Raw genomic sequence first — 111,789 nt, 5'->3', positions numbered from 1 at the left:
ACACGCTAAGGTCAGGCTGAGTCGGACATTCCCGCACCCTGTAGTGAATACAGGTGGCCTTCCTCTGCACCACACCCTCCGCACACATATAATTTACTGGTGACCGTAAGCTCATCACGGACTAAGGGTTTTACACGACAATGCTTTCAACTGAAAAATTTGATGTGTTTTGACGACAATGTTTTTTCGGGTGCCAGAAAATACTAACATATTAAAATGGGTTTCAAAGTGCACAATTTTGAAAAAGATATCGCCACCGTTTTGTTGCACACCACAACATACTAAATGTTACTCAAATAATTTTGCTTCAAAACGTGCAAAATTCCACACTTTGCTTGGTCGGAAATATCTGGTATTTTAAATGAGCATTTATCATACTATCGGCTATCAGGAATTTGTTTAAAAAGCAGCCAATGAACAGGGCCAATATATCCTGTCAATCAAAAGAGGACAGGAAAATGCAGTTCATTTGTACATTTGTAATAACGTCACCAGCGTGAAATTCAATAGCCATCATATGAACTAATAACATTCAGAAAGTTCAAAAATATTAAATTGATCTTTAATCAGCATCGGCAGATTATAATTCAAAAAATCATCTATCTGTTTCAGAGACATTTAGCGTTGGTGCATCTCTACTATTGAGTAGATACAGTATAAATATCAAGTTGAGGAACTAAAATGATCAGCTGAAAATACATAAAAAATAAAACAAAAAAATAAATTCATCTTATAGCAACATCAAAAATCAAACAAAAACGATAAAGCACATAAGTAAATTGCGCAAAGGTAACCTAAATTAACACAAAAATACAAAATAAAGCTAATTTAAAATAATAGTTAAACCACAATAAAACTGAGAACAAAACTTGAATAATCTAATGTCGCCAACTACTGGCCTGGCATACATAATACACTGCTTTTAGTCACTTTTTGAATCCTTGTTACCCGATCGTTTGTGGAACGTTGTGGTGTGTGTGTAAGACTTTTCAAAATGGCAAGAATTTTTTGCTGTTTTTATTACATCGTTGTCGTAAACATATTCTCAATCATTATTCAGCTTTTTGTACAGCTTTTTGTCGTTCCTCTCCCCAAAACTCGTTAATAGATGTGATATTGGATGCACTCGCCTGGCCTGAAGTTAATATTCATTTATATGAATATTTTATTCTAACTGTATTACATTAAGTTAAAATTTCTCTACAGTTATTGATTCTTTTTGGAGGTCTACTGGAAGTTAAGTGTGGGCCACATGATGTTTGTTTATGAAACCGATAGCTGAGGATAAAAATTCAGTACCAAATATGATCTTGTGTTAACAAAGAAGATCTGAAGAGTCAGTAGGATGGTACACAACCCAGTGTGTAAAGCTACTAGTGTGGCCTGCTCACAGTCCTCAGTAAAGGTATTCGGCTCTCATAAAAGGAACAGCTTGTGCACCTCCCCTCCCAATTACTGACCCTGACAGGGGTAAACAGAGTTCCCCTCCAATCTCTTCTACATCTCCCACCACCCAGGCCAAGCTGCGATCCTTTGATCAGCCCGGAGCTCATTAATGCTCTTATCTGCTTTAATTAGCTCCCAGGGTCACCTCGGCCCCTCTAAAGCTGACCCCAGACCAGCTGTTCAAGAACTCACTTCAACACGCCATGGAGCCAGATATGAGTGGGAGTTCTCTTTAAAAACTGATCTTGGATCAGTTTTACACATTTTTATTTTGTGTATAGAGGTGAAGGTTGGGTCTGTCAACAACATAATCTTGGGAAGTTTTTACTTGTCTGTGCTATATTCAGGGTCATATGTCATTCCATACACCCAAACCCAATTCATAATTTTTTGTGCATGTAAAACATTTGTATGCAGTTATTTGGAAACTTAGAAGAATTGAAAGATTAGATCTTCCCACCCAGTGTTAGCCAACAGTCAAGAGCTTCACACTATCAAGTTTCATGAGACGTCTCATAATGAGGTCCATTGCCTATAAAAGCTCACAAAGTTACTAAAGCGTTCAGCTGTGCCTCTTGATTTAAGGAAAATAAATTGTGCAACTCTGACTGTGTTGAGCTATTTGTGAGTGTTCATGTATACATGTATACAAGCAGGTGTCGGTCTATTGTTGTAAACTAGCACACGACATTCTTCCACTGTACTCACAGGAGAGGGGAATAGAGCATCAAAACCAAAGCAATTAATCCACAGCATGGTCTCCTGCTGCTCTGTAGGACAAATTGCCTTTGAAGAAATTGAAGGCTAACCCACACAATTAACTGAAGGAATTGGGTCTGGACAGAGGACCCAGATGCAATGAGACAGGGAACAGAGTTCACCCAAAATGAAAATTCAGTCATCATTTACTACCCTTCATGTCACTCCAAACCTGTATGACTTTCTGCACAAACAAAAAAGAAGCTATATTCAAGAATCTTGTAACTGCACAACGCGTTTCCAATTCACTTCTATTGTATAGACAAACGGAAATCAACGACTACCACCAATGTTTGGCAACTTACAACATTTACCAAAATATATTCTTTTGTGTTCTGCAAAAGAATGAAAGTCATGCAGGTTTGAAATGACATGGAGGTGAGTAAATGATGACATTATATTTTGAAGAACGCTGGAAGGCAAACAACAAACAATATTGGCACCCATTGACTTCCATTGTATGGACACAAAACCACAGAGATATTACTCAAAATATCTACTTTAGTGTTCCAATGAAATGGTTGTATACAAGTTTCGAGAGTGAATAAATGATGGCAAAATTAAACATTTCGTATATAGGAGCACACTACCACCACCTACAAGCAAACTAAGGCAGAAGAAAGAGGAACAGTCGCACAAATGTTCCAAAACCCACACACATCCCCGCACTACCGCTGAGGTGAGTCTACACGTTTCTCTCAGAATCTGTAAGCACCTGCAACAACTTTGTGACAGTGTATCAATAATGATTCATTTCATTAGCAGGAAGACATCTTGGGTACTGAAATACGAGCGTGCAGCATACGGAGATATTCGCGAAGGTGGGAGGAGGGCTGTTAAAAAAAATGACGCAAAGACCCTAGATGTTGCTAATTCATTTACAGATTTAATTAGATGGATGGAGCCCCTCGTAGTTATTAAAACAGAGGGGAGAAAATGTTGCCAGCACCACAGCACTTTTTAATTATGACTCCAGATCCCTGCTTGCTGACGTCTGGGGAACTGCTTAATTAAAATCCTCATTATTTTACTTTTAATTAGTTCCCCCCTCTTTTGTTTCTTCTCACCATATGGCCATGTTCCATGGTCAAATCAACTTAATTGAGCTAATTAAGCTGATCAGTTTAATTATTCAGAGGCTTCTGATTGGATGGAATTGCTGTCCTGTATGCCTCTCCCCACCACCCCCATATCCACCCCCAAACCCCTCCCCTTCACAAACCCATCATAAAGTATTTTTGTCAGTAGGCTTGTTGGACTTGATGCGGAGCCGCAAAATCTGACAGGGGAATGACATCAAAGTACCACAAGAGCGATTCAAAAGCAAACTTTTTGTGGTTTGTCGAATAGCTCTCGCGGAACTTTGATGTCATTCGCATGTCGGATCTTGCGGAGCTGCATCAAGTCGAACAAGCCTATTCTCTTCTCCTCTCTAACAACTAGCTGTGACAAAATCCCACGGTCAGATAAATCACATGTTTACAATATATGATGCTTGTATATGTATTTGTGGCCAGTGACATTATGTCTTGTGCCGATGGGATGTCAGTCTCCTTTAATGTGAATCTTGTGTCACTGAGGAATGATATCATAATGAAAATCCTTTAAACTTTCTACCAAAATTGTCTTCTGACACTCTTGCAATTTTGATCAAAACAGACACTGGTGTTCAGATGCGTTCTGTTGTTTAAGGCTAATCTGAGTGAATTGCTAAGCTTTGGCCATGAAATTCTCTGCTATCCACTAATGAGAACCACTAATGAGGACTGACCCGTCTCTCATTTTAGTCAATAACATCTCAAACATTCCCTTTTTTCTTCTCCTGTGTTTCCTTTTTCCTTTAAGCCAAGGTTTTTTTGTTCTGGAGCTTTTGGCGTGAAAGGTTTTCCATGCAGAACCCACAAAGACATACTGTACGATCTGAATTAAGGTACATGGTCTCTTTCTCTCTTTTTGCTTGCATTATGCTGTTTGGCACTCCAGTGTTGCAAACAGCTGTGGAGTTTATTATGCTGGCAACTTAAAAACACAACAGAATATAAATATATATATATATAAACTGTAAGTATTTAACTTATCCAATTCACTATTCATCGGTATAGGTGTTTAAGTAAAACCTAGATTTTTTTAAGTTATAGGGGCTTTTTTGTGAAAGGACAGTGGAGAACAGACAGGAAAGCATTAGGGAGAGAAAGGGTAGCGGGACCGGCAAAGGACCTTTGAGATGGGAGTCAATTTTGTGTCGCCGTGAGCATAATGGCGCTATACATCGGTGTAACAAGGTTCAAGTACGGAAGGAATGAGACAGGGTCGGCTTTGGCTGAGACTCGGACGATTCTTTTTTATTTAATAAATAAATTGTGCGCCACTGTGCTAACATTCAACAATAACTCCGAATTCACTATTGAAGCTTCAGTCTCTCGTCCCGCTGTGTTGTCCTCGAGTTCTTAGCCATTCTCTCTTTAGCCTTACCCCGCATAGAGGTGGCTTTCAACCACCAGTTCAATGTGGCTACCTGTCCTAGATGTCTGGCCATCGGATTACAGTGAGCCACCTGGAAAAGCATTTACCGACGGCTCTTTGGCACAACGAACTGGGTTGTATCCTGCTTTGACTTAGTGTCTTGGGTCACTCAAATACATCCTGTCCTTTAAAATGGCAAAATATGGATAAGAGTGCGGCCGCGTCAGCTGGAGAAGCTATCCGTCAATGGAACGGACCTGGTTAAACGAATGTTTGAGCAAGTTATCTTGAGACTGTTCCAGATCTCAGTGGTCTTGGCTCAGCTTCTACCACCTGCGCCACCGCCACCTTTTCCTGCCCTCGGTTCCACCAAGAGACACCCGCACATAAATGCCCCAATAACGTAGAAAACATTGGCCAATTCTTCCAACCCCAAAATTAGCGTATGCCGGAGGTGCGGGTTAATGGCCACCTCTACGATATATGTTTTTGGCCCCAGAATTGAATAGCCACGGACACTAAGGGATACACCATCACCTCTCTGTTCACGCACCCTACCATAACCGTGCTGCTTTTATCCAATACCGTTGGCTGAATCAAGCGTTGCTGAATTAAGGTTTGGTTGCACCCTGAATCCACCAAAGCAAGATAAGTACCCCCCTTAATACTCAAAGGTATCTGGTATAGGCCGGCTTGATCGAGGGCAGCCTGTGGAGCGTCTGGGATTCGGATCATCGTGCCCATCTCCATCACGGGACAGCGGTCAACAGAATGGCCCAGATCCCAGCACCGCCAACAGCCCTACCAGGCCTCCTGGCCGCCCTAGTGGCAGGAAGCAGGCCAAGAGATTGGTGAGGAGAGGGGGAAGGACCGGGAGATCCGGTGACAGATTCCAAGTATTTCTAGCAAATTCCAAATAAATATGTTCTTCCTTGTATAATTTTGCAGAAAAATAAAACAGGACAAAAGGGCAAAAGGGCAAAATTACCAAAAAATGCAGTGTTTGCAGATTATTGCTTTACATTTATTTAATAATAATTTAAAAGGTTTGTTTTGGTTGAAAAAAAAATCACCAGACCCTATATTAGAAACAAAATACACTAAAAAATGAGCTGATAAGTTAGATTTTTCCCCAATGTTTCTCTCTCTCTCTCTATATATACACACAGTATATATATATATATATATATATATATATATATATATATACAGTTAAATATTTCTGTGGAAAATTACAGTCTAACTGGCAGGAGTTAGCCATTTACTTAAAATAGATTGACATTTATGTAATTTACTGGCGACCGTTTGTTCAAATATAAATGAACATTAAAGTTCTTCTTTATAATTGAAAGTCTTTATCTTTAAAGAAAAAAATATAAAATGGCATTCTGGGAACCAAAATAAAAAAACTGAAAAAGGTTGAAGATCAACCATTGCACGTGGTGTCAACGTTTAATGTTCATTTATCTTTGAACAAACTGTTGCCAATAAATCAGATAAATGTAAATCTACAGTAAATTACTGGCAACTAGATGCACAGCTAAATTGTATATGTGGATAGTTGCCAAATAAACTGCACATGTTTCCTATGGTGTGACAGCAAACATGTTGAAAAAACGCAATGAAGATAAGTCTTGTGCTTATGACATTTTATTTTATGCATATTAGTAATATAAAATAGTTTTCTTGCTGTCACGCCATAGTATGGTTTATTAAAGCAACATGCCGCAAGAAGCAGTGGGGTCACAGTGCATTTTATAACATCTAACATTATAATTGTCAACTTTATTGCAAAAAGGGCATAAAACTGTGTGTATGTTATTATACACGCAAATATTATAGATAAAACCTAACCAAACTTTAATACACGAGGCCCCAGATCTCCACCAGCTACCGAATAATACTAACCATGTTTGTGGTTTGTTTATTCATTCAAAAAAAATTATCTGCATCACATTAAATGTTCACAGAATCAAATGTAAACTTCATTTTGTGGCTTCTATTTCTACTGATACATTTTTTATTAGTTTTCCATGACCTTGAATAGCGGTACTGGCCTACCTTCACAATTTGATGGTTGGTGGTGCTGCACAGATGTCTACGGCCTCCCTTCTTATATCCCTTCTTCATCTCTTCTGCTGTTTCTTCATCTTCACACAACAGGAGGTGAGGAAACAATGTAATTACACCAATTTGCATGTGTTAATTGGATTAATTAGTGAATTGACGAAAGGAGACAAGGGCTTCTCTAAATCAGTGCACTTAAAAATAAAGTTTTCTCCTTCCTTTACAAGTTGGCAAAGCTGTGTGTTGGAGCTCTGATTTGAGAAACCGTTAATTGGCTTTTGAATATGTCAAACTAATTAGAAATGCACAGTTGACGCATGATTGGGTTGAATGCAAAGAGCTCCTTGAATGGCCAAGGGAGTTTTTATTTTATTTTTTGAGATTCACTAACCCCTCCTCTCGCTTATCAAGATTTGAAGATAATTGCAATTAAGATCATTTGCATAAGTTAATGAATTTCCTTGCTGCTTTTCTTAACGATGTCAGGCCACAGAATATTTATGGCACACAAACACCTCAGTTAACGGACTCAGTGTGTTAGTGTCAATGTGCTCAGTGGTAAAAAAAACGTATATTAGGTTTTTTTACCTATTTTCACTGGTAAAAGTTGTATAATGCATATAACATGGTATAGTAAGGAATAAACTATTTAAATTTAATTACTGTTGCTGTGTGCTATGTATAGCTGTGTGCTATAGCACATAGCTATAGCTTTAATTATAGCTTTATATAAATATGTAGGATCTCATTCGTAGGTTTGAGTACAAGCTGCTTTTGCTATGATGACAACTTTTTTTTATTGCATTGTTTGTACATCTCACATCGCAAACATTTATATGAATAGCCATATGACAAAATAGTTCTGGCTTTATATACAGTGTACTGTTAAAACATTATTTTCCACAAAATTATTTATCCATTAATGTTAGTGCCTTAAGAGCCTGTCCTTTAATGATAAAACCCAACACAATGCAGAGCAACATAACAATCCAGGTACAACAGCTGGAAAAAATATGGAAAATGACTTCATATTAATACAGTATAGTGTGTACTTTCTAACCTCTTATGATCAATCGATTCTCTAGCTCAGCTATTTTGTTTTTTGTTTTTTTCGTTGAGAGTGTTATCTGATAGTAATTTAGATCTGGCACTGATAATGTTTATAATATCTGCCTATTTCCCTTAATCTCTATTTAACACCATTGAACATTTCACAGTATTTAGAAATCAAACCAAGGACTGTTATTATCTGTCTGATCTTAGTTCTGGACTCTCACAAACACACACAATCCTTCAATTTAAAAGTAACAGCTGGCTTTTACACCCCCACTCGCCTGCCTGCTATACATACATGCGCACATAATGAGGTATGGCTGGCATAAAATATCTTTTTAGAAAAAGGGCAAACTTTTTTTATAAATCGTAAAAGGAAATTGGATAGGAACACCTTATGATTGCAGGCCAAAGGTAGTTGAGAAAAGAGAGATGGGTTTAATTAGCTAATTAAACAAACAAGATGAGGGAATTTACTGCCAAAAAGCAATTACAGAAAAGCCATAATAAAAAAACTTCTCAAACCTCCACAAATCAGATTTAGAGATAGTTCTGCCTGTTGAGAGGAGGGGCCAGATGAAAGCAAAAGGCGGGAGTGCTTCTGGGTTTTTTCTGCACAGTTAACGCAGATGCATGAGATCTCCCCTAAGCGAGACCCACAGACTAAAATCAAGGCGGGAGGACGAGAAAGTGTCTTCTCAAATGCCTTTCATTACTCTGTTTAATGATGCAGACGCAGGGGTTTGTGTTGAAATCTGCAGGGTAATGAACCATGTTTTGGCTAAGAACTATTTGAGAGCCGCCTCTCCCTTTCAGGAAACGTCCAACACATGGAGCCAAAACCAACAACTGCTGATGCGCAATGCTCTATAGACATCAAGACTGTATTTGGGATGGTTATAGATATTTAATTAAGTACTTTTTTCATTTACAGATATCTTATAACATTTTGAATATCCTTCGTTTAAATGAAGGACACCAGGAAACAGACCAACCATTTAACACGGTACAACAGTAGATGAAAGGAAATATATACAATTTCAACCAACCCCACTCCCAGCAAAACTCTTGGCAGACACTGAATACCAGTCTCTATTAGAGAATATGTATACAGACATATTATTTAATCTACCGAATCGTTGCACAAAAAAAACATGCCGTTTCCTCTACAGTCTATGTTGCTTTCATTAAGAACGCTTCATTCTTCAATAACTGGAGTAGACAAACAAAAAACGTTCACATATCTGTATTGTTGATGTGTCTAATTATTTGTTAACAGGAAGTGACTGGCAAAAGAGGAAAAACTGGACATTAAATGGTTTTGCGGCACCAGGAATTTATAAAAGATAATAAACTTGCACTTTAAGTGAAAAGAGCCTGTAAACCAAACCAAACCACCACTCGAACGAAACCTGAAACAGTCATCAGCTATGGTGTGATATGCGTCATCAACCATACCATCATCCACCAGTCTGTTGTATTGGGTATCGTCCATTGTATTCTTGAAGGAAAACAAATTTCTTGAAGAAAATGAAACCCATGCCATCTTTAAGAACTGCTCAGCGATAGAGTCCAAGGCTTTTGGGTTATGCAGTACCAGCCATAACCAAGCAGGCCGTATGGGTGTGTGTATGATTGTTTCCGTTGATTTAGTTTTCCTTAGATTAAGGTGATTGTCTCGCAAGTGACATGTAGTCCTTGCGTAGGTTTGTATTCTTTTAAGGTGGCTGGATGCATAAAGTGGGGTGGAAGATCTTGGGTGTAGGGGACATTCACAATGACAGAATGAAGGGCAGGTGAGACGCAGGGATCAATGAGACAACAAGATGAAGAGAAGGCACGCTGCAAATTATAAATCCAAGTTTCCTCAGCACACCTGTGTAGAAAAGATAAAGTAGTCGATAAGTTTGTTCGTAACAAGACGTGATGCATAATACTCAGTTGTGTAAAAACAAACTTTATAAGGCTTTCTAAACAAATATTTGTTAATACACAACACAAAGCGACCAATGCTGAAAGCATCTTTAACTTGTAAATTGCTTTCTTGTCCATTCTAACCAACAACCACACCATGACGTCTGGTCAAATGCTACACTTCTATGTGGTCATCCAAAATTTAGCTTCAACAAGCTTTATATTAAATATGAAGAATGTTCTGAATGGATACAATTTTGTAATGTCACATTTATAAAACAATTGCTTTCTAATAGTGTTAAGGTAAAAAGAGTTAAGGTTTTACCTTCTGGTCAGGCAGGAGGGTGTTGCTCTGCAGGGGCGTCAGGTGACTACTGAGCAAAGCTCCCCCCGGTCGGTCATGCTCACAAAAGATGGTGCCATTAACGTAGTGAAAGCGGTCGCCAGGCACCAAACGATTTCGACATGTGGCACAAGTAAAACACTGTGGAGAGAAGCATCGTTTGTTAAACTGAAGGGAATGCAAGAGTGACCACAACAAAAAGTCTTAGCACTTCAAAAATGTTACCATAAAGATGCATAGATGCAAGATAATCTCTGAAATTGCATTGAAGGTACATTAAAGGTACATTATTTCAAAAAGTCCTATTTATATAGAGACAACCCTTCAATTTGCTTTAAATTAGTTTTTAACTAGTGGAAGAGGGGAAAAGAGAGACAAAGAGATGTAAATGTATGGTAAACTTGCATTGTTGGAAAAACCTATTACATGACTAGCTCAGATTTCTTCAAATACTCACAAATGAGAAATTTTGAAAGGATGCAGTTACCCAATTTTGCAAACTTATGCAAACGTGGACCACTAGGGAAACTGAACAGATCCACTCAGCTTAATCAGGGAATGGTTTCCTTTTTCAATCAAATATTATTAAGGCAGGTTGACACCTACACCACTATAATTAGGAAGGAAAGTGTGGTGTAGTTGGGGAAACGGTTAGTTGATGAGTTTCGGTAGGCATCTCTTGAGAATATCCTGCTATCCGTGATCAACGAACGTAAGACACGAACTGTCACACTTCAAAACTAAACACATTTCCCTAAAAGCAAGGTTGTTCAGGACTTCACAGATGTTTCTCTACTAACCAAATGGTGAGAGTCCCAAATAATTTTGAACGTCTCTTTGACTTCTCTTCTGGAGTATTTAGGTTGGATAAATTCTCATATTTTCATATTGGAGATATGAGTATAATGTGATTCCAAGTCCTTATTATGCTTCGAGTCTGAACTTTCCCTTCGTGGGGGAATTGTAATACAATAGTCAAAAAAACAACAACAATTGCACAAATCTAACTATGATGAAACATACAACCTTATGTTGAGCAATTCCTACTGGCTTTTTACAGTAAAAAATATGCCTATGTCAAAAGGAATTAGGTTATTGCTCTATACCAATGAACTGCTCATGTTTGGAAGTTGGAACTGACCCAGACGGTTCCTGTGCTAGTTACTGTAGGAAATTTGCATAAGCAAATAATGAGTCATTTTCAACAATATTCCAAAGTGGTACATTTATTTGTTAAGAGTTTGGAATTACTAGGCTAATTGTGCCTTCTGCTGCTACCACCATTTATTTGCAAAAGGTGTTTGTTTTGGTTTTAGCGCCCGATTCACAAAAAAGAGGTTTATCATGTAAACACCTAAAAGAAAATCAATGAATTGCTAGCCGGCCTGTTCGCATATGAAGTAGCTGAAGCTATTTGAAAAAGGTGATATTTAACGCAATTTAAGCTTACCAAATTTGAGTTTAGGTATAGTCTTAGGTATATTTTTTCACTAAAATACAGTATTATACAATATAAAGTGCCTCACCCATTACGAATGATTTTTATTGCTGGTTTTTATTATATATATAGATATATATATATAAGCTGCTTTATTTTAAACTACCTTGAATAATCTCAGTCCATGCACAATAATGACAAAAACTGATTTTTGACAGCTTTGCTAATTTTTTACAAATAAAAAAAGTACATTGCATAGGTATTCATACCCTTAACTCAGAAGATAGTTAAAGCACCTTTACAGTCTCAGATCGCTTTGGGTATGATGTGTCAAGTTTTACACATCTGCATTTGGCAATTTTCTGCCATTCTTCTCCTTAGATCCTCTCAAACTCTGTCAGGTTGGATGGAGATCATCATTATACAGACATTTTCATTGTCCTAGAAAATGGTATGAATCCTTAAGCAATGTATTTATTTCAGTTTTTAATTTTTAATATATTTGCAAAGTTGTCATAAACCTGTTTTTTGTTTTGTCATTATTGTGCATAGAGTGTAGATTAATGTCATTTTTTTATTTAAAGTAGTTTAAGATAAGGCAGCAACATAACAAAATAAGAATAAAATGAACGGGGATGAATACTTTTGCAAGGCACTGTATATATAGTTTTCGTCATAAATCATTATTAGTCACCCTTTATGTTAGGCACTGGGTTTAAGAAATATCTAACCAACAAAAAAGTATTAAAAAGTGCTGTTCAACTTTGACAACACAGTATGCGGTCATCATTTAAAATGTAGTGTTTTTTCCATTTCCTGAAGAACTGCGAATTTGGACATTAAAGGTTTCAGAAGGCCACAACAATGTTGCATTACATTCCATTCCATTCCATTTTCTACCGCTTATCCGAACTACCTCGGGTCACGGGGAGCCTGCGCCTATCTCAGGAGTCATCGGGCATCAAGGCAGGATACACCCTGGATAGAGTGCCAACCCATCGCAGGGCACACACACTCGCTCATTCACTCACGCACTCACACCCTACGGACAACTTTTTTTCCAGAGATGCCAATCAACCTACCATGCATGTCTTTGGACCAGGGGAGGAAACCGGAGTGCCCGGAGGAAACCCCCGAGGCACGGGGAGAACATGCAAACTCCACACACACAAGTCGGAAGCGGGAATCGAACCCCCAACCCTGGAGGTGTGAATGCAAACGTGCTAACCACTAAGCCACCGTGCCCCCTATTGCATTACATTTTCCAGTAAATTCCAATATATTTTGTTTGTACAGTATTTTCCCACAAGACTGAGCTGTGTGACTGTGTGCCAAGACTCTGGTTCTTTACCTTTAGATGGTAGACATTACCCTGAGCCCGCATCACCATCTCACTGGCAGGGATTGACTGTCCACACGCACTGCAAGCACCACTGTGACCAAACAATCTGCAGAAAAAACACATACAACAGAACCTGAGTGAAAAAGCTCATCCATGATCAACATTCAAAACGTATGTAAGGAAACCTTCTTAAGTGACACGAAAAATAAAAAACATTGCACAACGGCACACAAAACACTTTGAATGTCAAAATCCTACTGGTTATTCAGTACAAGTCCCCTACTTTCAAATCCATACATGGCTAAAACAGTTTGTATGTCTATACAATAGTTAAGCACTTTTCAACCTGTGTGGATGTTTTTTTGTTTGTGTGTGTTTTTAAGGAACCTCACATGGCCCCCGATGGCACGCCATCAAAGTCCCTCTAGTTCTGTGACTGCAGCCTATCAGCTAATCTGGTGTGGCAGTGTAATTGGTGGCAATGGGTGGGGGGTGTGGCTACAGAAGCCTGTGATCCACCCTTGGCTCCTAATTAGGGTGCACTTGATTACTCTGCTGTCTGAGCCTGAGGTTGTTATGGGCAATTTTAGGAGAACACTCAAATGAGTTCAAGTCTCGCTCTTGATGAGCTGAAGGAAAAAACGATTGTTCGTATAAATGCACGGCAGCACACAAAAACACACACTTAACAACATACATGCCCCCCACTCGCACACGTGCACATAAACATCTTGTTTATATTCAGAGCACCTGCAGTCACCTTGTCACGGTGTCGTTCAGCAGGAAACATTTCCTCCCCTCGCTCTCCGGGGTCTTTATTGTGATGGTAACCAGACCAGTTTGGCAGCTAATTCTCACCACTTTCTCCTCTTCCATACCGCTCCACCCCCTCCCCTTCGCTATCATTGTCCCAGCACTGACTGCTCGCAGTAATGAATTTTTGATCTTAATCCAAACAGTAATTTAATAAGAGAAGACATAAAGGAGCCCTGTTCTCCCTAATTAATGCACCCTGCTTTTATCAGACCTTAGGCTCCATGCTGTGTCATTTGGTAATGAAGCTCTGCCCTTTTGATTAGTTGTATTATACATATTTAATACACTGCAGATCTCGCTGCACCTCACATGCACTCTTAAAGGAAATTGCCACAAGACCACCCTTGACATGTATGATGTGTTTGGTGAATTAAAGTGTTGTAAGACATTTCCATGTTAAAAGAACTTTCTTGAGGGACTTTCACTGTTGAAGAGGGCTGAACTAGTGAGAAAAAATGTTGTGGATCACGTGGTACTGGTTGTCAAACAAAGCAGGTGGAGACTTACCAAAAGTAAACAGAAAGAAAGAATACAATGCTAAAAAACTGAGGTGTTGACAATGCCATTCTCTCAAAATCCATTTAATGTGTACAGACTTAAGGTTTATAAAAATGCTTCTCTGTTTGCTTATTTCTGTAGTCAAAAAAATCTTGTTAAAGGAGCAGTAAGCGATTTCTGGGAAACGCTTATGGTATTTGAAATCAACACCCAAACAAACACCCTACCCAAAGGTAACCCACCCCTGCCTTCATTGCTCCGCCCTCAAAATAATGAACTCTCACTCTCCGCCCACCCCTAGTGTACACTTATTATGGGAGAGGAGAGAAAGACCAAAAATCTATTTCACGAAATGAGTAATTTTATTTCACGTAGCAATTTCCTATTATAATTATTGATCCTTTAACTTGTTTTCCTTCGATTGAGTTAATATATTTATTTATTACAGTTCATTTAAATGCTCACCATAGTTAAAATGTAGGCAAGTTATGAAAATTTACTAAAGATATCAAAAAAGCGTTCTGATAATCAGATTTATTATGGTATACCCGGAAGATAAATGTAAACAAATATGTATACAGTAGGAAGATAGACAACATGTATAACAATGAAGTCTGAATATATGCACAAACAATGAGAATACATGTAGACCTATACTATGACTGGGGTTATAAACTGATGTTCACAGGGTCTGTACTTCAGGTCTATATTGCGCTTCACTCTCTATAAGATGCGCACTGTTAGTGTGTTGTGACTCTCTGTCTTTAGGTTTGTTTAGGCCCGATTCACATTTCGCGTCAAAAAACGCATGGAAAACGAGCTGCGCTGTTTTCTCCTTTTTTTTTCAAAGCACCTGGACTTTGCGCTCTACTGGCGTCTGTCGTCGCAAAGCAACCATGGGCCACGATAGACGTTGAGACGAGGAGATTTAAACAAAGAATATATGGATTTTATGCACTGACAATACCTTGCAATAACTCTGCTTCCAGATTTAGTTATGCTGTGATCATCTGTGTCTCAATTTTCATTGAGTTTGACTATATTGGCTTGTTGGTTGTTGTCACATGACCTGAGGTGCGCTTGCGCCTTTTTGAAAAGTTGAGATATTTTCAGCTCGATGCGGTGCCGACGCAGGCGATGTGAATCGGGTCTTATTCTTGTGCCTTATTCTTGTGCCTGTCTTTGCACTGTGAGTCTCTCGTGTATATCCACACGAGTCTCCCTTAAAACGGGAGGTAGCAGCATATCACGTTAAAAGCACTCACGCGACACATCATAACGCACAACATGCAGAGCGCCGAGTTAACCACGCCTACTTAATTACATTCCGCAGAATACACAGAATAGAAAAATCCTGAATGGCTGACATTTTATTCCCCGGTAAATGCCTATTCGGTCATACCGCCAAGCCCTAATGTACACGTACCCTATTGCTGACTGGCTATAAGAGTTGTTGTGGTGTTTGGGTCAGCTTCAATTTTTATCCTATGGGGTGACAGCAAAACTTTGGAAGAAAAGAAAACTAACAATGAAGATAAATCTCTCTTATGGTATTTTATATGATAAATACACATTTTAATAATATAAAACAATGTAATATAAATTTTCTAAAATGTGCTATGTCACACCATACGACACATGTACAAGTTCAGTTTTCTTTTTACCAGCCCGAGCTCCAAAGTTATAAAGTCCAGTGTGAGCTTATATGCTAAAGAAGAAGAAAAAAAGAGAAAACACAAACAAAAGTTATTATAAGTGTTTTTATTCTTCTTGTATAAATATTATATTATTATATTATATTATATTATAATATTATATATTATATTGCGATAATATTGTTGTCTTGAATTATTTTATTCACGATAACACTGTAGTGGAAAACTGGTGACAGCCCTATTTTCAACACACACTCAGACCAGACTTCTAGTAAATTTTCACAAAATTGTTTGTTTGGGTTTTGATTTTCAAAAATTGCTTGCCCCACCTTTAAACGGCAATGATTGTTGCCATGCATAATCCATTTTATAGGTGTTACCATGGCTAATACGTCATCATGAGAATTGTATAACTGCTATATTCCCTACATGCACATTAAAATGCAGTGTGCGTGTGGTCTAATATCCCTATTCTGTGTCACTAGTGGATGTTTAAAATGCAATGGCAAGACTGCGCAGTTTCTATGCAAATGTACTACCTTTATAGGCCTGTGAGCCTTGAGAGCGGGTATGCCTGGCACTTCCACAGCAATCACAGGCAAAATAACATCTGCTTGGCAATGCCAGTGCTCTGACATCCTTGGTTGAGGTCCAAACAGACCAGTGTGGGTTTAACAGGCAACAATGCCGTGCCTTCACGGTCCGATGCACCGCCGCACATATCCAAACAAGCCGAGGTCAATTTCAAAGTCTCTGTGATTATAAACAAATCTAATCTCTTCACCTCTGGAAACTTCACCTCAAAATCCATAATGGGAAAAAAGGCCAAATTCAATCAAAGAGCTATGTAATCATCATACAGGCATGCAAACAATCATAAACCTCAGCTAAACCCTGCATTAAAATAAACCGAAGACTTTGAAGGTTTGTAAAATGAGATGGTTACGGTTGATGTGTAAACCGGTCAAAATATATGACAAAATGACAAATCTGAGCACAACTCTATTTTGATCTCCAGCGATGTGGTTAAACTGTGGTTCTTACTGCCTGGGGGAAATAGCCATCAAAAACAGGGCAAAAGCTCCAGTCGGTATATTAAAGATTTTTTGGGAGTCTTTGAGAAATACGACTGCTCCAGATGCCATGTTACACACCCACGCACTTCCTCCTGTAGTTTTCTTGTTCACATAGTAACACATTTTAGAATGTAACCTTGGATACGACTGATTTCTGATGACAGACATGATTTTACAGTACACTTAGCCCAGCAAAATGTTCTGTCTGCTCAAAATTTACTTACACAGATGAAGGAGTGTAAGATTTCAATTAAGGCCAAAATTTGTTTCAAACACATACGGTTGAATAAACCTATGAAAGTTTTTCTAAACATGCAAAGCCTTATAAAGTGTTTAGCCAACTAATGGATGTTACTATATTTTAAAAAAAATGAGTTTGCTGATTTGTTCCCAGTCAAATCCAAAGATTTCTTGTACCCTTATGAAACACGCAACCGATACTGTAAAATTATTTTAAAATCTGTTGTACATTTTCTTGACGTACCTGATATAATCGTTCCTGCAGAGGATCATGCCTCCTTTGCTGAAGCAGGTGCTGCCGATCTCTCCCAGCTGAGCCTGACAGCATGAACACTTCAGACAACGTGTGTGCCAGTACCGATCCATGGAGAAGAGCAAGAAGCGATCCGAGATCCGCCCTCCACAACCCGCACAGGAGCGCACCACACCGCCACTACCTCCCGTTACTGCCACGGCAGAAGTTTCCACACGGCTGTTCACCATCGCCTGCCTGCGAAGAAGAGCGGAGAAGCTTATAAATATTATATAATATAAATAAAGAAGTTCTAATTGTTATCCAAAGATGACTTCAAGTTAACTTCATAAATCAGATTTATATCACAATCATCCAGAGAAAGTTTTATTATAGTATAACAGGACGGAGGTATTTTTCCAGCATGTATGCCAACTGTGGTGGTTTTAGTATCAATTTTAGGAGAGGTAACCTACATGATGGACTTCCTGATTACTTGATGCATTTCTTGGCAGAGTCTCACAACAGATGCACATAACCTCAGTCCGGAAAACAGTCTTCTCTTAGCAAAAGAGAACCAGGTGGAATTGAAAGTAATGAATAATAGATAAAGCCATTAAGATAAACATAATAGTTCCGCAAAAGTGATATTTTTAAAATTATAATCTTCGAAGATGTGTTAAAATGTAACCTATTATAATGAAATAGGCTTAAACTTATGTGGAATTACAAAAAGCAACTACAAAAAGTAATAAATGTTGTGGTGATGTTTTTTCTTCGAAAAACATATTCTTTAATGCTATATGGAAATAATGTAGCCCACTGTAAATACTTTTAAATCTGCCTAGGCCTATATCAACAGCTCATTTCCAGAACATTTAATGTAAATATATGACTAGAGATCAAGTCCAGCTGGAAGCAGTATAGCTCAAACCATACCCACATGGACCGAAACAAATGTAGTTTTCCTTTAAACGCAATCTCAAAGTGGGAATCGTGGTCCAAAACGTGATGTATTAGCACTTTCAAATAAGAGCATGAATCCACTATATGAACAGTATTAGACATTAAAAACCTGACCTTGTTTTGACCTGGTTCATGCTGAAAATGTTATACTTGCTAGTGCTTTGCAGTTGAGCTTTCTACCAGCAGAGCCAAACCACAACAGCTATCATCATTACTGTTTTTTATCAAAGTGTAATTGTGATCAGTCATCAACGTTTTACTCATGTCGAGTGCATTTCCTTTGTCCGTTACTGGTCACCCTCCGTTTCTCTACAAACAAGAACTATATTCCACTCTCGATAAACAAAAGTCTTATGCAGTCTGACCACTAACCATCCTCACCACGCGCACATCACTGCAGTTTTAGGACATTCACCTAGACCAACACATTACTTTTTCTAAAAATCTAAAACAAGCATCGGACTGTGGTTCACTAAGGTCAAACAACTAAACTAGGCAAAACACCTTCCGATTCAAGGAAAACTAAAATGCAGTAAAACATCATTGCACACTAGGAAACACTTGCATGCTTTACTTCTAAAAATAACTTTGTGTCTGTTTGGAAAACAATGCGGAGACGCAAAGCTAGCTTCTCCGGGGCATTCAAAGAACCTCAGCAAAATCCCAGAAGTACCAGACGGTGCACTTTTCCTTCTTCTGGAGGGGCAGCAGCATGAGGAAGAGGAAAGCGTGGCTTTGGACATCTGGCTGAGTCCGTATCACATGTTATTTCCTCCCTCTGTTGTTCTGAAGCAGAGGTCAGTCGGCAGCAGACTGGAGACGGAGGCCAGGTTAAAGGTCACAACTGAGCCCTGTTGATTGGTAAGGTCGACCAGGGGTCAGCCGACGACAGGACAGCAACAGGAAGGTTTTTGTGCTTTTGAGAGGGCATGCTTCCCTCAAGGTCCTATCTGTCTTCCAAGCCTTGTGCCGGACATGAGATACCCCCAACCCACGTTTCTCACAAACAGGAGGATAGACATATGAGGTGCTTTACATTACACCGTGGGGAAACCATTCAACATGCAACTTTGAGGTTCTACAGAAAATAACTCGTATGAAGATAACATTCCACGTTTGGAAGTTCTGTCTGCATGAGAGCTTGTACATGCCTGCGGTTTACACCCCCCTCCCTCTCCTTACCTGATAAAACTGGCTAAACAGGTCTAATTCATTGCTCTGAGCTGCATAAGCATTTCCTCCACAAAGAGAGTGACACTTTGAGTATCTGACATGAACCTACATGCCTGAATTCCTATTGGCGAATTTGCCAGCCACTGATTTAAACCAATTTCTGACACCATTGGCCTTGCACTTTGTGATGTAGTTTAGTGTATTTGTAAGACTTAAATGAACGGTAAGCCTGACATCTTATTAAATACAACGGGACCAGCTGTACGAGATTATAAATCTGAGCCAAACCTAAATTTATTCAGCGCTGCAACACAAACAGATTTCGCCCCAGGACTTTTCTCCTTAACTGACACAGGTAACAAGTCATTCCTGCACAGTACTGTTAAAGCAGGTTGCCGAGTAACTTGCTAACGGTAATTTTATGAAAATGCAAATCCCTCATTTTTTAATCATCCTTTCCTGCAGACCAGAGAGTAAGAGAGACAATGCCGCCGACCCCGGGGGAATATCACACGCTTAGATGCTTGGCTGTTTCAATACAGAACAATTACATTATCCCTCTAATAAGTTAGGTAAGTTAATCCTTCGCTGGCAACAACCTTTTTCAAGCTATGGGGCTTAATGTAGTGTCTTATCACAGGGCAGCAGAAGTTTGCGAAGCTACAGGCCTATATCTGTGACAGCGTGCACTGCATTTGTGACCGATTCTTAGGCAAGCAAAGTTTTTTAAAGGTCAGTTAAGATGAAACAAGCAAATCTGTGCATACAGTATACACATTTTTAAACATCTTGATGCATTACATTTACATATTCTGCAGACACTTATACCCAAAGCATCAGTATGTGTGGAAATTAAATCCATGATTTATGCGATAATCTAGCAGTCTATCTACCCATACATGTTAATATCTCGGCATGCACTTAGTAAATTAGTGATGAATGATATAATAGCTTTACATAGTCTACTTTTTGTCTTATTGACAAAGATGTGCCATCTCTAATGCGGCTAATGGAGCAACATTACTGAAACATTTAGAAACGTGCACTTTGCAAGTCCAAGTATGGATAGTTTAAAATCGAGGAGCATACTTCCCCCCCCTCTCTCGTTATTTCAATGCTGTCATCAGAAAGGTCAGAGAGAGGGAGGCTCGTTCAGTTCCACTCGACTAACGGACTGATTGATGAAATAAGAGGCAAAAACAGGAGCTAATGAAGAGAAACACAACACCGTCGCTGTCCGAGCGCAGACTGATGGATTGGTGTCGGCTTGACGGAGCAAGTGATGGGTCCACGCCAAGAGACAAATCGCATATCATCAATTACCAAGCTAATGGTGTAAAGACTTATAACACACACTATTGTATTTATGAGTATGTGCCTCTTCTGTAAGCGAAAGCAAACATGGTGCCAAAGTGAGAACCACGTCATGTAATATTTGAAAGCGACTTATAACGAGTTAATTCGTAATAGGTTATAAGAACAAACTGCGCGCAAAGCTGGAGCGAGTCGCCCGTAATTAAAATAAATGAGCATAACACCATAGTTCACAGCCTCTAAAAATAGCAGCGAGTCCAGTGAGCAAATGACCAAACCCTGGTTGGCACCAGCGCAGATTAGCAGTATATCCTTCTACTTTAATAATGCGCTCTGGGGCCATATAACTACACGCTTCGCCGTTTCATTAAAGCGGGTCTCTTTTTAATTAACACTCCGCGCACAACTCCCCATTGTGCACAATTCTCCGCTCCAGTGACAACACACTTCAAGACTGTGCGTCTCAAAACATAGTACGCAGAAAGCTTTTTGTAGGTGCTTTTCAACTAACGTTAAACTCAGCTGTTTAAATTGGCAGCTCACTAGGAATTGAGATACAAGCGTCAAATGCGAATTATTGTGCGGGGAAGTTGCCGCCAAGAAGCGCAAATCATGTAAAGTTTGGGTTTAACCTGGCCGTCAATGACAACAATTACTTGATATAGTTGTTAAGAGTTTTTGGTTTTAAGTAACTTTACAGATGAAGCCTATAACCTTAGTTAATTTACTTAAGGGTTGGCGTAGTGTAAATCGCATTAGATAAAGGTACAAGGTGCAATACAATTATTTCACGAGAATTGATGTTAAATTACCATAAAAACAACGGAGCACTTCCGTATAAAAAAATAGTTAACATCGGTTTGATTTAACATTAGTTTTGACTCACTCACCGTTATTTGTATGTATGGAAGAAAAAGAAAGTCTGTGGATTCACACTCAAAGTAATCGTGCGCTATCAAATAGCAAGAGATTATCTGTCCGCTGTGTTTTGTATTCGTCCACGCGAAAATCTTTGAGGAAAATGCGCTCCTAATAATCCGGTGTCGAGTTTCCCAACAAACTTCAGAACCGTTGCTCTTGCTCGAAACGCTCCAGCACAAACGACAGATGCAGGCTAGTGTTTCATTTTCACAGCGTATTCCTAAAACTTCTAGTTCATACACTTCTTCTCCTAGTGACTAAAACCTCCTCCGAACAACGATCTTTAACACTTTAGTTCACGCTTAAATTACACATGATGGAGCAGGGAGAAATATTTAAAGTCACTCCTCCGGTGACGTATCATAGGTGCAGCCCCCGCAGCCAATCGACGGTGAGGGGGCGTGGCATTTGACAGGATGATTGATGGTTGTTTGGGCAACTCTAAACTATTTTAAACTAATTTAAATCGCCTATAATCACCACGCCTGAGTTATGCTGAAAGGATTTGACAGCCGTCTTTAGCCACAACGTTAAAACCTGCTGACGACAGACGTGGTCGTGTGAACATTTGTTTTAATTATTCACCTATACACCAACGGACGGTCCTATGAATAGTATCAGTCAACAAATAAACCTTTAATAGATACAAGAACAAAAGGTAGAAATAACAGATGTGCTCACACGAGAGGAAAAGAGGCGGCTGTTAAATTGAATGCTGCCACGTGCTCTCACCTCAAATTTGCTGCGTCTCTCGGCACTATCGAAGCTGCGAACATCTGGCCAAGATGGAAAGCCAATTACCTCTGGTGCAGTAAATCTTTATTTAACCAATGCAATACTGTCCAATTTGGCTTGATTTACCATTACACGTTTAAATGAACTGGCCTTGGCCTCTTTCTTCAGGCAGTGCTACCACTCGGAATTGTTGTGCCGGTGCTTACCAAACACACCTGCGTTGAAGAAACAATGCCATAACTGTTAATGGTAATATCATAATTTGGAAACTATTATACAGCCTTATGAATAACATTGTTTTATATGTTTCCCTGTTTTATCATTAGCGAAGTTTTGCTTTGAATAGCAGAAGTGTCGTTAAATTAATTTTTATTTCTACGGCCTAAGTTATAAACTTTTTTTAGACTAGAGTACATTTATAAAGATCGAAAACGTTTAACACTATGCATCAATGCTCCAGGCTATGGCACGCGAAGTTAAGAAGATAAATACTATGGATAATTAATTTTCCCATACACAGCAGAAGCAAAGGTTTACTTTTTTCACATATTGATGTCATCATTTCTACCCAATGCAATATGGCGTATGAAACAGAAATGTATGTGTATTCAAACTCAGAAAATCCGAGTCTTCGCCGCCATCTAGTGGAAGATTGTGTGAAATGTTTTATTTGCTTTTAGATTGCACGGGTAAGTTTGGGGCCGTATTTTTCTTTGTGGAACAAATATATATGGCAACACTTTTCCCTTTACCTTTTAACCAGATTTAAGTGCTTTTTGTACTTATTTTGTCCTTAATTATTTGTTTTTAAACAAATAATAAGATAAAGATGAAAATAATAAGATGCAACAATGCATGCCATCAATGCTTACTTTATTTTTACAGAGTATGTTGTTTTAACCAACTTACAAACATTTCTATAAAAATCAAACAAAGATTTCATTACCTTGTTGGTAACATGCAGTATGTACAGTATTTAGAGGACAGTGAAGATCAGAGATGGGTCATGAGAAGATCTGCCAGTGTCCTATTCTGATGTAAGTCATTTGTTTCAAAAGAAGGGGAGTTAAAGTAGTCTGATTATATTCAAATCCAAGCTCTGCATACAAAGACTTCAAAGCAAGCAGTCCCTACATACACATACACATACACAGTGCCTTGGGGATCACCTGATCAGACAGGTCTTTGATGAGACACTGTGGAGTCCCATGCTACTTTGACAAAGGTAAATGTTTCCACCTCCCTCCCCCCAACCCCCTGGAACCCAGCTCCCTGGTGTCCCCATTGTTTTATAGAAACCCAACCCTTTGCATAAGATAGAGAAAGGAAATAGATGGAAATACAGAAACCACAGAAGAGGAACAGAGCACAGCAGTAAGGGTGAGAAATTATGTAAGCAAGGGAGAAAAAGAAATAACAAAGAGGATGAGAAGAAGAAAGAACAAACTGGAGATACTAATCACAGGACACTGGGGGATTAGTTTAGTTATCATCATGTATAGAGAATGTGAAGTTGACGTCACAGCTATTATTGTTTTGATATGTACCGTTACTTGTTTTGATATATGGAGAAATCGACTCTGCGTAATGCTATTGCAGTTTTATTAACACAGCAAGACCGACCTACCATACTTATATTTCCTAATAAAACTAGAAAAACAAAAGACTGCATTGAACACACTAGAAGCCATCATCCCAAGATGGTGCAACATTCAAAGCGGCGTGACGTCGATTAACAAGCTCAATTAATTGTTTTGATGCCCTCATGTTTAATTGACTGAAATTAAAATCACTTTTTTTATGAATAGGCAAGATTATTGTTCATTTAATGTATTGTTTATTAAGTTATGAGCTATCAGCAAAAATAGCACTTTATCACAAAGGAAGCGAAAAATCAAAATCAGACATTTTGAATGAGGTCTTTTAAAGAGGGAGACATCTAAAACTTTCTGGGGCCTAAGAATTGGAGTTATGGGAAAAAAAACTCCTTAAATAATTCATAAAGATCATCATCTAAAATAATAACTAAATAAAGCTTCATTCATCCATGTGTTATACAAAGCAATGATAAAATCTCCATTTGTGATGGAACATAATAGGGACCTAAACAAGTTTACACTAAGCCAAGCTCTTTACTCTTTTTCGTGTAATTTAACCAATAGGGGAAGCTAATGTTCCAATCTACCTTTATGCAAGTCAGATAAACAAACAAACTGTGGATTTATGTGTTGAGATTTTACTGTGGAAGTCCAAATGTCTTTTCTAAGTTTCATCAGTCCCCACCATTTTGGGGTGCACAACAAGTCGCCTAAAAGAATCAAAGTAATTATTGTAAATAATCCATTCACATTATCTTGTCTGCATTTGTTGTTATTTAAGGTTCTTTCCACATTCTGTGCATTTTTGAGGTATTGGTTTTTGCATTCCACATAGATTTTATGTTTAAAACTCTCTTGTGTTCTAAAAAATTCCCAAAATGTAAACAACGAAAAGCAAAAACATCACATATTGTAAATAATTTGTCACAGAATATGGATAATAATGTGAATAACTTAATGTTGACGAAATGTCAGATAGAACCTTAAAAATCTGAGCTGACAAAATGTGGGTTGCCGGTCACTTTTGGGATTTTTTAAAAGGTCATTACAGTGAATGTATGACTGGATTTGACGATGACATACATTTGAAAAACAGAAAAACATTTTTCATGAGCTGAACACTTAATTGTCAACAATACATTTACTGTCTGATAAATTGTTTTGCAGTGTCAAATAATCTAAAATCTTCCGTATTTGAGTGTGTATATCATCAGATCTATACTTTTCATCCTGCACATTCTCAACACATTTACACATTTCCTCTTCCACTGTTATGGCAGTGCTGAAAATCTCAGCAATATGTGAGAGGGGAATATGAACACGTAAGCAAGCGGGAGAGAAAAAGAGAGAGAGAAAGATGCATGGAGTTGTATATTCTATTTTTGCCATTATTCTGTATAATTATTTTATACATAGATACAAAATACAGTAATACAATATTCCATTCCATTCCATTTTCTACCGCTTATCCGAAAGTAATACAATATATTAAACAAAATTAAAGAAAGCTTAAATATGCCTAAAATCTCTATATTGCTTTTAAGCTCAAAAAAATGAGGTTCAGATATCACACTTTACAAAAAAATCTGTAACATTTTTATAAATAGGAAACACTAACATCAGCTATGTACAGTTGGATTGATACATATTTACAGTATATACAGTAAATCTGGTTATATAAAAACAGTTGTGACATCAATTTTGTTTTGATTCTGAATTTAACAAAATGATAAAACAATTTTGTCTCCCTTCAAACCAAACAAGGTTTTGAGTCTTAATCATCCGTTTCATATATCATACATATTCATAAATCCTATCTGTCACTTAAAAAATACAAATCAATGATTAATGTGATATAATAAGGTATATACATATTACTTTTAAGTGCAGAATTGTTGAAAAGATTGTTCGTAAAGATAACTGAAAACATGTAAATAAGTTCTTGAACTATCAGTGTGTGTATATATGTATATCATTTGGTAGATTGAGCAGCTCTGTCTGTGAGAACAAGCCGTGTTGGTTATTTCTTTGGCTGCAGTTGCAGCGCTGTATCCACATGACATTACGGGTAAAATCCTCTTGCTCTGGCCCCGTGCAATAAAAGTGTAGACGAACCGTACGCGTCATAGAGGGAGTGCAGAAACGACCGTCTGAACAGGATCCACATGAACGAGGCCGGTAACGGCGAGCACTGAAGCATCCTGCAAATGTGATCTGAATAGGTTTCTGTGGTCGTGTGGTCCTCTGACACTTCTTTCCTTTCTGAGTAATAAAGAGAGGGATGTTATCATAGGACACCTCAAGAAAGCTCTTATGTTTTTTAGCAGTGTGCGAAAGGATTACTTTCTATTTTTACCTTAAGTGATGATACAAGGTTGTCGCCACACTCTCGGATCTGACAAAGTCTAGTTTCCCTGACCAGCCTACATTCAGTATTACTGTTGGTAACACGACTGGATATGCCCATTCCACAAGTGGTTGAGCATGGGGACCAGTCAGTAACTTGCAGGAAGCAGGTGGATGGAACGTTGATGTGGGACTTCGAAGATGTAATCCACTCTGAAGATACAATTAAGATTCATGAGACTTTATATAAAGTAAGGCAGCATTAAAAATGTCTTGGCCAGTTTTTGACCATCCCTGCTAAAAATTGTAACCATAGAAGAAAATCTAATGGATTTAAGGTTTACAATATGAATTGTACTGGTTTTAATGGACACTATAATGATCTATTATATTTAGCATTTCTGTTGGTAATGTGTTAGGTTCTATGGGTGTGGTTTATATTGACCAACAGAACCGCATAAAAGGGAAAATTAAACCCCAAACATTCTGTCATTATTTATTCAAACTCATGACATTTATAACTCTTTCTTATGTTGAACAATAAATAAGATATTTTGAGAAATGCCTCTGTGGTATCTATACAATGGGAGTCAATGGGGGCCAATGCTGTTTGTAAACCAACTTTCTTTTGAATAACTTATTTTGTATTGTGCAGAACATAAAAAAAGTCATTCAGTTTTAAAATGACACAAGGGTGAGTAAATGATGCAAGCATTTTAATTTTTGGGTGAATTATCCCTGTAAAGGTCCAGTGTATGAAATTTAGAGGCATCTAGCAGTGAGGTCGGAAATTGCAACCAGTGGCTCACCCTTTCGAAGCATTATGGTGGTTGACACAGAACTAAGATGTTGTCAGGTTTTTGCTTCTTTCCGAAGGAGATAACATATTTTCGAAACACTCTAAGTTAAGCAATACTGCATTTCTGTCAATAGCTCCTCCAAAAAAATACACACTGGACCTTTAAATCATATTGTAATGTGGCACAAAACACACTACATACGTGAATTTAGTAATTGTTCTAATTCTGACAGCTTATGGTTTATAATAAAAGTAAACCGTTAGAATTTATATTGTTCTTTAGCAGGGTTGATATTCTATTAGGCTACCTTGATAAGCGACTCCTGCACTACTATCCCATGAAGAAGACGGAGCAACAAGTAACTCGTTGCCTGTTAGGTCAGTGTGCTCTCTTGGATGCAGGTCAGGCATCTGGTCCTCCTCATCGATGCGATTGTCATCATCGCACACCCAGTCCTGACAGCAGCGGCCGGGCAGCTTGGTGAGGCGATGACGGGAACAGCGCCGGTCAGGCAGAGAAACGAGTTGTGGACACAGCGGGATGCAGCCGACTACACCATCGACACATGTGCACTGATGCTCGCAGTTCGGTTTAAAGTCTTCACCGTGCTGATAAACACGCCCATCCAGCTCGCACGGACGACCCAGCGCTTCAGCTAGAAATGAAGTATGCAGTTATCGCGAGAATTAAAAAAACACAGCAGCTATAAATAGTTTACTTTTCAAAGAACGTAGGGTTTTATACGATAATATCGCAAAAGATGAAATCGCACATAAAAAATCACAAATAATGTATGTTCACATAGTGCTTTGTCTTATAAACTTTACTGTTGTTCTTTACAGAAATTAAAGTGTTTAAAGATTGTGTTTCTCTTTTACTTCTCTCACCTCTACACAAGCCTGTCTCAGGGTCTCCACCGGCCCCCAGGTGGCAGCGCAGTCCTTTGATGTGGTCGCAGGGCTCAGTAGCGCTGCAGTCTTGGTTGAACTGTTTGGCACAGACCCGACAGCATCCACATGGGTCCAAAACCAAACTGACACCGGGAGGACACACCGTGGATGGACATGAGCACTTGGTAGGACAGGCACCCTGAACCTCAGAAAAGTAAAAGAAAAGGAAAGTCAGAATGAAGTATGACTGCTGATAAAACACAACTTTGGTATGATTTTATCTTTTTTTATCTTAAAATGCAAGGGAGAAATGTTCCTTAGGAATTTTTAAAGTTTTAAATACCGTTTATTTCTTAAATTAAGTAAATAATGTTAATGCATTAACCTCCTTAGCTTAAAATCATAATAAATCTGTGCTGTCTTTGTATTGGACTATTCAACAATAGCACTTGCTCTGTAAGCCAAAGCCTGACAAAAACAAGGCTAAAAAAGCAAATCCATTGTCTTTCATCTCCAAACTAAACCACTTTGATGTTGAACAGAAGCTTACCGTTGAAAACTGACCTCGTGATTAAGCAACTTTTAGTCCAGTGAACATTGCAACAGGAAGGAAAGGGACTATTATCAAAAGATTAAATGTCTAAAACTAAATTCCCAAATTATGTTCATGCACTTTCTTATTGTATACTAGCAAAGTGAGTAGATAGCAAAAACAGATGGCCATAATATTGAAACTTTAAAGCCAGCAGAAATGACAAATAAAGAAAGCAGTCAGTGTCAAACCCCCAAAATCCAAAATAGCACCGAACAAACTCACCTCTACAGCAGACAATGACAGCAGCACCAGTGTAAAGAAATGTCCTCGCCTTAGAATGGACCTCAAAGGTGACATTTTATCCAAGACTGAGAAGAATGTATATGAGCACTTTGCAAAGTTGCTTTTCAGCTGTGATGTTTCACAAACTGTTTCAAAAAAGTAATCTCTGTTATTCAAAAGCTCCGTCTAATGTGTTTTCCTGCAATCTTCACTTTTATCTGTTTATGAATTGGTAAATGCACGAAACTGTAAACCTCAGCTCCACTTGATTCTCTTAGTGGCTGCCAGTTTTATAGACAAGCTGTGCACAGCCCCCTCTGACATCACACACACACAAAAGTTGGCAAGCCTCTTTAGACATACATACTTAAACTTTTCAGGGAAAAAGAAAACATCATTTGTTGTTAAATCAGTTGGAGGAATTAATGGGTATACATATCTGAAGATATTCCTGTTACAAAACATAACTGAAACTACCTACTTTTCCTCTGCAATAGGCATTGCAGGTTGTTTAGTTCAGTTTTTCGGAAACATGGGCTGTTATGAAACACAGGAAAGGTACAATCCAGCATATTTTGGTCTGAGGAGAGTTCAGTTGCACACACATACACACACACACACAACTCACACATTGAGTAATCCCTCTCACCTCCCCTGCAGACAGCACTGGCGGTATGTCAGACGGCATTCGCCCTCACCGCAGAGTTGTTGAGACATCACACACACATGGCACATAGCTGCCATCCTGCTCTCTGACGTACTGCAAGAGAGAAGGAAAGGAAGAGGGGGAAATCATTTGCATGTATGATGTGTGTGAGGTGTGGTGTGGAAAATCACTGTTTGAAGCTTTCTCATTCATTTATTTGAGCCAGATTTAGGTTGTGAGAGAACTTTATGAGCATGAAGAAGTGAATTGTAGAGCAGACTCCGGTGATGCATTGTGCCATCTTATGGGTCATAGTTAAATGATTAAGTCTTCATCACAGCATATCCAGCAAATGGCTGGAATGACTGATAACAGGGTTAAATTTGAACACACAAGTGCAAGGTGACACTACTAGTCTTTTTCAATCCTTAAATATTTTCGGGGTGACTATTAAACTGACTGTGTGATGTGTTAAATGCCACCAGAATTTAACAAATGCTGGAGTTTGAATAATTTGCTATTTCTGGGGGTTTATTTCCGGCCAAATCCCCTTATTATCTTTATGTCATCATATAATATTTGATGCCAACATGTTTATGATGGTGCCACGTTTATGTCACCAAAATATGAAAAATACACTTAAAAGCACTTAAATTGTAATGCTGTGAGATTGAGTGTTGTCCTATAATGAAATTCCATGGGTTGTGTAGTAATACATAGATCCTTTATGAAAGCATGGGTGAATATATTTACATCCCTTTCTAAAGGACTAGTTCACCCTCAAAATTAAAATGCTGTCCTTATTTACACGCCCTCTTGTCATTTCAAATCTGTTTGACTTTCTTTCTTCTGCAGAACAGAATGTTGGTGATAGAAAACCATTGACTTGCGTTGGTTTTGGTGTCCATACAATAGAAGTCAATGGGGACCAACACTTTATGGTTACCAACATTTTCCAAAATACCTTCTTATGTGGTTGCAGAAAAAAAGAAAGTCACGCAGATTTTAAATGACAACAGGTTGAGTAAACATGATGTTTAATTTTGAAGGTGAACTATTCCTTTAATACTTTTATCATTATTTTATGTAAGCACACAAACATAATATATCCTTAAAAAGTTAGAGTAAGTCTGGGACACATTTTTCACTTTTGACTGCATTTTAAAGTGACATCAACAACTTTTAATGTCAATTAATGAGACCTCAATCACATGACGGCACATAGAACATGACAACAGCTACACAGACTTGTGTAATACAGCGAGAAATTTACACATCTGAGTTTAGTTCTCATATCTCCTTTAGATGGCTCTAATTAACATTATCTTCGAATTTATCTAACTTCTAACTTTAAAGATCCCTTTACCCGTGATCCCATTCTTCAACCTTTAGTGTGTAATGTTGCTGTTAGAGCATAAACAATACCTGTAAAATAACAAAATAATAATTCAAAAACGGCTTCCATGACTTTATCATTGGCTGTAAAAGCTGTTCTGTGTAATACACTGCTATTGTGCGTGTTTGTGTGTGAAGAATGATAAAAGCGTTGCCCTAAATATACTGTGGAAGTTAAAAGCAACAAAGATGAGACTGACTAATAAAATTATGCCGTGGTAACACAAGACTTGTCACACAGCGTCTGCAAAAAACTACACTTTCCGAAACCAACACAACCTCAAAACAAAATGAATCAAACAACACATTTTTAAAATCTCCTTGTTTTATTATCCAACTTGGGTCCAATATAAAAAGGCAAAACTAACGCTTCTGTTATTTGTGTAAATAATATAACTATTAATATATCTGACGCCATTCAGTCCGGTGTAATTTCCCTCGCCATAGTATGAAAACAATTTGCGATCTCTAACAAAGATGACGTCTGCACATGCCAACATGTCAACATAGCAGACCTCCGTAACACTTCGATTGATCCGCATGTTTTAACTGATAAAGTGAAGTTGACGCTATAGTTACTGTTTATTGTTAAAAAATAATTAATACATGTGCACTGAGAGGGGGACCGACCAATCACAACAGCCTGAGAAGCGGAAGCTGATATGGTATGGGTGTGACATCTTGACACACTCTAAGCGGGAAACCAATCACGACAGACCTGGTCAGCTTTACCAATCAGAGCGTTTCTGAAGGAGGGACTTTATATAGACTGGAAGAAATCCAGTCGTTTTGTTAGAAGAGGGACAGCCGTGAAAAATAGACTTGAAACATGTGAAATATAAAGCTTTTTTTTAAACATGAACATCCATTGTTTAACACCCAAAAAACATAAAGCCTCAAAAACAGCAAAAGACTGGGTCCTTTAATTTGGCCGTTGACAAAACTATTTTCAGGCAAAACAGATGGCCGCCCTGAAGGCTAGATGAGTAAAGAGGTAATGATAACCACTAAAATGTCTGTGTTGTCTTTCTGCCAACTAATTTCTGGAAGATTTGACAAGCATGGCTATGAAAGCAGTCAAGTGAGGAGTCAGCTCTGTATATTTGCATGAGCAGTATTTCAAAACTGCACAGTTGGAAATTAGTATGTGTATATTTGTCTGTCTGCCCGAGGACAGAATGATAAAAGCTTTGCCCTAAATATACTGTAGAAGTTAAAAGCAACAAAGATGAGACTGACTAATAAAATTATGCCGTTTGTAACACTTAGACTTGTCACACAGTGTCTGCAAAGCACTACACCTTCTGAAACCAACACAACCTCAAAACGAAATGAATCAAACAACACATTTAAAAAAATCTAAGTTTTTTTTTTTAAGCAAATGAATGTTTTTATTCTAATGATTTTTACATATTTTCTAAATGATGCCGCAACTTAAGTCTTATCAAGTGTTTATATATTCTGTCGGAGTCAACATTCGTCATCTTCAAAACTATGTTCCTGGAAATTCCCCCCCCCCCATACCCCTCGAAACACACATACACGAGATGAAAAAAAACAAACTGTGCCAAAAGAAGTGCCAAAATTAACTCCCCAAATATATCTTTTTTATAAATACATCCGTTTCTCAACACAAGTTGATCTTGTATCAAAAACAGCTCTATTATGATATTGTTCAGTGGGGAAAATTTATGGAAAATATGCCACTTTTGGGCCAACATAATCAAACTGACGGTTTTACCCCTGGATGAGTCAAAAACTGGCACAAAATACCAGGCATGGTTTGAAACACGGCAATTCAATTACGAATATATCACAGAATGGGGAAATTTTGGAAGGGTGGATATTAATTATTTTTGCAGTTGATATTTTGCTATTTGTCAGCCGGGTTATAGAAGCTATGTTAGGTCTAGAAAGAGTAGACTCAACAGGAACTCAAACAACCACTTGTGTGGACATGTGTGCGTGTGTATTTGTTCTCATGTGCACATTCTTGTCTGGATATTTTGAGATTCCTTAGATTTCTATTTGACTTGCAGGTTGTAAGTGAAGGACAGAGTGTTTATGTCTGATCAAACATGTATGAATATACTTATTGCTAGCAACAATTCCAAGGGAATCCTGATGAAATAGATAAATATAAATAAGAAATTTGGTGTGTCGGAACCCTCATCTGTGTGATGGATGGAGAAGTTGAAGTGCTGTCTGCTCCCACACTGGCTGGTCTGTATTTGGTGCTCGGCTCTCTCTGACAGACTCATGCATCATCATAGAGCTGCCTCTGTTTGTTTGCTTCTGAAGAACTCGGAGCCCAATGTGTACAGAGCATCCCCTCTTTTTCCACTGCCAGCGCTGTGCAAAAAGACATCCCTCAGATAACGTCTGTTTAGAATGCCTAATTTCATTTAAAAACTTCTCATTAATCGTATTCTTGGGCCAAGATCCTTTTTTGGAGTCTTGCCTCGGACTAGCTTTATCAGTCATAATAAGGTATTAGTTCAATTGAGAACTGATGAATGCTATTTATAGTTAATCGCTTGTCAATTGTTATTGTTTTTGTGTTTAAATGCCATAGAAGCTCAGCTAGCACAATTTTTTTGGGGTTAACTTAAAAAATGAACCCGGCTGCCTTCAAATTTTGAGTTCTTTCAACTTAAAATATTATTTTACTATGGAATTTCATGCAAACTCGTTTAACTTATATTGTTTAGTTGAATTAATTCAACTTTTAAGGCAGCTTATTTTTTGACCACTTTTTTTAAGTTGAACCATCATTTCGTTTTTTATAGTGTATGGAATATGATATATTATCCACAGCTAAATATACAAAGACTGAAAGTTGGTATCGAAACTTCTGCAAAGATCATACTTTACATCTGATCAAATCCCTTGCATTGCAGTGAATGGCCCCTTAACCTCATAAATAGCTCAGAAGTTTAGCCAGGTGAAGGTGGTCGCCTCCACAGGTGTGTTTCAATGAGCTTCATTTAGACATTTGCTTCTCATCGCTTACGTGAGCTTTTGAGAGCCTGTTATTCATTCAGTTTGATTTCCTTCACTCCCTCGAAATGGAAGTGTTGACAGTAAGGGAGAACACCACCACCCTCCTCCGCTCCTACATTGGCCAAACTTTCTACAACAAAACTGTCTTCTGTGAAAGACAAGATCTCCAGGTGTGCAGTAGATATGAGGTGTAAGAGATGCATGGGTGAAGATGAGGTCCCTGCTTAAAGGAGGATTAAAAAGAGAGTTGATATAACTGTTGATACCAGGCGATGCTTGGGTTTTGCTTTTGAAGCTGAAATACTATGTTATGACAGCAAATTCATCTGTGCATTCATCTGCATTCATTTTGTTGTTTCTCACTCTTGTAAGTCACATCGCTCAATTCCTAATTATACATGTAATGTTCAACGAAGGATAATTAAAAAAATATGACAATGAGTAAAAAATCTGACATTGAATAAAGTATGCAAGACATTGTCATTTTGAAGAATGTAGGACAGCAAACAGTTCCGGGGCACTTTGGACTACCATTGTATTTTTCCTACTATGGTAGTCAATGGGGGGCAAAATCTGTATGGAATTCTTCCAAATATCTTTCTATGTGTTCATCAGAACCAAAATTTATACAGATTTGGAACAACTTGAAGGTAAGAAAATTATGACAGAATTTTCATTTTTTTGTGAAGTATCATTTTAATGATATTGTTGAAAATCTACATCAGCCACCAAGACAAGTATTAACTTAGTGTCACTGTCTGTCTGCGCTTGGGTTTGGTCTGCATACCAAGGGTTAACCAAATTCATTTTATTAATAAACTAAAAAACCCACAATGGGGAAAACACAACTAACAGAACAAGTCAAAACAAAAAACTTCCACGAGGGGAATAAAACAAGCTCCCGGGAAAATGATAAATTAAAGATACGAAGGGAACATGGCAATCCATGGGAAGGTAAACACATTGAATGGGTACGGGAAGGAATGAACCAACATGTGGAAAGAAATACACAGGGCTCATAAAGGGGAACACTAACAAGGCATGATGACGCAGGGAGGGGGGCGGGCAGGTGACAAGACTCAAACAACAATGGCAAATGGTGGGAAGATAATGGGACAGGTGAGAGGGATGAAACACTAATGGGAAGCTGACGGAGAAACAAGGGTGCGGGGCTAAAAGACGCCACACTGGAGAGAGAGCATGGCATTACAAAACCAAAACAATGCCATGATCCTGCCACAAGACTCGAAAATCATGACGAGACGAGGCAGGACCATGACTAGTCAGAACTGAAGGCTGTTTGTTGAAATAACAGCCATAAACCAAATAATTATTTTAGAAGGTGGACCGACCTACAGAAGTACAAAGGGGCATATTATGTTTCCATTAGATTCTCATTAGACTGTAGAATATTTACACTCTGGGTGGACATTCTGAAACTTAGAATATGCATTAATAGTCAAGTACAGGTGTTAAACAGTTAAGCCAATAAGTATGGTGCTTCATAAGGACAATGTATTTGTGTCAAAACTAACTATGAGGTGTCATAAAGTGCACTGCTGAAATACAAAATACTGACAAAGAGTACAAAACAAGGACTGTAAGTTTTTTTTAATCTGTTCTACTTTTGGGTGACTTTTTGAGAGACGGAATCTCCAGACAGGGATGGTGATATTTATTTGTTCTATTGATTGTGGACTTTCCTGTTTCTATTCAGTCTTTTCTTAGTTGAGGAGGAAATGAACGAGACCAGGTAACTCAGACTTCCTGTTTTCACAGAAACAGAAAGGCGTGTGATTCAGAGTTATAATCATTATACATGATGCCCGTGGTGAAAATAGACCCTTTCAAAATAGTTTCCAAAAGGGGCACATTTGTAGCTTATTGAATTTAGTAAAGATTTTAGAGCTTTTAAAAGCAATGACAGTCAATTAAAATGAAAGTAAATGATCCTGTGTCTTGCAATCCACTAGCTTCAGAGTTTTTTGTTTCCTTGTTGGAAATTTCTGTAATTGAGATTTTTTTGTGGCTGTCTATATATGACCCAGCCTATTTACGTCTCTATTTTTGTCTTATAGCAACTTTCCCATCGAGCCACAGCATTACTCATTTAAAGTAGTGGAACAATGGGTTTTATTGTGGAATCTAGATTTTAAAATTGCTTAATATGACTGCAATTGTTCAATTACCAATTTTGTGAAACTCTTGAGGACTCTTAAATGAAGTCATGATCAGCTGGTTGAAAGGAACAATTAGACATCGGCCATTAAAGACAATCCTTTTCAAATCTGAAAGAAAAGGTCATAAAAAATAAATCTTAAATCTGGCAAGCCTTTTTAATGAAGCAGAAACAGCTAGTATTGGTGGTCCTCACTTGACTTTAACCCTAACTACGCCTATCCAATAAATTATACAGTTTGAACTGCGTAATGGCACAGGTGGGAATTTGTCTATGTATTTAATGATTTATTAGAAAAAAACATGAAAATGTATGTAGTCATAATAATTTAGTTGATTTAAATAGTTTGTGCCACACTCAAATTGAAGCTTGACTGTTGCTATGGAAGTGACACATTCACTTTGCATGAAATACTGCAGAAAGAAAGGTTGTTGGGCACCTTAGTCTATTGAGCAGATAAAAATATTTCCAAAGGATTTTTCTGTGCAAACAATTACTCCAAAAATACATGTGGAAATTATTAGGAGAGAGAGAAAAGTTTTAACTACTTGCTATTAAAAGTTCTACTCGGTATTAGTGGTGACACCTGGTGTTGAAAACACTAACATGCTGGTCCTACAAAATATTCAGCTAAAAGTCTATTCTTTAAAATTATTAGATATGAAGCAAAATAGGGGTTCTATGAATCTATTAATTAACCATTTGATAAAAAACGTAAATTCTGTAGATTTTATACAGATACAGATGTATAGCCTACAGTTCTTCTGTACTTGTGGATCAAATGTGTGTTAGGGTTGGTTAAGGTTAACAACACCAAGAATGTTGTAAGGATAACGTTGCACATTAATGAATAGATAAATCCTCTGTTTTATTTGTAATTAAAATATTAGTTGAGTAACCAATGATGTGAGACTGACTGTGAATTAGCCCATTATCATTGAAGTAGCTCTGCTATATCAGCTCTAGTTTAGTTTAACCCACCCCAACAGAGAATTTTAAACTTTACTTAGTTCACAGGCTACAGAAACATGCCACCCATGAATTTATAACACTCTTTACAACCTTTACTGACAACCTCCCTAATAGTGACATCATCTGTTCGAAAGTGAAGAAACGTTACAAATCTCAATAAAAGACTACATAGCATTAAATGTTAATTGCTTTTTCGGCTAATATTTGAAGCTAACCTCAAGAAATTTGATGAGCTTCAAGAAAAAAAAGGTCATGGAAATTCTTTGGCATTTACCACAGTTGAGGTTGACACAATCGTGCTGCATACAATAAAATGAAAAAAGACACCACACCCCCACCAGATTTTCTTTATGGGTCTGTGCATATTGAATTCGTTGTGGAAAAATCCACTTGCACTCTGTTTTAAACTACTATTTTGGGGGGACCACACATAAAGAGGAGTTGGTCTTATATGGTTAGGCCAGGGTTTCCCAAAATTGAGAATCAAACTGCAGTTGGTTTGTTTTGATTTAAGCATTAATAACAAAAAATGCAGCTTACTAACACAATAAAACATTTTTGGAAATAAAACTCTTCACATATATAAATAAATACATTTCGATATATTTAATGATAGCCTACCAAAGAAATAGCATTTTTTATCTATTGAAAAATATAAGCACTTCCAATATATAGAAATGTATATTTTAATTTCCATTCCAATTTTTAAGGGGAGGGCATCATGTTTTAAATTCATTCTCACGAAGGCATTGCTCTCAAACATATGCTAAAATTGGGCATGATATAAGAACAGTAAAAACTGAGCAATCTGCTGAGGTGCTATGTGACTACAGCACAAGCTCTGCTAACACTGAAATAACACATGACAGGATTCTTGTGGAGTAGTTATTCGATAAGAGTAAAAGAGAGAATTTCTGACAGTTTACAATTCACACGATCTGAAATGCAGATCAACAAAACTTGCCCATCAAAATAGTTTGTACTGAAGGCTGGTCTAAAACAGCAGCCGACAAGCCAAATTAAACAGCAAAGTCGAATTTTAACATCTGAATTTATATTAAACGTGTTTATTGAAGAACTTGTACATTTTAAATCGCACATGAAAAACCATCATGTGCATGTGTTGAGTGCCTTAGAAAAAACGAGACACACTTGACGCAAACGCATCCTATTGGTTGAGACGTAAGAGAAGAGAGGTGAGAGGTGAAAGGTCAAAGGCATGTGTTTGGATGATCGAGCGGGCTGTGATAGTGTTGTACGGTAGCTCTTGTTCAAGTTCTGGCTGTGTCTTAGAAGTCGAGTTTGTCTCTTGTATATTCAGCACAGCAAGATTCAGCATTTTACAGCATTCGTAACTTACGTTTTTTGTAATTGTCGTTGGTTTCACTGTTCAAACACACGGCTAAAGCTAACGCAGTTTTCGCGGGAGTACAGTGGCTCTGTTTGACATCTGATTAACGTTACATCGTGTTATGATCGTTGCATTGTGCGCAAGTTTAACGTTGACGAAAATCTGTTCCCATAAAACTACTTGCAGCACACATTTAATCGTCGAACGCAACTATTTAAGTGTTTATTCAGTGTAATGGCTGAGAGACCAGAGGACCTCAATCTACCCAATGCTGTCATAACGCGGATTATCAAGGAGGCGGTAAGTGTCGTTCATTATTGTACCTTTATTATTGTATAACCTGGTTTTGGCAGACGAAAAAATACATCTTATGTATTATCCATAGAAAACGAATCGAGTAAATTGAAGTTTCAATAGGTACTTAAATTTACCCTAGTTGTGCTATTTGTAACCATGGTAAGTACACATTTACCATGACCGGCAACGTTAATCATAACAATTGTAGTAAAACTACGATAACATCATGCATCTGCCACAACTTTCATTTGGTACACTTTTACAAAATTTATGCCGTTACTTTTCATGTAGAATCTCTGTAAATAAGTTATAATTTCTTGGTTTATTATGGGTTTACATGTCGTCTTCAGTTGCCAGACGGAGTAAACGTGTCCAAAGAGGCAAGGAGAGCTATTTCTCAGGCAGCTAGTGTTTTCGTTCTCTATGCAACATCATGGTAAGTCTTTGTTAGTTTAAATGTATATTATAAACATCATCCTAGAAACTTATATATTTTTGACGCCAGCGCAAACAATTTTGCTATGAAAGCAAAGAGGAAGACACTCAATGCTGGAGATGTGATGGCAGCTATGGAGGAGATGGAGTTTGAGCGTTTCTTACAACCTTTACGTGAAGCACTTGAGGGTAAGTTATGTTTAGAAACATGCCATTTATTTTTTAGTTCTGGCAAGTATTTTAAACCTTGGCAAAACTAGTTTTACTCAATGTGTGTAGCCAGTACTACAATTAGATATTGACCATACAGTTAGGTAACTGCTTTTTCATCTTTCACAACAGCCTACAAGAAAGGCCAGAAAGGCAAAAAAGCAGCATCCGAGCAGAAACGCAAGGACAAGAAGAAAAGTGGGACCGATGAGAATGATAAAAGTAGAGATGAAGAGGAAGATGAGCATATGGATGAGGAGCAGGATGGAGAGAATGAAGGGGAGGAAGAGGATGTGGAGAACTGAGAGACAGTGTAATTTAGTTGTGGTTTTCCTCAACTGTAGCACCTTTATTTGAATACTTGGTATTGGAGGAAAATGTACTAACATGCTTTTAGCACTGCATGTTAGTATTAACTACATATCCACAGAATTTCAAGCACATGTGTTACCTTAAGGCAACTAAGATGTCATTTTAGAGCTTGGGTAAAGGCTTCTGTTGAAGTTTTATAGGTTGAAAAAATACACTGTGGCTGAGTTGAGATATATCCCTGTTTCTGGGGCAAACAAATAGTAAAATGGTTCTTGAATATTTTATACTCAAGTTTTTGTACTGCAAGACATTTCAATAAATTGTTAATTTTTTCCTATCTGCGTTTTAAATTTCTCTTTATTGATGGAAATTAGAGTAACTTAAAAAACCCAACTCACTATATGCACATCATTTATCAATGCAAGCAAGGACACAACACCAGAGTTTATCAACAAATTTTATTTTCTTGATTGCATTTACTCCTGCAAGAAAGAGAAAATCCAGTTAAACAAGTTTGACAAAGTAAATACAATTTATTTTAATTGTTTCATACGTACTGTTGGGCATTCAACTTTGCCACTGTTTATGTCATCAATGACATCATGGGGAGGACGACCATCAATGGTGCACCCCACAGACTGTGCTGTGCCCAGAATCTCCTTAATGGTACCTGAGAGACACAGGACAGGACAGACATTAAATAATTTCAAATGCAACTCGTTTATGCATGGTTTTCAGACAAATTGTTCCAAATCTTTTGGCACAAGGTTACCCACTTAGTTGAGCAGCCCTGCTTCCTAGAGCTGGGTCACTATCAGCCTCCACTGGATTAAACACTGTCACTATATCAGACATGCTTAGTGGCGGGAGGCTGGTGAATTGATGAAATTTCAAGAACGGAGGGGGAAAATTGCATGACTACATACCAGAAAGCTCCCTTGCAATTGATCGTGGCCTCATGACACGGGCAACGCTGACAATCTCATCAAATGTAACGCTTCCAGCATGCTTTACTACAAGCAAAAAAAACAAAAACTTTAGGACACTTATACACAAGGTCACACACATATTCCAATTTTACCAACCCACATTTTAGCATCTACAAAATACAGCAAATATATATTCATGCTCATAACCTTATGTAATGTTCCAGGCCTTTCGGCACAGAGTCACCCATTAAACAGGGCAGTCCTGTTTCCTAGAGCTGGGTCTCTATCAGCCACCACTGGATTATACACAGTCACTTTTATAGACTAGCATAGTGGCGGGTGGCTTACAGTGAACAACGGAATGCCAAAACCATTAATCTTACATTGTGTATTTACGTTAAAAGTAAAATAAACTTACTGTTCTTGACCTTCTTCCTGTCACGAGGTGGTTCCTTCAGAGCCTTGATGATGAGGGCAGAGGCTGAAGGCACTACCTCTATCTGAAATACAAACAAGGCATGTAAACAAACTTTAGGACTGAGTGATTTCAAGACGAAAAGCATAGAATGTCTTTAGGGGCATACCGCTGCTTGTCTGTTCTGGATGGTCAGTTTCACAGTGATACGCAGACCCTTCCAGTCACCGGTAGCCTTTGCAATGTCATCACCCACCTTTTTGGGGGACTGAGAAACAAGAGAATAAAGGGTAAATTAACATTCTGCAAGATGAACGGTTTGTTCCAGACCTTTCGGCACAGAGTTGCCCATTAGTTTACAGGGCAGTCCTGTTTCCTAGAGCTGGGTCACTATAAGCCTCCACTGGATTATACACAGTCACTTTCATAGACTTGCATAGTGGCGGGAGGCTGCTTTACAAACTCCCATAGTAGGAATGAATGCAATATACTACTGCAATGCAAACGAACACATAATACTTACAAGACCCAAAGGTCCAATTTTGGGGGCCAGTGAAGATGTGGCACCGACCTCTCCTCCTGTGCACCTCATGAACACTTGAAAGGGGAAAAATATCAGAATTTAAAAAAGTAATATTGTAATGCTAGACTTCATAACTACACAATTATAATACTTAAAGCCTCACTTTAAATGTTATCCAACAATCAAGACTGTCAGAAAGTATAACCTTGACCTTAATTTTAATACACAATGGAAAAACTAAATCTAATAAAAGGCATTTATTTAGCTTTGTGCATCATACATTTGTGGTTTGTATTAATGCAAAGTTTCACCAGGGTCAGCAAAGGATGGAAAATCTAGCTATGCAAGGCACATAAAGACTATAAATCTAGAATGATCTAAAAACAGACAGGTCTGCATAAATGCCTTCCTATTCTCAATAAACGCATCCCTATTTTGGTTGGGGTCACCATCGAGATGCCAATAAAGCAGACGCTTGTTCATTTCTGCTGTGGTCTGAAAACAGCACGCCCAGACGCCACATACACGCATGACATTTGTTCCGAATGACGACAAATGAATATTAAAAAAGGATGTTTGGGTATCGCGTTTTAGAGCATAAGTATTCACTACAACAGTCAGCATTTCTATAACCGCAGTTTAAGTCGTTTTTGTAGATATGGTGATATGCGAAACTGTGAACATTATATAATCATAGTTCTCCACAGAGATTTAAGAGATTATATATTGTAAGAGCAGATAACAGCAGAATTCCATCTACTCAAAACATAATTAACGTTACCTTTTAAAGCTTAAAATGAGCTAGCGTTAGAATATTGTAAACGGTACTCAAGCTTGCATCTTAAGCATAAAGTATCTGAAAGTCTGAATTGAAAGAGCAAAATTGTTATACTGTGACGCAATACAAATTTAATCTGCATGCTTTACTACGCTTTCGGTTTAAAGTCTAGTTAACTCGCCTTTCTCCACGTGCGAGATAAACGGCTACCACGTGGAACTGAATGAACTGTATACATTGATAATACTGCACTCTGTCGATCTTCAGCTTTTAATACTTACACCTTTAATACAAAACTCCGACTCGTTCGACACATCGCGACTGAACCAATTTTAACGTTAGCGTTTCTAAAGTCGAAGATCCTACCGATAGCATTGAAGAGAACGTAAATCGCTTTACGCATTTCAGTCGCACTCGTGTCTACCAGTTATCAATCCATATATGGACAGAACAATTGCTTTAACTAGACCTTAAGGTTTAGCAAAGCCTCTAAACGTTTACCATTTGACTCGTTTAATTATCCACAATAAAACCCCAGACAAGGCCTCTCTGGGACGGACTCATCAGTCCATTCAAACGTTACCGTATTCTACACATACCAACTTTAGTCTCGGTGGGGTCGAATTTAGGAGGCATGGCGTATCAGCTGAAGTTGAGCTCAGTTCGATTTAAATTGGTGAGGGTGTCGGATGAACCCGGATTCGGGACGACCGATTACTGTTGCACCTTCACCGTTTAAGCAGAACGAAAAGGACCCGGAAGCGTTGCGCCGCGTTTATAAAGCTTCACGAAGTATCGCGAGAAGTGAGGAACCTTTCACGCTGCAGCGATGCATTACCTAATTCACAACATCCGATCAATCCACTTCCTTCCTGCCTGGTTTGGAAAGTGGAGCTGAAGGGCTGTGTTAGATCAGACGGGGTACTAAATTGTTTTTAATCATTTTAAAGGTGTGTCTCAAGCGGCTTGTGTTTTGACGTAGTCGTTTAGATGTCATATAGACGGGAGAAGAGGTGCATTCGTCATTTCTTGTAAGGTAAGTTAATGTCTTTTTATCGTGAATGTTTACGTTACTTGGTTTCAAAACAGATCAATTAAATCAGCCTCAGACTAAATCGAGCTATTCGTAGATGAATCTCGGATATATGTGTGCTCAAGACTAGTAAATAAGACAATAATGTTTTTATTAACGTTACTTGAATTTACTTTGCATTTACACTCAATAGGCTCTGGCTTTAGTGTAGCTTGACCAAGGTGCCCACAAGGATCTTTCAGGATGTTTCTGTTCTCGAAAAAGAAGAAACCCAGTGAGGATTCCAAGAAGCGACTTGAGAACCAGCTGTGCTTGGTGGGTTTGTGCACGTGTCATTGCATTCGAGTTTACTCACGTTTGTTTATGTGTTAGATGTTATTTATTGCAACTCATCTATATATGTGACCCTGGACAACAAAACCAGTCTTATGGGTCAATGTTTCGAAATCAATATTTTTAAATCAGTTGAAAGCTTTCTATTGATGTATGGGTTGTTAGGATATGATAATATCTGGCGGAGATATAACTGTTTAAATCTCTGGAATCTGAGGATGCAAAGGAATCAAAGTATTGAGAAAATTGGCTTTGAAGTTGGTAATAAGAGACCCTGTCACTGGTCATTCACTCACAAAAATAAAGTTTTGATAAATTTATGTTAGGAAATTTACAGAATATCTTCATGGAACTTGATCTTTACTTAATATCCTAATGATTTTTGGCATAAAAGATAAATCTATAAATTTGACCCATACAATGTATTTTTTGCTTTTACTAAAAATGTTCCTGTGCTACTTAAGACTGGTTTTGGTCACAGATGGATACATCTTACTCGCAGTGAAGTGTTTGGGACCCTAATACAATGTTTTGTGCAGGCCAAAGAAGCAGGTGCAGATGACATTCTGGATATTTCTTCTTGTGAGCTTACAGAGGTGAGTTACAGAAACGCTCATCACAGAGAAACAGTACTAAGCATTTTGTGATTTATCACGGCTTTTGCATATTGCACAGGGATATTTATAATTAGTGCTATCTGTTTGCTTTTTTCTGCAGGTTCCTTCATGTACCTTCTCCCTTTGTAAAGTGCTCCAGAAAAAAGTGAGTGTTTACTCTAATTGTTTTTGTCTTCTTTGAACTGTGGTCAGTGAAAATTTGACAGTAGCTATATTCCTGTAATTCGGTTGGCAGAGCATTGTGTAAAAGTCCTGGTTTGATTCCCACGAAACACACAAAATATACAGTATGCAATTCTACGATGGATTGAATGCATGAGTCGGATTGAAAATGCATCTTCCGAATATGAATATAAAAGAGTTTCCACTTAAATTCCAGGTGTTCATTTTCCATGGAAATCACCTGAGATCATTTGTACCAAAAGGTTGCTGCATTAGTGCCTTAGCAACGTTAAAGGTGAGAGAAATGAAATGGGATGACACCAATATGAATTTCCCTTTTGGAACAATTGTACAGTAACAACTCTCTATATCAATTCTTAAGGTTTTAGACCTCCATGAAAATAACCTCACATCGCTTCCTGATGACCTTGGGCAGCTTTTGTCCTTGCAGGTAAATGTATTAAATATTAAAAGCTGGGAGGTGGGTTGTCGATTTTATGTGATATTAAAAACCAATAGTACTGATCCTGAATTCTGATTGGTCAACAAACCATTCCAGCTGTGCTTAAATACAGTACCAAACAGCTTAGAAGCCAACTTCCTGTTTACCCTGCTATGGTCTATAAAGGAAAACTTTTAATTTCAAAACATTAAATGTCAGGAAGTATATATTCTAATGCTTAAATAGAACTTGAGAAAATTCTGCATTTAATATGTTTTTTTGATTATTTCTTTGTTATATTTATATTATTTAAAACTGTTTAAGTCAAAAAGCTACTCTGTGCAGTGTGACACTGCAGCATATACTGACTATATTTACAACATAGCCTCTCATAACACTTAAATAAGACCTATTTAAACAATGAATTAATTTTCTTTCTTACAAGGTGCTGAATGTGGAGAAGAATCACATAAAACAGCTGCCAGACTCTATAGGGGATCTAAGGCATCTACAGACACTTAATGTGAAAGGTCTGTATTATGCGTTTTCATTGTTTTGAAATGTCCTCATTAGAGCATTGAATGTTTTTTACTTTACTGATCTAGTTTTTTTTCACTTACCACGTGAGTCATTTTAACATACAGCGTTATAGAGCAAGTTAATATAAGTGTATATATAAACATAAAGAGAAAACATTTTGATACATTTGTTGTTGTTGACATTATACTGTACCATGCGTCCTTTATTAAACATAATGCTTTCATTTACACAGCAAACTGTCTTACTGTGATTCCTGTGTCTGTGGGTCGCATGAGCAGTCTGCGAACACTGGACATAAGTGAAAACAGCATCCTAGAACTGCCCAAACAGCTGGCCTGTGTTCGCACCCTGGAAGTGAGTGTTTTGTTCTCAAGGTTTAGGAATAAGTCATTTAATATAATTATGTAGAAATTGATGTATCATTAAAAACACTTATGCATGTGTCGTGTGTAATGTGATGTGGCAGAGTCTTATCCTGGATGCACATGTTATGGCCTATCCTCCTTCATCAGTGTGTACGGGCGGCACAGAGGAAGTGCAGCGTTACCTCTGTTCAGGTGAGTCTCAAAAAGCTCTTGGCATTTCAACTTATGAGAATACAAATTTAATATAGATGATGGCAATTCTGTATAACAGGTTTTGTTAATTGAGTTTTTATATGCTTTAGAGATGGGTCTAGAGTATTGCCCTCCATCCCAGTATCTCCTGCCTGTGCTGGAGCATGATGGAACGAAACAGGAGGAGGATTGTGTTGATGGGGAGGAGGTGGCCTGGCAGGTCAGTAAACATTATCACTTCTCTCATGCAGTTATTAAACATAATGTAAAAGGTGTTTCTATATGGTGAGATGAGGTCATAAACATTGTAGGGTTAATTGTTTGCTTTGATTATTATTATTAATACTTTTAATTGTCAAAAGACAAATGTGTTTTGCACCATTCTGCAATGGTTTAAAATGGGCAGTGCTGAACGTGAGGGTCAGAAATAGGTTTGCCAACTTGTTACTGTAGACAAAGCTTGCAACACTTTCCCCGCCTCTGGGGTCTTTTGATTTGTCCACTGTTCTGGAACTGACATTGTTGAGTAGCGCTTTGTGTTTGAGTCTATAAAAAGCCTTTAACTTCATTTAGATGTTTCCACACCATTTCATCCTGTTTTAGGCTACAAAATAAGCATTTATCTGCTAATGTAATAATGATTTGCCAATTATTTTCAATTCTCGCTGACACTGCAGAACAAAATTATGGACTATGAGAAGAGAAAGGTATGTTTGATCATATTTCTGTGTTATTACTGTATCTTTAACTTAAATATTATTGACGTGTCTTTCTCTCTGTTCCTATGTCAGGAGGAGAAAAAGCAGGAAAAGTTGATATTTGAGAAGGAGCTAGAGGAGAAACAGAGAGAGCAAGCTCAATTCCTGGTCCTCAACCATTCTCGTAAAGAAGACATGTTGTTGTCCGTCAGACAGGTAACTATGTCAACTGGAAACAGCACAAATATTAAAGCAATCAGATAAACACGTATCCAAACACTATAGAATTGTCCTTAATTTTACTGAAGGATAATGCTGCAAAATAATGAAAGCATTTAATAATATTTGACCTTGTCTTTATCTCAGGCGCAGGAGCGGTTAGAATTGGGTGTGTCTCAGCAGCAGAAGGCCCAAGAAGCAGAGAGGCTAAAGATACTAGATAAAGTCCGTCAGGCAGAGAGCACCTTGATGAGTCGTGTCTCTGACCTCCTGCTTGATAACAAACGGTGAGGTCACAGTGGGATGTTTTCGTAGAAGCTACTATTGCGGTCATGCTCAATCCAGTAGTTTCAGGTTTATAGTTTTTCATGTATTTTGAATATTGTTGCTTTGTGTGTTTAATAGACAAGAAAGGAGTGCTGCCTTACTGCAAGCTCTTGAGGAGGACCGGTGAGTAGAAATGGCACGCTGATCTCTAATGGACTGTGATCGTCTATCAGTATCAAAGTGAATTTCTCTCCATCTAATGGAGCCACTTAAGAAATGCATACTGCAGTGTTACAAAAATAACCGAGCTGTATTGCTTTTACATTACAGAATGTACTCAGTAGTACGTATTAAGTATAGTAGTTAATATTGCCCCAAAATTGTTTGGTTACAAACTTTCTTTCAAATGACTTTCTTTGTGTCAACAAAGAAATGTATACAGATTTGGAACAACTTAAGGGCGAGTAAATTATGTCATAATTTCTTATTTTTGGGTGAACCGGCCCTTTAAGTTTCTGTGAATATCACTAATGTTTGTCAGAACTGTTTATTTGGTTTTAAAAAACTTCTGTTTGGAAGATAAGTTCTATACACAGAAATGTTTTTTTCATTTAAATAGAGATGGTTTTATTGTGTTTTTTAAGAATACGAATGGAACACCTTACAGCCATAACACAGGAAGAAGCGGACTCTTTGAGGAAGAAGGAAGTGGCAAGTGAGTTTTTATAATTTTAGATTTTAAATAAATCTTTTTTTGGCATAGAAAGATAAAGCTTATCGGTTTTCTATATCAAATTGAAGCCATATTTTGGTCAGAATCATTGAGCATTGAGATGTTTATTGTGGCAGCAGCAAGAAACCATCACACATTTTGAGTTCAGCTGAGTCATAGTTAACTCGGAACAATATCAGCATTGACACTTGTGGAATCTGTTTAGAGTGAAAATGGCTTACAAAAGTTTGGTTCGGATGCAATCTGTGTTGAATTGTGGTTATACAAACAAGAAATTATGTTGAGTATGACTGAAGGTGGTCTAAAAGTGACTGCCTCTTTACAGGTGCCATGCAGAGGATGCTGTTTGAGAGTTGCTCTCTACGGTTAATGCAGGAAGCCAGTGACGCCAGAAAACAGATTCTAGTGTCTGAGGCCAGCATGAGGTAAGACTGTACATGCTTCATTTAAAATGGGCGTGGCCGAGAAGTGCAAAACAAAACAACAAGTTGCAATACTAAAAACAAATGTTAAAGCAAATGTATAAAATCCAAATGACAGATCTGAAAACGCAATATCAAATCTAAAAACAGAATATCAAATCTCAAACCACAACAACAATTCGGGAAACAAAACAAAAAGTCAGATAACACAACAACAAAATAGTCAAACCGGAAACAGGTAGTTATTTTGTTGGAATGGGATGGCTACTGCTGATTTGATGAAACTTCTGTCAATCAAAATATCCAGGAAACTCAATGTTACTATGAGAAAGGGCGTGCCTATGTGATACAGCGCATTTTTATTGATAACAGTGTGAAACAGACTCTACTCCTAATGCAAGATGAGCCCGTTTCAACTTTATTAACAAAATGTAGCTTTTGAACATTAATCAATAAATATGCTGCGCTGTATCACATGGGCACGTCCTGTCTCATAGTAACATTGAGCGTCCTGGATATCTTGTTAGACAGGAGTTTCGTCCAATCAACAGTAGCTATCCCATTCCAACAAAAGACCTAACTATTATTGTTTGATTGATTTGTCATTGTGTTTTCTGACTGGTTGCTTTGTTTCCTGACTTGTCGATGTCGTTTCTGACTTGTTCTTTTGTTTCCCGAATTGTTGTTGTGTTTTATGATTTGCTATTCTGTTTTTAGATTTGACATTGTGTTTTTAGATTTGTCATTTTTATTATATATTTTCTTAGTTTAGACTTGTTTTTAGTTTTGCGATTTGTTTTTTTGTTTTGCACATCCCAGCCACCGTACTAATCGGAAGTTGAAAATGATGCCGTTATTTTACCTTTTTTCTCCTTTTGTCTCTTTTATTGTTTGTTCAGTTTGCAGTGGTTGGATAAAAAATTTGACCAAGTTTTGTCCCTGCAGCAGCTGGACAAAAACAAAGCCATTAATCAGATCCTCCAAGAGGTAATTATGCGGTGTAAACCTACAAACACCCTATAAACACCAAAGCAATATGAAACAGCCATGGGAAAAAAAGAGGCGATTCTGAATTGACTATTTATAGGTATGCTGGAACGGCCACAATACATCTAGAAATGCTGATTAAATATAAAAATTTGAAATATCTCAGATTTTTTTCCGCGGCTGTATATTATCCCAAAATAAGACTGTATTCTGCATTATTCTGCAAAAAGCTTTCATATATCTACAGTATTTGCTCTACAGGCAAAGTATGTTTATGAAATACTAAGTAATAACACTGTCAGACTGGTATAAACTTGGTGTTGTGGTCAGTGGTTATACAGAGTGAGTTTGCAATTTATGTGTTAATATGACCCTGTTTCTGATTGGCTCAGGAGGAAATGCAGAAAGCTGCTTTTGAGGCCCTTCAACTCCAGAAGGACAGTGTGCATGCGTTCATCCGCAATCAGGTATGCTTCTCCGTTTCCATGAAAAATTCCACATCTATAAATATGCATTATGGCATTATTAGAATTATTAAGTAGATACAGGGGATTATATCAAATTGCTGATTGGTTTGGTTCCCATTTATATAAGCAAATTTTAGGATCCGTTCAGATCAATTGAAGAATATGCATGTATGAAGATATTATAATTTGATTCTGTCTTTTCAGAAAGACGTTTCATGACATTCACTAAGTACTTTATAAATCCACATTTCAAATAATAATCTGTAAACTAGTCTTGTCATTCAATCACATTTTCAGGCCGTTCCACCAAACATTTTGGTTCTTCTGCACAGCTTAAGTCAGCCCACGCTTCTCACATCCCACCTCTCATTGGACACACTCTTCATAATGCAGATCCCACAATGTGTCCCTGTATTGTCTCCATGGGCCCATTCACACCCCCACTATATGCTTTTATCCATAGATTAAACTCATTGAGGCAGAGTTAATGCAGTTGACAAAGCTGGAGGTTAAAAGGAGGAATTTGGACACTGAGAACCTGCAGGTAAGTGGAAGCAGGAGATAAAGTACGGGGTGTTTCCTGTGTGTGGTTTAGCATGCTGTTGAGAAAAGGGAGGTATGGGGATATTATGCAAGCATCTATGACTCATGGTTTGATTTATCACTATATTATTTTTGCATAAGCCCTCTCGTTACTTCAAATAGTCATTCCATCCCATTGCTGTTTAAATAACACGCTCACATCGCCTCTACAAGTTGTCACAACAGTCATTCTGATAGGATAGGCATTCTGTGTAATGTTTATGTATGCGTCCATATATTTACAATCTGTGTGTCTTTGGGCTATGCAAGGAGGTGCTGGCTGAGCAGAGGACAGCTCTGACGGATCTTCTGCAGCAGTTATTCAAACAGAAGGACCAGAGAGAGGAGGATCTCAGGCAGGTCCTGGTGAGTGATTGACAGGTTCTGGACAGTTCAACAATCCTGGACCAGCTTCCATAGGAGACACTGGACACTTAAACAGTTGACTGAAACATTTCACATGCTTCGGTCACTGATGTCAAAGTCACTTACATAGCCACATTGCAGTTCTGGCCAAGAACTGCCCACTTAGGAAAAACGGTCATGTAATGCAACCAATAACCAAAGACTACAAAAAAATCTAACGTCTCGATCCAATTTTTTTTAAATAGAATGACAAAAACAAGCACATACATAATGTTCAATTTGGTCATGACAAAGGCTCCAAATGTACATCCATGTGTGTGATTTTTCTTGCCTGTGTTTTCTCTGGTCTTTAGACCGACATGGAACAGAAGAGTGAATCCAATCAACAAAACTACTGGATGATACAATATCAGAGACTCCTGGATGCTAAACCACTATCTCTGCGTATGCAGGTCTCAGACGCTAGGATTTTTCCAGTATATAGACTAGAGTGACTGTGTTTGAGGTGGAGTATCATTTAAACCGTGCTCTTCTTTCTTGTCAGGAGATGGCCGTGGATAGAGAGCTTGGCAATCTGTTGTGTAAACTTTTTGCTCAACACTACCTGCCAATCATAGCCCATCATCGAATCACTGCTGAGGCCTTGCGTCACATGACCACTAAAGATCTTAGCAAGGTCAGGACTTTTACCATGTTTGCCTTATGTTTGTGAGTGAGACTGTGCTGTCTGTGTTTGTAGGCATGTGTCATCATTTACATCAGTCAGGATGATTCTTACCAAACTATATACTGTGTTTTATCACAGCTGGGGATCAATGAGGTCGGTGTGCAGAAAGCTCTTCTTCACTGGGCCAGGGAACGCACCTTTTCTGACCGTAAGATACATTTCTTTTTCTTGAATACATGATATATTATATTTGGAATTGGAGCTGTGAATTCTTCTTAAAGTTAAAAACATGTTTGTTTATATATATATATTAAAGCATTTTTTTCTTTAACTTTTTTTCTTTACAAAATCTTATCATATTCATGACGTATTTGTCTCTCCAGCACTCCCTAAAACAGCCAGAGAGGAAACTGGACTGTCTGCTTCTAACCCCCAACTGCAAGAGCAGCTCACCCCTCCACTGACACCCAACACCCCAAATACCCCCCTCACACCCACTGCCCCCAATTCTGATGGACCCAGTAGCTCAGAGTGTGTGGTGTGCATGGAGCATGAGGTAAGGCCTTGACCAAAAACTTTACCAGAAACTCACTAGGATTTCCCAAGAGTGCCACACACCATTTGATCGCCCTCTGGTGGCTGGCTGCAGTATAGGTCATAAACTCAGCCCTCTTATAGGAATATTTCACCCAAACATTTAAATTCTGTCATCATTTACCAAATTTGGAAGAATGTCAGATCTCACCCACCATATACTGCCATTGTAGGGAAAATAAATACTAAGGGAGGAAATGGGGTGTTAGATTTGACAATCTTCCAAATTTCTTCCGGTGTGTTCAGCAAAACAAAGACATGTATACAGGTGTGGCGCAATCTGAGTGTAGGTAAAACTAGGTAAAAAAAAGTTTCAGAGAAAAGTTATTTACTCATCCTTAGGTCGAACCGATGTGCTTTCATGTGTTATGAAACACACAAACAAAGAGTTTTTAAAGTATATTGCTCTAGAACCAAATAATTGTCAGGTGATTCTTTACTCTTAAAGTGTACTTTCACAAATGCTTTGAACTTAATAGAACGTATAGTTATACTTTTCAGAAGCTTTTGATATGAACTATAGAGTTAACTAAACTAAAGCTATAACAACAATTTCTCATCTGTTGTGTGTAGTCACAGATGATCTTTCTGCCTTGTGGACATGTGTGCTGTTGCCAGATCTGCAGCGACGCTCTGCAGTCCTGCCCACTGTGTCGAGCTTCTGTATCTCAACGGATCCGCCTCTACCATGGCTGAAGCTGGCAAACTTTCACCGTGACCTTCTATGATTTATACCTCATGCATCATTGTTGTTCCTTTCCTCTCATGCACTGCATGGCATTGTCGTCTGTGAACCTTCAAGCACTTTAGACGTGACTGGATATTCTCATACCTCCCTTCCCTTTCCACCATGTCTAGCTGATGAAAGTGGAACCTACATGCAGCACTGCAAGACTCTGTTATCGTCGTACGGATTTAATCAAATTTAAAAGCAAGTGTTCGGTTAAAGTTTTATCTGACGTAAACCTAATAGGAAAATATATTGGTATAAAAATTGTAGAACATAAGTACTGCCTTTGATATACCTGTTTTAGCTGATGCACTTTTCGCCTTTTCTGTATTTGATATATGTACATATTCTTCCAGGTTCATTTTAATCATTTAAATGTTATTTATAGTTGAGGTACATCCTCAACTACCTGCTTTTCTTACGACATTTATGCTTAGTTTTGTCATGGTATAATGAGACCAGCTTCCACCCTTATCTTACAGTGATGTCAGAAAGTATTCTTATACCTGAAACCCTTTAGGTTTATGTTATTATTGTTAAAACTATAGAAATGTTTTTAATTTGACTTTGCAACTCAACAAATAGGATATAACTAAATCTTTTGTGGCACTTTTCATTGCTATATAACACTCTGCATCAAAAACATTTTCTGTTCTGCATTGAGGGGTGAATTATATTGTTCACCTTCAGTCACTTAAATTACTGCCCTGTTTTCTAAATCACTTGTATGTACTCTTAAGTGCACTTATATGCAAATTTCTCTTTCACTTGTACAGAATAAAAAAACCTAATTTGCCCATTTATATGTAAATAAATAATAATATGGTTTTAAGACATGATATTGAATGTGTATTAGCATGCCCTGAAAATGACATTGCTGTGTGCAATACAACTATTCTGTATTGGAAAATTTTCTTCATGACTTATACTTGCTGTTAAAAAAACATCAACACGTCAATGTGAAAGCTTTTGAGTTTTTGAGTAGAATGTGCAATCTTAAGTACACGGCAGTTTATGTACCAAAAACTGACCGCAATCGAAGGTAGTACTTAATGCTCTTATTAACTTGGGTAGGCATGTGTACTTCTGCTCTTTATTGAGTTTGGGGTTATTTGATTTGTTATAAATATCACCTTCTCTGTGAAACCACAGTTGGATTAAATCATAATGTAACATTTATTTACAATATGTATGTTGGCTTTACATGTTTTCCTCAGTCCACAGGATATAGTGTTATTATTTAGATTTTATATATAACTAACCATAATACTGATCATTTTTGGTTGTGTGGTGTGTTACTGCTGTCTTTTGCAAAATAGTTTTAAAATGTTGCATGACTTAAAACATTAAATTAAATTAAAGATGTATGTTACATCCATGTTATTGTAGGCTATACCTGTCATGTTTTTCTATTTGTTTATATCTGCATTGTATCTTTTCATGATCAACAAATGTATCACGGCAACACTTTCAGTACTAAGTTATGTAATGCCCTATATCCGCGGATGGACTTTTGTTCCAAGTAGTGATAGTTTTTACCTAACCTCTTTTGCTGTGGCTTAACTGAACCTGAGATCAAAAGAAAGACTCTCTCACTCAGTTCAACACAAATATTTTTCATCTTGACACAGTTATTACAATTTCTCCACACACTTAGCTGCAACACAAACAGGACCTTAGAAAATACATAAAAAAAGCTGTAAAAAAAAGGTTTTGATTGTAAAGTAAAGTTAGATGTTTTTCATCTTATTTACAGTTTACTTATCAGTCTATTTATGTATTTTGATAAAAATATGTCTGTAAAATAAAACGGTTTACATTAAGGACCAACTACAACCTTTTCCTGTTCAACATGAAATGATACAATGTAAAATAATATAAAAACAGTAACTATGCTTTCAGAGGTGTATAAAGACCTTACATAATGAAGTGTTATGTTTTTATTACATTAGACTGGACCATTTCTGTACACCACGGGTCCCATTGCATGGTATTCTCCATGTTGTTTCCACAGTAGCCCTAAACAGACTAACTGCTCTAAAGAGCATATTTAATAAATATATGTTATCGGCAAAGAAGCGAAAACGTGACAACATTAGTGCTTCGAAAGGGAGAGTGGAGTAACCACTAGATGCCGCCACATTTCACACACTGGACCTTTAAGTCGCAGTCATGTGACCAAGGGCTTCTCGCCCTTGCCTGCTACAAGCTTAAAATATCAAAAAATCAGAGAGACACAAGCTGTGTCCCAAATGACATATGCACTATGCCCTTAAACTGTGTACTATGCACTGAACCATGTTGTGTATGGATTTAAGAAGGGTAGTATCGTCCCAAATGGAACACTAAACCATTTTATACCAACCCGAAGTAAATCGGTTTCCCAAACGAGTGCAAATGACGTCAATCGCACGGCACAATACGTGCGGGTACTTGAAGTGCACTTCTTTTTTGAGAATTTTCAACGTGAACGCACTACTCACACTATCTATACTACAAAATGGCGTTGAATAGTGCATATGTCTTATAGACTTTTATTTAGCCGTACTCATTATTAACAAGAATGTGAGCTGCACTCTGATCAACTGCAGGAGAGATGCAAAAAAATTTATTATAAAAAACGAATAATGATACAATTTAAAAAAATCTTTGTATACATATGTCATAGAGAATGATTTTGAAAAGCTATCAAGAAAAGGTCACGTCCATTGTGCCCTTATAACAACAACAGCTTGACACTTTCTCTGGACCACATCTGAGACAGGCTAAGAGCTATGATTCACGGGTCATTTTACTACATTCTGTAAAAGTGAGTTTTGGAAGATAGCATTTTGACTGTTAATACCGTCATAACACGGCTAAATGACCAATTCTTTAAAGGTCATTTTGATAATAATTGTTTGCTGTAACGATTTTGCAGAAACCAAGCGCTTTAGAGAATTCCCAAACCACTGTTGGGGGATTTTCTCTGAACGGTTCACTGTGGTATTTTCAGTAAATAAATCAGCTTGAATAGCTAGCTCAGGCCTGGCCTGGCCTGTTCAGAAATATATATTAGAGACAGATTCTGTTGCTTGTCAACCTGCCGGTCCTCAACACCTCATCTCGGCCGGTGGCTTCACAGAAGGCACGGTGAGCTACGACTCCATTACATGAATTATCTAATGGTTGTCTCCTCTGTTGTATCCCAGGCTCAGACGACTGACGACCGGCTGCTGCCGTGGACCCATGCACCGACCAGCACTTCTGCATGAAGGACAAGCAAGCCACCGTTCACCATCCCACAACACTGCACCAACGCCCGCAGCCCTTTTTTCCCTTTTTCCCTATCGGCCACGGGCCGCACCACTCAATAAATTCCCCTCCTGGGCGTGTGAAACTGCGATTTGTTGTACGTGTCGTTTCTCTACCCGTCACAATACCCACTTGTGAAAATGAAAAATAATATCTCTTCTTATTTGTTATCACACAATTGAGCTCAGGTTAACAATTGTTCGAAAAACGCATATGAAAACATAATACAATCTATAATTTTCCATTCTGAGAAAACACCACAGCTAAACCAACACAATGATCTAAAAATACATAAATCCCATTAAACAAGGCTGATAATTTGTGTTTTAACTGGTTTGACTATACTTGTGAGGGCCAAATGTTTCAAAATGTTTCAGTATATTTATAAGGACAGTCGAACACTGACGTATAAGTACATTAGAAATGGTCATGAATTATTTGCGATGCTCATAATTACGCATAACAAGTCACCAGGTTTCAGCTGACCTTTAGGTACTGGGTATGAAAGCCAGAAAAGACTTACATAACTTTATATTTATCAAAATCATTTTATTGTGCAAATTACAGAAGTGTTGTTCAGAACTACAAAATCAATGCTTTAAAAATGTCTGTATTTACATTATGGCATTTAAAACAGTGTTTAACTCATAAGTTGATCATTTTTTTGTAATTTGTTTCATTATTAGATAATTATTTTCATTGCAAAATTCCCAGCTACGTATATCTGGTACATTGTATTGAGAAAACCAAAGCAAATAAAAACAGCAAAACCTGATTGACAAACCAATTTGACTTCTTGTCAGTTTGAACAAACACAAACTGATGCACATGAACAAAGTTTAAGATTATTCAGGCTGCTGAATATTCATGAAGTCCAGCCAACTTCAGTCTTAATTACATACAAAACAAAAGTCTCTTCTTGTCGAGTGCTCAATGAAATGTCAAAGTGTGCTCAAAGCTTAGACTTGGGCGTCTGCTCCAGAAGGGTCTTCATGTCTATGAGAGCGTCCTCTAGAGCCTGGGCCATTTGTGATGCGTTTGTGTCCTCACAGCTGTTGAATGCAGAAACCGAGTAATTTATGTGGGATTCCATGGGGTTGTAGCACACACCGTAACCGTCTGGTACCACAGGACCGAAGCACATCACACAGTCAGTTTTAGCTGGCACCTTGATGAGTTGGAGAGAACAGAAGGAAGGGAAGAGACGATAGTAACATTATGTGGCTAACAGACAGTTTTATCCAAAGCAACTTACAGTACAGGTTTATGTTGAAGCAGCTTGTGTGTTTCCTAGAAAATTAACACATGAGCTAGGCACTGCAAGTGCAATGTTTTACCAGTTGAGCTAAAGCAACTCTGCTTAATCTTATTTTAGAGGATTTTTTAAGATATTTTACAACTAAATAATGACAGAAAATCTGAGTAACAATTGGGTCATTTAATATAGGACAATAAAAAACTCTAGATTTTTAATAAAAGATGATATCCTTAGTGTTTATGTTCCTCTGTTTAAAACATAAAACTGTAGGTTACTTCATATACTTAAATGAAAAATGTACAATTGCACTTGACAGGTCAACTAATAAATCATTACTATAAGACTAATTGTTGCAAATTAGTAGCATTTTTTTGTCCTAAAGAATTTTTGTTGTATTTTTAACCCAAAAGGTTATAGACTAGTTTTAAAGCTGCACTCCGCCCAACTTTTTTTGCTTAAAATTGTGAGCTTAGCTTATAACAATGGTTTCTAATTTGAGTTCTTTTATTTAAACACAGAAGATGAAAATTTGACAAGTTGGTAATTGTTTAACTGTAACATTAAGGGGAGACAGATCACTTTTACCCAAAAGTGTTTGTGTACAGGACAGTACAACAGTTCAAAAGTACAGTACATTCACTGCTTTGCATGTACATTTCGCAATGGGTCAAATAACATGCAGTGCAGATTCACCTGTTAGACGACACAGACCCTGAAGGAAGGCTTATAATAAAAGCACTTTGGGGCAGTACCTGGCTGGTGGAGAGGTTGTAATGTAGTGCTTCAGCATACGAGGTATCCATAAATATCTCTGGCAGGGCAGCCAGGTCCTCAATAGCCTGCAGTTTCAATCCAAGCAAATGTCTGTCGATGGCTTGACCCTGGACCGCCTGGGCATATGCAAACATAGAATGAAGACTGCACACAAATAGTGACTGATACAACATACATACTGTAGTAAAATATAAATGATAGACTAAACATCCAGTAGTGTGCATTTACTCACCATGTCTGTATAAGCTCTGTGTGCTTTAATGGCTTTCTCCAGTAAGCGCACCTTCTCTATGTTCTGTCAATCGAAATTACATTGTCACGCAAACAGGAAATATCTCCTTCCGATATGATATAAAATCTCAGCTCATATGTTCTTCCTTACATCCTATTTATGCAGAAGTACAGATGAAAACACTTATAAAGTCCCTGTCAACTACAGACAATGCTTGTAGTACAGTCTTTCAGCTAATGACATCGATAGTTAAAGGGTGTATATTGTTACAACTTGAACGTGACTTAAAACAGACATATGAGAAGAAAAATCTCTCTCTTTCTGTAAACAGGTATTGGTCTAGCTTTTTCTGAAACTAGTAACTTTGTATTAGCACCAATTGTATAATTGCTCCTGTATGACATATTGCTTACTGTCCCCTGAACTCTCTGTAAGTCGCTTTTGATAAAAGCTTCTGCAAAATGACTAAATGTAAAAGTGAACCCACCTGTTTAGTCGGGTCATCCATGGCCTTTGTGAACCTTGCCGAGTCGATGGATGTTGAGCGAATGGTGTCTGTGCGGCCCAGTCTGAACATGCGGAGAGATGCGCTCTCGTAGGTTGGACAGCAGCGCTTGTGCATCCTGAATATTGAATACTGAATGAGCTGAACTGATTATTACAATAACAACAAATTGATTTGACAGATTTCAAGGTTTACCTGTAGTACGCCAGCTGAAGGGCCATCTGAATAAATGCATCGGGGCTCATCTTCTGTGACTTAGGGAAATTTTTGCCAAAATGGGAGAATACATTGACTTTCATATCTAAGTCATGAACCATACTGCAAATAAAGAAACAAGAATTTATATTTGAAGACTGCGTCTCCAAAGATTTGGACTTCAATTTTTTAAGTATCGTGATTTAATATTTCACTAAAACAATTCATCATTTACTCACTCTCATTACAAATCTGTATACCTTTTGTTCTTCTGCAGAATCCAAAAGAAGATTTTTTTGAAGAATGTTGGTAAACAAATATCATTGCCCTTCATGATTTCCACTTTATGAGGACATTTCTGAAAATGTCTTATTTTTTGTTACATAGAAGAGAGTCATAAGGCGCTTTCCGACCGGATAAGTTTAGGAACAAAGTTCTGAAACGAGTAAAGAGTGCTGTCCTATGCAAATTAAGTTTTCCGTTTGCATTAGCACCAGTAAAAGGAACTATTAGGTGACGTATGCGGGTCAACAGCGACATCATCTAAGTGCGTCCTTCAAACATTGACAAACAACAGAATGATGGCGGATGCTGTGATCGGTGCCGCGTTCGGCCAATCATCGTTTGCTTACGTCATGGGCCGTTCCTATCCTGCTGGTTTAGACCCTGCCTTGGAGAAGGTGCTTAAGTATTCCCCCAAAAAAGTTCTCCCGAACTAGAATTCAAGCCGGTTCCTGCGTTGCCAACACAACAAAAAGCTGGTACTTCTTACAAATCGTCAGGGAAATATGAAATTCCTTCAGTACGAATGCCCCTATATACAGGCTTTGAATTATATGAGGGTGAATAAATGATGACAGCACTTTTTTTTGGGTGAGCTATCCCTTTAAAAAACTACACACATAAAATGAGAAATGCATTTTGGTCTTTCTGTGGGAAGAATTTCTCAGCATCTCACATGTTCATGTTTTGCTTGGCCTCCTCAATATCATTTTTGATCTCCGGAGTGATGTTGAAACAAAGTTTCTGAGGCATACGCAGAGGGACCATTGGAGTACGGACCATCTCTGAATTCTTACTAAACAAATACAACAAAAATTATAATTCTACTAATTGTTTTGGGAATAAACAGTCCTAGCACAGATTAAATCAGTGTTAGCCTTTAATTTATCGTCTTACGTGTATTCCACCACATGGTCAAGCAGTGCAACTATAGGTGGGCCTTCAGCAGGGGCGTGTTCATAGATCATTCCACACATCCCATCTTCTCCAATAATAAACTACAAGTACATCATTTGAAAGCACAGATTAGATTCTTCTTAGAGTCTCAAAGTTCTTATCATGTGGTAATATTTTGTAGTATGTCACTGGGGTGTTTCTAAATTTGCTCATGTGTTGTGTGTGATTTTCTTTGTCAAGTCATCTCGCAGCTGTGCTTCAAACACACCAATACAATATGTATCCAACATTTGTAAAGTACCTTTAATAAATTATTTGAATAAAGAGTGAAGAGTGAATAACGCACCATTACTGTTCTGTACATTAAGTGGTAGGATTTACCTGCAATGTTTTGTCAAACCAGCGATTGCCACTGTTCCACCTGCTGCCCCCTCCATGCAACATCTGAACTGCAGCTCGAGTCGGATACATGTCATCAGATGCGCGTGGCATCGGAGCGTCCAAACAAATCGTGAAAATGCTCTCCTGAATGGCTCTCACTGACTCTTTATTAGTCTTGTCTGAAATTAACAAAGACTTTTTTTTATGAATTTTAATAGAAAAATGCATGCAAGTCGGTAAAGTTACTTAACAATGACAGTATTTTCAGGAGAAAAGGTCAGCATTTTCTTTAACCGTTGAAGCCACTAATATGTTTAAGAAAGGACACAAGTGTTGGGAGATATTGCTCACCCTTAATGAGGTTGTTGTAGGCTTTGCCCCAGCTGTTGCGGTGGTTGGAGGTGAGGATGCCAATAGGCTCTTTGTTGGTCTCCAAAGAGGAGTTCCAGATCTTCTCCAACTGGAAGTAGATCTGATCTACTGTCAGTGGTATGCCATCACTGTTGTACACATCCAGCACGAAAAACTTCAAAAAAAGGTAACGCAATAATGATTCTAAACAGGAAGTGGATTTGACAAAAAAAGCCACAGTCCACCCTAAAATAAAAAATAAAATTACAGTGTGTCTACACCGAACATGACGCGACACAACAAAAAACATATTAGGACACATTATTAATTTTGTCCACACTGGATGCGGCACACATTGCGCTTCTTGCGTCCGTTCTAGACACGGTGTTAGGGATGCACGAAAAATTATCAACAATATCGGTATCGGCTAATAAATGACTGTTTTTGATGTTATCAGTATTGGCCAATAATAAAATGTAGACGATAAATTATAACCGATAAATTATTAATCATTTTCTCATGTTAAACCACTGCAGCTGCATGCTGCTCACAGTTAAAATACAGTACAGCACTGTCTTTCTTTCATGATCATTCACTAACTGGTATAAGCAAAATATAGATATTTATGAATGTGTAAATTATACGAACAAATGCAAATTGTCGATTGCTGTCTGAATGCTTTCAGTCTTGAGACCTGTTAGACTTGTGGTTATTAAGAACACTTTTCTGGGTAGCTCTGAAAGAAAATCTTTAATTTATTTATTGAATAAACATTATACCAGAAAAGTTTAAAAGAATCTTCAACTAGTGTAAAGTAGGCTTGGTACATGATTTTCAGGGGGGAAAGATAACGAATGGTTACCTTGCTTTCTGCCAATATTTTCAAATAAACGCAGTTGTGTGTTTTGTTTCAGTCTTATGGAATTTTATAATAACATTTAGATACTGTATATCGGCCAAATATCTGTTATCAGCTTCCAAAGTTAAAGTATTATCCGTTATCGGACAAAATTTACATGTCGGTGCATCCCTAATTAAAATTAAACCTTATGTCAAGCAAATTCTATCGATGTCTTTTACGTCTGAGGAATACAAAAGGAGATATTTTAAGAAATGACTTAAAGGTTTTGTATCAAAACAATGAAAGTCAATTGAGGTCCCAAATGGTTTGGTCACCAACATTCTTCGAAATAACTTATTTTGTGTTCTGCCGAAGAAAGAAAGTCATGCAGATTTTGAATGGCATGAGGGTGAGTAAATGAAAGAATTAAAATGTTTCGGTTAAATTATGCCTTTAACAAACTTCTGCAGTCCTGGAGGTTTGTAACAGGAACTGACCTGAAAGTTGTGCACTACAGTTATGTGTGTTGGGGACTTCTTGTCCAATGCGTAGTTGGCCACGGTGTCTCTCTTTGTTCCAGGGATTCGGCAGGATGAAAGCACCTGATAATACTGGTTCATACATAGTTGCTTTCCACCCAGATACTCAACTGGCAGTGTTTCACTGATAAATTTGAAAAAACATGGAGCCATGTGAATTAAATAAATATATTCATAGTCATTCAAACACTCCAAGGGAAGAAAAGGGATGTCACTTACTTGTCAATCATGGTCTTGAAATCTAAGACCCCTGCGATCAATTTAGCAGCATATCTGTAAAGAAAGATAAAGACTTATATTAACTAAGCCTCTTTAAAGCTATTTTAAACACACCTTGCAGCTGATCCGTGGGCAGTTTCACTTGCCATTTGCAAAACGTTTGAATCTGGTTTAAAGCATAAGGCTGGCTTCAGGCCAGCACTTTACAGGCAGCAACAACCTTCACTCTTTGCAAACCTCAGCTTGGCAAGAGAGGGTTAGTCTGTACAAAGGTCACTGTTATGGGTAACTGGTGTGCCTCACCATGCAGCAATGTTACTCTGTGTGTCAAATCTGGCATTGCCTGTGAATTCGGCTCAGGTAAAAACCTTTGTATTCATGTTGAAATAATATTAAAAATAAATTTCTCGAATGTTTTGTAACTGGCTAAGCATGGTGGTAGCAATACCAAACTCATGGGTATGATACTTAGGCAATGCACATTCTTAAAATCTATTAATTGTAAGTTACTTCGGATAAAGCACCAAATGTCAAATTAATGAATGGATATTATGTTAAATGGCACATACCAGTAGACATTTGGTTTTATAGGACAAAGTGTTTGACCAACTAAATGACCAATGTAAAAATGTGTTGACTATTTCGGATGGTACATGTAGCCACATTGACCTGACCTCATTTGGCCTTGACTGTCACTAAACTCTAGACGAGGAAGGACGACCCCAGGACTTGAATATATAACAACAGGCATCCGATATTCCAGGTAGGCTGTTTGCAACCACCAATCAGAAAGCTAGCAATGGGAGAGATGAAGAGATAAACATAAAACAAGAACAATAAAGACTTAGCATTAATAGATTACTGCGTAAAATGTAAAGGTTTTGTGCTAAAGTTATGTGCCCCATCACACAAAGCATCTCCCGACTACCCAATCGATCTCTACAAGGTTTTACCCAGTTCTCCGTCTTCTTCGCTCGTCCTTCCAGGCCCTTTTGAAGTCGTTCTCCAACTCCACCTGGCTTCTGAAACTCCTCCACCAGTTTCCGAGTGTGATTCAGCTCCTCTGGTTCTATGATGGGGTCCAGGACAGCAAGATAGCGATCGCATGTCTGTTGCAGGGGCGGCACTGGTAGCTTAGGGAGACCCTCCTGGTGTGCCAAGTAGCGTCCGGCGATCCGTGTCACAGACACTGGCTTTACCAGGCTGGAGGGTTTTACCATACCAGCCTTCACCTGGAAACACACAAGATGATGTAACAATTATTTATAAGTCTATAGATCATAAGAGACTGATACATTCACAGCTGATCCATGGACAGAGAAGGAAAGCTATATTGTACAGACAAATACAAGTTTGTATAGCATTTGTCTCAGATATATATATATATATATATATATATATATATATAATTATATTCATACAAAAGGTGCCATAAGATATATAACAAATACACAAATGTAGATCAAGCAAGAAAAATCTCAAAATACCTATAAATAACTGGACATGAAAGTTTGCGGAATGAAAGTATTCAGATAGGAAATATGAGTCAGTGGTTCACATGACAGTAACACAACATATTATAACAGGATTGACGCACCTGTCATTAACAACCTCAATAATTTTGTTACAGTTGTCAAGACCCTTTACATACAATACGACCAACTCCATGCAGTGTTTACTTAGACGCTGTCAAATGGACATGGCTGAAATTCATCGACCGATACTTCCTATTTCGTTTGATTTTTACTGCCATAAACACTCGGCATGTCTATAACCATTTAACATACATCGACAAAAATCTATTGTTTAGGTCACTCAAGAAAGCCCAAAACCTGCCCATAATGGCTGTTTACTCACCATAGTCCTGGCCACAGTTCCCAACATAACGTAAGTTCACTAAAACGCCCCCAAATCAGAAAGGCCTTAGAGGAGGGACACAGATATGCCGAGTACGACCAGAGTCCACTAGTTGAGTGAGACCTACATAGAAATTGTCAGCGCCATTACGGCTGCGCTGGACTACTTTACCGCTAGAGGGCGAGCGTGCGCCCTAAACAAAAGCCGCTCCCACCCCCTTTTGCGTCATCGTTCGCTCAGCATAATCAACATTTATTGATAATATTTTAATTTATTTATTCACGGTGTAAGAATAGTTGTTAAATGGCTATTTAAGGTTGATGCCCATAAAGTCTCCATATTTTACACCTACAATGTCACTATAATACAGTCTGTCTTGTTTTAACCAACTACAACAATGTGAAAATGCAATGGACCGATTATTTTAATAGTTGCAAACAGAAACAAAGATATTGTGTTAAGTTAGATGTATTTACAACATGGTTTTCGAAATATTTTACTGTATTTTGCTGATTGTAATAAATGATTTGATAGATTTTCAGAACAGGCGCAATTTCTGAATTTTTGTATTTTATTTTGACACGCTCGAAAGTGCCGATGAGAATTGAACGGTCTTGTTTTCATGTTCGTATTAAACATGGCGGAGAATGAGCAGCCGTCAGGTAACTTGTTTCAGTCATACCTTCATTTAAACACGGATCATTCTAAACAGAAAATACTAATAGGACATACTGACTAAACATTTTGTTACAGAGCACCTCTGCTCCAAAATAGGTGTGCATATACGTGCAAAAAAACGCGTTTCGCCTCGCTACGCTTCTTCAAATAAATCGATGGAGTCTGACAACCCTGTGCTGTGGCGCATATGACGCTTATTACACACTTTTGGGTCAAATTCTCTCGATTACTCTCTCTCTTCTTATAGGATTCACTTACCATACGGTAAATAATTTTTAAGAAGTCATGGGCGTGTTAAAACAATATTTTTAAACGTAGCTATACAACTCTGTCTTTAGAGAAGACTTTATGTCAGATTTTAAAATATCACGTCAGGAATTGTATATAATAGGGATTGTAGGTTTCTGCTGAAACCGTTCGGCTCATATAATAAATATATCGAAAAAACCTTGTGGGTCTATTCTAACGTTTGAATAAAGTTCCAGTTGTTATATGACTTGATCAAAGCCTAAATTTAACACGCTCCTCAGTTCATTTATGTTTGTTTCGCTTGCACAGGCTCCTCTCATGAGGATGACAAGTCTCCCAGTCATGTCAGCTACAACTTTATGGTGCCAAAGAAGGAAATCAGTATGGTCCCTCATATGGGGAAATGGAAAAGATCACAGGTATAGCACGCAACCAAAGTCACTTCTTTTTTATATCACATGGCAGATTAGCTCATTTTGTTTTCATATTATGTTTGTGCTGTCCTGTTATGTGTAAGTAGGCATATGCAGACTACATGGGATTCATTCTAACCCTGAATGAAGGTGTGAAGAGAAAGAAACTTACCTGTGAATACCCGATGTCTGAGGTGATTCATGTTGTCCTGGTGCTCACCTCATTGCAGTATTTTTATGTGTGTTGTTGCTGATAATAAATGAAAAGTCATTGGTCAGTGTTTATAAGTTTACTTACATGCTTTTTTGCTGCTAGACAGTGGAGAAGTTACTCAATATGTTGGGAACATTGGATCGCTGGATCGATGAGACGCCACCGGTTGACCAACCTGCTCGCTTTGGCAATAAAGCTTATCGTACTTGGTATGCTAAACTAGAGCAGGTAAGGATTCAGTTTGTGACTTGGAGCTTCATGCATATTCATTCGCTCTCCTTATTTTCTATGTGATGGGCAGTGTTTACCTTTGAACTCTGTTAACCTCTTGGAAATAATTATTGACTTCTGGCAAGAGGGGTCAAGAAAGGCAAACTAGAAGCATACAGTCGAAATCAGTCTGTTTCGTCTTAATTAAAGAGCCAGTTCTTAAAGTAAACGATTACAATGTTCAAGACAGATACCAATACTAACTGAGTAGTGTTATTTCCCAAATTTACTCTCATTTTGTAGGAGGCTAGAGATCACAGTGCAGTGTTTAAATGAGGGAACTAGTCATGTGTTTAGTTTTGCATACTACTGTTACAGTTTCAGAGCAGCAGGTTTGTTCTTTGTGCAGGAGGCGGAGTCTCTTGTCACTGCTGTTCTCCCATCGGACCGTCAAGATGCGGCTCCAGAGATAGCCGTGTACCTGAAGGAGTCTGTAGGCAACTCTACCCGGATTGATTATGGCACAGGTTTGTTTGTGTGTATAAAATGCATATGTTATGAGGGCATCTCTGTGTGTTCCTAGTTGTGTATTGTAAAGATATCTGTTTTTTATGTATTATTTATTTACATTCATTCTTTTGGCAGACACTTTTATCCAATGCGACTTACACGTAGGAGAGCATATAAACTTTTGTCAACACGCTAAACAGTACTGTTAGTTTACAAGGCCATGCTACTAGGGGGATTAAAGCTGAAGTAAGCAAATGAGAGAATGAACGACAAGATTTTTATAGACATACAGACAGTTATCGGTTAGTCAAATATATTCGGAACAGGTATGTTTTGATCTGTTTTTTGAAAGTTGTGAAGGATGCTGCGGTTTGGGTGGAGGCTAGTAATTCATTCCACACCAGAGGAACCGAATGAGCTTTAAAAATGTTGTATTTTACATGGAAATACTCCGCACCAGTGTATATATGAGAATATATCTTAAGCTCAGAGATTGAATGCTTTTTTTAGGAATTCCCACTAGAGGGTGCTGTTGGAACACCAATTTGATTGAGACGCAACAATTTATGAAGATTTTCCCCATGTGTTTTTTTTATCATTTTCTTTTATATCCTTTTTACAATCAAAAGCTACCTATAAAAAGTAGTAATTGTGTTTTTAAAATGTGTTAAGCATGTGTGTTAAAAAATAGTATGTGTGTGTGCAGGTCACGAGGCCGCATTTGCTGCTTTCCTGTGCTGTCTTTGTAAGGTGGAAGCTTTGCACCCGGACGACCAGCTTGCCATCGTATTTAAAGTGTTTGACAAGTTGGTGGATCTTCCTATGTTGATTTTTCTTTTAATGTAACGCTCATTGTTATCGCATTTATTAATCGTTATAAAACAAAATAAGTTCTTTATTAGACCATTATAATTGATGACCAAAATCAATGGGTTAGCACAACATTGCTGATTTTCTGTGATTTCAAAATGCTTTTACAAAGTGGTTTCAACATATTGATAATAGTTTGATAAGTGTTGTATAAACACATATATACCTAAACTTGCGCTGTAATCGACTCGCTTAGGTATCTATGTGTGATGCGCAAACTCCAGAAAACATATAGGATGGAGCCAGCTGGAAGCCAAGGTGTATGGGGTCTTGACGACTTCCAGTTTCTTCCCTTCATATGGGGAAGCTCACAGCTTATAGGTAACTGTTTAATATATTTTGGCAATTTTACGTTTAGATTCATCAATGTCTGTTGCTGCATTGAATCCTGGTTTATTCTTTAATACGAGTTACATGTTTTTTAGGTTTAGACAATCAAAATGAGGCTTTTAAAATGGGGCACATCAACACACCAAGAATATTTTATTACTATGAAAGTTAGCCCTGCCAGAGGCAAATCAATTACTGTATTTTATATGGTCAAATCCGTATTCTCTCTAGCTGAGAGACACCTGGTGGTCACATCGAGAAACTATGTTGTGTTAATTAACGTTTTGTGCTTTAGACCACCCAACCTTGGAGCCCAGGCACTTTGTGGATGAGAAAGTTGTAAACGAGTACCACCAGGACAACATGTTTCTGGAGTGCGTTAAATTCATCAATGAGGTGTGTATGGCATGACAACCTCTTAATTTTTTTATTTAAATACTAAGCATATAATTCCTATTGATGTGAGGTTGTAGCACACAACGGAGACTTTCAGGGGTGGGAGAGAGTTGCAAACAAACTCTTGTTCGGACCAAGCAGTCTAAACAAAGCGACCTGTAGCTGTCTCTCTCTTTCTCTCTCTTAGGGAGGTTGTGTTTGGACTCCACACACATGAGTCATTTCCTTCCTTCCCTCCACGTTGTTGTGAATCACTACTTGGGGCCCCTAGGGCCCACCCCCTCCTTTCTCTTTCCTCTCTCTCTTTCCACTCTCCTTTTTTATTTCCTTCCATTCCTCTACGAGAGGCTAGTGGGACTCTGGAAAGTCCAGCATGATGATGGCTGTCTGAGAATCTGTGTGTGTATGAAATAAAGCCACACAACTCTACCATTCATAAACTTCTCTTTCCCAAGGGCAGCACTCCGCCCCCTTTCTTATAAATTCTAATGAATAGCCTCGTAGTACAGTGACTTGATGGTGATAATCGCCTTACAAATATTACAGTATTATTAAGAATCTGCTACTGATAACCCCAGTATTATATTTGAGCATATGATATTGCTTTTATTTTTCTTAAATAACTGGGCAGTGTTTTGTTGATAAACTCCCAGTTAAAGTAATTTTAGTTGCTCTGGTATGATAGTATAAGGGTAGATTATTATTTAATGTGTTTGACTTTAATGTTTTTATAGTTAGGTAAAAGTAGAAACAACCACTTTCATAAACACAGTTATATTGACGTTTACTTGCTGCTGTGTTGAACTCATGTAATTGCTAAATTCAATTTAATCCCACTTTTTCTTTCTCTGTTGTTCTGATTCTGTACACTTTGTGAATAGTCAACTTTGCAAGGTTATATGCCCAGTACTAAAAGAGCTTTTCCGGGTTTTTTCTTAATCTTAAAATCTTGAACTTAATCTTTCATTATCTTTTTTTTGAATAAACGATATTTAAGTGTAATTAAGATATAAATTACATTTATTATTAATCCATGATAAAAATATAATAAAGATATTCCAGTGGTTTTGCATGATTTCTGCACACCTGAGATCAGTAAGGAAAAAGCAACACAATCTCACAGAAACTTTGTATTTTCGATTTGCTTTTGTGCCATTGATAGTTGAGTATAGGGATGGTGCTTCAGTTTTGCATTTTTACTAATTGTATCTTTTTGTACCATTTGCATTGTACAAATGTATATGAAATCTCAAAACAGTTACACATCCCTGTGAGACCAGGGTTGGATTTCATGTTGCTCCAATCCATCTTTTAGTTTGCAAATGTTGTCCTAAATTTGCATCATCTTGCATCATATTGTTCATGTTTCTATGTTATGTTCTTCAGATGAAAACAGGCCCTTTTGCTGAACACTCTAACCAGCTTTGGAACATCAGCGATGTTCCTTCCTGGTCCAAAGTCAATCAAGGTCTCATAAAAATGTACAAGGCAGAAGTAAGTATCATGGTGTGACGAAAACTAAAACAGCAATACAAGCATAGTGTGACAATGACTTAGTTGGTAGTTAATCCACTAAATTCTCTTTTATTATATAAAAACTGTAATAAACACTGCCGGTTAAAAAGTAGGATTTTAAACCTCCATCTAGTTTCACTGTCATTTGAACAGTATCTGAAACACTGGACAAGAAAGAGTTAATTGAGTAAGCATGTGTGTTTGGGGGAAGAACAAAGTGCCCCACCCCCTCGTCTAAAGCCCACATCCTGTGTTGTTGAGAAGACGCCTGTGTTCCCTCCCCCTTCTCTCCCCTGTGCAGAGCAGAGCTGAGGGGCCAGTCTGTCTGCAAATTCCCCTCCTCCTTCCCTCTCTGTCTTTCCCCACCCCCGTATATATCACGCTCTTGTTCTCTCTTTGACTGTGTTAGCCCAGTGTGCCAGGGACATATGACTTTTGCAAAAGCTTAGAGATAGTATCAAAGTCACAATATGTTAAGTTATATTTTTATTTATCTTGTAATAATGCACATTGACACTCAATTATAAAACACACAATTTGACATTCTTATATACTGTAATACATGCGGAGACCCTTTAGTCTCTTATGCAACCTGGCAAATTTATTCAGAGTTTTACATCTTATCAAACGAGAAACAGCTGTACACATTTATTAATGAACTTTACATAGAGAATACCTATGACCTTGTATTTACACTAAGATTACAAGTGTCAATTGGTTTACTCTTCCCTTTAAAATAAACGAATATATTGAAAGTAGAAAAATGTTGCAGCAGGAAATAAACACATTTCTTTCTTTGTGTTCACTGATTTTTCTTAGTGTTACAAGTATAACTGGACGCAATTGTGTTTTCCGTGTGTTCACTGTCGCTTGAGTCCACAAGAAAGTTTTTGGGATAGAAAGCCTTGTGATGTTATTTTAGTTTCTTGTTTTGTGTCTTTTTCAACTTGCCATGGCAGATGTAGCAAATCTTTTGAAATGTAGCAGATCTATTCACTTGCAGCAGACATTTTCTGATACAAACCAACTCCTTTTCTGTTACGCTTACAGTGTCTAGAAAAATTCCCAGTCATCCAGCATTTCAAGTTTGGCAGCCTGCTTTCCATCCAGCCAGTCAAACCGTGAGAGACAAGAAGAATACACACGTTGTCAGTGAGCACCACCAAAACTCCCAGCTTCATATGAAAACTCTTCAATCCAACTCAACTCCTATTTACAAACCGTAATGCATCTTCTACACCAGATGTACTTAGTTTTGCTCCTGAAGATCTACTTTTCTCTATAGTTCAATTCCAACCCTACTTTTAATACACCTTAACTATGATATTGGTGTGTAACTGGAGACCTTGATTAACCAGTTCAGGAGTGGTTGAGTTGAACTAATGTTTGCAGGTTCTAGTCTTCAGGTTCAAGATGGAACTGCTCCGTTCCACAGTTTCTACTAGAAATATGACGTAGACCCCAGCTCTGATGGCGATACCGCGCAAATCCTTATTGATGCAAATTGTTTGTATAGCTTCATTGGAACTGTTTCTTGCAAGCAGGAAGTCAAACTGCTCCTGATGCAGTCATGCACCAACATTTTCATCTGGATTGACATTTATAATTATGTATGTGTATATAAATAACAGAACTTGTCACAATGAATGGCTTAAGGCTTGGTTTTGGTTTATTGTGCAGGATTCCATTTTCTGCAACAACTGAACAAAGATGTGTGTCTCAGATGTGTGTCTTTTGCCGATCTTATTAGTATAAGTTGCTGTTCAGTTATCAAAGTTTGCTGAGGGATTTATTAGCTGTGAATGATTTCGATAAATGTGTCATTTTACCTGTGTTAAAAGACAATAAGTTGTCAGCCATTTAAGACTCACTGTTTTTTGCTGTCTAATTTATTTAAATTCAACTGGAAAAAAGTATAACCGCAAAACAATGGCCTTGCGTGTATATATGTCATCGAAAGTTTAAGTTGATAGTTTATAGTTTTTACAGTTATTTATAGCTAATGCCATAGGCTTCTATTTGACAGCATAAAGCAAAAAAAGCTTTTCACCCAATATGCTAAAGTAGCATGAATCTTATTTAATTTCTAAACTGTGTTCTTTGTAAATAAATGGTTTAAACATGCTTCAAAACCTGCCTACGTAAACGGTCCGAATCTTTTGATACACGACTGCTTAAAGAAATGGGAAAAAATAAATAAAAATGCAATTGTCGGCACGGACCATGATGAATGTCCTGGATTACAAATTCACACTGATTAGAAGGTTTTAAAAATGAGAGTAACATTGAAACTATCCACTATTAGGCCACCCTAAACCCTGCTTATTTGAAACAAGGACCTGGGTTAAACATTTCAAACTCGTTCTTTGAGCCTGGATTACTATTTAATTGTAGGCTAGAAGATAACAGTGGGAAAATAAAACAAAAACGTCTTGTTACCTGTGTTTATAAAACATATTTTACTCCGTTTAAATCACATGGTATTTTTCTGTTGTAAAAAAACATTTTATTCTGCCTTCTTAACGCATTTAAGTTTTAAATTAAACCTTTTTGCAGAGGCTTTCAACAAATAACGTTGATTCAACCTAACTCTTTTATTAATGTATTACCAAATAATTGAAATGTGTTTCCTCATTGCAACGTCATACAAGCTACAAATAATTGAACTTCCTTGAATTTCTAGGAAAATTCTGTGATGATATCAGATAAAATTCTAAGCTTTAATGCAAGTCGCTTATGATAAAAGCGTCTGCTTAATGCATAAATGTAAATATATCTTTGTTGTTGAAATTGAGATTTTTTAAAATCTTTAATCTACACAGTAATGTGCTGTGTAACATCAGATACAGTGTAGGTAGGAGCACAGAAGGCTTTATATTTTGAGTGGAGTCATTTTCATAAAGAAGGCAAATTCAGCATCTGCCCAGTCACTGTCATCCAACCGCCTCCCTGTGAAACTCAGCACAGCTTGCTGAGTAATTGACACAAACGCAAACGGTCGAATTTACCCTTCCACCCCCCCCCCCCCCCGTCCTATTCAGTTGTATTCAAACGCAGGCTCCACTGCTGAGTTCAACAGGCACAGATGAGATAAGATTGAAGTCGTGCCTTTTGATGTATTTGATGTTTTAACCTAGCCCGTTTCACATTGAGCTGCTCATTATGGGAACGAACTGGGTAAACAAAAGGCATATTTAAAATGTTTCATGTATACCGGTAAACGGAACAAGCGCTTTCTGTGTTTAATGTACTTCATTGGTGTATAATTGATGGGGCACGGATCCTACTATCTGGCGTTAAATGAGAAAATATCTTCATTAATCTGTGTTAGCGTTTCCCGCGGTAGCGTTTCCCGCCGTCGCCACGCGGAGGAGCTCGCCATACACCATAGACTACGTTGTACTTTTTCCGACAAAAAAATAAACGAATGTACAAAAGGTCTAACGCCTTTGTAAAATATATTTAGCAATGTTAGACATTTTCCGCAGATATTCAGATCCGATCATTAATGAAGAAAACGCTTTTCCACTCGATGCATTGCCGAAATTGATTAACATTGTTGAATCATCCGGCTATTCAACAGACGTGTCTCTCGCAACAGAAACAAAACTATATTCCACCGTATTACACATTAGCGTGGTTTTACGATGCCTGGCCATAATATACATAATAGCCTACACCGTGCGACCGAATTACCAGCGGTATTTAAATATCCGCAAAGCAGCTAAATTACTCGTCGAAAATAGCCAACATAACGACTTGATAACAGCCTATGTACGTTGGACGTTGATGTGTCGGGTGTACTGCGGTATCTCAGATTGAGAGGAGTCGAGAGGTTTCGGCTAGAGATGAGAGAGAGAGAGAGAGAGAGAGACCAAAGAGAGGACAGGGAGGGGAGGGGTGGAGGGGGTTGCAGGGAGCAGCGGATTCGAGGTCAGCCCGAGGTGCCGCTACATAGGCGCTCTAATACCTTCATTCATTGATTTGAAGAACACCACCATGTGGCATACAGCAGAGATAACACAGCCTGCAACTTTAGCAACAGTTTCTGTCTAAAAAATGAGCGCGCCTTGAACACAGTGCCCCCCCAACAGAACGTGACATGTGTCTCAGGCAATACAGTGTAAACTAAGATTGTTTCAGGGCAGTTCAGAACTTTGCTTTACACATTTGTTTATATGATCTTTGTTTCAACACCATGTTTTAGCTTTTTAATGGTCTTATTCTCATATTTGGAAAATACTCTCCTCTCATTAGTCTGCCTATTCTTGGCCTGCAGGTTACAATTTTATATTCCCACTGGCCATGGCATACATCTAAAATTAAATTTCACGTGTTCCACAACAGGTAAACAATGGTGTGGATATTCAATTGGGATTGCAGTTTGCCCATGCATTTGAGACACTTATTTGTGGTCAATTTAAAGAGCTTCTTCCTATTTGGTTTTGTACCAGCTTATATGAATTCTACCTTAGATGTTCAAAACAGCGAGGGAAAGCATATGGCAAACTAAATCTCACTGCGAGCAACAGCTGTACAAATGATGTTGTGCAAGTATACAACCATTTAAATGTTATATTGTAATAACATTTCTAATATGTAATGTAAAGCTCCCAATAACAACAAAAGGCCTACATTTCAAGGCAGCTGTGAGTGATTTCTTGGTTTATGAAATGGTGCATAAGAGGAACAGAGGCAAATCAAAGTAAGTTTCATTTTTTATTAAGGTTATAAATTTTAAACAAATACCTTCTAAAACAGTTTTACCCGGTGATATACAATTTAATATGCACAAAAATACAAGAATACCAACAAAATATGGAGAATACGTCTGAAAACGTCTTTAATTCAGTACACATAGTGCTTATATAATGTGAGGACGTATGGCTAATTTATGAGATTGCCTTTTTAGAACAAAAGGTCTAACTTTGTAGAAAATAAAATCAAACCCACAAAACCAAGCAAATGCTGGCATCATGAATTACTGTGAAGGCTTAATCAACTTTTTCTGGCTGATAACATTACGGCGTGCATTATGGGAGTTGTAGTGTTAATTAATGGCCCCAACGTTCAGTGTGGTGAGTGGCATAGGCGAACTACAAACATACTCAGAGGATCTGGAGCTGTAGGTTAGTGCAGTCAACAAAACGCACCAGTTTTTGCCACTTTGAACAACACATGTCATAATACAGAAAAACAACAAACTAGACAGGGTGAGGGTTAAAATATTGCACCTTCATTAGCCTACGTGATTGCCTTTTATGTGATACAACAAATGTAGTCTGTGTCTCTTCCTGTAGCTCTACATTTCCGCAAGCACGAGCTCAGATAGTCTTGTTGTTACAGCCTTTCTTACTGAAACTGGTACGGTAAATGTTATAAACGTGTTATTTGATGGCTGAGAACACTGTGCACTGGTAGGCTATTCCGTTTGCAGCCTGTTATTCCCAACATTACGTGGGTGATGTCATTTGACAATATATCTTTGTAAAAGTTCCTTGTGAGAGAAACTGGGAAAAGGGGGAAACAGAAACAATCCTCGAGCAAAACATTCAAAGACTTTCCATGTTTGTGGCCATACCTAGCTAGCAGTCTGCGGTGGGTTTAAGGCAACGAAAATCAACTTCGTTAGATTAGTTCAACCTTTAAAACGTGTGTAACATCGACATTTGTTTTAAAGGATAAACCACGAGTGGCAGGCTACAACCACTGTTCGTCTCACCCCATAAAACGAAACTAAAAACAAACCAAATAAAAACGCTTAAATAACTTTCTTGCAAAAATAAAAGTCAAATTTGTCTTAGACTTTGTACAATTTCGTAAAGTATCTGTATTCTCATTAACCACTGAGTCAAAAAGCTACAATAGCTCTCGTCCAAGCACCTAAACTCGCCAGGGCTTGTTTGCTACAGAACTGTCCGTTTAAGGCTTGCTCCAAGTCCGCTTGTCTGCTCACTAGTCCCGTAAACCCCGATCCGAAGATCGAGATGAGATTGGAAATGTTCGATGTGTCCAGTGGCTCTGTGCACGCGTATGAAGAGTCCTCGAATTTCGCTCTTTTGCATGGCGTAAAATCCGGTACCTCCTCGATCTCGGACACGTAGTAACCAAAGTCAAGCTTGCGTTTCTTGGCCGGGCTCTGTGCGCCCTGGCAGCACTGTTGGAGCGAAGCGCAGCAGTCCTGATGCAAATACCCGCTCTCTACTGTTGTAACGACATGCGTGTCCAAATCAAGCACTGTAGTTTTGTTGCAGTGCATGCTATTTACTGGCGAAAAGTCACAGTTGGATACGGGGTAGGCTTCCGCACAACAGCTTCGGTAAAACGAAGGATCCGGAGACTTGCAGACCTCTTCGCTTCGGAGAGGTATGGGCACCGAACACGCGCTGGTGGGCTGGATGTGCTGCACCGGGGAAGCTTGGTGACTGACGGGCAAGAGCGCGCCGCAGAGGCTCGGCGATTCGTTCATGCTACCGCAGCAGTCCACCGTCTGTTCCTCGCAGTCCTCCACCAAATCGAGGGGGTTTAGCTCCTGGATCTCGTTGCAGACGGTCATCACCTCCTCGTACTGTTGCATCCTGTAGATCTCCGCGTACTTCTCGTTCATGTACACTTGCCTGGCGTTCCTCAGCACGTATGAGACTAGTAGGTTTTTATGCAGCTTGATTCCCCCTCTCTGCGTCCGGGAGTTGTGGATTTTCCGTAAAGAAATTGAAATTAGACTTTGTGCATCCACTGCACACTCCATGGTGTTGATCATGCTTGGGGTCGTGATGTTTTCCCACCTCTCCGACGGAGAAAACAAACTTTATTTTAGTCAGAATCACGATATTTCGTTCGGGGACGCAGACTTAAGTCAGCCCTATGGAGAAACATTGAACGCGGTCGCTTCTGCCTCTACATGAGATCGTAGGCAATCATTAGCCTGCGCTTGCTGCCATAGTATATATATGGCGAAGAAGTTTCCGCCTACTTTTTTTTCAACCAAACAGAGCCCGAGAATATCATTGAGTGGCAAGCAAATCCCACCCATAGATTTCGATCTTGTCCAATCAGAAATAGGCGGTTCTTCTGTGCTATTCAAATTCCAAACTGACTTTACCAAACTGGAATGTTCTCATGAGGCGCAATGTACATAGGAGTGCGCGGTCTTGTCATGTGCGCTACTTGAGAGATGAGAAAAAATTCACAGAAATAATTTGTGTAAAAGGTACAAGTTTTAAAAAGAGTAAGTTAAACATTATGTTGAACAACGCCCTGTATTTGATAAAACACTCTTGCCTCACAGTTTTTATCAAACAAATGTCAAATTAAATGTACTTTTTAGAAATCAACATTTTAACCTAAACATAATGTAACAACATAGCAATAAATACAACCTTGGTTAATGTACATTTTTAAGAGAAAGACTACGTAAACAATCACGACTATAGATATAACAGATGGTTCAACTTCAGATTAATAATAGTAATATGTAGTAATTATCTACACCTATTGAATATAAATCATACAAAGACATGAATACAGATATCCATTGTGAAGTGAACATAATAATATTGCGAATAATTAATTTGTTGTTTAAATTAAAATTGTTCATTTTTGTTCAAGTATGTTTAAATATCATTGGGGACATTATAAATAAACAATACATTTAAAATATACATTTTATGTCAATAAACATAAGAAAGTGAAGTTTTTAAACACAGTTACGGTTCCATATAAATTTGATCATCTGGGTTGATATTTGCAAAGATGTTCAAGTTTGCTCAGAAGCTATAATCTCAGCACAGATACTAACAGTATCTGATACCACGTTGGCAGCTAATACATATGAGTTCAATTCCTTACTTGAATGTAAGTTAATTTAGATAAAAGTATCTGCCCAGTTTGTAAACAGAAATAAGCAAAAATCAAAAGTCAAAAGTTACATGTAGCATATACTGTTAAACTGATGGATCCAGAGCTGTAGAACATACTATTCTCCAGACTTTCACAAAGGACTGTGTCATAAATTTCATCATCTTTATAGAAACTTGTTTCCTTTTTACATTTAAACTCGACTATGTTTTTAGAAAGTACATTTGAATGACCCTACTCTATGATATACCTAAGAAACCTGCCCAGTTCCACGCCTGGATTTTTACTGTAATTAAGATTTTTTATGATGTATAATGTTGCCACAATGGTGAAAATAATGCTCAAATTAGGTACTGTACATGTGAAATGTCTTCTGTATTCCCTAATAGATCAAAGTGGTGTTGACAGAACCATGCAGATATTCCTGATCATCCTCCCTCCCTCTCTCTATCTCTCTCTCTCTAGTGAGTGCTGAAGTTTACAGCTCTGCATTTTAACAATGCCTAGAATCCAGAACATCCAAATCTTCACTATCCACTAACAGCAAAAATATCAATAAGCATATATAACCAGCATAGGCTACCAAAACTACATTACAAGCATATGTGTTTCTGGAAGAATAAACAAAGAAAATTATGATATAAAGAAGTTGAAGTAACAGTTTATTTGTAAAGGTCATATTAATATAGTTTAATATGTTATGACACTACTACATCCTAATGGACATTGTTTAGATCACAAGCACAGTTTCTTATATTTTGTTGTGATTGACAAAGGATTTTAGATGATACAATAAATTACAATAACAGTAACATTTAACTATTGAGAGATAAGACGGCGAAATGAGAGGTTAAAAATGCACACTGAAGAAATACATACAGATACAGTTGCATTATACAGAAAATGCGAACTAAGATGTTCAGATCTGAGTAGTGAACAGTTTATACTGACTACCTTATAAATCTCCCAGTGCTGTGTCAATTTTGTCCTTTTCATGCTACACATATTTGTGCAGCAGTGCATCCACCCACCTCATATTACTTTCACCAAGTTCTGAGCGGGAATAATAGTAAAGCTACGAACATCTTTGTTATATCAGGACCCAAAGATATTTGGGGACAATTAAGGCACACATATTTTATTAACCACAATTTATTAATATGACTGCACTAAATTATAAAACATCCAATAATATTTTCCAGTACACAGAAGTTTTGTTATATTATTTGAGATATTAACTATGATGATATTTTACTAAATTTGGCATCCAGAAAGTGTCAAAATACTGTTCTTAGCTATCCTTAACTTTGAGTCTGCTGCTTCATGTTGTCTTGTAACTTTCTTACTTGGGCTACCTGGTTTTTATGTTGCCAAATTCATTTAGACTTAGCCCTAATGAAATTTAACTTGGTCTAAGGAAATTTACAAAGCTGGATTGTGATGCCTCCCCTCTTTTTTAGACACATATAGCTCTATTTCATATTCCTTTTATAACCTCCACAGCATCTTTAAAGATGGGTGTCCACCTAAATGTTATATATGTATTTCACTATCTATCACTATACAAGCATCATAGGGACTTAAGAATCAACCAACCTCCTACTTGATATAACAAAATTTATGATGAGGCTCTATAGTCAACAAGAATCTTGATCTGCTCCCCTCAAAATGCTAACCCTAAATGTTAGTGATGAAGAAACCTGATTTTTCCCTACAGAAACTACAGTGGAATTGTTAAGCCTTCTCACGTTTGCTTTTTCAAAGCAAACTCACATTTAGGAGGGTGGAGAAAAAGACAAATGCCCCTTCCAGTAATTGTAACCAGTGTCAATTGCACAATAAAAGACTCGTTAGCTAATGAATGGGTTACAATTAATCTGGTTTCTATTATGAGTTAAACCTTTAATCTGTAAACATTTTTGTAATTTTCCTTATTTCTGATTGACTAGAATTGATACCCTTATATTCTTAACCCTCCACATGGCCAATGCAAGAAACCAATTGTTATTTCATTTTAACTGTTATTCATCAAAATGAAATAACTTTTATTAACAGTCAATAGAAAATGAGATAAAAGCACAATTTAAAATAAGCTGAGAATAATTTAGGACCATTAGTACGCAGAACAGTACAGAACCTATAGTTTATGAATTAATCCTTGAAGGTGACTTTCATTAACCTTAGATTTAACATATATTTCATTGTATGAGACAAGAGTGACTTGGTCAACTCCTTCAATTTGTGTCACACTTAGCAAAATGACCAAAACTGAAAACATTTGAAAACATTGTGTGCTAGGAACGTTCTTTGCAGTGATGCAACCGAACACCCTTGTTTGGTCAAAGATTCCTAAAAGAACAAAGTTTTTCTTTCCCAATTGTCAGTAGACGTTATACTATAACCAACTGGAGTGTTAGGGAACCTTTATTTTTTTAAGAATGCACCTTTTTTTGTTTTATTATTTGACCCAGTTAACAATATTAAGAAACGACAATAATCACTGAAACAAAATCCACAAATAAATTTGACTCCGGCAGTTTTATCTATACATTTTCTTGTAAATACTGTCTTTAATATTTGCAAATATCCTTGAAAAAAGACATAGTTTTAGCTATTAATGGAAGAGCTCAATATCACGACTGTATGAGTTGTCAAGCAGTTTCCTGACAACATGTTTCCTTATTTTTTAGCCTCATTGGTAAACGGTAAACTGCTCCAGCGATAGCGAATCATAAGTTGATGGTATCTCTCCAATTGTGATAGAGGTCAGTGTCAATAAAACGTTCATCTTTAGAAAGAAAATGTATTCTCTGATAATCACAAGAAAATGTGCATTTCATCATAAAAAGGTATTGCAAATAATCTACTCTTTTATTATCAGTGGAGGTGATCACTGCTTTATATTTTCTATGATATACTCTAAATGCTTAAATACACTACAAGACTTTTGCTCAGATTTTGCCCAGATTTTCATTCTGGACTTGTTGCAGAAAGTCTGTGCCAGTCTGCGATTTGATCAGTTAGTGTGTTTTCATCTGAAACTTTCAAAAAGTTTCCAAGTATATGATGTCTAGTTAAAAAAAATCTGTTCCAGTAATAAGTGATATGATTCCTCCATACCTAAACAATTCTTTAGGCAGTAAAAAAGGTTATGAAACACTTATACGACAACAATGCAAACACTTGAAGGTAAATTGTAAGGTATTTATATGGTCATTAATATGGTTAAATGCAAGCAGGCTTATATTTCATGCATAGTTTTCTTTTTGTCTTTACAGGGTAAGTAGATATCATCCTAGACTACTATCAGATACTGTATATTATGAATGTAGGCTATTAATTAAACATTAGTCTGATTTAGAATACCAAAAAAATCATTAAAATGTTTATTATAGAATTATAAAAAAATTGTAATTACACAGCGTCTTCTATTTAATTGTCTTTAGTATGCCTACATAATACACCATATACAGGCAAATACAATTTAAAACAATATTTTTTAAGCTTTATTCTCAATTGAGGAAATAAAAACTACAATCCCCCTTCTTAAAGCGTCAATGAAATACTTTTTTGAAAGGTGGAGCATTATGGGATTTGAAGTGTGATTTGCGTTGCTCAGGACACTCGCGGGCATTCCGGTGGCAGGAGGACCATGGGTGAAATTTTAGGGCGGAGCTTTTCCTGCTTGGCAGATGGATGCCTTCTGAACTTAAAGGAAAAGTAATCAACTTAACATAAATCGCAAGATGCAATTTCACTGTGTCGGACGCCACCATACGTTCTAGGTTGAAGTAGACATTCCTGATGATCTTTGTATAGCGTGATTGATACAGCTATTGATGTATTCCGAAATATTTAAAAAGGCGTGAATGAAGAAGCTAACCTACGAGGCAAGTGCACTGATCTGTAACGTGTTTTTTTGTTTTTCTTAATCGAAGTCTCGTAGATTTGACTCGCAGTATGACGCGATGGTGAATTTCACGGTAAGATGCTTCTGTCTGAATATCATTATGGCTTATAATAAAAAATCAACTAGCCTACGTTTGTTATTTCATTTCACGGTTAAGATAAATGTGATAGATCACGTCATTTTATGCCAAAGTAATAAAACGTTAATAATGCACATGAGCTTGCAAGTTAGTTTATTACCATTTATTTTTTAGAGAAATTATGTTAACAATCTGAGAGCCGAACTTTTATATGAAGTCTTTTTTATTGCGGTAAAATACAGAAATATATTACACCTAACACAACTGCTAGCATGTCCCTTGCGTTTGGCTGTTGCGCAATGCACTTTAAAAAAATTTGCAACGCTTAGTGTATACGCAGTGTGCCGAAAACTACGACACTGTGCTAAATGCGAAATAATATCCTAACTTCGTGCAGCATTTTGATGTATACTGACCTGATGTATTTTTAGTCCCGATTCATAAATTGTTTTTTATTTCCCCTTTAAGAGCACGAACTGTGTTGGGAGGGAGGTGTCAAGCCCTGAGGCTGAATTTCGGCCAATTAAAGTCGTCGACCCCCTTTGCAATACGTCAGTCCGCTAAGGGAGGGCTCTGAGCTTGAGCGATGTGTGCGGTTTCTATGGCAACCACTTGTCCTTACCTCCCCATCCTCCTCAGGCAAGATTGGTTTCCATGGTAATGATTGTATCTCCCCGCATGTTTCTATTCCCGTAAAGCAAGCTGTGCCCAAGTGAACAGTCGGAAAGTAGCCTGATTTCCTCCAAAGTCTTTAGGACAATTGTTCTGTTTGCATTGGTTCTGGAAGAACACATATAATGTGATTATGGCGAGGAACAGTCAAATATCACAACTTATTATTTCACTAATTAAAATTTCCCCCTAAACAATGATAATGTTAAACTGTTATTTATTCAGATAGGTTGCTAACAAAGAATGTGAAGCTGACGTCACGCCCTATGTTGCTGTGGCGCCGCCATCTTGGGAGGATAATACTCGACTGCTATTATTGTTTTGATATGTTCCGTTACTTGTTTTGTTTGATATATGGAGAAATCAAAAGTGAAGGAAACATGGTCTTTTCCTGAACAACTCTACATAATGCGATTGCAGTGTTTTAACACAGCAAGACTGACCTACCACAGTTATATTTCGAATTAAACTACAAAAACAAAAGACTGCATTGAACGCACTAGCAGCCATCCTCCCAAGACGGCGCAACATTGAACGTGGCGTGACGTCGATTAACAAACTCTATAAGCTACTTTCTCATATGTTAGTTGATAATAGATTGTAAAAGAAAATACACAGAACACCATTAACTGTCAGTTCATTAAAGCCATCTGACCCTGTTGAGATGCTTTGCAAGAGAACCAAACGACTTTCTTATGAGTAGATGCCATATGTGACAAATTAACTCATTGAAAAGCCTCTGTTCAGTTCTCTGGTCTGAGCCTTTCAAGCTCTTCTGGAATTTCAGCTTCCTGTAACCTGTTGAGACTCATCTGCATGCCACGGACTGAGGGTGTGTTCACCAAAGAGATGGGGGGGGGGGGGGGTGACTGGAGAGATACAGAGAATGAAAGAGAGAGGGAGCTGTATCTCTCCTTCACACAGGTGTACACGCACACACAAACTCTCTTTTTATCAAAAGCACAAGTGCAAACACACACATAGCCTTCCCTAGTCTTTAGGCTTTTGCCCAAAGACTATCTTCTATAATGGACACATTGCATTAGGGATGCCCTATGGCCGTTTCCAAGCTAATGTTGTAGTAATCTTCAGGTACAGCATATATTAATTATATTATCAGTATAATATATATAGTTTATATGAAAAGTGGTTGAACCATCTTCTACTAACACTTTCTAACATGTTTAAATTATCAGATGTTTGATGTTTTGTTGCTATACAACTATGATTGTATTTCCAATCATGATATATGGATAAAACATCTGTCAAGTCTACCAAATAATCAAATTTTAAATGAATACATTTTTAATTATTTAGAAATACTTGATGGACTTTTTCTACTATGTGTCTTTACTCTGTATTTTGGCGTGTCTAGCATACATCTCACAAAGGTAACTTGGCAGACCATATAATGCACAACCTTACCTGTTTTAACAGCTAGAATTAGGTTTTTGACTCCTTGATCTGGTGATCAATACCATTGATTTTTACATGAATGGCAGCCTTGGTATAGTGCAAAGTATAAGGATTTTAAAACTACAAGGAATTTTGAAGCATCATTCATAAAGTAAGGTGATATCTGGGACAGATTAAAACGAGGTTATCTTAAAGAGGTCCACAGTGCAAGAAAAAAATCTTCTCACTACCCTCTTTAGTCGAGGGGGGGGGTGCATTTTTGATGGCTTTTAAGTGGATGTATGGACTGAGGTGCGGGCGCGCGTTGACATAACTTGTGCGCACTCCAGAATAATGTAACAAAATAAAATCACATATAAACAAAAAACACACTTATAAACATATATATTTAAAGTATTTCACATGTTTAAGCTTGGTCAAAAACTCAAACGTGCTTTTGTCACCTGTAGAAAGGTTTTTATTACGCTCAGAGCAAACATTTCTAACAAACTTTGACTTTAAAACTAGATCGATCAAATAAGTTCAGTTGCGGCAGCGACACAAGCCTATTGTTGCTCATGTCAGAGTACGTGTTTTACTTGCGCGCCTCCTCCTCCCCTCCAGCTCAACGGTGCGTGCGCGAGCTCGCCCACGTGCGCGCGCTGCAGGTTGACAGCGGAAGACAGAGGTTGAGCTTGCTGCACGCAATACTTCAGAAGCAAAGAAATGAGCGCAACTCTTTGTAAATATCCTTTTCCCTTCCCAAAACACGAACTAACATCGGTCCGTTTCCACTGGAATCCGAGCAGTCGTAAAAGTGTGAGTTAGATGAGCATTCTCAAGAGCATAGCGTGTGCCCTATTTTTATCCTTCAGCTTGTGTGCGTCATGAATCCAATAGCTGTGGCGACAGTTTGCGTTGATTTCGAGGTTCGCCTACTAATGCTCTCCTGCAGAGGGCCCATTTCCCTTGAAGTGCTAGACTGTTGTGTGTGTGTTTGTGTGTGTCAGGGAGTTGAATATAAGAACCAACAAAATAAGGGTAAAGTCTGCTTTATTAAAAATGTCATATTAAAATAACCGAAAAGAAAAAACGATTAAATAATTTTTATGGTTTTCCTATAAATGCATATGCATCTATATGCATCCCAAATACAAAATTAAACATGCATGTAAACACACAGTTTAACTTACTGAAACTAAATTAGAAGCATGGACAAAGATTTTTATATTACATGAAAATGATTTGTATATTACATAAACTTTCAGTGCCCTAATTATGAGAATCTAATTTACTCTCTGATGCTCTTTTAGGAATTGATCATGTCTTTTTACAATAATTCTTTTATATTTAACATATATTTCTACCTTTGTTCCTCATATATTAGCGTTCCCCCATACACGTAAAACAAAATTCGCCTCCTCTTCTTCAAAATCCTACAGTGTGCAGTTACAGTTACAGCTGTAGGGAGCGTCTCTATAGGAAACACTTCTCAGGAAGTGGCGCATGGGTTAAATACATGGGCAGTCCACTCTTCATATACCCCCTCTACTGGTGTCCACTCTGTCACTCTCCCAGTTGGACTTAAACGTTTATTACTGTACAGCACATGAGGGTGAGAGTGAGAGAGCGTCTGATGGGAGGGAAATGTGTTATCTTGTTGTAGACACCTGGACTTGTTATTTATTCTTGTGTTTTGCTTTCACTCTGTTGGTGTTTTAGACATGTATACTAACATGGGTGTTTAATTATTTGTAATTAATTATTTTAATATTATAGTTATTGAAGTCAATTCTGGTTTCTCGTTGATTTCAAACAGATATTTTTGAAAAGTATTTCCTATCGCTAGTTTTGTAACCAGAGGGATTAACAAGACATATCTGAGTTGTAGGGAGAGGAAGACGGAAGATGGGGGATCAAATGCAGACATGTAGTTGTAGTTCTGTTGCGTACAAAACCGTACTTTTGGAAAGCTTCCCTTTCATTTGTCAGCAGAAATATAAGTGATATATTACATAGAGAGCATCTATGTAACATGCATTCACTTTTAACTACTGGAAGAAATAGAGACACGGTCTTGTAGATGGTGGAATCAGGTCAAAGAATTCCAGAACCATGTTCGGGAAATATGGAACACCCAGAATTCCAAGGGTGGGGCCAAAGTGAGAGAGAGAGAGAGCACTCCATAAACAAATACTCCAGCAAATGTTAATCGAACACACATGCTCTCTCTCACAAAGAAGAGGGAAAGAAAAGGGGAGGGCGCGGGTACTTTCCAAGTCTCTCTTACAGAAAATCTCCCTGAGTTTGCAAAGTTCTTGTTAATAATGTGCCCCCACATTCTGTGCTGTAAGGAACAGACTTTTTCAAAAAATGTCTATATCTATCTGTCTATCCGTCCGTCCATCCATCCCTCCATTCATCCATCCATCCGTATGTCTGTCTGTCTGTCTGTCTGTGTAAATTGTTTCCTCACTAATGTCATTCAGATGAGCCACCAGGTATTGTCCTTAATGACTGCCCAAATTGAATATTATTCCCTTTTCCTCAGTCTCAATTTCCAAAGCAATTTGCTCAAAGTTTGTTGCTGTATGGAGAGCTCTGGTGTGGGTTGCCTGAATCTAGGGCAGAGAGTAAGACTCCACTGAAGTCAGCACTTAATGTAGCACTAGCAAGCTCTCCTTTTCTCATATAAACCTGCTGTCTAACTAATGTTTTGCATTACAATTTAGAAGTTTTTATTACAAATAATGAATATATTTTTTAACTGTAGCCCCACATGAAGAAAATTTCACCGCTTTACTTAACAGTAGTTAAATATATCTGTTATCACTTATCTAATGTGTTTCTCCTTCTAATTACAGGGATAGTTCATCCAAAAAATGCTGTCATGCCAATGGTGCCCTAGATAATAGGTTGCTATAATTCTTACAAATATCTTTTTTTTGTGTTCAACCAAACAAAGAAACTTTTGGTTGAGTAATTCATGACAGAATTTTCAGTTGAACTATACCTTTAATACATTATTGAGTTTTTTTATTTAAAGAGATAGTTCACCCAAAAGGAAAATACTTTTACTCACCCTCTAGTTGTTCCAAACCTATATATATTTCTTTGTTTGGTTGAACACAGAGAATTATATATTTGAATGCTTGTAATTAAACAGTGACTACCATAGTAGGAAAAATGACAATGGTAGTGAAACGTGCCCCAGAACTGTTTGCTGTCCTACATTCTTCAAAATATCTTCTTTTGTGTTCAACAGAACAAAAAAATTTTAAGTAAATTTTACTTGGAACTCAATGGGGTCTAAGAAGTGTTTGGTTATAAGCGTTCTTTCAAATTTCTTTCTCTGTGTTCAGCACAACAAAGACATTTATACAGACTTGGAACAACTCGAAGGTGAGTAAATTATGACAGAATTGGTATTTTCGGGTGAACTATCCCTTTCATTTAATTGTATTTTTATCACTGTCACTGTGTTCTTGTATAGATATTTTGCCAATGTGTGTAAGGCCATCATAGCAATATACACTTAAATGTCAAATAATTAAAATGACTCCCATTATTTTTTCCATAGCAATTTCTAGAAAACGTTCCAAAAGACTGCAACACGCTTGAGATCCCCATATTCAAAGTCTGTTCATGTGTCTGCATGTAGGATTCGTCTTTGTGTACATGTGTCTGCCTGTGTTTGTGTTAGTATGTTTCTGTGCTATGTGCAGCTCCTTCAGTCCTCCGCTCACAGGGTGTGGGTGAGCTGTTTGAACTCGGTGGTTAAGCTGGTAGACTGAGATGAATGCAAGAGGAGCTCAATCTCCTCTTTGAAGTTTGACACAGGGGGGGTTACCCCTCCCACCAGGAGGGGCTCCGGCAGAGAGCGAGAGCAAGAAGGGGATAGGGAAAAACTTTGTTTTTTGTGAGACACACTAGAGGTCCGGCTTGACTCTCAGATTGTCGTGAGGTTTCTGCTCAGTTGAATTACCTTATCAATAACAGCCGTTCTGTGAAGCTGTTACTTCTCATCTTAGTATAACTAATGTTTTTAAACCAGCCTTTGAAAACCTCATTTTTTTAAATATTCATCAACACACATTTTAATTTAATTTTTCAGTTATATCTGCATTTCAATATGTGGTATGAAAATGTGTTTTATAATATACTGAAATTCCCTTTTACATGAAGACCCCTCACTGTTTCTCTCTCTGTGTCTCACACACAAACACACACAAGGTGTCTATTGCTATCCCACACACAGGCTATCGTCTAATAGACTTCAATTGTTTGAATTCCAAACTAAGTGATATTTTTTCTTCTAACATCTAGACCTAACTCTTACTCAAAGTCACTGACATTATTGCATGTAAATTTGATTTGGCTTATTCATAAGGCTCTTCTAATATTGAGGTCAACATTCAGATTTTACATCTTTTACTATATTTCTAAGGATATTTCCAAAGATTTGGCCCACACATACGCACTCACCTAACGTACACATGCTACATGCTGTATCGTGTCTAGGAGACATCTAAAAGGGAGGCCAGGCCAGGTGTGCAGCAGGGTCTGAAAATGAGACAGGTATGAGCAGGCCCTTGACGAATCCAGCAACAAACGGAAGGACTATGCTCTGGCTTGTTATCCCTCATCTTTCTCATCCTTCCTCTCTTTGTTTCTTTAAGAATATTCTGCTCGTTCACAGTACAAATGCAATATTGACTCGCTGGCAATAATAAGGTTATAAATGCTGAAGCTTACATTTTTCCATCCCCTCATATCATCATGATAAAACAAAATAAGAAATGAGAAAATGATGAAAGAGAGAAATATAATCTGAAAAGGTTACTTTTTTTAAAATGTTCTATTATTTTAAGTTAGCACATGAATATATAAATATAAATGAACATCTTTAGGGTGTGTTCACATATGCTATATTTGGTTGTTACTCAATTGGTGCAATTGCTCTGTTAGTGCAGTATATTTGTGTAGGTGTGAACGATGCCACCCGAACCCTGGTGCACACTAAACAAGTGGGCTGAGACCACTGAAAAGGTCCGCTTTCGAACGGATTCTAGTGCGGTTGGATTGAAATATTAACACAACACGGACCAAAAGCATCAAAAACAGGAAATGATAAGACACGACCCGAAAATGAAGTGATATAGTATAGTAATATAAAATGTGTAATACAAAAACAGTGTTTATTAGATCTGTGCTTGCACGTGTCACGGAGGAATTCCTGGCGCTGTTTTGACTGCTCTAAACAATTCGTGAGGTCTTCGCAAGTTGCCGGCTTGCTAAAAATCCCAACATACACTGAGCATGTAAAACCCAGCACACAGCATTGTTTTGGATGTCCGGTAAACTCTGCATGCTGTCCAATCACGTTGCGACTTTATACTTAAGCTGTTAGGTTTCGATATCCTTAGGTTCGCTTTTAAAATGTCAGTCTGAATGCTAAGCAAACCAGGATTCTTTTTTTTTCGGACCAAAATATCCAAAATATCCAAAATATCCAAAAAAAAGAACTACAAATATGAACGCACCCTTAGTTCCAATCACTTAAAATCTTTCGTTCCTACAGCTGTATAGCTAAAGGTAAGTTAGGTTATTGATAAAAAATAACTGAACAAAGTTAGTCAAAAGGTTGTTTTGAATAAACGTAACTACAATGTTACATAGTTTGAACGTAGAAACAAGAATGCTGTGTCTCATCTGCTGTTGCTACATTAGCACATTGCATTGTATCTTTATTTGGAATTATTTGTTTTGTGTTGCAGTATCTGATCAAGCATTTTCATGTTTTTAGGGGTCTGCCACACCCTCACATAGCCCAGGGACCTATGGTTCACTCTATCCCATTGTAGGCAGTAAGCAGACAAAGACTTCTCTAGGTTCCCCATTGTATGAAGCATGACATAGGTCTCAGTTTTCTTGTTAGAAGGGAGTGGTGTGGCCTTGGAGCATATTTCTGCCAACTGACAGCGGCAACACATCGAAAACAATGTAATAGATGCCGTCATGTGTTCACATGTTTCTATAACAAAGAGAGGTATACTAATTGAACACATTGCTATGAAATTCACAATTTGATCTATGAGTGTAAAAAATGCAAAGAATGTATTCATGTATAAAATAGAATGATCTCTTTAGCAGTGATTTATTGTGTTTTCGTGGATATTCAAAAGAGTATCCATACATCTTAACATATGCCAATAAATATATTTTCATTTTACATGTATATGAAATGTATACAGCCTTCCTATGTACTCCGTGATTAGAGCATGGCGCTAGCGATGCCAAGGCCATGGGTTACAAGGGATTGCAGATCAAAACATTTATAGTATCATGCAATGTAAGTCACTTTGGAAAAGAGCTTGTGCCAAATGCGTAAATGTATGTGGGTTCAGGGATATGTCAGGTGTTTACACACATTTTAGAAGCATTGAGTTTGGTGCCTCCAGTGGCAGATTTATGATGGTGTCTTCTTTTAAACAGTATAGGAACATGCAGTCACACACTGACATACTGCTATGTAAGAGGTGGGATTTGTTTTTTCCTCTGACTAAAATAAAATTATAGATGTCTTTTATTACTTTTATAAAAGTGTAAATGACCTTTCCTCATTTACTTTCAAATTTATCAAATGAAAAAAAATACATAACTGTGTGAAATAATGCTATATAGTATAAGAGAATATAATAATTTTCATGACCTTGTAGTTTGTATGTTTTTTTCAACGTGCTACTTTAGCCCTAAAAATTGAAATAGTTTATCTTGTCTCAGTGAAACCCAGAATGTTCAATGATTGGGCTTCTGGTCCTTTATGATAAGACTGACACATACTGACTGAGCACAGAGGAGTAACACAAAGACATGAATCTTTTTCTAGCTTACTGAGAATTTAGCCAGAAATAAGAAAACTGAATATATACATACTGTATTTATGGCAAAAACACTAAATCTGTTGTTTAAAAAATGTTTAGGTTTGATGGTATTAGCATCAGTATTGTTTCATTCTTCTTTATACTAAATTTGTTGTGTAACTGAAAGATGGTTCAAATCATGCAGCTTATTGAGGAGAGACTGAATTTATTTTCTTAAGAATTTATGATAATTGCCCAGCGTACAAAAAAAGGATACATGTTCACATTAAAGGGATACTTCACCCAAAAATGAAAATTCTGATATCACCTCCGAGTTGTTCCAAATCTGTATAAATTTCTTTGTTCTGATTAACAAAGAGAAAGATATTTGGAAGAATGCTTATAATCAGACAGATTTTGCCCCCCATTGATTATCATTATAGGAAGAAGTATAATGGTAGTTTTGGGTAGACTTTGTTTTTTTCAGCATACTTGGTAAATGTTTACCTGCTAACAACAACTGAAAAAACCCCAGAAACAATGAAAATAGCAAATAATATGTAACAATATAATTTAGTGAAAGGTATAATTTACAAAGGAAATGGCTTGCCTGTTGTAGGTTGTAGTACAAGGTATCTGTGTGGCACTCATAAGACGGGGCTGGACTCATTAATCTATTTTACAAGCTGATTTACAGCATGTGAGCTTCAGTGAGTCATAAAATATGTTAACTATCCTTTAACATGTAAACCTCAGCAACCCCTAACTGTACACAAACAAACACCAGTTTAAATTGCATTGCTGTAATGAAAATATCTGAACTCCTAATAAAATAATTATTCATCAATTAGTAGGATCAGATTAAATCGAAATGTTGAAAATGAAAAAAGTTTGTGGGCGTGTTTCCGGGCACTTTTGTTCGCGCTTTTGCTGCATCCACTCACAAAAATAATATATTTACAGTAGGAAATGTATTAAATATTCTCATGGAACATGATGCTAAATATCCTAATGAGTTTTGGAGCAAAAGAAAAATGATAATATTATTTTATAATATATAATTTTGACCCATACAATGTATTGCTGGCTATTGCTACATACGCATGCTACTTATGACTAGTTTTGTGGTCCAGGGTCACAAATCCCTGGACCCTTAACCCTGCAAACAAGGCATTTTACAACTTCCAATAGAATTGGAACTAAATGAATCCCTTTAAACAGGAACAGTAAAGAAATCTGATTTCAGCCAAAAAAAAAACTTGAACAAAATGTTGCGGTAGGAGGATTCAATGTATTATTTTTTGTGTATAAAGAATTACAGAATACTCTAATTAAAGATTCTTTTTGTGGACTGTACAAACAATTTTACATTAAACAAGAGCTTTTGAAAATTCCCAGCATGCATTCTTAGAACATTCAATTCTGTGGTTAAATTGTTACTCTTTAAGTGTTTGCTGACTTTATTATATATATTTGTTGTTGCCTTTTGTTAGTTGTCTGTTTTATAGAGTTGTGTTATTATGAATGATGTTTGTTGGTCGTCACGATTGAGGTTTGATGTTTTCAGTGTTCAGGTCTAAGTGCATGATGCCATGCCGGTACTGCTACTAAGTGTTTGTGCAGTTATTTGTCCAATGTATTTGGTCTATCTTGAGCCAAGGTATTATCCAAAAATATAACAAAGTTAAATAAAACTCAGTTGTACTTGGAAAAAAAATAATCATGCATGAACAAATTTAATTTGACCAAACGTAAAAACAGTTGTTAAGACGACTCAAAAATCTTGCGTTCCATATTTCACATGTTTGATGGATAGTTATTAGAGAATTAAAACCGAACCTGATGCTAAGAGCTAAATCTTAAGGTGATGTTCTTGATTAAAATGTAATAGTCCATGTAACAAAAGGTATGAGTGAAGTTCTGGTCTATAGATGGAACAAAGCAGTCTAAAACAATCTTCTCATCTCTAAGTAGAAAAGTTGCAATACAGACGACACCTTTTTGCAATAAAATCAAAGGTCTGTTTATGTGACATCTTGCCCTGTATATCAGTTCCTCCATACTATGATTTTGTTCTTTTGTTCATTCTTTTTCTCTGCCTTTGGCTGAAGGGACAACCTCATCCAGTTGGGCACCAATCACCCATGAATCTCCAGCAGCAGTGGGGGAGCAGGAAATAGAACGGAAGGCGTTAACCCGATAAGACCACTGTTGCAGACCAGGGACATTCTGCATCTCTTCTTTCTCCCCCTTTCTCTTTCTCTCTCTGTCACTCTGTATCTCTCCATTCTTCTATCTCCTTACAGTGGCTACAGGCTCTTACATAAGCCAGTTGGATATTTTCAGCCTCTCAGCAAAGATGCAGTCAAGTTGAAGAGAACACATTAAATATTTCATTTTTTCTCCTCCCCAACCTGTCTAGTTGGGATGTATCAACATTATAATACTACGTTGTTTTTATCTGTATCTCCATGCCTTGTTTTATGATGGCAGGCATATTTTATGCTTTTTCTGTTTAAATGTGGGCCAAAGGAAGAAAACAGATAGCGAAGGGATGGCAACGGGAGGGAAGTGCTCTTCGATTCTCTCTGCACATTCTATTCAGTAAACCGACCTACATTTAAAGGCACCAAAGCCCTTTTAAATGTTGTGTTAAATAATAACTTAGGATTCTTATTAAGACAGGTTATTTTCAATGTCTTCACTGCATACTGTATGAGGCTGAAGGTTGTGTGGTTGAAGAGCAACATGTTATGTTTACATGCCACACTGCCTCTATTGGTATTTTACTCACTGCTGGAAGTCACAGATGACTTTCAAATGACTCGTTGTAAGAGGATGTGATGGCTTGGACTGAATTCATATCTCTTACTCAAAGGTACAATTACTGTAAACCCCAATAAGTTAAGATAACTCAAAAATCGTGTTACTTCTTAAGAACACTAAACAAATAATAACAGTAAACTCAAAACAATTAATTTTGAATAAACTTAATTTTTCATTTTTCCATTTTCCATTTATTTGAGTTTCACTCTGAACAAGCATCAATGTTGTCATGAAGGAACAATTCAATTCTCACATTGCAAATACAATGGGGTCATCCCAAAATATCTTTTTCAACATTAGAAAGTTAGACCCTATTTCACTGATCATGTGGCACACTCTTTGTCCAGGCCCTGGTAATCTCAAGGTTGGACTACTTCAATGCTCTCCTTGCTGGTCTCCCTGCAAAGGCTATCAAACCACTCAAGCTGGTTCAGAACACTGCAGCACAGTGACACCCCTTTTCATCTCTCTCCACTGGCTACTGGTCGAAGCCCATATCAGATTAAAGTCACTAATGCTTTCCTATCACTGGATCTAAATCGGCATACTTTCACAACCTCCTTGCTACTTTATGACATATTGATCCCTGAACTCTTTGTAAATCGCTTTAATAAAAGCGTCTGCTAAATGACTAAATGTAAATGTCATGATTCTGCCGCACCATGTCGTGTTTCTCTTGGCCTAGTGGCGGAATCATGACAGAACCCCATGTTTTATGTGGAGAGAGACTATTTTGGGACTTATGGCTCGCCATACGCTCTCCGGTCTTGTCATTGTTCCTGCCCTCTTGTTTTCTTGTTAGTGCTAATTATTAGTTCATGGCCCGCACCTATCCCCTCTTGATTTTGATCCCTTATAATGGCCTCGTGTTTGCTGTTTTGTGCTGGTTCATTGTGTTGTCATATGTGGGTGAGTTCCTGTTTCTTGTCAATGTAGTTTAGTTATATTGTATTTAATTCAAGTGTTGTCTTAGTCTGGTTAGGTGTAATAAGTCCTTGTCCCTGATGTCATGTCTTATACCCATGTGCTTTGTTGTTTTACCCCATTGTGGGTTTTTGTTTCCTGTTTTGTTATTAAGGTGTTGCCCTTACCCGCCATCTGCACCTGGGTCCTCGGTCCTTGTTTCACCTCAAGATCATGACAGTAAATTGAAATGTAAACAACAGCCAATCACAGCTGTAGCATTACCAATGTAATGCCTCCAGATCAAACAATTAAGATTTGATATGAGTCTGTTTTACATTGACATTGAGTGATTTAGCAGACGCTTTTATCCAAAGTGACTTACAAATGAGGTTAAGAATAGAAGCAATCGGAACAACATAAGGACAACATAAAGCATAAGTGCAATAAAACAGTATACAAAGCTAAGTTTTTAGAGGAGAAAAGAGATAGAAGTCAGAACTTATTGGTCAGGTGCTGATGGAAAAGATGTGTTTTCAGCCGTTCTTTAAAGGGGTCATATGGCGCGATTACGAGTTTTTCTGTGTCTTTGGTGTGTCCATGCATTTATTAGACACATAACATTGCAAAATTTCAAGTGTTGGAACAAAAGAAGCATTCTATCTAAAAGCGAATCCTCAACCAGAGCTGCCTGAAATTCCTCAACAAATCTACATAATTTTGTGGTATGACTTGACTAAGATCGCCCAAATCTACATGCAAGTAAGGTGGGCGTACTTGTACATCTCACTGTATCACCGCTGATGCAGCCATGTCGTGGAGACGCCCTGTGTGTTCGTTGTGAAAAGAAAGCCTCTTTGTTTGCCCTTCCAAAAGATGAGACGACTACAAACGAATGCTACATTTTATTTACATTACTGTTCCAGAACAGTAAAATCTGAATATTCAAGTGTGTGCAGCGCATTTCACAGATGATTACTTCATTAAACCTGGGAGAGATCAAGGCCGGCTGTGCACAAAGATTTTGTTAAAATGTGGAGCAATTCCAATTCCTGTAAGTATATTTTCATTGCAAAAGACTTTGTTACAGACTGTAACGAGGAATGCAGGACGAGAGCCGTGAGGTGGGGCCGGTGGCGTGAGTGATATTGGGAATCAGCCGTGCCCAACCGGTCCCGCATTTCTCACGGAGGAGATCGGAAGCATAAGAGGACGAGCGACAGGACCACGGATGAGAGAGGACCGGGGCCAGACATATGTTTAGTTTGTATTTATGTTCTTGTGGCCGGCAGTCGACCGTGAGGTGGCTTACGGCCTTTTACTTCTGTGTTATTGTTTGTTTATTTTTTATTGAAGTTTGGTTAAATGTTGGCCGGTTCCCGCCTCCTTCCTTCCCTACTTCTGTGCAGCACAGACTAACACGTGTTGAGTTTGTCGTGTGTTTGTAGCGCATGTTGTTTTTTTGTGTTATCTCCAAATGAAGACATGACCACGTAAGTCCTAATAATCAGTTATTATGTTCCAACTAGACACAACAAATGCAGTGTTTATAATGGGGTTTATTGTCTTTGTTGAGTCACGACAAGACATGGCGTAACATTGGTTGATCAACAGCAAATCTTTATAGCGTCGTATATAAAAGGTAAAACAGCTAGCTATAGTTTGTAACATAATATAAAAAAAAACGTACCAATCCTTTACATACTGCTCAAGTCGCGCTGGCAAAGTTGATGTATCGACTTGATCATCTTAATTTTCCGGATCAGATTTGGCCTCGTTAACTGGCCAATCATAGCAGACCTTGCTTTCCAGAGTGGTGAGCTTTGTAAAAAAATCTCTGCGTTTCAGAGAGGCGGAGAAAAGAGGAGATACAAACATGCACTGTATGTGGAAAATACACAATTTTTTAACCATAGATAGTGTACACACATAGCATTACATCTAAAACAAACGATAATGTTTGTTTTAAACGTGCCATATGACTCCTTTAAAGAGTGCTACAGAATCTGCTGTTCTTGTAGCTTGAGTTTTCCTCCTAGGCCAGGAGCAGAGTCTTGAATTTGAGTTTTCCTCCAAAGAAAATGCTCTACTGGTCTGCAAAATGGTAACCTCATTAAAATCACTAATGTCACAAAACTCTTTAAACTCTTTACATCCGAAAAGATCTGATCACACTACCGGCTGATTATTTGTTCCACATTGCCAAGGCCACCGGGCCTGTACAAGTTAAAGATTCATCTGAACTGGACCTAGAGGACCGTGACGGTTGTTTCGAGTACATTGATGCCTTCATGTCAAGTAAATCATGACTTTAGACTGAGAATAAAGGTATGAGTGGAGTGTTGTCATTGCAAGAGACTGTAAAATTAGCAAAACAGATTGGTACTGCTATACAGTAGGTAAATCGGAAATTGACACAAACACTCATAACATGCATACTTCACACACACTACCTACTAACGACACCTACTTACCACCATCGCACTAACACCACACAAGCTTAGGGGGTGCTGGAGGGGTTGGATCTGGGACAAACCTAGATATGCAAAAAATGCTTGCAAAGTATGAAGAACTTGGCTAGAGAATCCATTAACACATCTCACCTACCGGACACACCGACCTGATCCAAAGTGCAGAGCAGGGGAACGCAATTCCAACACCACCCCTGCACACTACTGAACGACCTCAGCAGGTAGTTCAAGATACGCGGAGGCCAGATTGGTGACCACTCGTCGGACATCACGTATAACAATGTATGCAGACACATGGATGCTGGCCTCAGAGAGAACTTCTACGATACCGACATTGTCAGAGGTGTGCTAAGAATCATTAAACCCGGCATCTTCAAAGACATGGCGATAAATAAAGACGACATGATAGTAAATGAGTTAAAGGGGTTCCTACAGTCACATGTAGGAGATCAGAGCAGCACAGAACTATTTCAAGAATTGATGTGCACCAATCAATGTGACCACGAGACCCCTCAACAGTTCTTATCCGTAGAGGGCCTAGGGGCGATTGTCTACTAGCGACAGGAGGGGAAACAGAGGGTAATTGGGTGTGGGTCCAGGATACTGACAAAGGCTGAGAGAAACTATTGGTTGCACAGCGGCAAGCTTGAGTTCTTGACCTTGAAGTGGCCAGTCTGCGAAAAATTACTACCTCTTCTATGCCCAGCGCTTTACAGTGTAAACCGACAACAACCATCCGACATACGTGATGAGTAAAGCAAAGCAGAATGCGGTGGGCCATCGCTGGATCGGAGAGCTATCTGACTTCCGGTTCGACATCAAATACCGGCCAGAATGAGTTAACATTGACGCCGACACTCTGTCCCATCTTCCCCTGGACATTGAAACCTACCAGTGTTGTACAAATGGCCTGGGAGGGTAGTCGTGTTCCAGAGAGAAGGATGTAGCATGGAGCGCTTCTTTGAATAAGTCCACAGTCGAAAAAGTAGGACAGCCGTCCCATACTGGGTTGCCGACAATTGGACTGGAAGAGTTGGTCACAGCCAAAAAGGAGGACCAAGTGATTTCAAAAGTAAGGCAGTGGAAAGTTGATGGGGTCAATCCAATGAGGGTATGAGTGGAAACTGGAACCAGCAGGAAGTTCATGTATGAGTGGAGCAAACTGCATGTGGAAGGGGGACTTCTCTATCGAAAGACGATGGGAAGAAAGCAATTAGTTCTCCCAAGCAGATACAAGAAGCTGGCCCCTGAGCTGCTCAACTACAGGATGGGACACTTGGCGAGGGATCGCTTCTACTGGCCGTACGTGAAGGCTGAGATAGAAGGGTATGTGACCAGGAATTAAACAGAAGAAACACATCGCACATGTCCGAGCACCTATGGGTAGCATCACCACACACTCACCCATGAAACTAGTATGCATTGACTACTTGCACCTGGAACCAAGCCACGGAGGGTATGAGTATATTCTGGTGGTCATGGACCACTTCACAAGGTTCGCCCAAGCGTACCCAACCAAGAACAAGTCAGAACGGACTGCAGCAGAGCGCCAGTTCCAAGACTACATTCCGCGCTTCGGATACCCAGCAAAATTACATCACAACAAGGGGCGTGAATTTGAGAACAAACTCTTCCGCACTATCCAAATGTTAAGAACACTGGCGGACAAGGAAAAGGAGAGGTGGAAGGATCACTTACCTCAAATTGTGCATGCTTACAACTGTACACGGCACGAGTTGACAGGATACTCACCCTTTTTCCTGTTGTACAGACGACATCCTCGCCTTCCAGTTGACCTGATCTTCGGTCTGGTGGAACCAACAGAAGAGATCACACCGAAGGGATATGCAAAGCAAAGCTCAGGGCAGATTCAGGACAGAGAAGTGCAAAGAAAAGTGAACATCGTTAACAGAACTACTGTGTTTCTCTCACACTAAGAGAAGAGATGTGAGAGAACCAACACGATTCCTCATTCTCATTATTTTATCCTGTATTTACAGGGTACAGTTATTTGTTAGGCAGGTCTCTGAAACCGGGCTTGCAACATATACAATAGTGAAATTGACATTAAAATTCAAAGTCTCACTTTAAAATGAATGCATTAATGTATCTCTCTTAAATTTGTAATACTTTAGTCAATTATTAGGAGTACTTTATGCTGTTTTATATGATTTATTTGAATGAATTTAGAGTCATCCGGTATCTATCCTTGAATCACTTAACTAATCAAGGTTGATATAGGATTAGAGAATGCATGAAAAAAGTTATTTGGACGAATGCTTGTAACCAAACAGTTTTTGGATGCATTTACTAGTATGAAAAATAACAATGTTGGTTAAAAGTGGCCCAGAACTGTTTGCTGTCCTACATTCTTCAAAATATCATCTTTTGTGTTCAACATTTAGAACCAATCAAGGGTGAGTAAATGATGACAGAATTTTTTTTTTTTTGGTGAACTATGCCTTTAATATTTTAACGAAAAACACAAATTAAAATGTTATGTCATGTGAATTAAAAATATTTGTTTTGAGAACTTTAATCAAAATGAGACTTTTTTTAAAAATCATGTTTGTTTAAATATTATAAATTGGGCGGCATGAAAACTTGCTGTTTTTATTTTTGTATATATTCTTGTTTTTCAAAATTTTGCTAAGACATTTTGCTAAGAGAAAACTATGTGAAAAACATATTTATCATTCTTCATTTTCAAACCCCTCACAGCATGTGTTGTGTTTATCTGTCTATATGCAACAAGGTAGTAATTTCCTTCAAATGCAACATAAACACCAAACATGACATGCAGACTTGCCAATGCAGTGAGGCATATTTCAAGTGCTAAGGAGACAGCAAGACCTTAGAAATGGAACATTATTGGAATGACCAATAATTTTGCACTTGTTTTCACGTATTGGACTTGACTGCAACATCTGAATGTGTGATAAGGATTTCAAAAACAAGGCAAACTCAATCTATACTTCTCTTTTTATGTGTTTCACATTATCTTTAGCTTTTCTTGTATCTTTGCAATTTTCATATTCTTCAAAGGGAGATGGTTCACACTGTGGGCAATTGTAATTAGGTCATCTTCTCTTTTCTCCCCTTCTCTCTCACTCTCCTTCTTTTTCCTCTTTCATTTTTATACCATCTATCGCTCTTATTTCTCTCATTCACGCACCTTCCACACTCTTCATATTTTCTTGGATTGGTTTACAATGCGAGCGGTGAAGAAGAAAGCAGATTAGATGCCCCCATTGCAAGACAGCTGAGGGGGAGGATACGCGTTAGAGCTGGGGAGCTGGAAATAGTCAACTATATTTGGTGTTGCAGAATGTGTTAGGCAGGAGATAGAGAGAAATTACAATTCTGTTTACAAGGCATGGGGACTGGGTTCCAATGTGAGGTCTTAGGAGCTTTAGGTCCAGGAGGCCCCTCTGGTCTTTCTGTCTCTGGTGGGTTTCGAAGTATGACTGACAGCAAAACTGCCTTTAACTATGGACAGAATTATGAATTAAGAAAGAACCAGAATTATTTGTATTGTGATTAGAAAGTGTTGATTTAAAAATGTACAGTGCGCTATAATGTAACTTACTTAACAGAACATAACATAACAGTGATAGCATAAGTGACCACAGCTAAGGGCTGTTTTCCTTAACCAACAACCTTTCGGAGAAAAAACTTGATTCTTAAAGATTAAGCTGCCACTGCATAAAACCAATGGTCCCATTCCCCGCGATCACATTTTTCAATCTGTTGTCAGTGTGTAATGTTGCTGTTACAGCATAAATATTACCTGCAAAATTAGAAAAATGCTCAAAGTTCAGTTCCAAGCAAGAAAATGATAATGAAAAATATTTAACAGAATGCGCTTTTCAAGGATTCCTGATTTCAATCCGCTTTTCTCTACAGAGAACGGCTGGAATAGGACTACAGCCCTCTACTTTTTGGGTACATGATGTCACCATCCCGAGTGCTTTTAATATCCTTCGCCCGAAGGAATAAACCAAAAAAGGGGCAAGGCCTTCCTTAGAGAAGAGGAAGAGCCGAAGGAGAAGTGTTTGGTTATCAGAGATCGTAAACATTTGACTGAGCTACGCGCTTAACTACTTTCATCACAGTACTACAGCTGGTAATAAGAATTCCACTACACACATTCGGTAACCAACGGTCAAATAAAAGTTTCGGCTGTGAAAGCTGTTCTGTGTAATACACTGATATTGTGTGTGTGTGTGTGTGTGTGCACACCTCCTAAACACTTCTTTCAAATGTCCTTTGATGTCCTGCTTGCAAATGTCTCGCTCCCATTGCCAACAAAACACAAACATATGTCTTAGTTTCACCTACCACGTGCGGTTCATGGACGGCATCTTTAAGTGCTGGGACCACTCCATCTATTAGTTTCAAATGATCTCCAAATCCAGCATTACATCCATCGTTTATATAACATTCCTCACCGAAATGCAGTAAACAAACAAACACAGCTGAACTCTGCAAATGCAGTGCTCTCTATCCCTCTTGCTCCATCTGGTTGGCGTTTGCGCATGGTCCTTCAACTGCTATCCTTGGTTGACACGTGGGCATACTCTTTTCTCGCTCTGACGGTTTAACGCGTGGCCGTGCTTTTCCGGGAGAATATTCCATTAAGGGACCAAGAAAAGTTGTCTCGAAACAGATTTTCATGTTCGAAAAAAAACTGTCCAAAACCTATATGAATGCTGGGGTAGTGTATCGATAACAGAAATACTACGTCATATGTCCTAATCGTTTTCTGTCAAGTCGACCATGCCAAGCATGAGAAGTTAAACGTTAAACATTGTCAAGATGTCAGAATGCGTAAAACACCATTGCACACCCCCTGTAAACTGCCGTTAAATGGCACTTTTTATTCACATCATACATTTTTTCAAAACTTTTATTAAAATTCAGTGTACACTGCAGTCTGTCACGCAATCACCAGGCTCAGACCACTCCCTCACAGCAGTCCCCATCACCCGAGTTCTGATCACCTGCACCTCGTCAACACCCTCATCAGACCAAGTATAAAAGCACTGTTCACTCCTTCAGTCGTTGTGTGGTCTCAACCATAGGTATGTGTTACTTACCTGAAAGTACCTACATCTTATCCCACGCCGAAGTTTCCATGTCTGTTACTGTTACTGTTACTGTTACTGTTACTGTTACTGTTACTGTTACTGTTACTGTTACTGTTCCTGTTATCGCCTTGTTGTCTGCCAAGTGTTCCAAGTCTTCCAAGTTCGAGGCTCACGTATCCATGCTGCATTCCCACGGATCCCAGCCCAGCGTCCATGATCTCCTGCAATACAAGGACAGTATTTACCATTCAGTCGATTCAGTCATGGGCATTAATATCTTTACTCACCCGTTTTCCTATCGTTTGTGTGTTAATAAATATTGTTGAAATACAAACCCATCGTCTGCCTGGTTCTGTTACACAGTCCCATAGAATCTCTGAGAATATATTTTAATAATGTGTAGAAATCAAATCACTGTCTGGAAAGCATCAGTGTACATCAACATTTTTTGCTGTTTGCCTCTATGGTATCTGATAGAATGTTTGGACCTGGAAATGGTATGACCATCCATTTGTGTATGTGCTTATTCGGTTACTCACGGTATCAAGAACCACTAGATACATACTCTAAAAATAAAATATGAAACTGTTGTTACAGTAATCACATTTATAATTAATTTTAGATGGAAATGAAAGATTCGTAGTCCTTTAAATATATGCAATAAAGTTTTGCTACCCAGCTATCACATGTACGTCTGTGAGTTGTCTGCCAAAAATCAGGAGATCTGGAAAACATCTGCTAAACATCTTAGGGCAGTTTTACATCCATTTTAAATTATAAATAGTTTACAGACGTCTTCTAGATGTCTATATGACGTCTGACAGCAGACGTCTCTGATATGTATTGCAGATGAGCAAACTATCTATTGCAGATATCTATATATCTATATATTGTAAATGCAGACGTCAAATAGACGTCTGCCAGACATATGTGTGCTATCAGGGATAGATAGTTTTAAATTTGATATGTAATTATTAATATGAATGATTTTACACTTTACTTCTTGAAATTCTCAAATGCCACATGTTTAAGAGAAAGAGAGAGAAGAATGAGACAAAGGTGTCATCACACTGTTTAGCTATATGAATGTGTCTGTGAATGTATGAGACCAGACAGGGTTGATATCCATGCATTTAAATGTGTACCCTCATTTGAGTCAGTGTAGTGTGTGTAGGAGTTTTGTGTATGACTATGCGTGTGAGAAAGATGTAAGGAGGGCTTGTGGTCATTCCCGCCCTCCTGCATATGCCGAGTTTCCTGATTGGGTACTATTTCCATGGCTACGGAGGAGTGGGGTGTGGGGTTCAAGCTTGTTGCTTGCAGTAAAAAAGGTTCATAAACCACTCAAACAATTAGAGAAAGACAGACAGACAAAAGATAAATAGACATATTATTAAAAATATATATTGTTAAGATTTGTGATAGCAGTCTTTTGACAACTTCTATAGAATTAACTGTTTTCATAAAGGCAGATATTTGTCTAATGTTTGGTTATACTGTGTCTCTGAACTGTGTTCAGTTTCATTCAACAGTGATTTAACAGACCTACCAATGTGCCAATGTGCAGGACATTTATTTCAAGGGCAAATCTCCTGTGATGTCTTGATGATATTGCGTAAGGACACAACAGCGATTGAATCAGCACAACATCAGCAATATATTTAAATGCTATTGTTTTGAGTCAAGCCAATTCTCTAAAAAAGTTAAAACAAAAATGGAATTTTTCTACAGTCATCACAAAAGCGTGGTTTTATTTTTGATGGTAAATGCAAGTGATATTGAGGATCTCAGTTCAGACACCTGGTGACATCAGAGACTATGATAATGTGAAGGACTGACTCATAAAGCATGACTTCAGTCCCTCTCAGAGAGTCTGCAGGTTGAAGTTTAGTTGTAAGTAAAAATTCTAATAACAGCACTGATCGTTTCATACAGACCATGTGCTCTAAATGTTCTCTCTCACATGATAACAAAGCGTGAAAGAAGACACGTATATACAGGTAAAGTACTGTTACCACACACACACACACCCTCTTTTAGATCTAGTTTCAGCATGTCACTGGAACAAGTTTTTTCACTCCAAGCTTCCTCAAACTTACTAACCCATGTGGTATTTGACTTTACAAAGTGTAAAGAAAATAAAGACGAAAGCAGTTGCACTGAACTTTGAAGTGTATTTTTAGTTATCGTTTTGTTGCATGTTTTAAAGGGTAAGACTTATAGGTACTCTTGAAAAAATGTACCTGTCATACATCTTGGCAAACCAAAAATGAGTTCTGGATTCTGTCAACATGAATCCTTTCTTCATTTTTTGTGCTGTACTTATTTAATATGGACAATATCTTTCATATTGCATTTCTAGCACTGGGCTATTTGTAACTATTTATTTGTTTGAAATCTTGCCTGCTTTCTTATGATATTGCACACATACAGAGAGTGTTTTTGTGATCAGGATTTGGAAATGATTGATGTTTGGTCACCGGTTTCTACATTTGTCTCAACTGTCTGTCTTGGTCTGATATTTCCTGGAATTCCACGAGAACAGGTATTCCAGAGAGATGCACTGATATATTCTGAACATGAGGTTTTCTAAAAGTTAAAGGAACCTGTGGGCAACCAGTTGTGGTGATTCTCCTTAAGGAATTTTGAAATGGTCCATCTGCTTCATAAACGAACTCCCAAAATAGATGCATTAACATTTGTAAAGCTGACCTATATAAGTGTAATTTTGTTCAAAAACACACATGACAATATTTTTAAGATAACATTTTGTGTGCACAAGACCTTCTAATTTAAACATATATTTTTAAATATATATTTATCACAGTTTCTCTTATATCTCCACCTTTATTTAAAATGGACGCACAGTATACGTGTGCACAGACATTCATGCACGCACACACGTCTAATCTCACTCTTTATGCGACCCAGTTTCTAGAGTCTGCCCAGTAGCACGCTTCACCTGACTGGTTCCCAGTTCCACAGAAATGTCACAAATTCTCATCACATGGCCTACAGAAGCTGACAGGTTATGGGACCTGAGAGAGAACTACCAAAAAAGGAGAAAAAAAGTGTCAAGGAATAGCACAAGGGAAGGTGAGAAAGAGAAAAAGTCAGAATATAGGACAATGTTTGTGTGTGTGTATGTCTGTGAGAGACGATGGAATGGAAGAACTGAAGGGGAGGGCATAACGGATGACAAACAAATCCAGACATGCTTCCCCCTACCCTCCTAGTCCACAGACAGACTAATTTGCATAAAGGGCCGCAGGGCTTTTGAGTGACAGGGCTCCAGACTGCACTATGCTGCTCCTTTCACTTTAAATGGGCCGGTGCGGGGCACTGGGGGGAGGAGTCAGCATGGACAAAGGCCCTCCCTCTCTCCACCCCAACCCTTGCTCTCTAATTGAGATATATACTAACTCCGTCCTATATGGCGCGCTGGAGAGGTGAAAAAAGAAAGAGTGAGGAAGAGAATGAGAGAGCGGGGGGGTTGGAGGTTGTGGAGGGAAGAGAAACTCACAAGGAAGTGATTTGTGGTCGTGATGACACCTTGTGTGTCGCTGGTGCCTGTACATTGCTGCAGCACAAAAATACTCCTCAGCAATGCTGCCTGGCTGTGTTCAGATGGGAAAAGAACAGGAACATCAGACTGTTCATCATAGATGTTTTGTCCATTATGTGTCCGGAAATCAATGCGTTTATCATTAATTCAGGAAACATATGGATTCAGATCAATTGTTACATTATGTCTTTGCAAAATCTCTGACAGCTAATAATGGGTCATAACTCATAATCCATGTCTTTCGAAAACAATCAGGTGTTTCAGTAAACTATAATGAATTTATAGAGGTCGGAATAATTTCATAAAAAATTTCATTATGTTTCATAAAAACTTAAAGCTAATGTATACATTAAATGTATAACACGCTACATTATGTTTTAAAAGTGGGAAATGATATTAACAGACAGTAAAAACTGTAACCTCTCTAGCTTTTGTCTATATCAATTGTAACTAGTGTAAAAATGTTGATGTCTTAAATTGTTAAATTTAAGCAAATTGTCTGTGCAGCTAATTTTAATTTACTATTTCCAGTCTTGACTAGAAATGAAATGTTATACGTTAAAATGTAATTATTTTATATTATAAAGGATCAGTCCACCCAAAAATTAAAACTCTGTCTTCATTTACTCACCATATAGTTGTTCCGAATCGGTTTACGTTTCTTTGTTCTGATGAACACAGAGAAAGATATTTGGAAAAATGTTTGTAACCAAACCGTCTTTGACCACCATTGACTACCATAAATTGCTTTAGAAATGTCTTTTTTTGGCTGAACACAAAAGAAGATATTTTAAAGAATGTAGGATATCAAACAGTTCTGGGGCACTTTTGTCTATGGTACCCGGGTGGCCAATAATGGTTTGGTTAAAAGCCTTCTTCCAAATTCCTCTCTCTGTGTTCATCATAACCATTTTTTTTACAATTTTGGAACAAGATTTTTTTTCTGTCTCTTTAAAGGAGAAACATATTGCCATTACTTATTGATCACACTATAAAGGGTAGTATGAACAAATTGAATCTGGAATTTGTTAAGAAAGTTTCAAGCATTTACTTACATACACACTTAGCATAAACACCCACAATAAACGCTAAAAAACAAAATCATATCTTTAATGTAGTCATGCAAAATATTATTTTTAATAGAAACTTTGGTGGTCAATCATTTGATATAAAACAAATAACCAAAGTGTCCTTTAGGATATTGATCTTTATTATTTATTTTGTTTAAGGGCTTTTGACTTTAATTTTGTAAAGGACAGTTTAGAGTAGACAGGAGCATATAGTGGTTGGAGAGAGGGCATGGGATACAGGATAAATAACAATCGAACCTTGAGCCAACAGCTCCTTTGTTTCCAGTGCATGTGCACAGCCCTACACTACACTACACTACACTGACAAACTCATTATTTTTCTAGTTATTTATAATCCCACCAAAAACCTCGTCCTAATGAAAAATAATCATAATTAAGTAATCGTCATATTATTCTAAACTTTAACTTGACATGACTTTTTATGTTGGACGTACAAATTGACAACAATTGTAGTGGTCCCTTAATGAATATTTTCAACGAACAACAACCTAAATTTCTGTCTGTTTGAAAGGCTTCTGAAGACTGAGAATGATGTGCACTATCCATATGGTAGTATCCACTTTTATGCAAGACCTACTTTAATGGTGCTTTTTGTCATTTTGGACCTTGCACCCCAGTCCTCTTTCATTCACACATTTCTTAAAACTCTTTTTTTTGTTCCAAAAAATAAAATAGTTTTATTTTGGGTGTGCTATTCTGTTCCACTCTTTCATGCTAGCATGCTTGTATATTCTTTTATAAAGCATGTTGTGTTGCACTTCTGCGTTATATAAAATGAGTTGAGGAACTGCTACCCAAAGCCTGAGGCACATCTGTGAGCAGCTATTAAAGGTGTGTGGAAAAGCCGTCACATATTGAGTGGGATTTCATTAAGAGTGTCTGATACCTTAAGAACCCTTCTGGCTAGTTAAGGTGATGAACTTCAGTCACTAAGCAACACAATTGCCAACACAACACGTGTAACTTGTCCACATAATTTTCTGCAAATTAGATTTACAATGCGAACTTCCTCTGGGATGTGTACAGATTATAATCACATTTGGACTGCAGCCAACACCATATTCCATTTTTTTCCTAAAAATTTCTATCAATCTCTGTATGATAATGTCAAAGAGATGGTGTCCCTTGCACTGCAAGGGGTTCTATATGCTTATAAGTGACATATAAATGTAAGGATAGTCAAAATAATGGGACTGGTTTAATGTGTGTGTGAACATACTAAAATTGCTGCAACCAGCAGGTCATTATTTGAAGTGCAACAACAAATGGTGCCACTCATTCCAAGTAAACTCCGCCCCCTTTTATCACCACAAACTGTTGTCTTTGGCCTCAGTGCTATTTCAATTGACAAATGTTTTGCAGCTGTAAACTCTCATCATCCAAAGACATAAAAAAGCCGTTTTCTTCAAAAGAAAAGTAAACACTGTATGTGATAATATGTTGAAACACTTTATGTATGGAACTAAGCTCTCATCTAAGTTTTGTTCGGTGAAAGAAAGAGGGTGGCACAGAGAATAAGTTAAAGAAGGATGGTGAACAGAAGAGATTGTGAGAAAATGTTCTTAAGCAACCCCGTCTATGCCAATGCACCGGGACATGAATTGCTTCTGATAGCCTGAGAGGAGTCATCCTTGACTTGGATATCTCGCTGAATAGAAACTGTCCTGTCTTTTTGATCCAGGGAACTTCTTAAAGGTCCAATGGAGGATCTATTGACAAAATTGTAAAAAAATACTTTTCTTCAGAGGTGTAGAAAGACCTTACATAATGAAGGGTTATGTTTTTATTACCTTAAAATAAGCTATTTCTATCTACATACTGTACACCGCGAGTCCCCTTGCATGAAATTTGCCATGTTGTTTCTCAGTAGCCCGTAGACAAACTGCTTTTGAAAACGCAATTCGGCTTGATGCCAGTAAATTTCATACACTGGAGATTTAAGATGTTTTCTGTCAACATGTTGGTGCTTCTTTTTTTAATTTCATGCTTATCTTATTCAATGGCATATTCATTTGCTCAATTTGTGTGCAGTTACATTTGGTCACTGATTAAAGTTTGCTTATTTCTGTAAAACCATTGCTATTATGACAAGAATTCCTCATAAAACGATCTTCTTCATCGAAAGGCATAAAAAATAAACAGCAACAACATGAAACTAGATATATCAATATTACAAAAAATGTTTAAGCATGTCTTCTATCACTATGGAAGTAACTTCAACAAAATATTGTGTTTTGAGTATGACGTCATCACGCAACCATGTTTTTTGGCAAGTTTAACAATGTGTGTATGTGTGTGCACTGCGTGCCTGTGTGTGTGTCAGACTCGGCGTGTGTGGTAGAGAGGCTGCAGTCAGCATCGTATACAACAGCGTCAGCAGCGAATTTTAAACGACCAGTTACTGAATTCCTAGTATTGTATTTCCAGGCCAAAACATTCAGGGCAAGATTAGAAACAATCGGGGCTAAATCCCCCCAACAATAGAGTCAGCGACGCCCGAAGACACCCTAAAGAACTTTTTGAAAAACAGAAAACATCTTCCAATATTAAAGGTAATTATTGAACCATTCAGACAAAAACTGAGCACTTTGTGTGAAAGCTTGTTAAATGCTATTCTATTGGTTCTTATTAGTGTATTGACGATATTCAAAGCTATGCATTGCTTCAAATTTCAGAACGCAAAAGATTTTGAGTCTGTGTTGCTCCAGAAATAAAACAATGAATGTGTGTTTTAAAATATTTTCAAAGGCACATGTGAATGCAGATATATTAACATGGTTCTTGCAACTGTACGTTAGCATCTCGACACAGAGCTACGGCTACACACAGAATCGTAGCCTGAATCTTAATATTGTGAGGCCCAAGTGACCGTTATTCTGCCTACTTCTTCAGCCTCATTTTAAAAGAGGATATTATCCATGCAGATAAGTAATAACGTAACAGAGGCTTTCTGCACTGTTGATGTAGAACACACAACACAAACCAATACATACAATTTAAACGAATAACAGTTTCATGACAGTACTTAAACCAAGCCATATGTATGTGTATGTGTGTTCTACATCTATCACTATATATATACAAATGTGCAGCATGTATTTCAAATTATAAAAAAAAAAAAAAAAAAAATGAATGACATATTTTGTTTTTTCACATATACTTTTTAGATAAGTTATTCATAACAATTTTGCACATTGTTTATTTTACAACTCAAATTTTTTTTCTCATAATATTATTTATTTCTCATTCTTATTTCAAAATAAAGAAGTTCATCAAAACCAAGATAAGCAAACTAAAATGAAAGATCACAAATAGATGGATACGGAATATCTCACTGGTGGAGAGAGAAAGGGAGAGGGAGAGAGATTTCTAATCGCCCTATAGCAGACCACCAGCACATAATGATTCCTGTGCATCTGGAGGGGGAGGCACAGAGCTAAAAATAAAAAAATCACCTCGCATGTGTGTTTGCGTGAGGGAGAAGGAGAGAGAGAGAGGAAAAGAAGTAGATGAGACAATCTATGCCTATCTGTCAGTCGATTGGCCAGTTAAAAATGCATACAATTACTTCCACCGGCTCAGAGGCAGATCCATTTACATATGCATACGTGAGGGTACTGCCGGGGCGTCGAAACGAAGAAAGAATGCAGGAACGAAGAGAGGGCGGGAGGGAGACGAGGAGAGAGAAGCATTAATCTTTAAACACTCAACATGCAGATTTATTGCCGACAGCGGGAGGACAGAATAAAAAAATCACTGAATGGAGAAAAAATAGTAAATTGTTATGGCAATGTTTGATTTCAAGTTCATGTTAAGAATCACAGCCTCTTGGTATCATTGTGTTTTGTGCTTTAGCTTTTGTTGTGCTCATGTTTCGATTGCTCTGGTTAACAATACGAACCAAGACAGAGGCTCAGACACATTTTAGCAATGTAACAATAATTGGTTGGAAACAAGGAGTAAAATTTTGCATGATCACACCTTCTGCTTGTTCACTATACCATGTTTTCTTGAGCTTTGTAACATTGCACTTTGAATTTTATTGACTGGTATTCATACTAAAGGTCCGCTGTATGAAATTTACCGGCATCTAGAGGTGAAGTTGTGAGATGGCAACCAATGGCTCACTCCACCCCTTCCTTTCGAAGCATCACGTTGGCTAACAAAGGACTAAGATATCGTCACGTTTTTGCTTCTTTCTTGAATGAGATAATGTTTTAATGAAATGCCTTGTAGATCAGATTGTCCGTTTAGGGCTACAGTAGAAATAACATGGTGAATTTCATGCAAGGGACCTGCGGTTAATATAGATAGAATAGAAATGGCTCATTCTAGGGTAATAAAAACATAACGCATCATTATGTAAGTTCTTTATGCATCTCTGAAGACATAGTTATGTATATAATATTGCATTTCTGTCCATAGATCCCCCCAAAAATTACACACTGGACCTTTAAATCGGCTTGTAATATCAAACATGTTTAAATGTTCCAACTACTTGTCATCATGGTATAGTTTTCTATTGACTTTCTCCATAATCTGCAGAATGGGTTAGACTCACGGGTACTTGCAGCAAATTCTCATTGGGCCAAAAGTTGGGGCGAAAGTTGCGTATAGTATAATCCAGGCTTTATTCAGAGATGCAACAAAAACTAATTGTTAAAATCTATACATTTTTATTATCTAAATTTATTAAACCAAAAGTCCCACACAAGGTGCCTAGTTCTGTAAAACCCTGCTGCATCCTTAACTATCTGCAACTAACAATATATTGAAATAAAAAACGTTTTATTTTAATGGATTATATTTATAGTTAGGGTAGCACACAATGATTATTCAGTGACTATGGCAATCAGCCATGGTTGTTGTGGATTCAAGCATGTTCATATGTCCAGCAGATGTATGTAACAAAGAACACACTAACTGCATATGTTTGATACAATACACATGGAGAGAGAGAGAGAGACCAAACATGGAGAGCTCAAGTTGAAGAAGAATGTTAAACAGAAATGTTTTTTCTCTTTGGCAATAGTTGGTCTATATGTTGCAAAGACAAACCTTCTTCACCTCCCTAAAAAATAAGGTGAATAAAAGTAAAATGGGACAAAATTGTATTTCCATTTAATCGTAGCTATTTTAAACGGGATCACTTAACTGTATTCAATCTAACTTTGGCAAAACATTTTCCCCTTTTTATTTGAACCATTACACTATACAATATGAATTTAATGATAGAACCTTAAACTTTTTTTTGTGGTTTCAAGTTTCAATACTTTCTAAATGTCTTAACAGGC

General features: G+C 37.8%; 8 protein-coding genes, 1 long non-coding RNA gene and 3 other non-coding genes across 15 annotated transcripts; 4 read left to right on the top strand and 8 right to left on the bottom strand.

Moving 5' to 3' along the window:
• Positions 1–7,534: 7,534 nt before the first annotated feature.
• lmo4a (LIM domain only 4a) lies at positions 7,535–22,022 on the bottom strand. The gene is made up of 5 exons (XM_056747218.1): positions 21,686–22,022; positions 17,355–17,600; positions 12,835–12,931; positions 10,028–10,186; positions 7,535–9,664 (listed from the first exon to the last, which is right to left on the bottom strand). Exons 2-5 carry the CDS (start codon positions 17,591–17,593, stop codon positions 9,656–9,658), a joined length of 504 nt encoding a protein of 167 aa, XP_056603196.1. The 5' UTR covers positions 17,594–17,600; positions 21,686–22,022; the 3' UTR covers positions 7,535–9,655.
• Positions 22,023–25,017: 2,995 nt separating this feature from the next.
• On the bottom strand, positions 25,018–29,643 carry ccn1l1 (cellular communication network factor 1, like 1). Of its 2 annotated transcripts, XM_056746280.1 has the most exons (6): positions 29,552–29,643; positions 28,903–29,048; positions 28,083–28,290; positions 27,503–27,850; positions 26,406–26,608; positions 25,018–26,311 (listed from the first exon to the last, which is right to left on the bottom strand). In XM_056746280.1, the coding sequence occupies exons 2-6, from the start codon at positions 28,975–28,977 to the stop codon at positions 26,000–26,002; spliced, it is 1,146 nt and encodes a 381-aa protein (XP_056602258.1). In that variant the 5' UTR covers positions 28,978–29,048; positions 29,552–29,643; the 3' UTR covers positions 25,018–25,999. The 2 variants fall into 2 exon arrangements, with proteins under 2 accessions (XP_056602258.1, XP_056602259.1); XM_056746281.1 differs by lacking the exon at positions 29,552–29,643 and having other exon boundaries at positions 28,083–28,284; positions 28,903–29,522.
• An 8,655-nt stretch (positions 29,644–38,298) lies between these two features.
• Positions 38,299–40,039, top strand: pole3 (polymerase (DNA directed), epsilon 3 (p17 subunit)). Its single transcript, XM_056747151.1, has 4 exons — positions 38,299–38,748; positions 39,096–39,181; positions 39,251–39,369; positions 39,523–40,039. The coding sequence occupies exons 1-4, from the start codon at positions 38,683–38,685 to the stop codon at positions 39,693–39,695; spliced, it is 444 nt and encodes a 147-aa protein (XP_056603129.1). The 5' UTR covers positions 38,299–38,682; the 3' UTR covers positions 39,696–40,039.
• Positions 40,040–40,145: 106 nt separating this feature from the next.
• Positions 40,146–43,106, bottom strand: rpl12 (ribosomal protein L12). Its single transcript, XM_056747150.1, has 7 exons — positions 42,947–43,106; positions 41,570–41,643; positions 41,216–41,314; positions 41,050–41,131; positions 40,629–40,715; positions 40,260–40,372; positions 40,146–40,184 (listed from the first exon to the last, which is right to left on the bottom strand). Exons 1-7 carry the CDS (start codon positions 42,981–42,983, stop codon positions 40,179–40,181), a joined length of 498 nt encoding a protein of 165 aa, XP_056603128.1. The 5' UTR covers positions 42,984–43,106; the 3' UTR covers positions 40,146–40,178.
• LOC130420246 (small nucleolar RNA SNORA65) lies at positions 40,444–40,570 on the bottom strand. The gene has a single exon (XR_008906605.1). It is a non-coding gene; the product is annotated as a small nucleolar RNA SNORA65 (small nucleolar RNA).
• LOC130420244 (small nucleolar RNA SNORA65) lies at positions 40,845–40,971 on the bottom strand. Its single transcript, XR_008906603.1, has one exon. It is a non-coding gene; the product is annotated as a small nucleolar RNA SNORA65 (small nucleolar RNA).
• On the bottom strand, positions 41,364–41,493 carry LOC130420245 (small nucleolar RNA SNORA65). Its single transcript, XR_008906604.1, has one exon. It is a non-coding gene; the product is annotated as a small nucleolar RNA SNORA65 (small nucleolar RNA).
• Positions 43,107–43,207: 101 nt separating the features above from the next.
• lrsam1 (leucine rich repeat and sterile alpha motif containing 1) lies at positions 43,208–54,156 on the top strand. 2 transcript variants are annotated; one of them, XM_056746924.1, is made up of 25 exons: positions 43,208–43,383; positions 43,574–43,695; positions 44,253–44,309; positions 44,431–44,475; positions 44,710–44,787; positions 44,875–44,943; positions 45,380–45,464; positions 45,707–45,828; positions 45,941–46,031; positions 46,142–46,251; positions 46,709–46,738; positions 46,823–46,945; positions 47,096–47,235; positions 47,354–47,398; positions 47,860–47,930; positions 48,274–48,373; positions 49,270–49,357; positions 49,750–49,824; positions 50,288–50,368; positions 50,677–50,772; positions 51,126–51,224; positions 51,317–51,448; positions 51,578–51,647; positions 51,823–51,995; positions 52,607–54,156. In XM_056746924.1, the coding sequence occupies exons 2-25, from the start codon at positions 43,624–43,626 to the stop codon at positions 52,727–52,729; spliced, it is 2,175 nt and encodes a 724-aa protein (XP_056602902.1). In that variant the 5' UTR covers positions 43,208–43,383; positions 43,574–43,623; the 3' UTR covers positions 52,730–54,156. The 2 variants fall into 2 exon arrangements, with proteins under 2 accessions (XP_056602902.1, XP_056602903.1); XM_056746925.1 differs by lacking the exon at positions 46,709–46,738.
• Positions 54,157–56,585: 2,429 nt separating this feature from the next.
• Positions 56,586–64,554, bottom strand: crata (carnitine O-acetyltransferase a). Its single transcript, XM_056745741.1, has 14 exons — positions 64,389–64,554; positions 63,485–63,763; positions 63,206–63,324; positions 62,532–62,585; positions 62,271–62,436; positions 60,933–61,107; positions 60,582–60,760; positions 60,201–60,301; positions 59,980–60,099; positions 59,022–59,144; positions 58,809–58,944; positions 58,322–58,384; positions 58,068–58,205; positions 56,586–57,225 (listed from the first exon to the last, which is right to left on the bottom strand). The coding sequence occupies exons 1-14, from the start codon at positions 64,413–64,415 to the stop codon at positions 57,010–57,012; spliced, it is 1,896 nt and encodes a 631-aa protein (XP_056601719.1). The 5' UTR covers positions 64,416–64,554; the 3' UTR covers positions 56,586–57,009.
• Positions 64,555–64,982: 428 nt separating this feature from the next.
• ptpa (protein phosphatase 2 phosphatase activator) lies at positions 64,983–71,497 on the top strand. 2 transcript variants are annotated; one of them, XM_056745742.1, is made up of 10 exons: positions 64,983–65,050; positions 65,625–65,734; positions 65,836–65,922; positions 66,045–66,170; positions 66,562–66,679; positions 67,369–67,468; positions 67,729–67,853; positions 68,158–68,258; positions 69,645–69,752; positions 70,824–71,497. In XM_056745742.1, exons 1-10 carry the CDS (start codon positions 65,011–65,013, stop codon positions 70,896–70,898), a joined length of 990 nt encoding a protein of 329 aa, XP_056601720.1. In that variant the 5' UTR covers positions 64,983–65,010; the 3' UTR covers positions 70,899–71,497. The 2 variants fall into 2 exon arrangements, with proteins under 2 accessions (XP_056601720.1, XP_056601721.1); XM_056745743.1 differs by having other exon boundaries at positions 65,833–65,922.
• Positions 71,498–74,479: 2,982 nt separating this feature from the next.
• Positions 74,480–76,704, bottom strand: ier5l (immediate early response 5-like). Its single transcript, XM_056746257.1, has one exon. The coding sequence runs from the start codon at positions 76,531–76,533 to the stop codon at positions 75,625–75,627; it is 909 nt and encodes a 302-aa protein (XP_056602235.1). The 5' UTR covers positions 76,534–76,704; the 3' UTR covers positions 74,480–75,624.
• A 4,635-nt stretch (positions 76,705–81,339) lies between these two features.
• Positions 81,340–93,554, top strand: LOC130418721 (uncharacterized). Its single transcript, XR_008906387.1, has 3 exons — positions 81,340–81,613; positions 82,088–82,276; positions 92,661–93,554. It is a non-coding gene; the product is annotated as an uncharacterized LOC130418721 (long non-coding RNA).
• The last annotated feature ends 18,235 nt before the right edge of the window (positions 93,555–111,789 follow it).

Source organism: Triplophysa dalaica, chromosome 4 (assembly GCF_015846415.1).
Source record: "Triplophysa dalaica isolate WHDGS20190420 chromosome 4, ASM1584641v1, whole genome shotgun sequence".
NCBI classification, from domain to species: Eukaryota; Metazoa; Chordata; class Actinopteri; order Cypriniformes; family Nemacheilidae; genus Triplophysa; species Triplophysa dalaica.
Note: the sequence above shows the minus strand (reverse complement) of the source record. Positions and strands in the feature narration are given on the sequence as shown.

Excerpts from the sequence above, each read along its gene's own strand:
- lmo4a (XM_056747218.1), bottom strand. The coding sequence starts at position 17,593 with ATGGTGAACAGCCGTGTGGAAACTTCTGCCGTGGCAGTAACGGGAGGT. Across the intron at positions 12,932-17,354 it reads TGCAGGAACGATTATATCAG|ATTGTTTGGTCACAGTGGTG; the intron begins GTACGTCAAGAA and ends TTTTTTCTGCAG. Across the intron at positions 10,187-12,834 it reads GTAATGTCTACCATCTAAAG|TGTTTTACTTGTGCCACATG; the intron begins GTAAAGAACCAG and ends TTCTCTCCACAG.
- ccn1l1 (XM_056746280.1), bottom strand. The coding sequence starts at position 28,977 with ATGTCACCTTTGAGGTCCATTCTAAGGCGAGGACATTTCTTTACACTG. Across the intron at positions 27,851-28,082 it reads TGAGACAGGCTTGTGTAGAG|CTGAAGCGCTGGGTCGTCCG; the intron begins GTGAGAGAAGTA and ends CTTCATTTCTAG. Across the intron at positions 26,609-27,502 it reads TGCAGGAGTCGCTTATCAAG|AGTGGATTACATCTTCGAAG; the intron begins GTAGCCTAATAG and ends TTGTATCTTCAG.
- pole3 (XM_056747151.1), top strand. The coding sequence starts at position 38,683 with ATGGCTGAGAGACCAGAGGACCTCAATCTACCCAATGCTGTCATAACG. Across the intron at positions 38,749-39,095 it reads CGCGGATTATCAAGGAGGCG|TTGCCAGACGGAGTAAACGT; the intron begins GTAAGTGTCGTT and ends TGTCGTCTTCAG. Across the intron at positions 39,182-39,250 it reads GTTCTCTATGCAACATCATG|CGCAAACAATTTTGCTATGA; the intron begins GTAAGTCTTTGT and ends TTTTGACGCCAG.
- rpl12 (XM_056747150.1), bottom strand. The coding sequence starts at position 42,983 with ATGCCTCCTAAATTCGACCCCACCGAGACTAAAGTTG. Across the intron at positions 41,644-42,946 it reads CCCCACCGAGACTAAAGTTG|TGTTCATGAGGTGCACAGGA; the intron begins GTATGTGTAGAA and ends TCCCCTTTCAAG. Across the intron at positions 40,373-40,628 it reads AATTGCAAGGGAGCTTTCTG|GTACCATTAAGGAGATTCTG; the intron begins GTATGTAGTCAT and ends TGTGTCTCTCAG.
- lrsam1 (XM_056746924.1), top strand. The coding sequence starts at position 43,624 with ATGTTTCTGTTCTCGAAAAAGAAGAAACCCAGTGAGGATTCCAAGAAG. Across the intron at positions 43,696-44,252 it reads TTGAGAACCAGCTGTGCTTG|GCCAAAGAAGCAGGTGCAGA; the intron begins GTGGGTTTGTGC and ends TGTTTTGTGCAG. Across the intron at positions 49,825-50,287 it reads ATGCGTTCATCCGCAATCAG|ATTAAACTCATTGAGGCAGA; the intron begins GTATGCTTCTCC and ends TTTTATCCATAG.
- crata (XM_056745741.1), bottom strand. The coding sequence starts at position 64,415 with ATGTTGGGAACTGTGGCCAGGACTATG. Across the intron at positions 63,325-63,484 it reads CGAAGAAGACGGAGAACTGG|CTTTCTGATTGGTGGTTGCA; the intron begins GTAAAACCTTGT and ends TCCCATTGCTAG. Across the intron at positions 57,226-58,067 it reads ACAACCTCTCCACCAGCCAG|GTGCCAGCTAAAACTGACTG; the intron begins GTACTGCCCCAA and ends CAACTCATCAAG.
- ptpa (XM_056745742.1), top strand. The coding sequence starts at position 65,011 with ATGTTCGTATTAAACATGGCGGAGAATGAGCAGCCGTCAG. Across the intron at positions 68,259-69,644 it reads GCGTTAAATTCATCAATGAG|ATGAAAACAGGCCCTTTTGC; the intron begins GTGTGTATGGCA and ends TATGTTCTTCAG. Across the intron at positions 69,753-70,823 it reads TAAAAATGTACAAGGCAGAA|TGTCTAGAAAAATTCCCAGT; the intron begins GTAAGTATCATG and ends TTACGCTTACAG.
- ier5l (XM_056746257.1), bottom strand. The coding sequence starts at position 76,533 with ATGATCAACACCATGGAGTGTGCAGTGGATGCACAAAGTCTAATTTCA.